Consider the following 124680-nt stretch of genomic DNA (forward strand, 5'->3'; position numbering starts at 1 on the left):
ACGCTGCATTTCGCAAAAAGCGCGTTTTGTAGAGACAGGTGGGACTTTTTCTGCAGAAAGTACAGATTGGCTCGTCAGATATAATTTAATTTAGAGAGGATTTAAGACCTACTTTAAAAAGGGTACTTTAAGCAACGGGTACTTTTCAGCGGGAGCTTGCCGTTTGGCATCTCACAGCCCTTGATGAGCCAATGTTTTGGATGAAATCATCAGCAAAACTTAGTTACACATACAATTTCCATACACCATCGCACAACACATTGAAGTCAAGAGGGCTTTCTTTGCCATGATGCCATCAACGGGTTCCCAAATAGGAACGGAGCAATAGACGGCACCCACATCGCCATCAAATTACCATCCCAAAACGATTAAAACTATGTGAGCAGAAAAGGCTTCCACTCTTTATGTGCAGGTTATATGATGCGCAAAAGACGCTGCTGAATGTGGTGGCGAGGAGGAACGCACGACTCGACTCGTTCATTCTGCAGAACAGCAATGTTGACCTATACGCCTACCTGAGGGAGCTGTTGAATCAAAATCAAGTTGAAGATGGATGGCTTATTGGTTAGTGTTACCTACTTATTTTAAGTATATTTGCCATTGCTAAAGCAACTTGAATTGTCATAATGGTCCTCTTTGTAGCCATGCTTTTTTTTTTTACTAGTCAAGCCACAACTGAGCGAGCCAAATAAAATATTTTGGTTGTACTCACTCTGACACCAGCACCTCAATTTCAGTCTCAGAAAAGTTTTTATTTTTTTCTTTGCCTTTTTTTGGTTAGGCTGTTGTATTTCATGGTATGGAGTTGTATATTCCCCACGTGCTTTAACGTGATGGTTTTGAAATGTGGTTTGCATTTGAAAATGCCCACAATTAAACATGGTTTAATTATGTTTATTTAGGGGCATTTTGAAACGCAAACCACCAAGGTCGTGCAAGAGCACTGGGGCTGAGAACATTTGGTATTTATCAATGGTTATCTCCTACCAGTGTGCATATGATGCTCGTAGGATTGTTTGATGAATCACACTTTTTCTATGCATACACCATTCTAAATTCAGTTTGTAAATAGTATTTTAGAATAGTTTCTACGCAATATTGATAAATGAGGCCCCTCATGGAAAACGCTGCCCTAGACCTTGCCGATGACAAGCATACCCATAACATGATGCCGCCACCACCATGCTTGAAAAAATGAAGCATGATACTCAGTGATGTGTTGTATTGGATTTACCCCAAACATAGCGCTTTGTATTCAGGACAAAAAGTTCATTTCTTTGCCACGTTTTTTTGCAATATTACTTTAGTGCCTTGCTACAAACAGGATGCATGCTGTACCGGCTTCCTTCTTTTCACTCTGTCATTTAGGTTAGTATTGTGGAGTAACTACAATGTTGTTGATCCATCCTCACTTTGATCATATCACACCATTAAACTCGTAACTGTTTTAACATCTCCATTGGCCTCATGGTAAAATCCCTGAGCAGTTTCATTCCTCTCTGGCAACTGAGTTAGGAAGGACGCCTATCTTTGTAGTAACTGGGTGTATTGATACACCATCCAAAGCCTAATTAACAACTTCACCATGCTCAAAGGGATATTCAGCAATTGCTTTTTATTTTCTATTTACCCATCTACCAATAGATGCCCTTCTTTGCGAGGCATTGAAAAACATCCCTGGCCTTTGTGGTTGAATCTGTGCTTGATAATCATTACTCGATTGAGGGACCCTACAGATAATTGTATGTGTGGGGAACATAGATGAGGTAGTTATTCAGAAATCATTTTAACCACTATTATTGAACACAGAGTCTATCCAACTTACTATGTGATTCGTTAAGCACATTTTTACGCTTGCCACAATAAAGGGGTTGAATATTTATTGACTCAAGACGCGTCATCTTTACATTTTGTATTCATTTCAAAAGTGTTCTACAAACAAAATTATACTTTGACATTATGTGGTATTGTGTGTTGGTCAGTGACACAAAATCTAAATGTAATCTATTTTAAATTCAGGCTGTAACACAACAAAATGTGGAAAAAGTCTATACTCTCTGAAGGCACTGTAAGTAAACATGGGAGGATAAATGATTAATATTGGTTATAATGATTGTTGCCATTGGCGTGTGAGTCTGGGCTGGAGATAATAGTATAAATATTATATGAGAGTTAATACCTATGTATTCCAATGAGTCTCTACCATCGTCCAAAAGCACATGCCTTCCTGATGCAGAGCCCAAAAGAAATGCCCATGTCCATCCCATCCCCTTACCTCCTCAACCCCTTATAACCCAACCCTAACCTTCTCAATGTTTAGGCTGTTCCTGCTGGCAGTGCCTTTTGTTCTATGTAGCCTTGTGTGTGTACCAGGGTTCTATATATCGTATCTCTTTTCCTTACCAACTATTTCTGTCCTTTATCACCCCCCTCCTATTCCTGCCCTCACAGGGCATATAGAGAGGCCACACAAACAATCTGAGACCAGACTTACATGTCTGTGATGGAACCCATAAGAATGTGTGTCTGTCTGTGTGTGTTTGTGTCTGTTCCATCTGCGTGTGTGTTATTTATTTTACGTTTCACCCCCTTCAGCATGGTGTTAAGTGTCAGAGGATGTGGACAATCAATGCTTTCCAGCAACCTCCTAGGTTGCTTTATCTGGAGAATTAGATATGTATATAGTTATCTGTAAACCTGTAAAGAAAATGAAGAATGAAATAAATTGGCGTCCTTTAATGAGTCTCTTTCATGTCCTTTATGAGTTCATTCTCACTTGTTTCCTGGTCAGGAAAGTTCTCTGGATATACTCATCTCTCTGTGCTCCAGTCTTAATGACTTTCTGTACAGTAGCCAGGCGAGCTTCCTCTATGTCAGTGGCTGTTCTGTCCAGCTCTTTCTAAAAGGTCTCTAGCTCCTCATTTTGGAGCTCTGTCAAACTCTGAGGAGTTTCCCTTCCATTAGTTATGAGTCCCAAAATGGTTTCCTGTGTCTGTGTGTTCCAGAGGTGTGCTCATCTGAGAGTTGAGTGGTAGGAGAGAGCGAGAGTAAACGTCATTCATTATGCATCAGTATAGTTTGTTTACAAAGTTAACAAAAACATGGAGAAACAGGTCCCATGGGTAGTTATGCTAGCTTCAAATTATAGGCCTTTAAAAAAACGATTCTTGCTAATAGAAATCAAGTGCACGTTAATATTTAGTGGATTTTTGTTTGCCCAACAAACAGTTTGGATTTTTGATGGTCCAAAATCCGGAAATGAGTTACGTTCAGCCATTCCATCAGTCGTTCCTATGGGGACAATGTGTGGGGAAAGAATAGTGTTTTGGGCTGAATGCAAAAATAAGGTCTGAGGTTAACACAGGCTTAGTGGATATCATATGTTTGTTCTGTGAGATAACATCACGTGTGCCCAACAAACATTTAGAATTGTTGATGGCCAGATCTTTTGATGTGCACAAACTGCACATCAGTGTGGCTTGAACAAAATTTACAGGCGAAGAAAAAATGTCTGTACGCAACTTAGTGTACGCTCCAGAGCACAAACCATAGAGATAGAGGACTCATCTTAGTATTTGTTCCGTTAAAGCGTCTGTGACGCCATTAAAGCTGTCTCCATTTTAAAGTAGCCTGCTCAATATTCTTTTAAGCATCTCCAATCTTTTAAGCATCTCCAATCCAAAATAAAGTCTAGAATCGGCTTCCTATTTCGCACAAAGCCTCCTTCACTCATGCTGCCAAACATACCCTCGTAAAACTGACTATCCTACCGATCCTTGACTTCGGCGATGTCATTTACAAAATATCCTCCAACACTCTACTCAGCAAATTGGATAGTCTATCACTGTGCCATCCGTTTTGTCACCAAAGCCCCATATACTACCCACCACTGCGACCCGAATGCTCTCGTTGACTGGCCCTCACTACATATAAGTCTTTGCTAGGTAAAGCCCAGCCTTTTCTCAGTTCACTGGTCACCATAGCAACACCCACCCGTAGCACGCGCTTCAGCAGGTATATTTCACTGGTCATCCCCAAAGCCTACACTTCCTTTGGCCGCCTTTCCTTCCAGTTCTCTGCTGCCAATGACTGGAACGAATTGCAAAAATCACTGAAGCTGGAGTCTTATATATCCCTCTGCAACTTTAAGCATCAGCCGTCAGAGCAGTTTACTGATCACTGTACCTGTACACAGCCAATCTGTAAATAGCACACCCAACTACCTCATCCCCATATTGTTGCTTATCCTCTTGCTCTTTTGCACCCCAGTATCTCTACTTGTATGTATAACTACAGCAAAATTACATTATTTACTTTTTTATCAGGTGTGATGATGGAGAGTTCCAGCAGGGGGCAGTAAAGTCATGAACAACACTCAACGTTATCGACCTGTTCCTTGTCATTTGTAGGGCCGCTGAAATAGTACCTCCTCTCTGTAGCCTTATAATTGCAATTTTAATGAAGCACAAGATTGAATGTTAGAATAATGTTTGGATGTATGCAGTGTCTTGTTTGCCGAAATTCTTTTAAGCCATTGCGGATCTATTAGCGTGTGAAAAACACAATTTGGCAAATCTAATTGTATGTGTCACTATGTTTCGTAAACAACAGGTGTAGACTAACAGTGAAATGCTTACTTACGGGTTTCTAACAATGCTGCTGTTAAACACATTTTACCCACAGATCTGCTTTGTTGTAATTTGGCTATCCAGGTAGCCTAGTGGTTAGAGCGTTGGGCCAGTAACCGAAATGTTGCTGGATTGAATCCCCAAACTGACAAGGTAAAAATCTGTCATTCTGCTCCTGAACAGGGCACTGTTCCCCGGTAGGCCATCATTGTAACTAAGAATTTGTTCTTAACCGACTTGCCTTAACCGACTAAAAATGAAGGGTTGGGCATGTCAAATGTAGTGTTTACATTTCTGCTGTGCTGCTTGCTTTGGCACATGCAATCTTAATGCACACACTGCCTGTTTTTTAGATGCAAGCAGCCTAGCTGTAAAGTATACTCAAGAATATAGATGCAATGTGTTCATTATACCATCTTAACAAAGTCCTTGGATGTTTCAATTTGGAAGAGTCCACTGTGGGCTGAATCTGTTTACCTTTAGGCTAAGATGACTGATGATGACTGGCTAAGATGACTGCCTGTCTGTCCCGTTTGGACTTTCACCTTAATGTGTGTGTGACCTTTGACGTATGACCTCTTGGCTGACCTTACCGGAAGACATGACGACAGCAGCCTTTTGCCAATAGACCAGGGTGATGGTGAGGAATCCCATTTCGTTTTTCTGTTAAAAATAAATATCGCAAAAGGTTGAAGCCATGTTGGCGTCTGTGTTAGTTAACTGTTACATAAGAGAGCAGTTTGCATTCAGTTGTAAGTTAAATGGTATCTATGGACTGGTACATGTCTGCCAGCTACTGTGGTATCAGTTGGTAGTCGTATATATTTTCTCCCCCATTTTATGGTTGTGATGTATACCTTTTTGTACAGCAGAATAAATGTAAGCTTGAGGTCGATGAATCAGAGAAATGGGCATTTGAGAAAAGAGTGGGAATGCTGTCCATTCCCTGTGACTGCCATGATGCTCAGATGTACATTGGCTGAACGTATGTGTTACTACCTCTGCCAAGGCAATGTTAGACCACATCACTAATTAGTACAATCATGTTAAGGGGCTAGTGGCCTGGTCCACACAGGGATAAACGTCCAAGGATCAGTTCTAGTAGCCCCCCTTAAGTTTTCACCCCCAGTGTCGCCTCTGTAGACTCTCCCACTGTGCCATACTGTCTGTTCCGTGTTCTTTTAAAGGGAGTAGCCGCACTGGCCGGGACGAGTACGGGCCACCTGCACGCACAGAGTACCGCCTTATTGTGAAGAACCTCTCTAGTCGCTGCAGCTGGCAGGAACTAAAGGTGAGCGCTCAAGTCTCCATTTATATTTTATCCGTCCTTCTCTGAAAACTGGGTTCTGAACAACAGCACATGTTACAAGCACACCATTTTTTGGGGTTGACAGGACTTCATGCGCCAAGCTGGTGAAGGGACCTATGCCGACACCCATAAGGAGTGGACCAATGAGAGGGTGATTGAGTTCCGATCAAGCTCGGACATGAGGAGGGCCCTGGACAAGCTGTACAGCACTGACATCAATGAGAGGAAGATCTGCCTGGTGGAGGACAAGCCTCGCCGCCGACGCTCCTCTTCTGGCAGCTGCTCTAGGTCTGGACTTACATCACCTCATAAATGCAGGCATTGGGTCCTCACTGCCCTAATGTGGAAGGTGTTGTAGGTTTCATTTGCTATCATTCTAGTACCAAAACTGGTAATTAACCCAGGCTTACAATGTGTTTGATCTCCCAGGTCTCGTAACAGACGTCGCTCTCTCGCAGAAGGAGCTGCAGAAGTTCTGGCAGCCACTCCAGGTCACTCTCACGGAAAGAACACTGACCAAATTGCATCTGCCCTGCCCAAGAACTCCAATACTTCACATGGCTGGGGTAGTTCCATAGATTAATACTTAGTTCATCCCAGAGGGGAAATTTCATTGTAACACAGCAGCATATTGACAAGCACACATACTTTACAATACAACTATACAAATACAAGACCAAGTTTAAATTCCTGTGTGTTTGTCCTCCACCGGTCACTCTCATGCAGTAAACAGCACTCTTGCACCAGATCCGACCACAAATCCTGTTCTCAATCCGTGAAGTCCCACTCTAAATCCCAGACCCGTTCCAAGTCCCGCTCTAGCACCAGGAAGTCCCGTTCTCGCTCCGGCACGCAAGTCTCGCTCTAAAGTGAAGTCTGAGCCGGGAACCAGAGGCGAGCACTTGGTTGTGATTGTAGTATGTTAACATCTTTCATGTTTTGAACTTTGCATGAGAACCAGGCTGAAAGATTGTAGATTACTATAGAACGCATAGTTCTTTTTTTATTGAACCGTTATTTAACTAGGCAAGTTGGTTAAGAACAAATTCTTATTTACAATGACTGCCTTCCCCGGCCAAGCCCGAACCCGGACAACGCTGGGCCAATTGTGCGCTGCCCTATGAGACTCCCAATCACGGCCAGTTGTGATACAGCCTGGAATCCAACCAGGGTCTGTAGTGATGCCCCTAGCACTGAAATGCAGTACTTTAGACTGCTGCGTCACTCCGGAGTTGTTCTCAGTTTCCTTATCTTTCTGAGATTGCTTATGCGTCATGTTAAAGATACTGGTTGATGTTGGTCTTTCAAGAGGAAATGAATTCGTACTTCTAATTTTAAATCTTAACACCATCTGCATTGCTTCATTGAATCTCTGGTATTCCATTATCAAATCGTGATTGCTAAAGTATTAAAATAATACCTTGCCATCTACCTATCTTCACAAATCTAAAATAGAAGGAAATGAAGACCCAACAATCACATATCTTTTCCCATATAAATTGTTCTCCCTATGATTCAGTTACTTTCTCTGAAATGTTTTGATTAATTATGCTAGTTTATGAATTTGGCAGATTTGTTGGTTTCTTTGCTATTGGTGTAGTTGATGCTGTCTGTATAGTCTAGACAGTTGTCATTTGAGTATTGACTTGTCATACAGCATTACTATAATGTATTGGCTATTTTCAAAGAAGATCATGTCACTGTTTGCTCTGAGAAATCTGATTTAGGGGCGGAAATAAGTCAGCATTAAAAAATAAAAATAATGTGTTAAGCACTCATGTTTATAAACAGTCTTGACATGTTTGGCTTTGACTGTCTTATTTGAAATGGTCACCATAATAAGATGTACCTAATTAATTGCAATAAAATGTGTGTGTACACGCAGTGTGTCAAATAATATGTGCAGTTTGGTTTGTTTCAAAAGGAAATATGTTGAGACAACTACGCTACAGTATTAAATTCCTGGGCCCTCTTGGTGAATGCACCTTTGAATTAGTAGTTTGAGCGTATCAACTCTGTATACATGCCACATGCTACTGTCGTGTCTTTGACTATGCCAGATTGATTGCTATGACATGCTATTCTATAAAATAATTTCTCCGTAATTAATATTACCTGATTGAACTAATCATGTAAATATTAATTAACTTGAGAGGGACACCACGAAAGAATATTTATAGAGCTGTTATCTTTCGAATAAACTCTTAAAGATTTAGTAATATTTTACTAAATAGCAGTCACATTAATCGTCATTTTATTCAGTCTCATCTGAAAGTTGTAAGTCCTTGATTATCTGCAAGAATCCTGGCTAACAAGTTGAATCAGCAATACAAAATTGGGTTTAATTATTTATTTACTAAATACCTAACTAATCACACAGAAACACACATACACAATTAAATCATCACTTGATCACAAATTACGTCATACAGAAAAACGTCCCTAGCGGGCGGAATAGCTATGACAGCTTGTTACACAAAGGGAAGGGGCGGGATTTTAGTGAAAGAGCGGGAGGCTGGAACATAGGCGAGCTGTGCTGTCGTAAATACAGTATCTGATGCATTCTAAATTACCGCCCATTTGAAAAAGAAAATGCATTACATATTTACTCTGAGCTGCGCTTCAGTAGGTTGGTGGTAGATGGAAGACCGTATCGCCAACCCGAGTCCTCTGTCCTTTGGAGAATGTCTCTGGTAGTCACGGGATACGTTGTAGTAACGTTGTGGGTAGTAGACGGGATACTCGGACTGTCCTTCCTAACCTGCGTTTGTAGCAGCTGTTGCCAACTCAACGGCTAGGAGATATCACTTCTGTAGTGAACACGAGTTCAAAGTTCATACCATTCACAATCAAAGTCCATGCTGATGTTGGCCTAGTTCTGTAGTTATTGTCTGAACCATTCTCACACAGGACCGTCATCCTGGTGTACCCCGGAACATGAAGTTATATTCTTGTCACTGGCTTTATATAGTGGAGGTAGAGGGGTGTGTCTGAAAAGTGTATAACCCATGCCTCTTCACAGGGGTGGGCCACTGTGAGCAGAGAAAAACTTATGAAAGTACAGATCTCTCATTTGGAAGCTAAAATTACATTTCACCTCTTCACAAATAATGTCATATTCAAACATTTCAATTAAACAACAATTCCATGTGAATCCGATACCTCTGACGTTTAGACTTTCTACAGTAGAGTTTATGTCATTCTATCATTGATGAGAATGTGTCAGAGGGCCACCGAACTGACATAATATACCTTAAGTACCACCGCATATGTTCAGTTGTCGGATTACCAGAATATAGTTCATTTCCCCCCACTTTCTGATGTCCCCAGAATCTCTATGTTAACCAAGGGGTTTTCTTATGTCACATCAGTAGGGAAGAGGAACGGGGGAGGGGGAAAAGAGGTATTTATGATTGTCATAAACCTACCCCCAACCCAACGTCATGACACTACCATGTGGGTTTGCGTAATACTTGTTTACAGTGATACAACCTGTTGTGTGCAAACGAGTTTGCGTCAGTCCTCTGGATGTCCAGCATCAATCCATTTCTTACACTTTACATACCCGAGAATCTTCTCTGAATTTACGCTGTTTTGTCGTAGATTTTTGGACATAAGACTTGGCCAAAGATACTTATTCATCTGAGACTTGAAAATAAGCTGTAGGTTATTTGGCAAGTCACAGATTCTTGCGAGGACAGAATACCAATAGCCTACCTGAGAATACCTGAGGAAAAAAGTCCTCTACACACAAGAGGGTAAGCTCCTTGACCAACTTAATGCTCATGTATTGTTTATTTTACAGTTACATTTTGTACATTTTTTTTGTATACTGCTGACTTTTATTGATTTCTAGCAATGAGTGTCTAGGTTTCAAGTCAGTATTTAAAAAGAAATGTATAAGTTATTTTGAGCTCACTCATATTTGATGGTACAAATAAATAATCAATTTCTGTTCAAATGCCTTTGACTCCCACCCTGATAGGCACAAAAAAGAGACATGGATAATTCGAGTCAGGTATATTTGAATGTATATTTTCCAATCACTTTTATTTTCACAAAATGACATGGGTGTGTGATGGTTCATTATTGTATACCTATTATTTGTCCCCTCTACAATCAATCGAATCAGTGAACATGGCATTGTTCACTTCAAACCATTTAGCACAGTAATATTGTCTCCTCAAATTGCTTCCCAGCTTCAATCAGCAAACTCCACTGACGTCAACCTTGGTCACTCACACAATCCTCAGTGAGTAACCAGGCTTTATGATAATATGCAATAAGCAATGTGGATGCACACACTGGGATCATTGTTGCAGTCCACACTTATTTTTTTTATACAAGTTAGTAATTTATTGTTATTTAACCCATATTTTACCAGGTAAATTGACTGAGAAATCGTTCTCATTTACAGCAATGACCTGGGGAATAGTTACAGGGGAGAGGAGGGGGGGGGATGAAAGAGCCAATTGGAAACTAAGTTGAGAGGTGAAGCAAGTTCAGTCAGGAACTAGTGTAAAGGAAGGGATTAAGGGCAGGCCTGCTGACGCCAGAGGGAATTAGTAAACCCATGTCTCTCTTTAGCTATTTTCTGTACTTCACCACCTGCAGCACATAGCCAACACTGAGTGGATAGTCAATTGACAGATGAAACATCACAACAATACTGTTATTGTTATCAACACCAGCATGCGGTCTGATCGAGAGATGACCCTCCCAGGCTTTAACATGGTTCTCACCAAAACAAAATAGCAGATCCTCTGATATTCACATGATTTAACTTGTTGACAGAACCCTGAGGATGTGTCACTATTTTGGCAACTACACTGGTATTGGTGATATCTGGGGATGACATGGAAAGGCTTTCCTCAGAACAAAGAGATACCTTGCCTAAACATTTTTAAATCTAAAGACACACTGTATACTATTGTACAGTTTGCTACTAAAGCCATTTGCCTCTTTCGCCCACACCATTCCCTCTTATGTTTTAGTGCCAAGCCATCAGACTTTGAAATCCTGGCTATAATTGGGAAAGGAACATTTGGGAAGGTATGGTCATCTTTGGAAGTGCTCTCTAAATTGACAAAAAATGCTGTTGGTGTATAACCAACAATTTATATACTTTACTTTGTGTTATTACCTTATTATTAATCAATGTTGTTGTGTCCTCAGGTTCTTCTTGCCAAACTGAAATCTGACAACAAGTTCTATGCTGTGAAAGTGCTGCAGAAAAAAATCGTACTGAAGAAAAAAGAGGTTCCACGCAGCGTTTCACATAATTCTGAATATAACAGTAGATTAAAAAAAACTCAAACAAGATACAAAATATGCTGTCAGTAGGAGTGGGTTTAACAATAATGATTCACAACTGCTGTATTTATTTGGCGCTGGATTCTTTCATGTGAAGCAAAAGAACATCATGGCAGAGAGGAATGTGCTGCTCAAGAGTATGAAACATCCCTTCCTGGTAGGGCTCCACTACTCGTTCCAGACCCCAGAGAAGCTCTACTTTGTCATGGATTACATCAATGGAGGAGAGGTAATGTATGGAGTAAAGACATAGGCTCTTTTTTTGATTTTGTTCAAGAGATAAAAATACATTTAATTTCCTTCTACTTTTGATATTCTACTGTAGCTTTTCTATCACCTTCAGCGAGAGCACTGCTTCTCAGAGCCACGGGCTCGCTTCTACACGGCTGAGTTGGCCAGTGCCATCGGCTACTTACACTCGCACAACATTGTTTACAGGTCAGTCACACCCTCTCAACAATGTTGACAACTAAGTCTCACCCACTTAACATCATTCACAGGTCGTTCACAGTAAACCCACATGTTCTCTGCTGGTTTCCTATGCTCCCTCTGTGGAAGGTCATTCTGTCAGCAGTGCCTTTAGGCTGTACAGTAGGTTCTCTGTTTAAAAAAAACACAATCTTCTCTGTTGTAGAGACTTGAAGCCCGAGAATGTCCTGCTAGACTCCGAGGTAAGTGTATGTATATCATGAATTCAGGACTATTGTTATATTAGTTCTCCGTGGGTTAAACAAGGTCACCCTGATGTTTTGAATTGGACCTTCTCCAGGGCCATGTTGTGTTGACTGACTTTGGCTTGTGTAAAGAGGGGATAGACCCGGAGTCCACCACCTCCACTTTCTGTGGAACCCCAGAGGTACGTTTTGATTCCTATTGTATATCCTACAGTCCCCCCATTTCCCTTAGTCACTGTATCCACTGACACTGCCTTTTGCTCTGTAGTATTTGTCTCCGGAGGTGTTGAAACAGCAGCCCTATGACCACACGGTAGACTGGTGGTGTCTGGGAACTGTACTTTATGAGATGATATATGGGCTGGTGAGCATACCCTCTGAAAGGCCTATTCACGTGCACTTTGCTGTAATGTATTATGGTTCTGCATACTATTCATTTATTTATACTAGTCATGTATTTATCATTTTCCAAACCAAGTCGTCTACACCTCATTGTGGGTATCAACTCATTTTGTCCTCTGTTCCTTACAGCCCCCCTTCTATAGCCAGGATATGTCTGAGATGTATGACAACATCCTCCACAGGCCCTTGAGTCTGCCAGGGGGGGCCAGCTCTGTGGCGTGTGACCTGCTGATGGGCCTCCTACAGAAAGACCATCATCGCAGGTTGGGTGCCATCGCAGACTTTGTGAGTGAACTTGTCACAATACAAAGGATGAGGATGTCCTCACCAGACACATACACACATGTCATCTTTAAAAGACCCACTCCAGAATCACTAGAACCTAATTTATCATCTGATTTACTTAGTGATGCTCCAGAGCTTTTCTATAACTTCAGCCAGTAGTTTTGAAAGTAGTGCCAACGAGGCAAAACAGTTCCCCGAACATTGTGCACAATTGTGTACAACATCATCCATTTCATATGATATGTTACATCCTGCAAAAAAAATGTTTGTAAGCCCTTAAGATACAGGATTGCATCTTTAACAAAAGGCACATCTCAATAGGTGGCCCAGGTGTCCTCTGATAGTGATGCCTGGGTTGACTCATAAACCGCAGTCCACGTGGTTATATGGGCCTCAGATTCTCACTGCCTGGCAGGCAGTATAAGTTAATAGACGAATAACAAAGAGAGTTTCAAACCTCCCTGCCAATAACAGATAGTTCTCAGGTTACATATCCCTCCAATTAGGCCCCTCCAACTAGGCCCCTCACTCAGACCACCCCCAGACAGTCCAAGCAAAATTGTTGCTTGAGAAATAGTTTTTTTGCTAAAAAAGCTATTTTTGTTTATTTTTTACAATTTGAATGGAAAACGATGACAGAAAGGTACTTAATTGTTACCCAGAAAAAAAATGATATGATATCAAAATAAAAAACGTCTGCATTGAGCCTTGAAAATCTTTTTGTCTTTCACATATAGCTCGAAGTTAAAAACCATACTTTTTTCTCGCCGATAAACTGGGATGACCTTTACCATCGGAGAATCAAACCTCCATACAACCCCAACGTGGTAAGTGTGTAAAACAAATTTGATTTCAGTATTATTTTTCGTATAATTTCTATCCATAACATACATACACAATTAATATAACATTCATTCTGTATTTTCTGCTGTGCTAAACCTTTTGTCCCAACAGAAAGGCCCAGCAGACATGCAGCATATTGATCCAGAGTTCACCAAAGAGATGGTGTCAGGCTCTGTGGGGGTTACCCCTGAATTCTCCAACTTATCAACCAGCAGCCCAAATGCTTTCACTGGCTTCTCCTATGTCTCCAGTGATGACAACTTTCTCTAGTGTAGGACATTCAGATTCTACATTGCTGCCACCCAAAAGAGAGCAAACTTCTCCCGCCCACTTTGTTAAAATGCACCCCTATTGGTTCTTCATACACACAGAGCAAAAAAAATGTTTTTTTGAAAAACATTTCTGTTTATTATATCCCCTTGTATGATATTACATTGGAAGTAAAACCTGCAACCGGTGTCCTATTTAATTTTCGATTACTTTATAATTTTATTTGTAAAGGTATTATTGTATCTCATGCAGAAATGAACAATGCAAATAAAGAAAAAATTGCAAATAGGCTAGTATTTTCAAGGCAATGATAGATAAATCATTCCCTGAAACATATGAATGGGGAGTTAATTGTTAACATGTGGCATCAGTTTTGATGTCATAATAAATATTTTGTTCTGTTATTTGTGGGTTTACCATGCATATCTCAAGAAAATCATTGCAAATCTGTACACATCAATATGTATATGGTAGCCTCAGAAATAAACATAGATTGAGGTGACCAGATTTTGGAAATGAAAAACCGGGACATTTTTGTAGCACAAAATATATATCATTTAAAAAAAGTAATTTAACTAAATTTAGGCTAAACTGTTCGGACACTACAGACGACTTTGTGTGAAGACCGATTTTCAGGATGTTTCATGTTTCTAGCTCTGTCACCTTTCACCACAGATGCGGAATTGTTACATAGGCCGATGTGGTGGATTGAGATGCATCCAATGAAAAAAGAAACTGATATCGCTTGCTTAAAACTGGCAGATTTTATGGGGATTATTTTATTAGGCTATGCTGAACAAAAAGATAAACGCAACATGCAACAAATTCTAAGATTTTACAAAGTTACAGTTCATATAAGCAAATCAGTCAATTGAAAGAAATTCCTTAGGTGAAGGTGCAGGTGAAGAAGCTTGATATGGAGGTCCTGGGCTGGGTCTGCGGTTGTGAGACCGGTTGGATGTACTGCCAAATTCTCTAAAACAACGTTGGAGGCGGCTTATGGTAGAGAAATTAACATTCAATTCTCTGGCAACGGCTCTGGTGGACATTCTTGTAGTCAGCATGCCAATTGCACGCTCCCTCAAAACTTGTGTGACAAAACTGCACATTGTAAAGTGGCATTTTATTGTCCACAGCACAAGGTGCACCTGTGTAATGATCATGGTGTTTAATCAGTTTTTTGATATGCCACACCTGTCAGGTGGATGGATTATCTTAGCAAAGGAGAGCTTCTCACTAACAGGGATGGAAACACATTTGTGCACAACATTTGAAACAAATAAGCTTTTTGTACATATTAAACATTTCTGGGATTTTTTTGTGTGTGCCTGAAACATCGGACCAACACTTTACATGTTGCGTTTATATTTTTGTTGAGTGTAGATCTCTCGGTGAGAGCATATGCCATCTATAGAAAACCCTCCCTTGAGTTCCCCTGTTATTTTGGACTTCGGCAGAGCAGATTCAGATTTTAATCTGTTGGAAACAGATGGTGCTGTAAAAGTGCTGTTCATAGTCAAAAGGTTGTGCAGCTGGTCGACTAAATTGTCAGTGTGAGGACGGAGACAACTAGAGGAGAGGAGGATCTCCAGGCTCCGGATGCTGCATCCTCCCGGCTGAGCACCATCCTCTCCATTAGCTCCGACACAGCCATTTCTGCAGTACTAAATCCCTCTGCATCTGACCAGGTTGCAAGGCTGTTTCTGTCACTTTCGGCCACTCTTTTCTCTGAGGAGACCTCCTTCCTGGTGGTGCAGACTCTGCAGTGGGGTTTCTGAGGTAGTGATAATGCTAGTACCCCTGTCACTTCCAGAAGTGCTCATAGTAGCGACAGTCTTCTGGGTCTCATCAATTGAGAAAGTGGTGCTAAAGAAGTTGTCCTGGAACAAGCCTTGGACAAGCCTTCATCAACACGTCCTTCCTGCGGCATGAACCCAACGTTGTAGAGCATTGCCCCAATGGTAGAGAATCGTCTGATTCCGACTGAAGGACTTCCCTGACCTCAGTGATCTCCCTAGAGGGTTCAGAATCTGTACTAGACCCAGCTTCCTCTGTTGACTCTTGCTAGAAGATGGCAGGTCAACAACTAGCCTGTGCTCTTGTTATGCTCCCTTGTTACTCTGTTTAATCCCTTTGGAGATACTCCTCAGTTTCACTGACATGACACAAAGGAAAATGTTAAAACGACATTTCAATGGTCTACTTCCTTCCTCATTGCCACAGATGTCTGCTGAAGGGGTGATCAAAGGAACTCCATGGCCCTCAACAGCTGCCAACCCATCTTCGCGATAGCGCTTGGCAGATCCCACCATAGCAAGTAATTGCGATCTAAGCAGGTTATTTGGAGGGCCCTAGACAGAGCTGCACGACCGCTTTTACAATGGCTCTGGCAGAGACACTCTGGAGAAGCTCTTGCTCTAGTTGGCTAGCTGCTGAGTAGATGTCCTGCAGCACTTCAATCACTCTGTCCGGGACATCTGTGTATATCATATCTACTGGCACCTTGACCTCCACCTCATCACATGTATCCATCCTCAGGACCCCTTGGTACTGCAGCTGCTCAAAACACTCCCCTGAGTTGTTACCCGTGTTTACCATAGATGTAAGGGACACTAGAGTAAATACAGGAGATGAGATGTCTCACACTCGTCTTACACATTGGACATCATAGCGTTATCATAGTGATACAATAAAGTAATCAAGTAATGACTAGGCACTGGCACTGAGTCAAAGCTTGGCATAAATCCAAGTGAGCACCCAGCAGAGGACAAACCTAGGTTTCCCTGTTTGGAGATAATATTAAACTGTGTCAAATATACACATTTTGGAAGGAAGCATTCATATAACATTTGATTGCACATTGAGTTTGCAAAGTTTTGTAGATTATGAAATTCATCAATACATTGAGTAAAAAAGCAAGAGCTAAAAGCGTTTGATGACAGTCCCATTGGCTTTAAAGACGGATCGACAGGTTATTTGTAAGAAATGCACCGATGGTAACAATAAATGATTGTTACATTTAGGGCTGACCCCATTTAGTCGACTGGTCTATTGTTTGGTCAATAGGCTGTTGGTGGACCAAGATTTCTTTGTCCGAGCAGTTGCAAATACACTACATGACCAAAAGTATGTGGACACCTGCTCGTCGAACATCTCATTCTAAAATCATGGGCATTAATATGGAGTTGGTCCTCCCTTTCCTGCTATAACAGTTTCCACCCTTCTTGGGAAGGTTTTCCACTAGATGTTGGAACATTGCTGCGGGGACTTGCTTCCATTCAGATTTAATGAGGTTGGAGGATTTTAATGTTGTGCGATTAGGCCTGACTTGCAGTTGGAGTTCTAATTCATCCCAAAGGTGTTCGATGGGGTTGAGGTCAGGGCTCTGTGCAGGCCACACCACACTGATCTCTACAAACCATTTCTGTTTGGACTTCGCTTTGTGCACGAGGGCATTGTCATTCTGAAACAGGAAAGGGCCTTCCCCAAACTGTTGCCACAAAGTTGGAAGCACAGAATCATCTAGAATATCATTGTATGCTGTAGCGTTAAGATTTCCCTTCACTGGATCTAAGGGGCCTAGCCGGAACCAGGAAAAACAGCCCCAGACCATTATTCCTCCTCCACCAAAGTTGGCACTATGCATTCGGGCAGGTAGTGTTCTCCTGGCATCTGCCAAACCCAGATTCGTCGGTCGACTTGTCAGATAGTGAAGCGTGATTCATTGCTCCAGAGAACGCGTTTCCACTGCTCCAGAGTCCAATGGCGGAGAGCTTTACACCACTCCAGCCAACGCTTGGCTTTGCAAATGGTGATTTTAGGCTTGTGTGTTGCTGCTCGGCCATGGAAAACAATTTCATGAAGCTCCCGACAAACAGTTATTGTGCTGACGTTGCTTCCAGAGGCAGTTTAGACCTTGATAGTGAGTGTGGCAACCGAGGACAGACAATATTTATGCGCTACACGCTTCAGCACTTGGCGGTCCCGTTCTGTGAGCTTGTGTGGCCTACCACTTGACTGGGGCAGCTATAGCAGGATATACATCTGGTGTAATATTAGCAATTATTGGTACCATGATTGTCTTTGAAATGTGTATTTAGTTACTCAAAGCTTGATCACGAAAATTGCCATTTCCCCCTCCACTATAATGGGGGATCCTGTTTTCTGTTTTCTCCCCTGACAATGAGTTGTTCTCCCCTGACATAAATGTACCTGGTGGATTAGGATACTGGTGCTTTCAAGACAACTGGGAACTGAAATTATGACGTCAGCGATCTTCAGGTCAGTAAGTTCCCGAATTCCCGGGTTGGAATTTCGAGTTGGATGACCGTTCAAAGCGATTTTCCCCAAATTCCCAGTTTTCTTGAACGCACTGCAGTCAGAGACGTCTGAGTTCCAAGTTCATTTGAACACGGTATGAGCTGGCGTCCTTTCCTGGCTGATGTTACAGACTGACTGCTGACAGAGAGGAAGAGGCGTGGTTTTATACAAGACCACATGTTGTTCTTAGCCTGATCGAAGAAAAATAAACTGTGTGTGAAGAAGGTAATGTAGAAACAATAGTGGATCAATATATTAGTAATCAGTTTTATTCTTGTCTTGTAGATGATTCAAAGGATGCCATGTATGGAAAGACAGGAACAGGTGTGTTTATTCCTGAGTTCGATGTTAATCTATGCAAGACACTAACACATGATTTATCTGTATATTCAATAGAAATGGCTGCGATAATTGTTGGATTCCAATGGGTAGAGGAGGTGCAACCAAGAAGAGTAGTAATATGTTGGGACTCTGCATCAGTTTTGTGTAGTTTAATATCTGGAAAGTCAGAACGTGAGGATTTATGGTTAGAAATAACGATGCTAGACTCCCGAGTGGTGCAGCAGTCTAAGGCACTGCATGATGCGTCATTACAGACCCGGGTTCGATCCCAGGCTGTGTCACAACCGGCCGTGACCGGGAGTCCCATAGGGAAGCGTACAATTGGCCCAGTGTTGTTCGGGTTAGGGGAGGGTTTGGCCGGGGGGCGGGGCTTTAATGGGCTCATTGCACTATAGCGACTTCTTGTGGTGGTCTAGGGCGCCTGCAGGCTGACTTCAGTCGTCAGTTGAACAGTGTTACCTCCAACACATTGGTGCAGCTGGCTTCCGGGTTAAGTAGGCGGGTGTTAAGAAGCGTAGTTTGGCGGGTCATGTTTTCGGAGGATGCATGACTTGACCTTTGCCTCTCCCGAGCAAGGTTGGGGAGTTGCAGTGAGATCGTAAATGGATCGCAATTGGACAATCACGAAATTGGGGAGAAAAAGGGGGTAAAATATATATATATGATGCTGTTGTTGGGCTTACAAAGAAATGGTATTGAAATTCAGTTATGTTGGATTCTGGCTCATACAGGAGTTTATGGAAATGATATAGTAGATATATTAGCAAAAAAAGCAGTGAAAAATAATATTGTGGATATAAAGGTGCAGTTGGGTAGAGGGGAAATTAAAACATTGATTTGGAAAAATGGGTTAGATTGTTGGCAGAGACCCTGGGATGAAAGTAGTAAAGGCAGACATTTTTATAGTACAAGGAAATCTGTACGGGAGATAGTGTCATATAATGGAAGGAAGTTATGTTAGGGCACACAGGATTGAATACATCTTTGAAATTGATAGGGAAACATGGTACTGGAATGTGTAATGGCTGTATGGTAGAGGAAACAGTTGAACATATATTATTTTGTGGAATGTATGATGTTGAACGGGAGAGGTCGTTTGACAGGGTCGGAGAGGTTGGACGAGATAGGGGAGTGGGTGATAGTTTGGGTGGTGGTGATGGGAGTAGCGAGGTTTGTAGGGAATTATTTTATTTTATTAGAAATTCAGGGTTAGTTAAGAGAATATAGTGATATATGTAACGGATGTGAAATGGCTAGCTAGTTAGCGGGTACGCGCTAGTAGCGTTTCAATCAGTTACGTCACTTGCTCTGAAACCTAGATGTAGTGTTGCCCCTTGCTCTGCAAGGGCCGCGGCTTTTGTGGAGCGATGGGTAACGACGCTTCGTGGGTGTCAGTTGTTGATGTGTGCAGAGGGTCCCTGGTTCGCGCCCGTGTCGGGGCGAGGGGACGTACTAAAGTTATACTGTTACATATAGATAGGTCGTGACTGACCTCACACTCCAGGTGGATGTGCGTGGAAAGATGGGACACAGCCGGTTAAATATGACTTTAAATGTGATAGGAAAGCACCCAACAGAAAAGTGTGATTATTGCCAGGAAAAAGAGACCGTGGAGCATGTATTGCTACAGTATGGGCAGTATCAGCGGGAAAGAGAGAATCTATGTCTGTGATCCCTTCTCCTGTTGCTATGCATGTAGCGCCCATGGTTACTCTTGTGGATCAGTTTTGTACCCACAATGCACCATTTTGAGCCACTGGAAGATGGTTTCTAGAGGTATTTAGCTAGCCAGCTAACTTCACTTAGCTTTTTATATAAATCCGTTAATATTTTAAGATGCATTAGGGATTTAGCTACTTTGTTCAAATATACAAAGAAACAGCAAATGATTGGTCCTTCAACACTTTGCTCGCTAGTAACGATTTGTGTAAGTTAGCTAGCTAACTTAGCTGCTAGCTAGCTAACGTTGAGTAGATCATCATATAGCTACGCAATGCAATAATTTAACGTGTTTGTCACAGGTCTTTAAATAGAAGTTAACATACAATGGATAAGGAGCAGCGCAGCAGTGTTGTTTTTAACGCATCCAAGAGAGAACTGTTCACAGCCAACAATGGTTACAAGTCCCTGCAGAAGAGACTCAGGGCACAATGGAAGATTCAGAAGTAAGTTAACGTTAGGAAGCTAGTTAGCTGGCTATATTGCTTGCAATAACTACATAAGAACAATACATTGTAGTCACGTATTTGTCATCATAATAAGGTTACTTCCTCATATATGTGGTTTTATGTTTGTTCCTGCACAGCATGAAAGAGGAGCTCTCCTTGGAGAAGTTGAATGGTGTGAAGTTGTGGATTACTGCTGGCCCCAGGGAAAAGTTCACTGCTGCTGAGGTGTGTTGCTGGTCAGTTGTAGGAGGTCAAATGACATGCCTTTGGATGGAGTTTTGGGCAGAGTAATCAAAGAACAGATTTAAAAGTTTCATATCAAAGTTTGACGTGTCCCTGCATTGCAATTCTGCAGCAAAACATTCCACTAATATAGAAAATGTATCTGCCAACCTAAACACTGTTAGATATGTTGGTTGCTTTATGCTTTGAGTCAGACATTGATTCGCCCTCTTGTGCTCAGTTGGAGGTCCTGAAGCAGTACCTGGATGGGGGAGGAGATGTCCTTGTGATGCTGGGTGAAGGAGGGGAGATGAAGTATGACACCAATATCAACTTCCTCCTTGAGGAGTTTGGGATAATGGTCAACAATGGTGAGGATCATATGAGAATAGACCTTGTGACTCCGATTGTTGTCATCCAGATATTTCACTGTCAGAGTTTTATTGATGATGAGTGTTCTGTCTTCATTCTCTGTTTTACTGTAGATGCTGTCGTGAGGAATGTTTACTACAAGTATTTCCATCCAAAAGAAGCACTTGTATCCAATGGTGTTCTGAACAGGTTAGTTGATTAACCATTTAGACATCTGGATATTTGGTCTGTCCCAAAGTAATAGTGCTTTTATCATTGGTTTCTTGTCAATGCCAATTAAGTAAATGTAGCAGAAAAGGATAATGTGGTTGATACTTTCACAAGCTATGAGACACAGGCATTGTTGCGCTACTGTACAAGCATCTTGCTTTTAATCCTTTAGAGAGATCAGTCGGGCTGCAGGCAAAGTGGTGACGGGGATCATCGAAGATGAAAGTGTCGGGAACAATGCACAGTAGGTCTTCTCTGTTTTCATGTCATCATTGCCAAGTGTATGTTTGTTTTCATGTTTATAACTGTCAACACTCTCACCAGACAACAGAAATATTATCACAGTTTCATGTCTAATCATATCATATGCCAGACATAAACAAACAGGCAGATTTGCCAAACGCGGTTGGCCCTTGTTAAACAAGCAAACCAATGAGTGAAACAGTGATTGCAGTTTGGCTTGTCCAGTGCCCCCCTGGTAAAAAATGCAACCTGTATTCTTAATGTGTACTTGAACAGGGCCCTCACATTTGTGTACCCGTATGGAGCGACACTGAGCGTGATGAAGCCTGCTGTGGCTGTTCTCTCCACTGGGTCCGTCTGCTTCCCCCTCAACAGGCCTGTCCTCGCCTTCTATCAGGTCAAGGTGAGGAGCTACCGTTGACCTCCTGCCAACACCACTACATGATCATACGTTGTTTTTCAAAGATACATTGTGTCAGTTATTTACTAGTTGTGTCATTTTTTTTATTTTTTGTAATTTAGGAGGCAGGCAAACTGGCAGTGATGGGGTCCTGTCACATGTTCAGTGACCAGTACCTGGACAAAGAGGAGAACAGTAAAATAATGGTGAGTGGAGTGTCTGTCTATAAACACTCAGACTTGTCACGTTTGAGAGCCAATAATGTAGGCTCTTTTACCCTTTTCACACGATCATGCCAACCCAACTGCAATGTGTTGGTTTAGAGATTTTTGTCCTTTCCAGAATGGTTCCAGCAACTATGATGGGTGCATAACCAGGCCAGGGCAGTACAGCATGGCTGTGCATATCTTTGCTCAGCTCAGTTGTGTGAAAAGGGTATTTGACGACTTCCTGATGGGAGGCTTGTTAACGTCTTCACAGTAACACAAGAATAGTTGTGAGAATGTGATCCAAATAGCACTGTAATGGTAATGGTTGGTGATCCACTATTTGATCCCCTACGGACTCCATTCGGTTGTAATGTTCCCTTTCTCTTTTTGTTATACAGGATGTAGTTTTCCAGTGGCTCATGGGTGATAACATTAATCTGAACCAGATAGATGCAGAGGACCCCGAGGTGAGAAGCTATAAGGCATGTTTTAGGATCTGCAGTTTTACCTTTGAGTTCTAGAAGTGACACTTCTCATTCTGTTTGGCTCAGATCACAGATTACACCATGCTACCAGACACTGGCTGCCTGTCTGAGCGACTGCGGGTATGCTTGCAAGAGGGAGAGGAAAATCCAAGAGACTTTACCTCCCTGTTTGACATGTCTCTACTCAAACTATCAACGAACACGTTGCCCCAAGTCATCAGGTGAGAACACATACTGCTTTATAAACTGGAGACATCAGTTTTCACTACAGTAGGCCATAGTGGAAGTGGGTACAGGCTGTTTTGTCTTCCATACCTGCATGTTTAAATCATAAATAAAATAAAATTGTATTGGTCGCGTACACATCATTTCGAGATGTTATCACAGGTGCAGCAAAATGCTTATGTTTGTAGCTCCAACAGTGCAGTAATACCTAATAATACACACACATCCCAAAATAAAAGAAAGGAATTAAGAAACATCAGAACGAGCAATGTCAGAGTCTGGAATATAAATATATATGTATATGATGCTGTGTATAGACAGTATATGAATAGAAAAGGTGTGTACAGCAGTAGTTAAATACGATGAGCCTTGACTGGAATACAGTATATACATAAGAAGTGGGTAAAACAGTGTGTAAACATTAAAGTAACCAGTGTTCAATTACTATGTACATAGGGCAGCAGCCTTTAAGGTGCAGGGTTGAGTACCGGGTGGTAGCCGGCAAGTAACAGTAACTAAGTTTAGGGTAGGGTAATGGGCGGAGGCCGGCTAGTGGTGACTATCTAACAGTCTGATGGCCTGGAGATAGAAGCTGTTTTTCAGTCTCTCTGCCCCAACTTTGATTCACCTGTACTGTCTCTGCCTTCTAGATGGTAGCGGGGTGAACAGGCCGTGGCTCGGGTGGCTGAGGTCCTTGATCTTACGGTATGTTTGTTGACAATGTGTTTGACTTGTCCTCCTGCAGTTCCTACAAGCAGATGAATGTCAAACATGAGCCCCTCCAGCTGATCACACCTCAGTTTGAGACACCCCTTCCACAGCTGGAGCCTGCTGTAAGTTTCCCCTCAGCACCCCTCTCTAGCTCTACACAATCTCCTCTAGGTCAACCATTGTGTGGGTTCTATACACTCAACTGAGAATGACATGTGCATTAGTGATTGTATTCAAATCGAGCTTATTGACTGGGATTTAGTGATGCGACTATACACACTTGATCATTGTAGAAAATGACCAATTTGTCATCCCTTCCAAGATCTGTCTGTGTTTTCCTATGGGTTGCTTTGAGCAGGTCTTCCCGCCTGCCTTCAGGGATCTGCCTCCCCCCATGCTTGACCTCTTTGACCTGGATGAAACCTTCTCTTCTGAGAAGGTGCGTTTGGCACAGCTCTCCAACAAATGTAAGTGTTGAACCGTCATACTACATCCTATTATTTTGTTAGCTGATCTCCGACAATGTCAGTGTTAACCCCAGGTCTTATTTGACTTAATGACGTTGTTGTTCTTCCTGCAGGCACAGACGATGATCTAGAGTTCTACGTGAGGAAGTGTGGGGGCATCTTGGGGGTGACGGGGAAGTTGGATAAAGATCAGAGGGATGCCAAACACATCCTGGAGCACATCTTCTTCCAGGTCGTGGAGTTCAAGAAGCTCAATCAGGTGAGCCATATGAACATCAGAACCTTTGGTATATGCACACATGGTTAGTTGATCTAGGCAATGATTGACATTAATTTGTGATTCATGTAATTAAAATTCTCTCTCCCATACAGGAACATGATCTTGACACAGAGACCAGGTTTTCCCCGTTCTGATGACTTACAACCAATGAGGTTGCAATTTTATGTATTTTTCATGGGCTTGTATATACACACATTCAATATAGATGTATCCATATAGTTTTTCCAGTAACTACAAGAATTTAACTCCCTAGCCTTTAAACAGAATGTATATAGTTGATTAGATTAATGAACTAAATCTGACAAGTTAAATGAATATTGTATAAGGCTTTCCATATCTGATTGATTACTTGTGGTAAAGGATGACACATTTTGGCATTTACTGTGTAAAGTGTTCCATCATTTCCTCAATACATGGTTGATTTAATCAATAAAAAAACTTTATTTACTATAATAGATTGTAAAATATACAATTTCTTCAGACTGGCATCTTCTTGTGTCCCTTTGTCTGTAAAAGTGAAATTAGAGAACATGTCAATTTACAAGCCATTAAACAACCTCTGAAGTCTTAGTTGCCCAGCCATAAAACAAATATATACACTTTTAATTAGGAAATAGCATGCCAAAGTGTGGTCCACTTTCACCAAAATGACTTTTTGCTGGACAAGACACAGCAGCAGTTACTGAGCCTGGGAACCTTACCTCAACTGTTCAGTATAGCACTGTCACATGACCACTTTGGCTTGTTCAGTCTTACCAGCACTGGCTAGCTCCTCGCTCATATTTTTGGGTCAATTGTTGAACAGTTGCCTAATTAAAATGCAGCTTGTATTTAATCTGCTAGTTGATTGGCTCACCTGTGTGGCGATGATGAGCGACTTCACCAACAAGGCAACTGCCAACAGCAATGATGGGAGGGGGCAGTGGCGTGTATTCATGGAGCCAAGGGAAGTCAGGCTTCCCCAGAAAATTCACCAATAAAAAATGTATGTATCTTTTGTCTCTCTGTGTTTCATAATTTCCTTTCAATTCGCAAGAGGCTGAATGTATCTCACAGGAGAAAGCGAAACAGCGCCCCTCTGTCTCTCTACGTGTAGGCCATCTATCTGATGCTGTTTGGTCCAAACGAGTATGACATTGTTACCGCCCGTAGCATTGAATGGAGCATTTGGCCTACCTTGATAAAAAAAAGTATTGAAAAAAGTATAAAATTTGCCAATCAGCGTTGAGCTATACTGAGCAAGCTCAACTGTGAATGGTCCTGGCCCACCAAAAAATAGTGTCAACGGAAGCCAGTTTGGATTTTGGCGTCACTCCTATGAAATTACATTGAGGGCATACGTCATTGACAGAAACAACTTGAATTGTTGCATGTCATTGTCCTTTGGTAGCTAGCTAGCTAGCTAAAGTTGGCCCTTTCCTAAATTAGCAATGGATGGAGATTGGGATTTGAACTTCTGGTTTTACTAATTTTCCTTACTGGCCAATTATTATAACGGCGATTCTGATCCATCCATTATTGTGCCCCTGGCCTGCGAGGATGGAAGTTCAATATGTAGCTAGCTGTTAGGCTAATGTTAACTAAATAATGTTGCTCATGAATGGAAGTTAGGCTAGTGAGCAAGCATTTTAGCCAGGTAGTCTAGGACAACAAAAAATAAAAGCTTGTACTGTATGACAGAGTGCTCAACCGTTTAACATGAAAGAGAGGAGGATGGTGTTGGAGTTTCGAGTCTACATATTTTTTTACTTGCACGAACGCACACATATACACACACATACATCAGAACCATGGACATATTTAGCTTATGTTGGACTAAATTGTTTTTGGTATATTTTAGTTGTCACTGTATTAGATTAAGCAGAGGGAGGAGGTCAGAGACCTGGCCGGGTGGTGCCAGAATAACAACCTATCCCTCAACGTAACCAAGACTAAGGAGATGATTGTGGACTACAGGAAAAGGAGCACCGAGCACATCCCCATTCTCATGTTGTGTAGTTGATTTGATTTGGTTATGTTGAAATCGAAATTGTGTTGGAATAGTGGCGTCAGATACTGTTTTCTTTGCGACTTGCGGCAACTCTGTGGTTCTAAATCAATAGTCACTTTGGAATAAAAATCTTTCTGCCCCTTGAAGTATTCATAGGATCACAATTCGGCGCGCACACCTCTGGTCACGTCACTCCGGGAAAGCTTTGAGAGTCTGCGAGAAAATAATCGAGAGAGAGAGAGAAGAGGTACACAAATGAATGATGCTGAGGAGACACGCAGCATCGGCTTGAAATGGCAGCGAGTAGTGTGGACGAAATGGAGAGAACGTTGGAGAAGCAACAACTGTGCTGGAATGCGATCAATATGGGTGATATGGAGCGGGAGGATGACTGTCAAGGATCTGAATGGTCTGTAGTGGAAAGACATAGGAAGAAGAGAGATCACGATACTGAAATCAGTGGTGCGTCTAGTGTAGAAAGCTAAAAGAGGGTTAAGGTAGGAAGCAAGAATAATCATGTGTCGGAGTTGAAAGTTGTGATGGTGTTTGATGAGACCATAGGGCCTCATTTACACCTTATCCGACTAACTGATGTCATAGAGAAAGAGAGGTGAAGTTAAACTAGCCGGGTTAATTGGAAATGGTAGATTGATAATAGTTTGTGGTAGCCAGGCTCAGCAAGGGAAGATTCTGCAAATGGAAAAGCTTCATGGGAAGAAGATTAAAAGCCATGTCCCTGGTGCTTATGCTAGGTTGAGGGGAGTCAACACTGGTGTCCCGATAGCTATGTCCACAGATAATATTAAAGAAAATGTGAAGGGAGGCAGAGTGATTCGGGACAAAAGTTTGATCAGTAGGGAAGAGGCACAAAGAAGTGAAAGCTTATCAGTGGTGCTGAGGTTTGAGAATGTTTTGCTGGGAAAAGTACAGATATTGAATCTATGGAATCCTGTTAGAGAATTTGTTCTGTATGCACTGTGGTGTTTTAAATGTCCAAAGAATGGGACTTTTGGTGGATGCCAAATCAAATCAAATCAAATCAAATTTTATTAGTCACATACACATGGTTAGCAGATGTTAATGCGAGTGTAGCGAAATGCTTGTGCTTCTAGTTCCGACAATGCAGTAATAACCAACAAGTAATCTAACCTAACAATTCCACAACTACTACCTTATACACACACAAGTGTAAAGGGATAAAGAATATGTACATAAAGATATATGAATGAGTGGTGGTACAGAACGGCATAGGCAAGATGCAGTAGATGGTATAGAGTACGGTATATACATATGAGATGAGTACTGTAGGGTATGTAAACATAAAGTGGCATAGTTTAAAGTGGCTAGTGGTACATGTATTACATAAAGATGGCAAGATGCAGTAGATGATATAGAGTACAGTATATACATATGAGATGGGTAATGTAGGGTATGTAAACATTATATTAAGTGGCATTGTTTAAAGTGGCTAGTGGTACATTTTTACATAATTTCCATCAATTCCCATTTTTAAAGTGGCTGGAGTTGAGTCAGTATGTTGGCAGAGGCCGCTAAATGTTAGTGGTGGCTGTTTAACAGTCTGATGGCCTTGAGATAGAAGCTGTTTTTCAGTCTCTCGGTCCCTGCTTTGATGCACCTGTACTGACCTCGCCTTCTGGATGATAGCGGGGTGAACAGGCAGTGGCTTGGGTGGTTGTTGTCCTTGATGATCTTTATGGCCTTCCTGTGACATCGGGTGGTGTAGGTGTCCTGGAGGGCAGGTAGTTTGCCCCCGGTGATGCCAGGTGCATAGAGAGGCTTAGAGAAATAGGATCAGTCATGATGTATCATATTTTGAGGCTGTAAGACGATTTGATTTGATACAGACTGGATTTGAAGCAGGGTGTCTGTAGTGATGCCCCAAGCACTGATGTGCAGTGCCTTTGACCACTGTGCCACTCAGGAGAGGTGAATTCCAGCTTTCCAACGGTGCAGATTTATTTAGGCTCCCCAGTGCTGGTGGAAATTTCCATAAAGAAGTAAGTAGGGATTTATTTGGTTTAGATTTTTATTTTCACGGTAGTACCGAATTGGGCATAACATGATTGATCGTACATTCCAATACAGTAGTTGGCGGCATGCACTTTAAACGTTTGTTTGCGGACCGCCATGATATCAAAGAAGAAGAAGAAGAAAAAGAAGCGCGCGAGATAGAAACTTGAGCGCGGACTAACGTTAGTGTTGTCAGCAACACAGAAGTGGAGTACCCAGCCCTCCGACAAAATACAGTTTCATGGACGTGGATTCAATACGACAAACACAGATTTGCTCATGGTATATAGTTCGCGAATCTATGCACGACGTGGTTGACAAAATATACAATTGTATTTTAGCGGTAAAACAAAGATAAATGTCCTGGTGGTTGCGCGGGTAAGTAATCTGATTTTAACCTTGTTAAGGTTACAGCAGCTGTTGGACAAATATCAATGTCGATTCCACATCCTATGTTTTCAATAGGACAGGGATCTATGCACCATTTATAAGTTATGAGATTACAGGATGTCATTGATTATTTTTGCGCGTTTACGTGATTTGAATGAGCTTTTGTAACCCTACCAGGGGTGATGTCAGATGTTTTGAACGTTAGCTAGCCAAATGTCATGAAACAAATGTATCTAAGGAATTTTCTAATACATACCGGAGTAATCGGAAAGCTCGAAATGTCTGCCACAAACGTTAGTTAACTGAATCTGGTTGTAGTATCTAACTATGTAGCTAGTGAATCAAAATGTATTGTGTGACAATTTACGTATGCGACTCACCCATGTCAGCTACTTTTCAGGGAATAGAATGCATGCATACTAGATTTGGGGGCTGGTCAGTTTCTGTTAAAGAAAGAATGCTCTAGGTAATCTCTGCATGGGTTTGATCTCTACCACACCCTGTTGACTGGTTGCTTGTCTTTCCAGAGAGGATAGGGAGGAGGCTATGTATCAGGACACCGACTCTGATGTGGCTGAACAGAGAGATGGTGGAAAGGTCAAAGTGAAATGGACACAAGAGGAGGTGAGTTCATTTATAGATCAGGGGGACATGGTTGGTTATTTGCAACAAGTGGGGAAGAGTTGGCTACTTTGCTCTTCATAAAATGACTGTCCTTTATTCTCAGGATGACAATCTGAAAGCATTGGTCCAAAACCTGGGACCAAATGACTGGAAACACATAGCCAGTTTTTTACTGGTGAGTTATATCGACAGATTACAGTATATATTCTGTAATATCCAGTTGACAATGCAAATAATACAACTGAAGCGTTTAAAATAGAAAAGACTCCAATTTGCTGTCTGAAGGGTTGTGTGGTTTCTATTGCATAAAATCATTAACTGTATGGTAACGCTTCTGCACAGAATCGCTCAGAACACCAGTGCCAGCACCGCTGGTTGAAGGTTCTGGATCCAGATCTGGTTAAAGGGCCTTGGACCAAAGAGGAGGACGAGAAGGTAAGTGGTGTGATGGCGACCATTCTACAATCACAGGGTTCACACAAGGTGCTTAAAGTACTTGAATTTGGCACTCTGAAATTCAAGTACAGGAATACCTTGAAAATCTGACATTTTCTCAAATTAAAATAAGAGAACAGAAAATTATCAAATATGTTTATGAAAAATATTAGAAAAATTGATTTGTCTTTATTTTTCAAGCAGACTACCCAGTTTTATTTCCTCATGTGTTTCGTGCTCTGGTTGCCAGGCTAGCTCGCTCATTCCACCCACACTGCCACTCAGCCAGGCAGGTACAGAACTGACTGATTAGGCGCCACTAAATGTCACATCGATAGCTAAAATGCTGGGCAAATGTAGATTCAATCCTGCCTTTTGTGCGTATGGAGAATTTCCGGGATCTTTTATTTCAGCTCATGAAACATGGGAACAACACTTTACATGTTGTGTTTTTTAAAATTTGTTAATTTCACCTTTATTTAACCAGGTAGGTCAGTTGAGAACATGTTCTCATTTACAACTGCGACCTGGCCAAGATAAAGCAAAGCAGTGCGACACAAACAACAACACAGAGTTACACATGGAATAAACAAACGTACAGTCAATAACACAATAGAACAGAAATCTATATACAGTGTGTGCAAATGAGGTAAGATTAGGGAGGTAAGGCAATAAATAGGCCGTAGCGGCGAAGTAATTACAATTTAGCAATTAACACTGGAGTGATAGGTGTGCAGAAGATGAATGTGCAAGTCGAGATACTGGGGTGCAAAGGAGAGAAGAAGAAAAAATCCTCCTGATTTCTGCTTACAAGCAAAAATTAAAGCAGGAAGCACCAGTGACTCGATCAATAAAAAAGTGGTCAGTTGAAGCAGATGCTAAGCTACAGGACTGTTTTGCTAGCACAGACTGGAATATGTTCCTGGATTCCTCTGATGGCTTTGAGGAGTACACCACATCAGTCTTTGGCTTCATCAATAAGTGCATCGATGACGTCTCCACAGTGACCGTACGTACATACCCCAACCACAAGCCATGGATTACAGGCAACCTCCACACTGAGCTAAAGGGTAGAGCTGCCGATTTCAAGGAGCGGGACTCTAACCTAGAAGCTTATAAGAAATCCCGCTATGCCCTCCGACGAACCAATACAGGACTAAGATCGAATCGTAACACACCGGCTCTGACGCTCGTCGTATGTGGCAGGGCTTGCAAACCATTACAGACTACAAAGGGAGCAGAGCCGAGAGCTGCCCAGTGACACGAGCCTACCAGACGAGCTCAACTACTTCTATGCTCATTTCGAGGAAAATGACACTGAAACATGCATGAGAGCACCAGCTGTTCCGGAGGACTGTGTGATCACGCTCTCCACAGTTGATGTGAGAAAGACCTTTAAACAGGTCAACATTCACAAGGCCGCTAGGCCAGACGGATTACCAGGATGTGTACTACGAGCATGCGCTGACCAACTGGCAAGTGTCTTCACTGACATTTTCAATCTCTCCCTTTCTGAGTCTGTAATACTAACATGTTTAAAACAGACCACCATAGTGCCTATGCCCAAGAACACTAAGGTAACCTGCCTAAATGACTACCGACCTGTAGTACTCACGTCTGTAGCCATGAAGTGCTTTGAAAGGCTGGTCATGGCTCACATCAACACCATTATCCCAGAAACCCTAGACCCACTCCAATTTGCATCATCTGTGGATCTGATAAGGTAGTATGCAATCTCAATTGCATTCCACACTGCCATTTCCCACCTGGACAAAAGGAACACCTATGTGAGAAGGCTATTCTGACTACAGCTCAGCGTTCAACACCATAGTGCCCTCCAAAGCTCATCAATAAGCTAAGGACCCTGGGACTAAACACTTCCCTCTGCAACTGGATCCTGGACTTCCTGACGGGCCGCCCCCAGGTGGTGAGGGTAGGTAACAAAACATCCGCCATGCTGATCCTCAACACTGGGGCCCCTCAGGGATGCGTGCTCAGTCCCCTCCTGTACTCCCTGTTCACGCGTGACTGCACGACTCCATCATTAAGTTTGCCGATGACACAATAGTGGTAGGCCTGATCACCAACAACGACGAGACGGCCTTTAGGGAGGAGGTAAGAGACCTGGCCGTGTGGTGCCGGGTCAACAACCTCTCAATGTGATCAAGACAAAGGAGGTGATTGTGGACTACAGGAGAAGAGGGCCGAGCACGCCCTCAATCTCATCGACAGGGCTGTAGTGGAGCAGGTTGAGAGCTTCAAATTCCTTGGTGTCTACATCAACAACAAACTAGAATGGTCCAAACACACCAAGACAGTCGTGAAGAGGGCACGACAAAGCCTATTCCCCCTCAGGAAACTAAAAAGATTTGGCATGGGTCCTGAGATTCTCAAAAGGTTCTACAGCTGCAACATCGAGAGCATCCTGACCAGTTGCATCACTGCCTGGTATGGCAAATGCTCGGCCTCCAACTTCAAGGCACTACAGAGTAAAGGTCGACCGATTTTATAATTTTTCAACTCCGATAGCGATACAGATTTATTGGAGGACCAAAAAAAGCAGATTATTTATATATTTGTAATAATGACAATTACAACAATACTTAATGAACACTTATTTTAACGTAATATAATACATAAAATAAAATCAATTCGGTTTCAAATAAATAATGAAATATGTTCAATTTGATTTAAATAATGCAAAAACACTTTCTTCTCCAACACTGTATGTGCCATGTAAAAAAAAGCTAACGTTTAAGTTCCTTGCTCAGAGTATGAGAACATATGAAAGCTGGTGGTTCCTTTTTAGAGTTTTCAATATTGCCAGTTAAGAAGTTTTAGGTTGTAGGAATTATAGGACTATTTCTCTCTACCATTTGTATTTCATATACCTTTGACTATTGGATGTTCTTATAGGCACTTTAGTATTGCCAGCCTAATCTCGGGAGTTGATAGGCTTGAAGTCATAAACGGCGCAATGCTTGAAGCGCAGCGAAGAGCAGCTGGCAAACGCAGGAAAGTGCTGTTTGAATGAATGCTTACGAGCCAGCTGCTGCCTACCTCCGCTCAGTCAGACTGCTATATCAAATCATAGACTTAATTAAAATATAATAAACACACAGAAATACAAGCCTTAGGTCACTAATATGGTCAAATCCGGAAACTATAATTCTGAAAACAAAACGCTTATTCTTTCAGTGAAATACGGAACCGTTCCGTATTTATCTAACGGGTGGCATCCTTAGGTCTAAATGATGCTGTTACATTGCACAACCTTCAATGTTATGTCATAATGATGTAAAATTCTGGCAAATTAAACATGGTCTTTGTTAGGAAGAAATGGTCTTCACACAGTTCGCAACGAACCCAACGGACTCTGCTTGCACAGAACGCAAGAGAAGTGACACAATTTCCCTAGTTAAAATAAATTCATGTTAGCCGGCAATCTTAACTAAAAAAAAGAAAGGCATTGATGTTTATGGTTAGGTACACATTGGTGCAACGACAGTGCTTTTTTCGCGAATGCACTTGTTAATTCATCGTTTGGCAAAGTAGGCTGTGATTCGATGATAAATTAACAGGCACCGCATTGATTATATGCAACGCAGGACAAGCTAGATAAACTAGTAATACCATCAACCATGTGTATTTAACTAGTGATTATGTTAAGATTGATTGTTTTTTACAAGATAAGTTTAATGCTAGCTAGCAACTTACCTTGGCTCCTTGCTGCACTCACGTAACAGGTGGTCAACCTGCACGCAGTCTCCTCGTGGAGTGCAATGTAATCGGCGTCCAAAAATGCTGATTACCGATTGCTATGAAAACTTGAAATCGGCCCTAATTAATCGGCCATTACGATTAATCGGTCGACCTCTACTACAGAGGGTAGTGCGTACGGCCAAGTACATCACTGGGACCAAGCTTCCTTCCATCCAGGACCTCTATACCAGGCGGTGTCAAAGGAAGGCCCTAAAAATTGTCTAAGACTCCAGCCACCCTAGTCATAGACTGATCTCTCTGCTACCACACGGCGAGCGGTACCAGAGCGCCAAGTCTAGGTCCAAGAGGCTTCTAAACAGCTTCTACCCCCAAGCCATAAGACTCCTGAACATCTAATCAAATGGCCACCCAGACTATTTTCATTGCCCATCCCCCCCACCCCCCCCTCTTTTACACCGCTGCTACTCTGTTGTTATCATCTATGCGTAGTCACTTTAATAACTGTACCTACATGTACATATTACCTCAACTAACCGGTGCCCCCGCACATTGACTCTGTACCGGTACCCCCTGTATATAGCCTCGCTATTGTTATTTTACTGCTGCTCTTTAACTACTTGTTACTTTTATCTCTTATTCTTATTCACATTTTTTTTTAACTGCATTGTTGGTTATGGTCTCGTAAGTAAGCATTTCACTGTAAGGTACCTGTTGTATTACCTGTTGTATTCGGCGCGTGTGACTAATACAATTTGAGTTCTACTAGACTTCTTTGTGACAGCAAATTTGAGTTTTATCAACAGTCGTCCAGTCAGATCTCAGAATCATGTTTGTTGTACTACAAGAGGGAAATATACCTTCCACTGGCTGCTTTGACTCCTGTCTTGTACTGCAGACATGGAGCCACATTTCCAGACAAACTTCAACCCTGCATTCCTCTCCACAGGTGATACAACTGGTGAAACGGTATGGCAACAAGCAATGGGCCATAGTGGCTAAGCACCTGAAGGGCCGTGTGGGGAAACAGTGCAGGGAACGCTGGCACAACCACCTCAACCCGGATGTGAAGAAGTCCTCCTGGACAAAAGAGGAAGACCTCGTTATCTACAAGGCCCACTGCATGCTGGGAAACCGCTGGGCTGAGATTGCCAAGCTGCTCCCCGGAAGGTAACTGTCTTGACTGGTACTCCAGCTAAGAGAATATCTCTACCATGTCTGTGCTGAAATGTCATGATCACTCAGAACAGCTTCTTGGTCTCCACATATTTTGTGATGAATGCAATTTGAGTGGATTGGTGACATTTAGGGACAGCATTTTGTTCCACATCATTAGTTCACCTTCGTACTCCACATCTTCATTACTACAATATTATGTTCAAATGTGCCCTTCCAGGACAGATAATGCTGTGAAGAACCGCTGGAACTCAACCATCAAGCGTAGGGTTGAGATGGGCTTCTTTAGTGGGGTGGATCCTACTCTGAAGCATCATCAGGTGGACGCAGAGGAGGGCATGGCCCACCACAGTAAAGATCAGCAGGTACAGTTGAAGTCGGAAGTTTACATACACTTAGGTTGGAGTCATTAAAACTTGTTTTTCAACCACTCCACAAATTTCTTGTTGACGAACTATAGTTTTGGCAAGTCGGTTAGGACATCTACTTTGTGCATGACACAAGTACTTTTTCCAACAATTGTTTACAGACAGATTATTTTACTTATTCACTGTATCACAATTCCAGTGGGTCAGAAGTTTACATACACTAAGTTGACTGTGCCTTTAAACAGCTTGGAAAATTCCAGAAAATGTTGCCATGGCTTTAGAAGCTTCTGATAAGCTAATTGACATCATTTGAGTCAATTGGAGGTGTACCTGTGGATGCATTTCAAGGCCCATCTTCAAACTCAGTGCCTCTTTGCTTGACATCATGGGAAAATCAAAAGAAATCAGCCTAGACCTCAGAAAAAGCCCTCCAAGTCTGCTTGATCCTTGGGAGCAATTTCCAAACGCCTGAAGGTACCACGTTCATCTGTACAAACAATAGTACGCAAGTATAAACAGCATGTGACCACGCAGCCGTCGTACCGCTCAGGAATAAGACGCGTTCTGTCTCCTAGAGAGGAATGTACTTTGGTGCGAAAAGTGCAAATCAATCCCAGAACAACAGCAAAGGACCTTGTGAAGATGCTGGAGGAAACGGGTACAAAAGTATCTATATCCACAGTAAAACGTGTCCTATATCGACATGACCTGAAAGGCCATTCAGCAAGGAAGAAGCCACTGCTCCAAAATCGCCATAAAAAGGCAGACTACGGTTTGCAACTGCACATGGGGACAAAGATTGTACTTTTTGGAGAAATGTCCTCTGGTCTGATGAAACAAAAATAGAACTGTTTGGCCATAATGACCATCGTTATGTTTGGAGGAAAAAGGGGGAGGCTTGCAAGCCGAAGAACACTATCCCAACCGTGAAGCACGGTGGTGGCAGCATCATGTTGTGGGGGTGCTTTGCAGCAGGAGGGTCTGGTGCACTTAGCAAAATAGATGGCATCATGAGGGAGGAAAATTTGGTGGATTTATTGAAGCAACATCTCAAGGCATCAGTCAAGAAGTTAAAGCTTGGTCGCAAAGGGGTCTTCCAAATGGACAATGACCCCAAACATACTACCAAAGTTGTGGCAAAATGGCTTAAAGACAACAAAGTATTGGAGTGGCCATCACAAAGCCCTGAACGCAATCCTATAGAAAATTTGTGGGCAGAACTGAAAAAGCATGTGTGAGCAAAGAGGCCTACAAACCTGACTCAGTTACACCAGCTCTGTCAGGAGGAATGGGCCAAAATTCACCCAACTTGTGGGAAGCTTGTGGAAGGCTACCCGACATGTTTGATCAAAGTTAAACAATTTAAAGGCAATGCTACCAAATACTAATTGAGTGTATGTAAACTTCTGACCCACTGGGAATGTGATGAAAGAAATAAAAGCTGAAATAAATCATTCTCTCTACTGTTATTCTGACATTTCACATTCTGAAAATAAAGTGGTGATCCTAACTGACCTAAAACTATAATTTTTACTAGGATTAAATGTCAGGAATTGTGAAAAGCTGAGTTGAAATGTATTTGGCTAAGGTGTATGTAAACTTCTGATTTAAACTGTAGGTTCTGCTTGAAATCAGTTTGACATCTGTGCTATCCTCACTAATCCTTATTTGAATGTTGTGCTGTGAAACATGATTTGTTATGTCTCTACAGATGGACTATGATGGTTCTATGGAGAGGGATTCAGACCAGGACACTACACTGCTGGTAAGAATTCAAACACTGTATGCCGGCTATCTTCTATGTGGGGGTAAAAGGCAGATAAACTGTAGTGTTTTGTGTGACAAATATATAGTGTAGTAGATACAGAGCGTGTTAAAATATCACCAACCTATACTGTTTTTCAAGGTAGAACACATTGTTCTGGTAGCTGTTCATATTCAGTTCATCTGTACTTCTCTCTCTCATACTGAGAGAGCTAATGTCTCAAGCTAATGTCGCCCCTACAGGAGAATGCCAGTACATCCACTGTGAGAGACGGACCAAGGGAAGCAGGCTCCCACAAGGCTGTCTCTCCTCAACAGTCAAAGACACCCAAAAGTGAGCCAGACACCCCAGGACGTGAACTGAATACCAATAGCTGGGTGGTGGACAGCTCAGGCTTCCTCTCTCCCAACGGCCCAGGCTTAAAGGAGGTGATGGATATGGTGGATGGGGTAAGAGTTCTGGATGGATTTTAATACCTCAGTCTTCTTAGTTTCACGACGTTAATCTTATACTTTGCATAAATCACCAAAGAAGTCATATTTGAACAGATATGTAAAACATGATGTAGAGTATGACTAGATTTGGGGCAGACCTAGCTTGGGAAATTATATTTCATTTTAACTGTTTCTTGCCCTCTACCAGGACCTAGATGGATGGTGCAACATGTCTGTCTTTGATCTGCCTGAGGAGAGCCAGAGCCCAGAGCGGACCCAGTTCCGTCTGGAGGGCAGCGCCCTGCAGGAGCTGAGCAAGGGCAACCGGGGAGAGCTGATCCCCATCTCCCCTGGAGGAATCACCCCACCCTCCATACTGACCCGCCGCAGCCGCCGTCGCATCGCTCTATCTCCTGACTCCAACTATTCCAGGACCCCCAAGAGCACCCCGGTCAAGATCCTGCCCTTCTCTCCCTCACAGGTAATCGCTCAACCACCATGACCTAACACACAGTGATATGACTCATCAGTGCCTTTTGCTTAATTCTGAATAATGTGTGTATGTATATATATATCTCTCTCACATACACACACACACACACACTACTGTTCAAAAGTTTGGGGTCACTTAGAAATGTCCTTGTTTTTAAAAGAAAAGCAATTTTTTGGGGTCCATTTAAAATAACATCAAATTGATCAGAAATACAGCGTAGAAATTGTTCATGTTGTAAATGACTATTGTAGCTGGAAACGGCAGTTTTTTTTTATGGAATATCTACATAGGCGTACAGAGGCCCATTATCAGCAACCATCACTCATTGGCACGTTGTGTTCCAATGGCACGTTGTGTTAGCTAATCCAAGTTTATCATTTTAAAAGGCTAATTGATCATTAAAAAACATTTTGCAATTGTTAGCACAGCTGAAAACTGTTGTTCTGATTAAAGAAGTAATAAAACTGGGCTTCTTTAGACTAGTTGAGTATCTGGCGCATCAGCATTTGTGGGTTCGATTACAGGCTCAAAATGGCCAGAAACAAAGAACTTTCTTCTGAAACACGTCAGTCTATTCTTGTTCTGAGAAATGAAGGCTATTGCATGCGAGAAATTGCCAAGAAACTGAAGATCTCGTACAACGCTCTGTACTACGCCCTTCACAGAACAGCGCAAACTGGCTCTAACCAGAATAGAAATGAGTGGGAGGCCCCGGTGCACAACTGAGCATTGAGGACAAGTACATTAGTGTCTAGTTTGAGAAACAGACGCCTCACAAGTCAAAAACTGGCAGCTTGATTCAATAGTACCCACACAAAAACAGGTCTCAACGTCAACAGTGAAGAGGCAACTCCGGGATGCTGGCCTTCTAGGCAGAGTTGCAAAGAAAAGCCATATCTCTGTCCAGTGTCTGTTCTTTTGCCCATCTTAATCTTTTCTTTTTATTGGCCAGTCTGAGATATGGCTTTTTCTTTGCAACTCTGCCTAGAAGGCCAGCATCCCGGAGTCGCCTCTTCACTGTTGACGTTGAGACTGGTGTTTTGTGGAGGTGTGTTGGGTCATTGACCTGTTTAAAAACAAATGATAGTCCCACTAAACCCAAACCAGATGGGATGGCGTATCGCTGCAGAATGCTGTGGTAGCCATGCTTGTTAAGTGTGCCTTGAATTCTAAATAAATCACAGACCGTTTCACCAGCAAAGCACACCACCATAACACCACCACCTCCATGCTTTACGGTGGGAAATACACATGCAGAGATCATCCGTTTACCCACACCGCGTCTCACAAAGACACGGTGGTTGGAACCAAAAATCTCAAATTTTTGGACTCCCGACCAAAGGACACATTTCCACCGGTCTAATGTCTATTGCTCGTGTTTCTTGGCCCAAGCAAGTCTCTTCTTCTTATTGGTGACCTTTAGTAGTGGTTTCTTTGCAGCAATTTGACCATGAAGGCCTGATTCACGCAGTTTCCTCTGAACAGTTGATGTTGAGATTAGAGGTCAACTGATTAATCAGAATGGTTGATTAATTAGGGCCGATTTCAAGTTTTCATAACAATCGGAAATCGCATTTAAAAAAAAATATATATATATTTTTTTACACCTTTATTTAACTAGGCAAGTCAGTTAAGAACACATTCTTATTTTCAATGACGGCCTAGGAACGGTGGGTAAACTGCCTTGTTCAGAGGCAGAACGACAGATTTTTACCTTGTCAGCTCGGGGATTCAATCTTGCAACTTTACAGTTAACTAGTCCAACGCTTTAACCACCTGCTTTACATTGCACTCCACGAGGAGCCTGCCTGTTACGTGAATGCAGTAAGAAGCCAAGGTAAGTTGCTAGCTAGCATTAAACTTATCTTATAAAAAACAATCAATCAATCATAATCACTAGTTAACTACACATGGTTGATGATATTACTAGTTTATCTAGCGTGTCCTGCGTTGTATATAATCGATGCGGTGCGCATTCGCGAAACAGGACTGTCGTTGCTCCAACGTGTACCTAACCATAAACATCAATGCCTTTCTTAAAATCAATACACAAGTATATATTTTTTAAACCTGCATATTTAGTTAATATTGCCTGCTAACATGAATTTCTTTTAACTAGGGAAATTGTGTCACTTGTCTTGCAACAGAGTCAGGGTATATGCAGCAGTTTGGGCCGCCTGGCTCGTTGCGAACTGTGTGAAGACCATTTCTTCCTAACGAAGACAACCAACTTCGCCAAACGGGGGATGATTTAACAAAACCGCATTTGTGAAAAAAGCACCATCGTTGCACGACTGTACCTAACCATAAACATCCATGCCTTTTCTTAAAATCAATTCACAGAAGTAATTTGCCAGAATTTTACGTAATTATGACATAACATTGAAGGTTGTGCAATGTAACAGGAATATTTAGACTTATGGATGCCACCCGTTAGATAAAATACGGAACGGTTCCGTAATTCACTGAAAGAATAAACGTTATGTTTTCGAGATGATAGTTTCCGGATTCGACCATATTAATGACCTAAGGCTCGTATTTCTGTGTGTTATTATGTTATAATTAAGTCTATGATTTGATAGAGCAGTCTGACTGAGCGATGGTAGGCACCAGCAGGCTCGTAAGCATTCATTCAAACAGCACTTTCATGCGTTTTGCCAGCAGCTCTTCGCAATGCTTCAAGCATTGAGCTGTTTATGACTTCAAGCCTATCAACTCCCGAGATTAGGCTGGTGGAACCGATGTGAAATGGCTAGCTAGTTAGCGGGGTGCGATCTAATAGCGTTTCAAACGTCACTCGCTCTGAGACTTGGAGTAGTTGTTCCCTTTGCTCTGCATGGGTAACGCTGCTTCGAGGGTGGCTGTTGTCGATGTGTTCCTGGTTCGAGCCCAGGTAGGAGCGAGGAGAGGGACGGAAGCTATACTGTTACACTGGCAATACTAAAGTGCCTATAAGAACATCCAATAGTCAAAGGTATATGAAATACAAATCGTATAGAAAGAAATAGTCCTATAATTCCTATAATAACTACAACCTAAAACGTCTTACCTGGGAATATTGAAGACTCATGTTAAAAGGAACCACCAGCTTTCATATGTTCTCATGTTCTGAGCAAGGAACTTAAACGTTTGCTTTCTTACATGGCACATATTGAACTTTTACTTTCTTCCCCAACACTTTGTTTTTGCATTATTTAAACCAAATTGAACATGTTTCATTATTTATTTGAGGCTAAATTGATTTTATTGATGTATTATATTAAGTTAAAATAAGTGTTCATTCAGTATTGTTGTAAATGTCATTATTACAAATAAAATAAAATAAATCTGCCGATTTTAATCGGTATCGGCTTTTTTTGGTCCTCCAATAATCGGTATCGGCTTTGAAAAATCATAATCGGTCGACCTCTAGTTGAGATGTGTCTGTTACTTGAACTCTGAAGCATTTATTTGGGCTGCAATTTCTGAGGCTGGTAACTTATCCTCTGCAGCAGAGGTAACTCTGGGTCATTCCTGTGGTGGTCCTCATAAGAGTCATGATGGTTTTTGCGACTGCACTTGAAGAAACTTTGAAAGTTCTTGAAATTTTCCACATTGCCTGACCTTCATGTCTTAAAAGTAATGATGGACTGTCATTTCTCTTTGATTATTTGAGTTGTTCTTGCCATAATATGGACTTGGTCTTTTACCAAATAGGGCCATCTTCTGTATACCCCCTACCTTGTCACAACTCAACTGATTGGCTGAAACGCATTAAGGAAAGACATTTCACTAATTAAGAAGGAACATCTGTTAATTGAAATGCATTCCAGGTGACTACCTCATGAAGCTGGTTGAGTGTGCAAAGCTGTCATCAAGGCAAAGTGTGATTATTTGAAGAATCTCAAATACAAAATATATTTTGATTTGTTTAAGACTTTTTTTGGTTACTACATGATTCCATGTGTTACTTCATAGTTTTGATGTCTTCACTATTATTCTACAATGTAAATATAAAGAAAAACCCTTGAATGAGTAGATGTTCTAAAACGTTTGACCGGCAGTATACAGTACCAGTCAAAAGTTAAGACACACCTACTCATTCCAGTGTTTTTCTTTACTTTTACTTTTTCCTACATTGTAGAATAATAGTGAAGACATCAACACTATGAAATAACACATATGGAATCATGTAGTCACCAAAAAAGTCTTAAACAAATCAAAATATATTTTTGATTCTTCTAAGTACCCTTTGTCTTGATGACAGCTTTGCACACTCTTGACACTTTTTTTTGTTACTACTTGATTCCATGTGCTATTTCATATTTCTGATGTCTTCACTATTATTCTACAATGTAGAACATAGTAAAAATAAAGAAAAACCCCTGAATGAGTAGGTGTGTCAACTTTTGACTGGTAGTGTATATTTTCCTTTATTTTCCCCTAATCCTACCACTCCCCTTAATTGGTGTAAACTAATTTGGCAACAACACTTAGGCTTCTACTTCCAGTTTATACATGCTATATACATTTTACGTACACAGTATATTTTACATTAGTTGTCTTATGTTTGGTTTTTAGTCCCGTCTTTCTGCTACCCCCAACCCCTCCCATCTATCTCTGAAGACCATCCAGTTTGGATTTCCAATTTGCCATATATTTTTCAACTGTCACGAATGATGTTGCCAAAAACACATTCTACCAATTGTTATATCCCTTACATTAAATGCCATATTTTTTGTTGTTGGTACGATTGCAATTGGATGTCGGGGGTCACATTTACTTTGAATATGTTTCCAGTTCCTCAACATGTGGACCAAACAGGACAGCTTTGAACTGGAGAATCCATCCCTCACCTCTACCCCAGTCTGTAGTCAGAAGTCCACGGGTACCACACCACTACACCGCGACAAGACTCCACTCACACAGAAGGAAAACTCTGTGTTTGCGTCCAAGCTGTACTCAAACTCAGTGTATGTAATAATTCATTATTGACACACACATTTCTTGTATGTAATAAGGGATTATTAGGATGCAATATGATGACTCTCTTGTGGCAAAATATAATGTTATTTCATTTTTTATTTTTGTAAAGGTTCATCACACCCAACCACAAGTCAAATCTTGACACCACCCCGCGGACTCCAACTCCATTCAAAAATGCCATGGAGAAGTATGGTCCTCTGCGGCCTCTGGTGAGTCCCTCATTCGCTACAGATGTCAACGAAAGCAACTTAATTGTCTGTGTGTATAATATATTCAATATTCCACTGAAAAAGCATGTTCTCGCTTTGTCTTAGCCTCAGACTCCGAATGAGGAGGACTTGAAAGAAGTCCTCTTGAAAGAGACTGGGATTGAGCTGATCGTGATGGATGAGAGTCCACTTGAGCAAAGACGCAAGCAGGTGGTGAGTGTGATGAAAGATGGCAGGAGGAAGTTTACACCTAAGAAGAACCATAATTTCCTTCAACCAATGCTGTTTCTCAGTTTTATGGAATGGTCTGAATATGTGGTCCATTCCTTTTGGTTCCAGCATCGACCTACAATGAAGAAAGTGCGTAAATCTCTGGCCTTGGATGTCATGGACTGCAAAGAGACGGTCACCTCCAGGCATCAGTCCATTAAGTTTGGGCCCCAACCCTGTCCTAAGGTACATTCATTGGACATGGATGAAATGGTTATGCTGTTATTTTTTATAGTGTTTTCATTGATTTTGGATTTTGGCTTGTCTTTGTTACAGGCTGAGACGTCTCTCAACTCCTCGTCCTTTTGCATGAAGAGGGAATATAAAGAGGAGAATGTTCTGGATCAGGGCTTCTGTTTAGGACCCAGGGAGAGTTGTGCATATTCCAACCCAGTGCCACCAACACCAGTAAGTATCATAATATTATGTCTTGTCATATTTTAGAATTTTTATTTCCCTTGTTTGTTTGTATCTTAAGTTATTGCGTTGTTGTGTCCTTAGATGTCCCAGGCATGGGAAGCAGTGGTATGTGGACGGACTAAGGACCAACTTATAATGACAGAGAAAGCAAGATGTTACCTCCGCTCACTAAAATCCCACGCTCCCAACCGGGCCCTCATCCTGTCCTGAGCCCTCCCTCACTACCAAGATCTCACATGCTATCAGAGTTGGGGAAATTCCTATTTGTGTCTGGGAAGTTTCACTTAAACAACCCTCTATGCCAGCAGCATACCACCCTGCATCCCACTGCTGGCTTGTATCTGAAGCTAAGCAGGGTTAGTCCTGGTTGGTCCCTGAATGGGAGACCAGATGCTGCTGGAAGTGGTGTTGGATGGCCAGTAGGAGGCACCCTTTCCCAATGCCCCAGGGCAGTGACTGGGGACGTTGCCCTGTGTAGGGTGCCGTCTTTCGGATGGGACGTTAAACGGGTGTCCTGACTCTCGTGTCACAAAAGATCCCATGGCACTTATCGTAAGAGTAGGGGTGTCCTGGCTAAATTCCCAATCTGGTCTTCATACCATCATCCCCAGTTTACAATTGACTCATTCACCCCCTCCACTGTAACAATTCCCCAGGTTGTTGCTGTAAATGAGAATGTGTTCTCAGTCAATTTACCTGGTAGAATAAGGGTTAAATAAATAGTTGGATTACAAGTGAGAAAATGTTGTTGCAGAGTTGTGACGTTTCACCAGTGCCCTTTTACCTTTTCAAACAAAAGATGACATCAGTTTTTGACAACTACAACCTTATCAATATGGAGAATTTAGCTAGTTTGACGATATTGTCAATGCTAAGCAAGCTAGCTGTTTATTATTAGCAACATAGCTAGTTTATCAAGATTTGGTTGAAGAATTGTTCTGACCAAAAAGTACATGAATGAAACAAATTTGTATTCCCGTCATCACAACTAAGAAATAGGAAGTTCTGACAAGCATGTGAATGTGGCATAACTCTCTGCTGTGCAGACATTTTCATTGTGTTAAACATGTTTAATGTAACTATTCCAAAGCTTATTGTGTTGGTATTCTTTCATAGCAAGGTTATGTTTGTTATAGGTTTCAAAAAGTAGAGGATACTTGTAAATATGGGATATTTTTTATTGTAGGGCAACTTTGTTATTTCAAGTTTTTCCAAATGTAATGTTTGAATCTACACACACCATTTCCTAGTAAGTTTTACCACAGTCCATCAACAATTGAATAATCCACACTTGCATCACGTTTGTCATACTCAAAAGTAATGTAAAGGTCTATCATAATGTTTTCAATTTGATATCTCAAGTATAGACATCTGCACTGACATCTATCAGTATTGAGTTTCGGTTGTAACTGTCTCATGCATTTGATTACCTGATCAATCAATAATGGATTGAAACAAGTTGACACACAAGTGAACAGAGTTGTTGAGGTGTTGCTGAAATGTTAGTTTCCTATTATCTATTTTTACGTTATGTAGTCTACTAGCCAATCTAAGGTTTATTATAGGCTACTATTTTATTAGGAATAGAAGAATGTGATGTGAATATGAATCACTGTAGAAGAATCATCATACACTCAGGTTGCCATATTCCCATGTCCAAAGTTGTATAGATTTGATAAGATTATGGTGCTTTGAATTACAGAATGTTTCTGCTGAAAACAGATAATTTTCTGCTTGCAGATAACAAGATGTATGAGTAAATCATCTGACTAATGTAAAAAAAATATATAATACATTTTTATGAACAATTTGTAAAATTGTCTGTGCATTTAAACAATGTGTGATTGAACAAGTAATAAATCTATGATGCCATTTTAGAAGTTGCTTTTTATTGACCTAGTAGGTTGGTGAACTATTGGTTTTCTGATAAATAATAGATTGGGCCAGATTAGTATTTTGAGAGACTGGTTTTGTTTCTTGTTGAGGACCAATGAAAAACGGACACAATGCCCCTTTTTGTTTTGAGGGGCGAACACGGGAGCCCGGTAACGTTTGAAAGGCACTGAAATAAAATGTGAATTTGTATGTAAATGTACAATATTTGCGGATATTATACGAGATTATTTTATATTTCAAAACGGAAATGATTCTCGCCCACATTTCAGATTGTCCAACAAACCTCTGGTTCTGATATCCGAACAAGTTCATTCATTTTCAGGAGTTGGTTGTAACCAATTACACGAATAGGGGTAACGACTGTTAGATTGAGCATGGAATAAAACAAAGTATCTGAGGATATGCGATTTAAACATGTTATTTTATTGTAGTATAGTTGGACACAATACGTTATGTGAAATGTGTGTGTCTAATAATAATAATACATACCAAGACTGAAAATGCAATTACCACCCCTTGTCTTTGAAATGGTAGTGTCCAAGGCTTGGATCCCGGAAGCAATTCCGGCTCTTTGGTGACGCTGCATTAGACAAGAAATGGCCCAACCTCGTAAGTATTTTAGGTTTTGTTTGCCCTAAATACCATATAAGTACACTTCATATTAATGGTTGTTATTATAATTTAGTCATAATCTAGCGGTGATTTTATATTACCGGAGTTTTCTTAGTCTATAAATGGCGCGTGCAGGTATGTAATGGATTTGGAGTGGCAGGACCATGCCAATGGAAGCGAACGTTAGTAAGCTAGCTAACACGGTTGTCGTAGCTAGCAAGCAAGATCTCGCTAGACGTGTATTTTACAGGTAGGTCATCATGAAGACCATTGGATTGAATACGAACTAGCGTTGTCTAGTGAGTTTGAAATCTCTCGCTCACGTTAGCTAGTTAAATTAGTTAGGTAAGTTAGATAACTAGCTGGTTCCTCTAGTTAAGGAATGGCATGTTCTGCATGGGTGTCTGTGTAATGGCTGCATGATTGAGTCTACGAACTACTTCACACGTTTAAAACGGTTGCAATATTTCCTGTAACCATCATGTATGTGCCCACAGGTTTGTTCAGCTTGGTCCTCCTCACCGTGGCTCTCGGAGCCCAGGCTCTGACCCCATCCCATCACCTTTCCCTGTCAGACGTTGCTAGACTTCAAGCTCTCCTGAGCCAACCCTTCACAGACCTGGCATCAGCATACTACTCGATTGTTGGTCTAAGCAAGCTTGGAGCCTCAGTTGTTGATGAAAATGTAAGAAAACGGGCTACTAAGTATTGAAGTAAAGGGGCTTGACTGGAGTACCCAAAACATGTAGCCTATGACATGTTTGCACTAATGTTAAGTTTGCACCTTTGCTATTCACGTCCACAATGTTTTCCACTACAGAAAAAATCCACGGGAGACACTAGTACAGTTTTTTACTTCACCAAATCCTTGTTTTTCCTTTTGCAGGATGCCTGTCATTTCTTGAAGGCCCAACTGGACCCCATGAGTGTCGACTCCCTCTTCTTTGCTGCTGAGGCCAGTCAGGCCATCTCAGACTGTGAGGTAGGTACTTGTATAGGGTGCTTGATTCTATATTACCAAAACATGTCATTTGCTCCTCCAGCAAGATGAACTGGCGAACAACATTTGTGTTTGTGCTTTTGGATGCTCTGCCAGTGAATTCTTCACTAATAGCTTGATTCTGTTGACTTCTTTATTCATCCTCTTTTAGATCCCGGTGTCCAATGAGACCCGTGACATCCTTCTGGCAGCAGTCAGCGAGGACTCCACAGTCACGCAGATCTTCAGAGCTGTTAGCGCCCTCAGTTCCCTAGGGCTTCCTCTGGCTTCACAGGAAGTCGTCAGTGCCCTGGTCGCCCGTATTGCTAAAGAGGACAACGTCTTGGCGTGAGTAATACCTGCTAGCCTGGCAGGTGGATCAGACTTGCTGCTGGATCATTTATTTGATATTTTGTGAGATCTGCCATGTTTAACTGGTAGAAATAAGCTTCTGAACTTAATTGTTACTTTGAATCGTTTCAAACAAACTGCTTTTGAACAGAAGATATTCCTAATGACATGGATCTAAAGCCATGACGTGTTTTGTCATTGTATTGTGACTGTTCTTTTCTTGTCTTTCTGTACAGGATCACCACGGCACTCCAGACTGCCACCCGTCTCTCCCAGCAGGCTGACTTTGGAGGAATCCTGGAGGAGATTGAGGTGAGTTTCACAAGTCCACCAGGTGGTGCTGTGCTGCAGGTTTAGTTGGGTAAATTACTTTACAAAGGTACTAATTACTCACATGCAAACTGGTTTCTTAAGCAGAGGTGTTGTATTTTAACCTTTCTCTCCCTCTTAAGGATCTTGCAGCACGATTGGATGACTTGGGTGGAGTGTACCTCCAGTTCGAGGAGGGACTTGAGGCAACTGCCCTGTTTGTGACAGCAGCCTACACACTCTCAGACCATGTGGACACAGAGCCTCCTCTGAAAGAGGTAAACTGCTCTCACAATTTATGTGGGTGGTAGATTGATGCAGGGGAGTTGAAGGAAAGCAGGCTGCGTGAGTAGGGCCATGGATTGTTCCTGAACATGTGTCATGTATTAGACCTCTGTATAATACTTGATAATAGAAATCTAGAATAACAACACCAACCTACCTATTTTAAAATAACTATGCATGTGGAACTAATGTGAACCGTTTTCCTCACAGGACCAGGTGATCCAGCTCGTGAACTCTGTGTTCAGTAAGAAGTCCTGGCAATCCCTGTCTGAGGCATTCAGCGTAGCCTGTGCTGCTGCCGCCCTCTCCAACAACCGCTTCCAGGTGCCAGTCATCGTCAGCGCCCAGGGGCCTGCCACCGTCTCCCACAACCAGCCAATCCTGCAGGTATACTCCACTATGACCGGTGTTTCTAAATCAGTGACTGACTACACTTCATTTTTTAATGTCCATTATTTGGTCGTCATCAATTTGAGACACTTTTGAAGGTTTTCGCATAGGCCCCGGCTGCATGTTTTTTAGTTTTTGCACTAGACAGCTTATTTCAAATAACCAACTCATCATCAAGCTTTGAATGTGCAGTGCTTGGGCAAAATAAAATGTGCACACGGGGTGGGGGCAGGACCGAATTTGGGAAACCTTGCTCTAGTCATCCACTGAGCAATGGTCTTCTCTCTCACATTATGCTTTTCTTTTCACTGACATCTTTCTGCCTCCTTGTCTTTACCACAGCTTCTGGTGACTGACGTCCTCTCCAATCCTCTTGCCTCAGCCAGTGTGGTAGTGGAATCTGCTCAAGCTGTGGTCTCTAAGAACGTCATACTCACCCAGGCACCTTTCTCCCTCAGGGAGTAAGTTTGATAGACAGAAGGATTAGAATTTGTCTGGGCACTAATGTTGCTAGTTGTGTTGATTTTTAATATGGATGATTTGTGTATGTCTGCGTTGTAGTGTATAATAATTCTTTCTACCTGTTTTACAGTGGCATTTTTGAACTGAACTTCATGACTAGCCAGCCAGCCAGTGGATATTACCAGTTCACTGTGGCTATCACCGGGGACACCCGATTGGTTGCCAGTCAGGTTGAGGTGAGCTGGCCATCTTTTCAAGATAAAATATATTGGGAATCATTTTGTACCCGCTTACATGCAAGATAAACAATCTTCTATATTATTTGTTAGTTTATGCCAGTTTACATTTTTCCAAAATGGGGGCATGGTTCACTCATCACCAAGTATAAAAGGTACAGTGCATTTGGAAAGTATTCAGACCCCTTGACTTTTTTGACATTTTGTTACATTACACCCTTATTCTAAAATCGATTTTAAAATAAATCCCATCAATCTACACACACTACCCCATAATGACAAAGCGGAAACAGCTTTTTAGAAATGTTGGCTAATTTATTACAAAGAAAAAAACGGATACCTTATTTACGTAAGTATTCAGACACTTTACCGTAAGACTTGAAATGGAGCTCGGGTGCATCCTGTTTCCATTGATCATCTTTGAGATGTTTCTACCACTTGATTGGAATCCACCTGTGGTAAATGCAATTGATTGGACTTGATTTGGAATGGCACACACCTGTCTATATAAGGTCTGACAGTTGACAGTGCATGTCAGAGCCAAAACCAAGCCAGGAGGTCGACGGAATTGTCAGTAGAGCTCCGAGACAGGATTGTGTCGAGGCACAGATCTGGGGAAGGGTACGAAAACATTTCTGCAGCATTGAAGGTCCCCAGAACACAGTGGCCTCCATTCTTAAATGGAAGAAGTTTGGAACCACCAAGACCCTTCCTAGAGCTGGCGGAGGTGACCAAGAATCTGATGGTCAGTCAGACAGCTTCAGAGTTCCTCTGTGGAGATGGGAGAACCTTCCAGAAAGACAACCATCTCTGCAGCATTCCACCAATTAGGCCTTTATGGATGAGTGGCTATACTGAAGCCACTCCTCAGTAAAGGGCACCTAAAGGACTCTCAGACCATGAGAAACAAGATTCTCTGGTCTGATGAAACCACGATTTAACTCTTTGGCCTGAATGCCAAGCGTCATGTCTGGAGGAAACCTGGCACCATCCCTACGGTGGAGCATGGTGGTGGCAGCATAATGCTTTTGGGATGGTTTTCAGCATCAGGGACTGGGAGACTAGTCAGGATTGAGGGAATGATGAACAGAGCAAAGTACATAAATCCTTGATGAAACCCTGTTCCAGAGCGATCAGGACCTCAGACTGGGGCGAAGGTTCCCCTTCCAACAGGACAACGACCCTAAGCACACAGCCAAGACAACGCTGGAGTGGCTTCGGGACAAGTCTCAATGTCATTGAGTGGCCCAGTCTGAGCCTGTGCTTCAACAAAATATTGAGTAAAGGGTCTGAGTACTTATGTAAATGTAATATTTCAGTGTTTTTATTTGTAAAAAAAATTGCCAACATGTCTAAACCTGTTTGCTTTGTCATTATGAGGTATTGTGTGTAGATTGGCGAGGGGGAATAAAACTATTTAATCCATTTTAGAATAAGGCTGTAACGGAACAAATTGGATAAAGTCAAGTGGTCTGAATACTTTCCAAATGCACTGTATATAGTTTTGGATTTGTAATTGTGAGAATTTACAGTTCTTGTAAGTTAAGTCAGTTTCTTTACGCTTTTGCCAAAAGGTTAGCAGTTCATTGTGCTCAAAATGGAGGATTCTTACTTAGTTGCCGCTTTCATTAGCTTGCAAACCTTTATGTTACTTAACCACGTGTCAAAGCAATTAACCTCTAGCATTTTCTTTTACTCTCTCTGACACTAATTCACCATAAATGTGACACTAATCACCCTGAAATTTGCATGTGAATTTCATCATATGAATTCCCTTGAATTTCTCATTTTCCTGCATCTCTCTCTCCTTCTCCCCACATGCCTTCAGCTAAAAGTGAAGGTGTCCACTGAGGTGGCCATCACTAACATGGACCTGTCTGTAGTGGATAAGGACCAGAGCATCGGCACCAAGACATCCAGGTTAGAGAGCCCAATCTCGTATATGAAGCCCTTTTAATACTGCCCTTGTCACACCCATAACCTAGACCCAGAGTTATTTCCTCCAGGTTATATGGTCAGGAAAAACTCATGGCCTTACGCATTAGCCACACAAAATGTATATATTTTTTTATTTCCAGGGTGGACTATCCCTTCAAGGCCAAGGGCTCTTTTACTGCAGACAGCCACCAGAACTTTGCCATGACTTTCCAGTTAGTGGATGTCAACACTGGAGTAGAGCTCACGCCCCATCAGGTATTTGGCTGTTCCTGTGGGTCTACATTTTTATGTTCATACTCTCATTCTGTCAACGTTGCATTGTGCTATTATATCTCTTGAGTATTGTTATTGTCTTTCTCTCCAGACCTTTGTGAGGTTGCACAATCATAAAACTGGCCAGGAGGTTGTGTTTGTGGCCGAGCCTGACAGTAAGAACCTTTACAAGTTTGAGCTGGACACAGCCGAGAGGAAGTCTGAGTTTGACTCCATGTCTGGAACATATGCCCTCCACCTCATTGTGGGAGATGCCACCTTGGAGAACCCCATTCTGTGGAACGTGGCTGACGTTGTCTTGAAGTTCCTTGATGAGGAGGCCCCAGCAGCCATCCAATCTAAGACCCTTTACATGCCTAAGCCAGATATCCAGGTAAACAACAAGTCTTGCATGTAAATCTAACACATTAGTTTGTTTCTCTAGTCTTCTGGTTGCTAGTCATAGCTTGAAATAAGCTATATAGCCAAGCTAACTCTGATGCAATATCCATGTTGTGCGTGGTCCCTGACAAATAAATAGATGAATAGCTGGGGTGTATTCACCAGGAACAAAACGGGGCGGGAACTACCTGAATTTGTCCAATTTAAAAACTTGATTTCCGTTTGCTACGGTTTTGGCTTAACGATTACGCCAATGTCCATGTTGTGCGTGGTCGTTGAAACAAATAGGTGGACTTGACCTGATGTTCTTGTCGTGTGTAGCACTTGTTCCGGGAGCCAGAGAAGAAGCCACCCACAGTGGTGTCCAACGCCTTCACAGCCCTGGTCCTCTCACCCTTCCTGCTGCTGCTTATTCTGGTGACACTCTTTACTTCAAGTTGTTGAATTGTTTGAAGGTCCAAAGGTTTCTTTTTAGAACATTTTCATATCTGCCTCCACTGTCTTTTCTGTTTAGCAAGGCCCTTTAGAATAAAACCTTGATACTTCCTGAATGAGCCTTGGAGTTTGGTTAACAACACTTGTTTTGATTTGAAATGACAATAGTGATGCTGTATGTAATTTCTGACACCGTTGCTTGATGACATTGTCCATACTACAAAAGGCTTGCATCAGTGCATTGTAAATGAATCCATTTCCAGACCTTTTGTTGTACTGCCGTGGTCCATGAACAATGTTCTCGCCCCCCTCTCTGTTCAGTGGTTCAAACTCGGGGCCAACATCTCAAACTTCAGCTTCTCCCCCAGCGCTGTCCTCTTCCATGTGGGCCACGCATGTGAGTACGGAGTTCTGAGTCATGGATTACAATGGAAACTACTGGCATTGTCACTCCACCGATATCTCTTTTTCCTAGTTTATCACCTTTACTCTGTTTATTGTGATGTTTCAGGCATGCTGGGACTGATGTACGTCTACTGGACTCACCTCAACATGTTCCAGACCCTCAAGTACCTGGCCATCATCGGCAGTCTCACCTTCCTGGCTGGAAACCGCATGTTGGCCCAGAAAGCAGTCAAGAGGTATGGCTTCTGTTAGCTTTCGCAACACAGACTGACTGTCAGATTTTCTGCCTAGAGAGCTCTTGACCACAGGGAGAAAGTTTGACCTCTTCATATGAGAAGGACTCTGGGGCTTTGGGACCTCTTGGTGCTTCTCTGAGATTGTGGCTGCCGGACGTTCACTCAGGGCCCTTGAGATCGTGTGTAAGGGTCTACTGTGACGCGCTGCCCCCTCAGTGTGTGTCCCCCAGGGGCCCCTCGCCCTGCCAGGCTAGCAGAAGTGGAGCCGCCGCTGTAGAGCGTATGTCTACTGCGAGCATGAGAGGGCCTGGCCAGATTGAACTGTGTGGGTGATTTTCCCCTCAAGCCTTGCACATGTAGAGCTCTCCAAAGGCCATAGAGACACAGCGGTAATAAGTGTCACTGGCTGAAGGCGTCAAGCTCTAATTGCCTAGTGTTACTGTGGAATTACTGCACCTTACTTCTGTCCTTTCTGACCCAGTCCTTTTAACCATATTCTAGTCTCATGCTCCTTTTGGTTGATGTAGAGTCAGCTGATTTAATTTCACAATTGATGAAACTTGACTAGCCTGACTTTCTTTCTTTAGCCACCGTCTCCTATAGTGCGCTCCTGTCTCCCTAACTCTCCTGTCTACTCCTTGCTACATCTCTCTTTCAGGATTGCCGCCGAGCAAAGTAGTAGGTTGGCAAAGTATAGGAGCCTGCGGTAAAGGCCTGTTTTCTAATAACAAAGGGCCAGTCTTCCAGGCTGAAGTAAGGGCATCTCTATGGACTGCATCCCAGTGCATCCCCATTGCCCTGTATAATGCATGGCTGTGTGGCGCAGTGCTCACTCACCAGCGTCTTGCTCATCCCACCATAAAATCATCTTTGCTCACCTTTTCCATCCTGTCCATGTCACCAGTTATTAATCTTAATATTGCCTGCAATTGTACATGGTTATTCTAAAGATGCAATGTGTGTGGCGCTTCCTCATTGGCTAAGCTCTGCATTATCCTATCATCCTCATTGTTCTGCAGTTCATATTCTGTTGCGGAGAAATCCTGTACACTTCATCTTTATGCTGGAAAGAAATGCATGAAGTTTTTTACATCGGATGTGATTTTAATGTATCCAGGACTTCTCATGCGGGCTTTACATTTTAAGATCTCATTTCAGTTTAATTTAGTGCCCAATAGAAATTAATTGTAAATGTATTGTCACTTTTATTGTAAAAATGTTTCTAAACACTTCTACATTAATGTGGATGCTACCATGATAAAGGATAATGATGAGTGAGAAAGATGCGCGCACATATCATACTGTAATTTCTAAATGGTTGACCTGATTTTTATGGATGACAATACCATCAAATGAAAGCTGACAGTCTGTACTTTAACCTCCATAGTCATTGTATAATTTCAAATCCAAAGTGCTGGTGTACAGAGCCAAAACATGTCTCTGTCCCAATACTTTTGGAGCTCACTGTAGATTTAATTTTTTTAAAGGTCTTTGTCTGATAATTAACATGTACAACAAACATACTAATGTATCTATTTTCTTCTCTGGCAGAATTGCAAGTAAATGATGACCGAAGATTGGAGACTTAAGATGCTTAGTTCTTGGTTTTCAAGGAGTCATTTAAGGACACATCAACCATCAGACTGTCATCAAAGGCATGTTATTCCATGAATCCAATAGAAAATTTGAAATGCAGTTTGACTTCATTTGAAAGTAAATGTTAACTCTACCGAGACCTTTGATTTTATCGGACAGATGCTTACTGACACAGATGCTCCTACTGAGGTCTGTAACACTAATCATCCTTGCACTTCATTTTTGTTTGACTGTTTTACAAATGCCCTTTTTAAAATATTTGTTTTTATAATGGGCTTGGGGATATAATTTTGTGGTTTCATAATGAAATGTGGATGGATTTTTTTTTTTTTTACATTCATGTTTCTCAGTGCCCATCTTACCACTGCTTTGTAAAAAGTTGCATCAAGAAGGTAGCCATCAATTTTACAAGGTCTTTTGATAGAAGTTGATTGAGGTGGCTTCACTGACATGTTCATCGTAAGTCTGTAATTATTTGCTTGTCTCCTCACTGAATTACATGTGGAGGGTGTGAGCTATTCACTCATTACAATAAAGACCCCCCCCCCCCAGAATAAAATGGGCAGTCCTAGAAAATCTGATGTTTTTGTAATTAAAGAAATGGGGATTAATTTCAGTGTACTGCTGTTTCTTATTGGTGCAATACACACTAATTCTATCATACTCAAGTCCTTGAAATAATAGTGCCTATAAAATGTATTTGTTTCAGTTGGAAGAAGGAAGTCAAATTAACGCACTAGACTCATATCAAATCTCTTTGCTTTATTGTGAAAACTGTGGTTACATATCCTTTAGTACAATTGTTTTCCAGAGTGTATGAACTGAGTGACATTGATTTTCTTGACTCAAAGCTTTGATAAGAAAATAGCTTTTAATTTATTATTTTGACATTTTCAGGTCATTAGGGTTGGAGATAAACACTTCTTGTCTTCACTTTGTCCTCGCTTACATTCACTACATAGAAGTCTGGAAGAGAACATTTTAAGTAGGAATGTCAGTTCAATCACAACTATGCATTTCCACGAGACACACTTCACATATTACAATTTGGCAACATATGTGTATGCCCTGAAGGCTTACAGTCTGCAGTGAGATCATGATTTCCAAACCATGTACTGGGTGGGAACTGTACCTTGGCTTCTTGAAATTGTTTTGCTGTCCCCTGTAACTCTGTTTTCTCTGAACTGATGTCAGGTCCTGTTTGTAGGTGCCCTCGTAAATGTCTGACTGACATTTCACATTATAGCTCCGGCCTTCTACTCTGGGTTTGAAAAAAGAAAGAGTAGAATAAGTACAGTATAAACATTTTTAGTGCTTCTATACTTAATTATAAACTGGGTGGTTTGAGTGCTGATTGGCTGACAGCTGTTGTATATCAGACATACCACAGGTATGACAACATTTATTTTTACTGTTCTTATTACGTTGGTAACCAGTTTATAATCGCAATAAGGCACCTTGGGGTTTGTGATGTATGGCCAATATACTGCAGCTCAGGACTGTTCAGGCACTCCGCGTTGTGTCGTGATAAGAACAGCCATTAGCAGCGGTATATTGGCTTTATACCACACCTCTGGCCTTATTGCTTAACTATAGTATATCCTTACTGACAGATTGCATAAACAGCCGCTACTCACTGTAGCCGTTTTCCCATAATGCTCTGTAGGAACTTCCTGGCTGAGATTTGACCTAGAACCTTCCTGTAGCTGTTGGTAAAGATAGCATCAGCATGTCTTCCTGATCTGAGATGAAAGATGGGAGGGAGCACATGACCATTTCATGGATAGATGTATAGAATTTGAAAGTTCAGTCATTGCCTTGATTCCTTTTTGTTGTATAACAACAAAAGCTATTTCAGATTTGGGGGTGGCACTGACCGCAGTTCGGCTTTTTTCGTCAAGGGGGTGCTGTTTTCTTCCAGCAGTTGCATGGGATGCTCTATAGAGGAGGTCAACACGATGGACGTGTCCCTCTGACCAAACCTGGGGGAAAAACACGTCACATAAATATGGTATGACGTGTCCACCCAGTGTGCAAAACTGTTTGAATCAAAGTTGTTTCCACATTTCAACCCTAAAAATCTAATGTGATGAAGTTGAATCAACTGATTGAATTTGCAAAAAGTTATCAAGGTAAGGGCATTAGGTCTTTTTTTCTTTTACCCAACTTTTAACCTAAATCCAGTGACACGATTACATTTTTGTTGATTTCACGTTGAATTCACATTAGTTGACAGCTCATCCAAATGTAAATCAAAACTAGACGTTGAACTGACGTCTGTGCCCAGTGGGCAGTCAGACACTTTTTGTGAGATTTCACTTAGATTAAGTTCGGAATAACAATTTCAAGAGTATAACATCGAAAGACCTGCATCAATATACCGAGAGCGTTGCCGTTTCTAAAAGGACATATTTGGGTGTTTATATGGGTGTTATGGAGGCTTTTTTCATGTTTTATCTCGGCAACTGCAGGACAAGCATGAGGAAGTGTATCACTGGTGCGGTAACTTTCGCAAAACCAAGTGAAATCGCAACAACAAAAATGTCAGGGCAGCTCTTATCTTTATAGGGAGTTATAAAGATAACATTCAAAATGATCGTAAACAACAACCATATTTCAAATGCCATTATCTCAATTGTAGTTAGGTCAAGTGACCATTTTCAGTAGATGTTTTTTTCTGCATATGCATAACAATGGTCTCATACTTTGCCCCTGAATGCTGTGATTAATGTGCTGTGCAAATGTTACACATTTTAGTGACTAATCCAGACATCTTGACCCTTGTTAGCATAATAAAAAGACAGGGCACACACTATGACAGGCACAGACCCCTGATAGATTTAGAGCATGGTGTTCAGAGACAGACTGCTGGCTGCAATTATTCTCTGTTTCTTTCTGCTCTCTCTTGGCAGTCCAGTCTTTGTCTGTTACTAACCACACCTCATGTTCATTCCATTGTTACATCGTCCATCAGTGGGATGAAGCATTACATCATTTTTTTCAGCAGCACAGGGTGAAAATTGAATTCTTGAAAAGGGAGCTAGCAGAGAGTATTTGTGTATACCTGGCCCCTGGTCAAGGAGACTGGGGGCAGAGTAGGGGGGATAACTGCAGTTCAGGTGTGGATCATTCCACTCAACAAGCTCTGCGTCATTTGCCTGTTTAACAAGAGGGTTAGTAACATATTTTACTGAGGAGGTTCAGTTGCTGTTCCCCAGAGATTGGTATTAGAACACTTACACATTGGAGTGTTGTAAATGTCACTCAAAAGGTAATGCACACCACTACTGACATAGCTACTAGGGGTTCATGAAAAGCTAATTGATTCAAAATGTAATTTAATCATATGACAAGTGGCAAAACTATTTTGGATGCTCTAGCAGTAATCTACTAGAATCATAAATAACTCTTTCGAATTCAAGTTCATTATGGTTAGTGAGCTTTAACAGTTGCAATCATATTAATATTTAATTATTTAAACTCAAGTAGTATCAGCATGCTTTTTTTAGATAGCAAACTTAAAATGTATTATCAGAAACATTTTCTAAATAATAATTATATTGGACAATTCGTCATACAACCCATGTTAGATACAATGTTTGTCAAATTAGCATGTTGGTTTATAATTGACACATTTTAATGCTATTAAAATGACTTTAAATGTTTAAACAAAATTGTTATCATGCAGATTGATTGGATTCTTACCTAATAGATGGGTAGAGTGGGGCAACTGATACAGACATCACCAGACAGCAGAAAACGAGCAGTACAGCTCTATCCATCATCATGACTAGTTCTGGAAAACAATGGCCAGCAAGAAGAAATGGCAGTGTTAAAATTACATTAGAAAAAACACTGAAGCCAGTTTTCCTCACTTGGCCCCTGATCTGATATCACTGCAGTAGACATTGAGTTCTCTAGGAGAGGTAGACTTGAAGCCTTGCTATATTGTTCTGATGGTTACTTAGATTTTTCAGTGTAGCAATATGTAACTACATTTAAGTAAATATTTGCTATAATGTGAAATGTCTTTATCCACTAAATGGGTAACTTTACTCAGGTAATATATTTTTTGTTTGATGTTCCAACCAATAAATAATTAAAGCACAAACGTGTAGTGATTTGCATTTGATAACTAAACATCCACGTATGATTGATGTTAACAATAGAAATGTTATATTAAAAAAAAAGAAAAAAAAGTGATTGACATATAGTTAAAAAGGTTACAATATCAATGTATGTAATCATATCATCAAATTGTCTTCTTGACACACAAACACTATCAAATCTGAAACATAAAGTTAGTTACCTTAAAGTTACCTGGATTAAGTGTGCGTTAATTCTATTGGGTCCTTCTCCTGCAGTCCTTGATGTCAGTTCAGGTCATCATCTCAGAAGAAATGCTGGAACAGCTTTTTGTGGACATCACTCTCTGAATAAACCTTTTAAACCAACCCATCAAAGACACCAGTGACATCACCTCTGATGTTAAATTCGCTCTCTCCTCTCTGTATGTCCCACTCCCCCCCTCTATCGCTCTCTTTATCTCTCTCTCTTCCTTTCACCGTACTGGTTGAGGTATGTTTTAGATTTCTCTCCCTTCTCTTTCATTGGTCATCTATCTATATGTTTTATTTGTTTAAATACATCTGGAATATAATGTATATTTATGGAACCGTTTTTCTGTAGTTCTGTACAGAATACTTCAAGGTGCACAACGATGGCACTGTCACAGTGGAACCTTTTGTAAAATAGTTGGTTCAAGACGGACCGCAATATTGTACGTCCTTGAGGACGCGATTGATAGACGGCAGTTGTTTACACATGAGACGTGAAGATCACGCTAGCAAATTGCTTTGTGTACCGAATGACAACTTGAGGATTAAAACGACTTCAATAGGGCAAATTTAGTATTCAACCGACAATGATGACATACGAAAGCTGCAGCACCTGCTGAGTACAAATTCGGAGGGCTCTTTTTCAGATGTCAAGCCACTAACGTTAGCTGGCTAACTTTAGCTATTTTGAACATTGTTTTCACATTTTCACCCATTGCAAAAATGTCGCGGTAAGACGTATTTGACAAATATGAGAAACACCAACCGTTTAAGACCTATTTTTCTTACTTTTGAACAATGGTTACCTAGATGGAGCTTGCAACACAGATTGTGTTGTTCAAAGCCAGTCAGCGTTCATTCTAACGAGGAGAGCAGGGCAGATAAATTCAAGACTCAAATAGCCACAGGTCCAAGATTTCATGACTTTGTCAAGGGAGCTTCTATCAACAAACAGCAACCTGTTATCACTGATGATTTGATAGACACTGACAAGCATGCATATCTTCCTGAGGACTCAGAAATTGGGAACTCTAGGACAGGTTTGTGCACAGCACTTTCACATCACGGATAACAAAAAAATCGTCTTCTGTTAATGACCGTTTAAATAATCCATGTTGATTTTTTTTTTTACAGTGTGTTTTGAAACCTATGGCTGTCAGATGAACGTCAACGACACAGAAATTGCCTGGTCAATATTGCAGAAGAAGGGATATCAGCGCACAAGTGATGTCGCTGAGGTACACATGACTTTCACGTTTTAGGAGGATTAAAATGTGCATTACCAAATATTTCTATTGACAGAAACCTGTGGTTTAAATATACATTTTATCTCTTTCAGGCTGATGTTGTCCTCCTTGTTACATGCTCCATAAGGTAAAGTTCGAAGTCTTTTTGGGACAGAGGGAGGCATTTTTACTTAAGTTTTGTTCACTGAACTTTCAACATACTCAAGCAAGGTTTTCCCTGCTCTGCTTCGCACAGAGAAAAAGCAGAACAAACAATCTGGAACAGACTACGGCAACTCACAGCCATGAAGAAAAGACGCTTAAAGACCCGCGTACCCATGAAAATTGGAGTCTTAGGTGAATGAGTTACAGTCTGACTTGTGACTATGATACATTTGATGTCTCTGACTGAACCGACACTCTAGGATTAACACAGCATTCATGCTGGCTCTGATCCCCTGTATGTTTGTGGCCCCAGGTTGCATGGCCGAGAGGCTGAAGTCTGAGCTGCTGGAGAGGGAGAAGCTGTTGGATGTTCTGGCTGGTCCAGATGCATACCGGGACCTTCCTCGCCTCCTGTCTGTGGCCCATGGTGGTCAGCAGGCTAGCAACGTGCTGCTGTCTCTAGAGGAGACATATGCTGATGTCATGCCAGTTCACCACTCCCCCCAGGGTTACAGCGCTTTTGTGTGAGTGTCTCTCTGACTGTCTGTCACATCTTGTACAGCTAGGCAAGTGTTTATTCGTCAGGTTGAATGTACTCTGGTGCATTTGACCATTTACGATCAGAAGAGTTACACAGGACCCTAGAATTGCATATAGAATTGAATACAGGACATTGGCCTTGATCCTGCATCCTCATGTCCCTCTCTGCTTTGTAGGTCCATCATGCGAGGGTGTGATAACATGTGCAGCTACTGCATTGTCCCGTTCACTCGAGGTCGAGAGAGGAGTCGACCAGTGTCCTCTATCCTTGAGGAAGTCCATATCCTGTCGGAGCAGGTCAGTGTTTTAAATGTCTCTCAGGTGTGCAGTTACTTCTCTTGTTTGTGTCTTAATGGACTGTATGCATTGGACTTAATGGACTGTAACATTGCTGTGTTTTTGTTCTGTACCAGGGCGTGAAGGAGGTGACCCTGTTGGGTCAGAATGTGAACAGCTACAGGGACACATCAGAGGAGCAGTTCTGTAGTTCAGAGCCAGGCCAGCTGAGCCGGGGCTTTAGGACGGTGTACCGAGCCCGGCCCGGGGGCCTGCGCTTTGCTGACCTGCTGGACAGAGTGTCCCTCATAGACCCGGGCATGAGAATCAGGTTCACCTCCCCTCATCCCAAGGACTTCCCTGATGAGGTACAAATGGAGTCCAAAGGCAAACTGATGTTAATAGTATTGGGATTATATTGTTATTCTAATAGTCTGTAAGATTGTAAAGAATGCACTTTGTTCTTATTCTGTTCACTGCTACACACATACACTAATCTCAAGCAAAAATGTAAGGTAAACATTTGACCATTGAAGGATATACTTAAGCAATAAAGCACGAGGGGGTGTGGTATATGGCCAATATACCACGGCTAAGGGCTGATCTTACGCAACGGGGAGTGCCTGCATACAGCCCTTAGCCGTGGTATATTGGCCGTATACCACAAACCCCAGAGGTGCCTTATTGCTATTATGAACTGGTTAACAATGTAATTGGAGCAATAAAAATACATGTTTTGTCATACCCGTGGTATATGGTCTGTCAGCCAATCAGCATTCATGGCTCGAACCACCCAGTTTATAAAGTAGATTGTTCTCAGCATTGAAAAGTTGACGTGGACATTGTGACCCTGGTGTTTGTGTGTAGGTGTTGCAGCTGATAAAAGAGAGGGCGAACATCTGTAAGCAGATCCACCTCCCGGCTCAGAGTGGCAGCAGCACAGTCCTACAGGCCATGCGGAGGGGGTAATACAGCTCTTCTGTTTCAGCTTTTACTCTGCTCTCAAATAGAAATGTAACGACATCCATGAAAACAGATTCAAATATGTTTGTCGTCTTAATTGTGTCCATTTTGGAAATTTCAGCTATAGTAGGGAGGCTTACCTGGAGCTTGTGGATAACATCAAGAGAATAATCCCAGGTAGACCACCTCAACTTGTTTATACGTTTCTTTCTGATGAATAGTTGCTGTGAATTCAGGTAACCGTTGCAGACTGGTTCGGCTATGCACATTGGCTGCATGCCAACGGCATCTTGAGTAATATGCTTTTCAAAGCACCGACTGTCTTATTGCCATTGGGTCAGTGACGGTTCAGTCCTGTGTGTCTGTCTCAGGGGTGAGCCTGAGCAGTGACTTCATCTCTGGGTTCTGTGGGGAGACAGAAGAGGACCACCTGCAGACCCTGTCTCTGATCAGGGAGGTGCACTACAACGTGGGCTTCCTCTTTGCCTACAGTATGCGGAAGGTCCGTTCAACTCAATTAACGTACTGGAAATGATTCCACATGTTCTGTCAATACCATTGGTGTAGAGCATGGGTTCGCAACCATAGTTTTTCCCCCCGGAGGTCTATAGAGGTTGTGTTACGAAGTCCAGGCCCCTCTAAATTAGACAATATTTTCAAGAGTAAATGAAATGTCATTTATTGTGTTAATGCCGTATATCCTGTGTACACTGCTGTGTCCTCTCTCCCAGAAAACCCATGCGTTCCATCGTCTTCAGGACGACGTGCCAGCGGAGGTGAAGCAGCGGCGGCTCAAGGAGCTCATCGGCATGTTCAGGGAGGAGGCCACCAAGGTCAACTCCGCCCTCATCGGCTGTACACAGCTCGTCCTAGTGGAGGGAGTGAGTACCATTTTTTTCTGCTCTTGAAATAAAACGCTCCTCATATCTTGTGCCCAATGCTTGGCCTTTCCACCTGACCTGATGGGGAGAAACTGCTATCCCTACTTATTATATGGTTACTATTAGCATAATGTACATCTTTAAATAGAAATGAATTGAGCCATGAGCCCCTGCTCCCTACACCTCAGACTTACCCTGCATGGTGAGACTAGCAATTTAGACCGGACCGATTCATATTTACCCGTGGCATGCAAACGTAGTATTAAAGCAGGTCGAGCCAACGAGGATTCAAAATTCGCCCGGGCGACTCATGTAAAACCCACTTTAATTCACATATAGGCAATGGTACTTAATTGTCCCACATCGTTCCAATATCAATTGACCTTGTTTTCACGTCCCCCCAGGAGAGTAAGAGATCAGCTCAGGATCTGTGTGGGAGGAACGATGGGAACGTGAAGGTGATTTTCCCTCGGCAGGAAGTGGCTGGTCAGCCCACTGACACAGGCACTGACACACACACTTCCCCCATCAACCCGGGAGACTATGTCCTGGTCAAGGTACACTTTCATTCTGCCGTAGCTGTTTCATACGACATTTTCTATCACACTTAGTCACAACAAGACTTCTCTCTTTCAATTATTCTGTATGTATGAAAAGCTTTGCTTTGATGGATGTTTATTTAAATGCTTAGGTCCTTATAAGGGCTTAAGTAGTTATTTTCAAGAAATAAGCCATTTTAAAGGTAATCGGGCACCATGCTTAGAACTGCGCTATTCCTGCCCTGTGACTGACTGGCCTGTCTCCCATACAGATAGAATCAGCCAATTCCCAGAGCCTGAGAGGACACGCCCTCAGCCACACCTCTCTGAGTGACTCAGCCACACGTTTACCTGACCACCGCCATGACGGACAACTGGCTTCAGTCGCTAGACACGGTGTCTAGTACTCTGTACCCTGAAAGTGAGTGTGGAGTGGACGTCTTCTGTGGCACCACGACGCAGATGTAACATCGTCAAAGATCCAATCCAGAGACAACTGACTGAAGAAGACTTGTCAAATGAAATAAAATAAAAAACCTTTTATTGTGATTTGTTTGATTATACAAATATATTAATTATAAATTGGACGAAAGTGGAATACTGAAACGATTGAAAGATATTTAAGAATGTGGTGTTATGTTTAATAGATTTAGATTTTTAAACGTTAATTGCATGTCTCGTTGGTTTGATTTGATTGTTGATTTGCAGTGAGATTTACATGGCACTTATCATGTGAACTGAACGTCTGTCCCAATCAGCATGTAGTCCTGAAGAGAGAAAAGCAACAGTAGCTTGTCAAATATAGGACACACACTGTTTATAGTATAGGAGATATTGTAAATGATAGATGTTGGTAGCACTGAGCTCTTAGATATAATGTACCTTCAGGACCTGCAGCTGAGTGTTGACAAGGTTCATCTTTCCAATAGACGGAAGGGGAAAACCCTTCTCTAGGCGAGCTATAGGATAAAAACACAGTGGTTAATCATTGCAGAAACAATGTGTCCTTCCACCAATACACTTTTGATTTCAACAAAAAAAATGTTTTCCAACCTCGAGGTACATTTTTTAAAATGTGGTAACAGGATTGATGACTTCATCTTAAATCATTCATAAATCCCCTAGTGACAGGGGGATTAGAAGCTTGTTGTGTGCGACAGGGAGAGTAATTGAATGCAAGTAAAAAAAAAAAAATGAAATTGTTAACATTTCTCGCCTGTCTATGCGTAACAGGGTTGACGTGTTATGCTCGACCCACTCAGTTGTCCACCACAAAACACAAGAAAATGGCTGAAAAGAGTAGAACCTGCTCACCTGCTTTTACACTCTGATTTGACTATTAGATGTTCAATGTTTCTTTTAACATTTTTAAAAAGGATTATTTTCATCATATTGAAACAAGAGTTCAGGGTTGACCTTAAAATGAGGGACAGATGTAAATTAATCACTAATCACATTAAATAAATAATATTCAGAAATGACTTAGTCAAAGTGATAAGAGAATTTTGTTCTCCAGGTTCATAACCCAATTTAAATATATTTCTCAGTCTGCAAACCAGAATTTGTAAGATCCTGGTCGAATGAAACAGGAGGCCCAGCTAAATAGTCAAAAAGGTTTATTCACGGAACGTTCTAAAGTCTGGAATACAAAACAATTCATTTTATACTGACTTCTCACGCCCACACATTCACACAACCATACCCACACACACATGCATACAAACAGACGCACGCACACACACACACATGCATACAAACTAACGCACACACACACACGTCCTGCTACCCAGCCGCCAGAGATTAGTGACCTTGTCCCTGTTCTTTTCCCAAATCTCTAGTCAGGTCGGCACCAAGCTCAGACAGTCTGTGTTTATAATACCATAAAGACATATTGTCTTTACCCTAATCCTGACTAGGACTACACATTTATTGATTAGGATGTTATACATTCTAAACACTTCCATACAATTATATGTTTCAGGGCGGAATATTCTAATCATTCAATTAACCGATAATTCTCACCTAACACAAAGCAACAAAATATCTAGGGTTTTACAATGATGGTTAATTAAACTTGGAGAAATTGGGGAATTAAATGGGTTAAAATCTTCCTAGAAGTGACAGATTTATTGTATTCTCCATGTGGTTGATATTAATGGGCACTTTATTTAATATAACAGGCTTTTAAAATTCAATATTGGTGCACAATTTCCACCTAAAATATCAAAAGAGAGGATAAATATAAATAATCAAGGAAGGAAAGCACTCACCATTGACCTTTGGTATCACAGCCACTTTCAGAACCATCAGGAAGATGTTGTCAAGAGATCGAACCTGTTTCAGTGTTTAGATTCAGTGTGTTTAAGTGTTTAAAAAGCTATTAATATTCATGTTACAAGCTCTGAATATGTCATTCTTACCTGAAACTGTCCCACATAACTCGTTTCCAGAGTCATCTCAATTCTGTGAAAAGCAGACCGCATTCAGTTTCTTTTGTCAGTTCCAGAAAAATTATTTCTTCCCCTTTTGCAACCGTGTAGACAATCATACTCACTTGTTCAGAGTGACAGCCCCGGCCAATTTCACCCCGGTCACGTACAGTCGAGCACTGACACTACCCTCCTGTAGTGAGAACAGAGAGCTTGTAGAGTTATGTATCACTCTGACAGTCTGACCTACTGCATTCTACCTCCTGATTGAGTGACTGACATAGTGACTGACTGACCATGTTGAGGACGAAGAGGGGAGAGAGGGTGGTATTGGGCTGGATGGCGTAGGCTGTCACGCTGCCACTGGCCTGGACAGTCACGTTGTTGGGCTCAAAGAAGATGGTGGGCTCTTTCACCGTCTTCACCAGCAGCTTCATCATCATGCCAGGGAAACGCTTGGATATCTGAGCACAGAAGAACATCTTCACTCTTCTGACCTGAGAAGAACACTCATGGTATCCTTACTTAGATGTTTGAACAAAGGCGTGTTTCCGTTTCTAGAGGGACAGTAATGTCATTCTGTACTATTCTGAATATTGTGAGGTAAAATGAAGACAATGGTGGGTTGTGTTTATCACCTCTGGAATGAAGGCCCCAAACGTTCTGGTGTTCAGCCGAATGGGAGAGCTTGGAGGGATCTGTCAGGAGAAAATAGAGAGGAGGACTCTGTATCACTCTGTGGACGAGTCTGGAACAAACACGTTTGCAGTTGTGAAGGGATCCTCACCATATCATCGGTGATATAGAGGCTAAGTGCTCCAGCATTGTTGTACACGAAGCCTGCAGAGTTGGTGGTGAAGGCTGAGATTCCGATGTAGAGCATGTTGTTGACCTGAGGAGGCAGGGAGAAGGGCGTGGGGGAGAACGGAGGCTCCTGGTGCTTCCCAATGTTGTAGAACTCACCCTGCAGAGAGAGAGAGAGAGATAGAGAGGTTTGACCTTTATGCCTCTTGCTTGTTTACACCTTTCAACGGATACATTTGTAGTTGGAAATCTGGAGTTCTCACCTTCAAGCTGAAATCAATGGAGGCATTTGAAATGGTGGGTGATGTCACCATGGAATATTCAACTTCAGCATACTTGTCCACTTTGGCTAGAACTTCAAAATGGCAGAATAATATATATATATTTTAATCAATTTAGTAGCCTATGAATTACACAATAATGAACTAATCGATTCATTATCATACGTTCTTATGTACAAGTTGTGTTTCGAACTGCTTTGCTTTATCTTGGCCAGGTCGCAGTTGCAAATGAGAACTTGTTCTCAACTAGCCTACCTGGTTAAATAAAGGTGAAATAAAAAAATAAAAAAAATACCATTGAGAGTTTTGAGGTGTGGGTTCATGTCAGTAATAGTATCAGCCACTAGGGGACAGATCTGTAACAATGAAACAGCGATTATTATTGCCAAGAGAACAGAAGAAGAATAACCAGTTGTGATTGTTGAAGTGAGTTGAGTCAAAGAGGAAGTGAGATTAGTCAGAGAGGAAGAGAGTTATTGGTTGAGTTTGCGGTCTGGCATTACACTGTCTCTCACCTGTTTCTGCAGAGAACTGCGCAGGGCCTTGTCAATGTAGGCACTGAAAAGGTTGTACAGCCAGCTGGGAAACAAGAACCAAAGCACAATAAATCCACATTGCAATAATTTTATGACACTGCGGTTTGATTAGGCTTCCTTAGTCGGTAACATGCATTCTCACAAAGTTTTTAGTGGACTGTAGTTTTTTGTGCAGCTTTATAGTCTAGTTACCTTGCTCCACCATGGAACTTGATGCTGGCACTGCCCACGTTAGCCACACAGTTGACACTGCTGACCGTTGGCCTGCCAGTCTCATCACTCTTGATTGTAATACTGTCAGTGACAGTGAGTCCATTCACCTCCAGGTCGAAGGAGCCACTGTCTTTTCTAGATTGTTACCGAGAAAATAAGGATTGTGGATCGAGTCCTTTGTTTTATAGACAGACCCAAGAGAAAATTGTGCAAACCTTGTCCTGGGGATGTACTGGGTGTGTAGCAGTGGAGGCTGCTGAGGGGAGGGAGTACGGCTCATAATAATGGCTGGAATGGAGTCAACGGAGTGGTATCGACCATACAGAAACCACGGACTCTGTTCCAGCCATTATTATGAGCCGTCCTCCCCTCAGCAGCCTCCACTGGTGTGCAGTCTTTAGTTCCAGCTTGCTTGGAACAATCCAGCTGGTCCCGAGGATGCACTTACATGAAACTGAGGTATCGGATCTTCCAGTTCCCATGCAGGCTGATGAAGGTATTAGTAATGCTTAGGCTGATTCCAGTATCTGGCACCAGTGCCAGAGCAGAGTTCGGCAGTCCCAGATTCACTATCGTTATTCTGGTGGATAAAATTGAGTATTGTGAACACTGTAATATTTGTAAGCACAGTTGACTATATCAACAACAATTTAGATGAGATATGCAGATCAATGCAATATATTGGATTTACTCCCTTACCCTGTCAAACTGTACTTGACCTTGCCAATGGGAGCAACTCGCTCTGTCCCAGAGAGGTCTGGGACCTTCATGGTCTTGAGTTTCTGCAGCAGAGATGCCATCCCAATCTGTTTGCCTGTGAACAAGACAGGATAGCAGGGGATTGGGACAGAATGATCACAACACACAAACACACACATTTAGCTCTATTGCCCTTGCCTTACACCTACCATATTCAATGCCCTTTTCTGTGAGTTTGACCTTGACTCCAGGGTTGGTGGCCAGAGCTAAGGGGACGAGAGCCAACAGAGCCAGCCAACAGCGTGGAGACATCTTGACTGCAGTCACCTGTACGGAGGACAAACCAACAATAATATATCTATTCTACAATGCAGGTGAATTGTTTGTCATAATAGAAATGGCAACATTCTTCAGACATTTGGGCTTCCCCCACACCCACAGGGATGGTTCTGAGCTGACATGGAATAGTTATAATATGGTCATATCATGGATAATTTAGCTATCCAGTCAATCCGGAACATTTCAAGAACTTTGAAAGTTTCTTCAAGTGCAGTCACAAAAACCATCAAGCGCTATGATGAAACTGGCTCTCATGAAGGAAGACCCAGAGTTACCTCTGCTGCAGAGGATAAGTTCATTAGAATTACCAGCCTCAAAGGTTCAAACAAATGCTTCACAGTGTTCAAGTAACAGACACATCTCAACATCAACCTTCATGGTCAAATTGCTGCAAAGAAACCACTACTAAAGGACACCAATAAGAAGAAGAGACTTGCTTGGGCCAACAAACACGAGCAATGGACATTAGACTGGTTGAAATCAATCCTTTGGTCTGATGAGTCCAAATTGGAGATTTTTGGTTCTAACAGCCGTCTTTGTGAGATGTAGAGTTGGTGAACGGATGATCTCTGCATGTGTAGTTCCCACTGTGAAGCATGGAAGAGGAGGAGGTGTGATGGTGCGGGGATGCTTTGCTGGTGACAATGTCAGTGATTTATTTAGAATTCAAGGCACGCTTACCTAGCATGGCTACCGCAGCGATACGCCATCCCATCTGGTTTGCGCTTACTGGGACTATCATTTGTTTTTCAACAGGACAATGACCCAACACATCTCCAGGCTGTGTAAGGGTTATTTTACCAAGAAGGAGAGGGATGGAGTGCTGCATCAGATGACCTGGCCTCCACAATCACCCGACCTCAACCCAATTGAGATGGTTAGGGATGAGTTGGACCGCAGAGTGAAGGAAAAGCAGCCAAAAGTGCTCAGCATATGTGGGAACTCCTTCAAGACTGTTGGAAAAGCATTCCAGGTGAAGCTGGTTGAGAGAATGCCAAGAGTGTGCAAAGCTGTCATCAAGGCAAAGGGTGGCTACTTTGAAGAATCTCAAATATAAAATATATTTTGATTTGTTTTACACTTTTTTGGTTACTACATGATTCCAGTGGGAGCTGTTGTCGGGAGCTTCATGAAATGGGTTTCCATGGCCGAGCAGCCGCACACAGGGGAAAACGCTCAGTTCTGCCTCTGTATGGACAAATACTTCTTGTTTTGTTGCACGCAGCTTCCCTGACACCATCAACACTTGGGGAAACAAAGTCCCATATTTCATATCCTTTTAAAGAGGAGTTGCACAATCTTGGGCTTGCCAGTCAGAAGGGCAAAAAAGGAAACTGAACTGGTATCATTATCTGATCTCATAATTTTAACAGACCAACAGATGCTCATGCTTAGTACCCCAGTGATCATCACTTTGGAAATGATAACCTCTTTCTGTTGACTGGCAACTGATTCTGAATGACAGACAATCAGATAATGTAATCAGCCACGACAGTGGCCTTACAGGTCCTGATTGGAGCCCTGGGGGATGGGGAAGAAACCCAAATGGTACAATCCAGACTTGATTCACTTTAGGGCTCTGAAAGAGCTGAGTGTTTCTGTCAGAGCTGCAGATAAAGACACATGACCCGTGAGGAGTTAGCGTGAGCTGGGCCTATATTGAATTATGCTTTGCCTGAAATTAACAGAAGCAAGGAAAAGAAAGTAGACAGATTTGGCTTGCTAAATCACAGACATGTGACTAGTGCGTTTGAAGGAACTCGGTGTAGAGAGTTGGCTGTTTGTTGAAGGCCATCCCCACTGGAATTAGTTTTAGGTGGCTTTTCAAATTGAGAATGTTGAAGAAATTCTCAAACCACATATAGACAGTTCCTCAACTACCCAGAGAAAAAGATAGCACTTTTGGAAAAGCTATTTGGAAAATATAGTTTACCAAGCTACCAATTACTTTATGCTGGAAGAAGTTAAAGGAAAATGTTTTCAAGCTGTAACTTTCAAAATACCGAAATCATCCCCGTATGATGCATTTTGCATCATATGATGCTGCGTTTTGCAGAATGTATCATATGGGGAGGATTTCTGTTTTCTTTAAGTTATCTATCTTGAAAACTTGATTGCTGCCAAGCAAAATAGTTTGGGACTATGTCAACAATGGACTAATGAAACAAATATGAACCGATCGTTTTAGGGTGGAATTTTCCTTTAAGCTACGCTAAAGCTACCCATAAGAAAAAGATTGTTTGCTTAACTGAAGTTACTTTGAAAAAGTGGTTCACTACATCCAAACTACTTTGTGGAGAATTTTCATATCGAAATCGGAACTATTATAGAAATCAAAATGCAAAAACATATGTGAATGTGTAATTTAGCCCATTAAACACAATAACAATGTTTCAAGTGACAATTAAGCAGGTCTGATGCCAAAAAAGAAAGGACATTATTGCCTACTTCACATGTATTTTATTTTTGCAAAAACATATTGTGTAGTTTCAGTAGTTACCAACAGTACAGCGCTACATGGCAAAAAAAGTTATTCATTACTGATGAAAACACTACCTAGATTTGAAGCTACTGCAAAATGTAGTTTAATTACTTGTAGTTCACTACTCCCCAACACTGCTTTTGACAGACTGTATAATTTACCACACTGTATGCCACCCACCATCTAGCTTGCTTACTCAGTGGTGATTGAGGAGTGACCGCTTTCATAAAATAACACCACGGCACTCTACAATACATTTGCCATAAATACCTGCAAAACACACCAACATGGGTTCTCTCATACCCTGACACTTCTTTAAACGCAAGATCACTTTTAAACTGAGAGAAACAGTCTATATGGTATACAGTACCGTTCATAACATATATGAGTTACATTGTATTAGATAAAGCATAATTAGTCATGCACAACTCTGTAGTTACCTTTTGCACTAGTAAGAAAGTGGTGTAGAACTTCTGTTGTTGTTGCACCCTGGCTGATGGCAGGGCAAAGTGAAAGGGGAAGAGAGGCACATGGCCTTTAATTCACTTCTCTGAACCAGGAAGAGTTGCTTGAGAAATGGAATTACTGAGACTACCCATTCTGTGGATAATGGAGAGGATGGAGCGAATTTTGTGCAAAGGAGGACAATCTAGTGAATGTTAGCTGTTCCCTTAGTTATGTTAACAGACTAATTCATACCATTCAGAGAGGGATTTGTTCAGGATATACAATACAGTAAAGAGTAAACAATGGAAGGTTTATGAGTACCAATGGAACTTGGTAACATGGTTTGATGCAAAGCCAACTAATAATTGCAGTAGTAATGTCTTGTAGTGTATCATTCCGTCATTGACTCTTATCAAGAACAAGAATTACTGTGGTCTTGCTTTTTGAAGGAAGACTGGTATTTTTGCAATACCCTAAGATTTTGATTGTGATAATGAATAACCATCCAAGCAACAAACTGGCTTGTGGAAATTAGATATTTTAGGATGTAAAAATGGCTTGTTTTGGTCACAGTAGATGTCAGTCTAACACTATCTGCCCATCATTTCTGAGCCAACCTCCGCATCAAGTCCATCTCTGGTGTCCGGAGTACAATTTGTAAAGCAATTAAACCATTAAGTGTAGGTGCTCTTAATAACACATGATTGCTTTAGCCTAATAGATAATTTAATACATTATTTGTAAATATTGATATTGACTTTCTTTTTACTTCACTAATCAGCCCACCAGGTACATCATCACATTTGATCAGGAATCAAGGTAAGACCCAGATGCAGACACGTTGAATTGACAATGGTTTAATATTCCAACAGGGACATGCAATAGACAGGTCAAGGCAGGCAGGTGTCTGTAAACCAGAGGTGGGGCAACGGTACCTGAAGGCAGGCAGGCTCAGGCAGGCGGGCTCAGAGTCAGGACAGGCAAGGGTCAAAACCAGGAGAGCGAGAAAAAGAGAGACTGGTTGACTTGACAAACAAGACGAACTGGCAACAGACAAACAGAGAACACAGGTATAAGTACACAGGGGATAATGGGGAAGATGGGCGACACCTGGAGGGGGGTGGAGACAATCACAAGGACAGGTGAAACAGATCAGGGTGTGACACATTTAAGGAATGGTGATCTTGGTGACAATGGTAACAATATGTACGGTATGAGATTATTTCAGATTATCAGGCTTTAATTCAATGTAAATATCATACTAAGCAAACATCAAGATGACTGGAATGATGACTGAAAATACATGTAAAATAGGGATATCAGCAACAAACTAAAAAACAGTCATGCCTCCATAATTATGAATAATTATCGCTCTATAATTCATTTCACATGTGAAATAAAACAAATGAATGTAAATTCATTATGTATGGATAGAAATGTCTCTGAACTTGTGTCTTACTTGCAGTGGGGTAAAGAACTTAAATCAAAAATACTTAAGTACTACTTAAGTAGTTTTCTAGGTTATCTGTACTTTACTTTTCTATTCATATTTTTGACAAATTTTACATTTACTCCACTACATTCCTAAAGACAATATGTACTTTTTACTCCCGTACATTTTCTCTGGCACCCAAAAGTACTCGTAACATTTCGAATGCTCAGGCAGGACATCAATATCGTCCAATTGTCACTACTTCCGCCGAAGTCGGTTCCTCTCCTTGTTCGGGCGGTGCTCTGCGGTCGACGTCGACGGTCTTCTAGCCATTGCCGATCCACTTTTCATTTTCCATTGGTTTTGTTTTTGTTTCCCACACACCGGGTTTTCATTTCACAATTACTGGTCCTGTATTTAACCCTCTGTTTCCCCCATGTCTTTGTGTGTGATTGTTTATTGTTCAGGTCGGTACGTTTCCGGCTGGTTTTGTCCGGGTGCTGTTTTCATCCGTGTTTTGTGGCAACCGTTATTGTTCGCACATTGGTAATGTTACTTGTGTTATTTTCTTGAGTAAAGCGCATTGTTCACTCACCTCTGCTCTCCTGCTCCTGACTTCATGCACCAGCTACACCCACCGCCTGACACCAATTCACGCACTTATCAATATAACACATTGTCATCCCTACAGCCTCTGATCTGGCGGACTCATTAAACACAAATACTGTGTTTGTAAATTAGTGGTGAAGTGTGCCTTGTCTGTCCATAATTTAAAAAACAAGAACATCGTTACTTCTGGTTTGCTTAATATAAGGAATTTGATGTATAGAATTTACTTATGACAAGTACGACAATTTCGTACTTTTCCCACCACTGCTTACTTGGTAGATTTTGAATGAAGCACCCAGATGTATGTACAGTAGATTCAGTGTTGTATTCTAATGCTTTCTAGATCAGTGTGTACAGTTTTGGGTCAAGGTAGGCTTTCTTGCTTTTACATGTGGAATATCATAAATCAGAAATGTAACTATGTTGGAAACTTCTCAGATGAGGAGAATGAAGTAACAGACAAGAATATTTCATTTCAGGAAATATTGTGTATTTATTCAGACTGACTCACTGAGTCACATCATTGAATACTTTAATTTAAGGTAAATATTTCAACAGAAATAAAGTGATTAAACATCACAACAAGAACCTGGACAGGTCTCCAAGACATGATACTCTATCAGAGTATAAGATACACAATGACTGTCTTTATAAAATGCAATATACAAACTATTAATTTAATGTGATCAACATTTTCTGAAAAATAGATCAAATATTGTTAATCACAGAGTGATGATAACAGGTATAATACCCAGTTTGGGTAAATAATCCTCCTGGAGGAACATTGATGCTGTAGCTCAAGTTGATCAACATGAAATATATAACTGATACATGCTTCACAGAAGATGCTCAATACAATGTCAATATGACTATATCACTACACAAATGTAGAGGTAAAAAAATTACTCTAATTTTTAGACCATAAAAACAGATTTTCAAATACAATCACAAACAGACTGATGATATAGCATCCATGTTGGGTTAAAAGTTCTCATAGAGAACCATTCAAGTTATTGTTGATCATGAATATAAACACATTATCAATATAAGCAACATGTTTCACAAAACATAAAGGTTATGATGATTTCAATTAACACTACAAAAATGTAGTTTTCAAAGATCAGATTGTTTTCTTGGAAAAATGCTTTTAACTTCAGTACAACTGAAATTAAAAGTCTCAATCACAGCAAGACTTTTAAAAACTCCTGCATAAGCAGAAAACAAAGAAGATATTTACTTATACTTATTACTGTCCATGAAATGAATCTTAGACCAACATGGTCCATCCATTGTGTTTGTCTGAGTGGAGCTCCAGTATGTAGGTCTCTACCAGGGCCTCCAGAGAGCGATGTTGACTGGACTCTTCTCTTTGCTGATGCTGTGCTGGGCTGGGGAGCTCAGCTGAGGACAATCACTCCCCCTCCTGTTCTTATCAGAGGATGGCTGCAGGCTCTGGAAGTGTCTCCGCAGTCTTCTCTGGGACTGTGTCTTCACCTCTTCCTTAGACAGGAAGAGAACAATCTATTGGACACACCTGGAGTAACCTTGATTGACAGGTGCTGAGCATGAGCTCACTGGCTGGTTCTGTTGCTGTCATTGCAGGAAGCAAGCGGTCATCTCCAGGATATCGGCTTTGTCCAGCTTGGAGTCGGGCTGCTGGTTGAGGATCTCTGGAACCAGGAGAGACATGACCTGCTTAATGGTGTTGTTGATACGATCTCTGCATAACTTCTCCACCACTGGCTTTCTTAGCTGCAAGAACAGAAGAGGAATCATTAATACGATTATTCGGGTTTTTCACCGTATTGAATCAAATAAAAATCAACCAATACAACTGAATCAATGTCATTGAATTTGAATCTTCAATTTACCTTGTTTGTCAGAGTCAGGTGCTCCTTAGAGTAGATCAAAGCTGAAGTGATTGTAGGTTCCATGTCTGGATCTCTGTGCTGTAGAGTTCTCTGTGTAGAGAGAATCTGATCTCTACTGGCTTCATCTCTCCTATATATAGTCCCAAATCTGCATATGAATGTGTGGGTCTTCGGCTTGTTGGAGTTTCTCACAGTCTGTAGCCAATGGGAGAGCTTGGGAGGACAATGAGCAGTGTGGAGCTGCCACATGCTCAGTGTTCATATTGCTGGGGGAAAATGGTCACGTCTCAGGGGAACAGGTGGAGGGGTGGAGGGTGATGGAGAGTCACTCACAGAGTGTGAATCTGGGAAAGTGGTGACCCCTAGATCTGCTGCCTGATGTTGGGATCAATGACACTAACAGAGCACACTCCTCATTATTACAATTTACACGTGTGAGACTGACAAGTTTCTAAAATGTATAGGATTACAGCACATTATGTAAAATGCTTGTTGGCTACTAAAATTGTATTTATTTTTTATTAAAGTTTTTACTGACAGTCTTTGAGAAATAGTATCAATCAGATTGGAGTCATTTCACACTGATCTGTCTCTAGCAGATTACCTCCGAGGTAATGTGACTCCATCTAAGTGCAACAACTCTGAGGTGATGATGATCTTCTGTCTGTCTACAGGCTCAGGTTTCATAGAAGCCCCAGGCAGAAAACTTCCCTCCTCTGAGCTCGACAGCACAGCTGGCTCCCTGCACAATGCTGAGCGTGCCCCAGTCACACGCCCTCCTCTTCCTGGAGCTGGGAGCCAAAGGGACACACGGCTTCCCACACTTCTGCATGCCGTCTGCTGAGCCCTGACACACAATAGAAGTGTGTCTGCTCTCACAAAGCCCCACTGGCTGTGCCCATGCACAGCAAGCAAGGGAGGGGATTGGTTTATAAGGCAGTCTAGTACCTACAGGCAGTGCTGTAAATACTTAAGTAGTACTTTAAAGTATTTTTACTTAAGTAGTTTTTGGGTGTTATCTGTACTTATATACTATTTATATTTTTGACAACTTTTACTTTTACTTCACTACATTCCTAAAGAAAATAATGTACTTTTTACTCCATACATTTTCCCTGACACCAAAACTACTCGTTACATTTTGAATGCTTAACAGGACAGGAAAATTGTCAATTTCACGCACTTATCAGGAGAACATCCCTGGTCATCCCTACTGCCTCTGATCTGGCGGTCATCCCTACTGCCTCTGATCTGGAGGACTCACTAAACACAAATGCCTCCTTTGTAAATTATATCTGAGTTTTGGAGTGTGCCCCTGACTTTCTGTACATTTTAAAAACAAGAAAATCGCGCCGTCTGGTTTGCCTAATATAAGGATTTTGAAATTATTTATACTTTTACTTTTACTTTTGATATGTAAGTATATATTTTTAATTACATTTACTTTTGATACTTAAATATATTTTAAATCAAATACTTTTAGACTTTTACTCAAGTAGTATTTTACTGGATGACTTTCACTTGAGTCATTTTCTATTAATGTATTTGTACTTTTACTCAAGTATGACAATTGGGTACTTTCTCCACCACTGCCTACAGCCAAACTATCTGGATCCCATATAACTCCATTTGGAAACACTTGAAGGAATTGCACAATATTTTGACAAGATCTTTAATAAAGAAACTCTTAAAATTATATATGTGTGTACTATGTACTATGAAGAGAAAGTTTACAAATTGACCCCATATTATGGATACCAGGAAAGTTGATTATGTATCTCAACCGTCAGCGACCAAAGATTTCCCAATTAATATCAGCAAATAAGATTGCCTAGGTTATCTATTCGATTCTTGACATGACCAACTTACTGTAAAAAGGCCATATCGGAGGTAAGTCGCTCTGGATAAGAGCGTCTGCTAAATGACTTAAATGTAAATGTAATATAGTACACACATATATCATTGTAATCTACTGCAATGATAGTTGGCTAGGAGCAGAAAGACTTGTGATCCTAGCATACGTGTCATATTTGCATTTTGTTGATTTGTATCAAAACTTGACATGGGAACATGATTTGTCTGTGTACTCATGGGCATAGACAGGTTCCCAGGGACTAATGTGGCCGACCTCTTTGGCATATGGCATAATAAAAAAACATCCCACCTGTCCTGTGAGGAATCAGCTATTATTCCCACTGACCATTGTCCCACCATCGGAGCACTCTGATTGGCTGCAGAGCGTGAGACAGCGCAGAAGGAGGCACATAAATACAACGTGGAGATGCAGAGCTCCCTAATGAAGACTCTCTAAGCATCAGCTGACCCAAGACCAGCCGCAACAGAGCAGAACAGAGGCGCTACCAGAACACAAACTCTAGACCACTGTCAAGACCTACCAAGAACCACATCTCCACTTTATTGACGAGCTGCAAACTCAAGGCCAACATCTGAAAATGCCTGCCTACTTGGACATCGCTCTTCAGAACAGCATGAACGTGAAAGATCAGCACATTAGGTAAACTCATGATGAATTACATTGAAATACTTCAGGTCGTAAGAGTTATGAACTAATATAAACTCTGTGAGCGAGAAGAGGTGTTCATGATTGTCTTGTGTTGTTTTTCAGGTGTAAACTCTCTCTGCTGGAGAGGAAGTGCAGCGGCGGTGTGGAGAAACTGAAGATAGTTATTGGAGAACACCTCCAGAACGGGATCCCTACATCTCCCATTTCTCCTATTCTTGAGAAAACGGTGTCCTTTTTCATTCCGAAGAAGGCCTTGCTGTCACCCACGGGCTATTCCAAATATTCCAGGGACATACTGCGTCTCTTTCCCTCTCCAGAGGAGGACATTGTACCACTCTGCTTTGAACAATGAGTTGAGAGATGCATGGACGTGGAGGTTCCAGTTCAGAGGTCAAGGACCCTGCTGACATTTACTGTGGCGTTGGCTTAATGTATTCCCTTGAGGCGCTGCTATAGATGTAGACTGCAACTGATTGGCCGACACTGGATCGCAACTGACAGAGAGACATAGTTAAATGAATAATAAGTCCAAAATAGGTTTTGTCTAAAATTACAGTGATTTTGTGAAGCTTAGTTTGTGTATATTTCAATTCTGTCGAAATGATTTGGAAATGCATTTGCATGCATTGTTATTAGCAGTCGTACTGCTCTATCCTTTCTATGAGAAAGTCAACCTTGGATGTGTTTGGTGATCTCTGCTACCTGGAAGAGAGCAGAGCTGGTTACTCTGATTGTAAACACTTGTCCTCAGAGTTCGAGTTAGCGAGTGCTGGGCACTCTTGTTACAATGTAGAAGTATGGAAAATGTGACCATTGGTTCATCCCACTTTTTTAGGGTATGTGAGTCAATGTCGAATTTGAACCCTGCTAGCCTTTACACTAAGAGGAAATGTTATGATTGTTATCTTAAAACGTACTGTTTATTTTGTTTTCAACTACTAATGAATGGCTTCACACATATATAAATGTGCCTAATACACAAATGTGCCTAAAGTGTTTTTAAATGTGCCTAAAGTGTTTAATTCAAAGACTAAATAAATATTTTCAGCATATATTTCACGTGTCTTTTCGTGTTGTATTCAAAGCACATCTTTCCATTGGCAAACCCCAGAGGGATGACGGCATTAGGTACATACTGTATGTTATATCTCATGTAGGAATGATTTCTTCTCTCCGTTTTATGCTCCTGACATGAAATACCAGAAAAACTGGAAAATATATTATACTAAAGGGCCATTCATACCTCTACAGTAGCTTGTGAACTTGGACAGTCAACAAGCCAACATTTGGTACATGTTATAGCACAAGAAAGCATCAAATGGAAAGTAAGAAACCAGGAAGTGAATACGTGTACAGTCCAGGCCCGGTGTGTTAAAGAAAACTGACATAACATAAGTGAATAACTTACTTAGATAGTGCAAGAATAAACACACAATGCGGTACTTAGAACGCTGTACACCTTGAACAGCGCAGAAAACCACAGAAATCCTTGAACAGCTCAGAAAACCACAGAAAACCTTTTACTGTATTGTTAGCGGAATGTGTTCAAGCACCAATGACGTTACAGGGCTAAAACTATTATATCCATTATATCCTGACTTACTGCAATACAACTATTCTTTTAAGATGTGTATCAGATTAAACAGTTGTTGTCGTGGCTAAAGTCAAGTCAGTAACATGCTCAACTTCTGATAAATCACAACATTGCACTAATTGGTTTGCTGATTCAAAAAGGCATCAGTAATTAGGTGATAATTGATCATGGCTGTCGCATGGCTGTTGTTTCACTCTTGTGCCTAGCACACTTGCAGTTGAGTCATATTGAAATGGAGTCATATTTAACTACCAAGTTTCTCACCAGGCACCTTTGGGGAATTGGTTGTATAAAGAGAAGAATTAGCATTTAACAAGGCACACTTCTATTGTTTAAAGATATTTCCATCAATGGACAAAGTGTGGGAAAGCTCTGGAGAGCGGAGTCACAGTTTAGTGTCATTGGCAGCTTCATTCTTTACATCAATATAACAACTAATAACAATATAATTGTCCACAAAAAAAGATAGGTTATGATATTCAGTAATGTAGTCTGAAACATTTTAATATCTGAATAAAATGAAAGAAATATATGCAACAGTACGGAAGGAGCCAGTGGTAGTTTCCCTCCAGAATCCAGAAGGTCTGTGATGTCAGCCTCTGTCTTTAGTACAACACAGAGTCAATAGCCGTCACTAATGGTCCACTGAGCAGCTTTTGTAATGCATTGATCACAGCACACAGGACTCAGTGTGGGAAACTCAGATCAGCTCTCTACTCACACTGACCAGTAGCCTCAAGACAGAGGACACATCTGCTACGTTTCAACTCTACTCTAGCAGTAGTCTGCCAAATCTTCAAATACACAGACACGAGCAGTATTGCAATGCAACATACAGGTAACTGCCAAGATAATGGAAACACTTGAGGAAATGAGGGATGCAAAGTATATTGAAAGCAGGCGCTTCCACACAGGTGTGTTAACTGAATTAATTATGCAATTAATATCCCATCATGCTTAGGGTCATGTATAGAAATGCTGGGCAGGCCATTGTTTTGGCTACCATGACTATGGCCAAATAGGACGACAATGCCCCCATCCACAGGGCACGAGTTGTCCCTGAATGGTTGATGAGCATAAAAACGATGTAAACCAAATGCCATGGGCGTCTCAGTCACCAGGTCTCAACCCAATTGAACACTTACGGGAGATTCTGGAGCGGCGATTGACACAGTGTTTTCCACCACCATCAACAAAACACCAAATTATGGAATTTCTCGTTGAAGAATGGTGTCGCATCCCTCCAATAGAGTTCCAGACACTTGTAGAATCTATGTCAAGGTGCATTGAAGCTGTTCTGGCTTGTGGTGGCCCAACATACTATTAAAACACTTTGTGTTGGTGTTTCCTTTATTTTTGCAGTTAACTGTATATATACAGTACAAGGGTAAATGACAGTTAACTTATTACTATACAATATTAGGTTTCAAAGGTGACAATGTCCTTTAAGTCTCTGTTAATTATAGCTAGAAATCTATATTAAAAATCTATATTAAAATATTTGACTGTCAAATTTGACACTTTATTTTGCAATGCAACCATCAGAAAGGATTAAGTGTTGCAACATTCTCATGTAGAGAATCTGTGTCAGTCTCACACGTGTAAATTGTGATGATGAGCGTGTGCTCTGTCAGTGTCATTGATCCCAACATCAGGCAGCAGTCTGGGGGTCACCACTTTCCCAGATTCACACAGCGCACTGTGAGCCACTCTCCATCACCCCCACCCCTCCACCTGTTCCCCTGAGACGTGACCATTGTCCCCCAGCAATATGAACACTGAGCATGTGGCAGCTCCACACTCCTCATTGTCCTCCCAAACTCTCCCATTGGCTACAGACTGTGAGAAACTCCAACAAGCCCAAGACCCACACATTCATATGCAGATTTGGGACAATATATAGGAGAGATGAAGCCAGTAGAGATCAGATTTTCTCTACACAGAGAACTCTACAGCACAGAGATCCAGCCATGGCACCTACAATCACACCAGCCACGATCTACTCTAAGGAGCACCTGACTCTGACAAACAAGGTAATTTGAAGATTAAAATTCAGTGACATTTATTTAATTGTATTGATTGAGTGTTTATTTGCTTCAGTAATGCCATATTCCAGAACAAGGTTTTGATGACTCGTCTCTTCTTGCAGCTAAGAAAGCCAGTGGTGGAGAAGTTACGCAGAGATCGTATCAACAACAGCATTGAGCAGCTCAAGTCTCTCCTGGTTCCAGAGATCCTCAACCAGCAGCCAGACTCCAACTGGACAAAGCCGACATCCTGGAGATGACAGTTTGCATCCTGAGACAACAGCAACAGAACCAGCCAGTGAGTTCCTCCTCCTGCTCAGCACCTGTCAATCAGGGTTACTCCAGGTGTGTCCAAGAGATTGTTCACTTCCTGTCTAAAGATGAGCTGAAGTCACAGTCCCAGAGAAGACTGCTGAGCCACTTCCAGAGCCTGCAGCCATCCTCTGATAAGAACAGGAGTGAGATTGACCGTCCTCAGTTGAGCTCCCCAGCCCAGCACAGCATTAGCAAAGAGAAGAGTCCAGTCAACATCGCCCTCTGGAGGCCCTGGTAGAGACGTACAGACTGGAGCTCCACTCAGACAACACAATGGATGGACCATGTTGGTCTAAGATTCATTTCATGGACAGTAATGAGTATAAGTAAATATCTTCTTTGTTTTCTGCTTATGCAGGAGTTTTTAAAAGTCTTGCTGTGATTGAGACTTTTCATTTCAGTTGTACTGAAGTTAAAAGTGTTTTTACAAGAAAACAATCTGATCTTTGAAAACTACATTTTTGTAATGTTAATTGAAATCATCATAACCTTTATGTTTTGTGAAACGTGTTGGTTATATTTATCATGTGTTTATATTCATGATCAACAATAACTTGAATGGTTCTCTATGAGAACTTTTAACCCAAAATGGATGCTATATCATCAATCTGTTTGTGATTGTATTTGAAAAATATTTTTTTATGGTCTAAAAATTTTAGTTATTTTTTACCACTACATTTGTGTAGTGATATAGTCATATTGACATTGTATTGAGCATCTTCTGTGAAGCATGTATCAGTTATATATTTGATATTGATCAACTTGAGCTACAGCATCAATGTTCCTCCAGGAGGATTATTTACCCAAACTGGGTATTATACCTGTTATCATCACTCTGTGATGAACAATATTTGATTTGTTTAAAGATCGAACTTCATTTGTGAAATTGTCGATCATGTTATTTGAATAATAATTTTATTGCAAATGGGAGAACAAATGTCAAATTGAAAAACCCTTGTTAATTTTGAACAATTCTGTTGTCTTTAATAAAGACAGTAACTGTGTATTTCATACTTGAATAGAGTATAATGTCTTGGAGATTTGGTCAAGTTTTTGTTGTGATGTTTAATCACGTTATTTCTCTTGAAATATTTCCCTTAAATTAAGGTATTGATGATGTGACTCATTGAGTCATTCTGAATAAATACACAAATCTTCAAATGAAATATTCTTGTCTGTTGCTTTATTCTTTTCTTGACAAAGATAATCCTCCAACAACATTAAATGGTTAAATTACTGATTTATGAAACTCCACATAGATTAAGTGGCTGATGCAAAAACAATAAAAGTAATCACCCAAGACTATACAGAATGATATTGACTGCATTGGAATGCAACACTCAATTGAATCAATACATTAATTTGTACCTCTGGGTGCTTCATTCAAAATCTACAGAGTAATATCAATGTTAAGAGACATTTCTAGTCATACATGATTACTTTACAGTAATTGTTTTTATATAAAACATAACAGTCATATCATATCTTGTTGTAGTAAAGGTGTAATGAACTATAGAGATGTAAGTGATCATCATTCTGACTTCCTTAGGAGACATGACTTATATATTTTTTATTGATGCACCTGTTTCAAATAAATGTATTTTCAGTGTTTCAGGATATATTTAATTATTTTAGTTTAGTCATAATATATCACTGATTCCAGGTGTTGGGCAAAAACTAGCACTGTCATCTTAGTGCTTTAAACATTAAGAGCAGCTGTGCCCCTCCAACTCAATAGCTAATATGATGTGTAATAAGACACACTTCTATTGTTCCTCCATTGAAAGCAGTGAATGGAGAGAATGTGGGAAACCGAGGAGAACTCACTCACGGGACAATAGACTGGGACCTCTACCCTGGACTGTTAGAGGTTAGAGTGGGGGTCTGGGTCTCTATGGGGGAATCAATGGATATATTTCTGATAATCTCACAACATTTAATGTTTACTATTTGGATCTTGAATTTAGAAATCTGCTAAAACTGTTCAAGATATCATTTTTTTGCATTTTGAAAGCACTTTTAGGCAGTACCTGCCCCTTCTTCAAGATTAATGCAATTAGTTATGTTTCTATTCGGTTTCTATGTGGGGCATGGTTGAAAACATTATATTTATTTGTATAAACATACATTTACAGCTTGAATTGACTCTCTGTAACAGTGAGTCTTTATCTGTTGCTTGTATTGAGCTTCACCCCCAAGGGCTTGATAGGAACTGCTTGTGTAGAGATGAATTAGCATTTAACAAGGCACAGTTGTATTGTTTAGTGGAAGCTCTCTCAATGGGAAAAGTGTGGGAAAGCTCTGGAGAGCAGAGTCACAGTTTAGTGTCCTCATCAGTCCCACCAGCACCTGTGAGTCTCTATGGTGAATAGGCACACTTCTATTGTTCAGTGGATAGAATGGGTGGGAGGGGGTATTTTGGGTTATTTCTGACCTCTTTCTTAGGAGGGAAATACAATAATTATTAAATAAAGCAAATTATGATATATTTACCCAACTTGTGTAACGGCATTCAGAGGAAGAAGGTGAGGACCAAGGTGCAGCGTGATACGTGTTCATATTATTTATTCGAAACTGAACACTGAATACAAAATAACAAAAGGAATAACCGGAACAGTTCTGACAGGTGCAACAAACACTAAACAGAAAATAACCACCCACAACTACCAGTGGGAAAACAGGCTACCTAAGTATGGTTCTCAATCAGAGACAACGATAGACAGCTGCCTCTGATTGGGAACCATACCAGGCCAAACACATAGAAATAGGAAACATAGACATACAAACATAGAATACCCACCCACATCACACCCTGACCAAACAAAAAATAGAAACATACAAAGCAATCTACGGTCAGGGCGGGACAGTACCCCCCCCCAAAGGTGCGGACTCCGGCCGCAAAACCTGAACCTATAGGGGAGGGTCTGGGTGGGCATTACCCCGCGGTGGCGGTTCTGGTGAGGGACGTGGACCCCGCTCCACTTCTGGCTCGGCCCACTTTAGTAATGCCTCTGGAGCGGGAACCCTCACTGCCGACCCCGGACTAGAGGACGCCACTGGACTGATGGTCGAGTCTGGAGTGAGTGGCGCCTCTGGACTGACGGGCGGCTCTGGCAGCTCCGGACTGGAGGGCGGCTCTGGCAGCTCCGGACTGGAGGGCGGCTCTGGCAGCTCCGGACTGGAGGGAGAACCTGGAGGGAGGAGACAGAGAAACAGCCTGGTCCTTGGAGGAGGCACAGGATAGACCGGGCCGTGGAGGTGCACTGGAGGTCTCGAACTAAGGGCCTGCACAACCCGTCCTGGCTGGATGGTGATTTTAGCCCGGCACATGCGGGGCGCAGGCATTGGACGCACTGGGCTGTGCAGACACACGGGAGACACAGTGCGCAGAGCCGACGCAGGATATCCTGGCCCGAGGAGATGCACTGGCGGTCTGGAGAGCAGGGCTGGCACCTTCCGTCCTGGCTGGATCCTCACCCTAGCCCGGCAGATGCGGGGAGCTGGAATGTAGCGCACCGGGCTCAGAGCACGTATTGGAGAGCTGTAGCGCCGAGCTGGCACAGGACGTGCAGGGCTAGGGAGGCGCACAGGAGGCCTGGTGCGTGGGGCTGGCACAGTCTTCACCAGAAGGCTAGCACGCACCTCAGGACGAGTATGGAGAGCTGACTCAGGTGATATCAAATCGCGGACACGCTCCGTCGGGCGGATGTCGTGCCTCATGCACCAACACAGCAGCTCTCTCATTGCTCTCTCCTCCAATCTCCCCATCAACTCCTTCACAGTCTCGGCTTCGCTTCCTTTGCTCACCTCCAATTTCACCCCACAGCCCGGGGCCTGACCAGTCCCATGATCGCCACGGTAAGCACGGGGAGTGGGCTCAGGTCTCCAACCTGACTGCCACACTCCCCGTGTGCCCCCCCAAAAAATTGGGGCTGCCTCTCGGGCTTCCTTGCCAGCCGTGTTCCCTCGTATCTCCTGTTCCCTTCTCCTGCTGCCTCCACCTGTTCCCATGTCCAGTCCTCTTCTCCACGCTGCTTGGTCCTTTGGGGGTGGGTGGTTCTGTAACGGCATTCAGAGGAAGAAGGTGAGGACCAAGGTGCAGCGTGATACGTGTTCATATTATTTATTCGAAACTGAACACTGAATACAAAATAACAAAAGGAATAACCGGAACAGTTCTGACAGGTGCAACAAACACTAAACAGAAAATAACCACCCACAACTACCAGTGGGAAAACAGGCTACCTAAGTATGGTTCTCAATCAGAGACAACGATAGACAGCTGCCTCTGATTGGGAACCATACCAGGCCAAACACATAGAAATAGAAAACATAGACATACAAACATAGAATGCCCACCCACATCATACCCTGACCAAACAAAAAATAGAAACATACAAAGCAATCTACGGTCAGGGCGTAATATTATGATAGGCTTTCTCTGTCATGATGATGGACAGAGTTTTATTCAGTGCATTTATATAGTTCAGTTGTTTGTGTGATAAAAAGTGAACAGCTCTCAATTCCAATTAGGCACACAAAAGTTAACCCTTTGTCGATTTATAATGAAACAAATCACAGACAATAATTTTCAACAGAGTACTCAAAGTCATGTGTTCTATGCCATTATAAGATGAATATTTATTCATTAAGGTGTATCTTGTTAGTATAATCTTGCCAGTGCTGATCTTTCCCTCCAGAATCCAGAAGGTCTGTGATGTCAGCCTCTGTCTTTAGTACAACACAGAGCCAATAGACGTCACTAATGGTCCACTGAGCAGCTTTTGTAATGCATTGATCACAGCACACAGGACTCAGTGTGGGAAACTCAGATCAGCTCTCTACTCACACTGACCAGTAGCCTCAAGACAGAGGACACATCTGCTACGTTTCAACTCCAGAATGCTTGACCTTATAACTACTAATACTGAGTTAAGAGAACCCTTGCTATTGATACTGATGACCCCTAAAATACTGAAAACCAAGGTATACATTACCCTGGTATCTATCCACTCACCTGTTAATGTTGACTAAAATCTTATATATTCCTAAACATTCTGACTGAATGAAAATATAGATATGTATGAATTTAAACAAGAATTTAAATTGTGATACATTGTCACACATCATCATATTGTTAAATGTAACTACCGGTATGTGCAAAGTATAAACCATATTGTAGAGCCATTCATTAATATCAGAGGTCATATCCATGGAGAGAATAAAATGTTTCTAAGTCAGCGATGAAGCGTGGATACAGAACACTACATTCAACAATGTCCTTATAGGTGGAGATTAACAACACTGTACATTTAATTAGAGAAGCTGTGTCAGTCTCACACGTGTAAGTTGTAATGATAAACGTGCGCTCTGTTAGTGTCATTGATGCCAACATCAGGCAGCAGTCTAGGGGTCACCACTTTCCCAGATTCACACAGCGCACCGTCAGTCACTCTCCATCACCCCCCCACCCCTCCACCTGTTCCCCTGAGACGTGACCATTGTCCCCCAGCAATATGAACACTGAGCATGTGGCAGCTCCACACTCCTCATTGTCCTCCCAAGCTCTCCCATTGGCTATAGACTGTGAGAAACTCCAACAAGCCCAAGACCCACACATTCATATGCAGATTTGGGACTATATATAGGAGAGATGAAGCCAGAAGAGATCATATTTTCTCTACACTGACCTCTACAGCACAGAGATCCAGCCATGGCACCTACAATCAATTCAGCTATGATCTACTCTAAGGAGAACCTGACTCTGACAAACAAGGTAAAGTGAAGATTCAAATTAAACAACATTTATTCAATTGCATTGATTGATTGCTTATATGTTTCAAGAATGTCACACACCAGAATAAGGTTATTAATGCCTATACTTGTCTCTTCTTGCAGCTAAGAAAGCCAGTGGTGGAGAAGTTACGCAGAGATCGTATCAACAACAGCATTGAGCAGCTCAAGTCTCTCCTGGTTCCAGAGATCCTCAACCAGCAGCCCGACTCCAAGCTGGACAAAGCCGACATCCTGGAGATGACAGTTTGCATCCTGAGACAACAGCAACATAACGAGCCAGCGAGCTCCTCCTCCTGCTCAGCACCTGTCAATCAAGGTTACTCCAGGTGTGTCCAAGAGATTGTTCACTTCCTGTCTAAAGATGAGCTGAAGACACAGTCCCAGAGAAGACTGCTGAGATACTTCCAGAGCCTGCAGCCATCTTCTGATAAGAACAGGAGGGAGATTGACCATCCTCAGTTGAGCTCCCCAGCCCAGCACAGCATCAGCAAAGAGAAGAGTCCAGTCAACATCGCCCTCTGGAGGCCCTGGTAGAGACCTACAGACTGGAGCTCCACTCAGACAAACACAATGGATGGACCATGTTGGTCTAAGATTAATTTCATGGACATTAATGAGTATAAGAAAATATCTTCTTTGTTTTCTGCTTATGCATGAGTTTTTAAAAGTATTGCTGTGATTGAGACATTTCATTTCAGTTGTACTGAAGTTAAAACGTTTTTCCAAGAAAACAATCTGATCGATGAAAACTACATTTTTGTAGTGTTAATTGAAATCATCATAATCTTTATGTTTTGTGAAACGTGTTGGTTATATTTATCATGTGTTCATATTCATGATCAACAATAACTTGAATGGTTCTCTATGAGAACCTTAAAACCAAAATGGATGTTATATGATCAGTATGTTTGTGATTGTATTTGGTTGATCTGTTTTTAAGGTCAAAATATAATTTATTTTTTACCACTACATTTGTGTAGTGATATAGTCATATTGACATTGTGCAAATGGGAGAACAAATGTCTAATTGAAAAACCCTTGTTTATTTTGAACAATTCTGTTGTCTTTCATAAACACAGTAACTGTGTATCCTATACTCTGATAGAGTATCATGTCTTTCATAAAGACAGTAACTGTGTATCCTATTCTCTGATTGAGTATCATGTCTTTCATAAAGACAGTAACTGTGTATCCTATATACTCTGATAGAGTATCATGTCTTGGAGATTTGGTCAAGTTCTTGTTGTGATGTTTAATCACTTTAGTTCTCTTGAAATATTTAACTTAAATTAAGGTATTGAAGATGTGACTCATTGAGTCATTCTGAATAAATACACAAATCTTCATAAGAAACATTCTCGTCTGGTACTTCACTCTTTTCTCCACTGAAATAAGCTTCCAATAGAGTTACGTTACTGACATGATATTCCACATATACAGTTGAAGTCGGAAGTTTACATACACTTAGGTTGGAGTCATTAAAACTTGTTTTTCAACCACTCCACAAATTTCTTGCTAACAAACTATAGTTTTGGCAAGTCGATTAGGACATCTACTTTGTGCATGACACAAGTAAATTTTCCAACAATTGTTTACAGACAGATTATTTCATTTATTATTCACTGTATCACAATTCCAGTGGGTCAGACGTTTACATACACTAAGTCTTTGCTTGACATCATGGGAAAATCAAAAGAAATCAGCCAAGACCTCAGAAAAACAATTGTAGACCTCCACAAGTCTGGTTCATCCTTGGGAGCAATTTCCAAATGCCTGAAGTTATCACGTTCATCTGTACAAACAATTGTATGCAAGTATAAACAACATGGGACCACGCAGCCGTCATACCGCTCAGGAAGGAGGCGCGTTCTGTCTCCTAGAGATGAAAGTACGTTGGTGCGAAAAGTGCAAATCAATCCCAGAACAACAGCAAAGGACCTTGTGAAGATGCTGGAGGAAACGGGTACAAAAGTATCTATATCCACAGTAAAACGAGTTCTATAGCGACATAACCTGAAAGGCCGCTCAGCAAGGAAGAAGCCACTGCTCCAAAACCGCCATAAAAAAGCCAGACTACGGTTTGCAACTGCACATGGGGACAAAGATGGTACTTTTTGGAAAAATGTCCTCTGGTCTGATGAAACAAAAATAGAACTGTTTGGCCATAAAACCATCGTTATGTTTGGAGGAAAAAGGGGGAGGCTTGCAAGCCGAAGAACACCATCCCAACTGTGAAGCACGGGGGTGGCAGCATCATGTTGTGGGGGTGCTTTGCTGCGGGAGGGACTGGTGCTTTTCACAAAATAAATGGCATCATGCGGAAGGAAAATTATGTCGATATATTGAAGCAACATCTCAAGACATCAGTCAGGAAGTTAAAGCTTGGTCGCAAAAGTGTCTTCCAAATGGACAACGACCCCAAGCATACTTCCTTAGTTGTGGCAAAATGGCTTAAGGACAACAAAGTCAAGGTATTGGAATGGCCATCACAAAGCCCTGACCTCAATCCCATAGAAGATGTGGACAGACCTGAAAAAGCGTGTGCGAGCAAGGAGGCCTACAAACCTGACTCAGTTACACCAGCTCTGTCAGGAGGAATGTGCCAAAATTCACCCAACCTATTGTGGGAAGCTTGTGGAAGACTCCCCGAAACATTTGACCCAAGTTAAACAATTTAAAGGCAATGCTACCAAATACTAATTGAGTGTATGTAAACTTCTGACCCACTGGGAATGTGATGAAAGAAATAAAAGCTGACATAAATAATTCTCTCTACTATTATTCTGACATTTCACATTCTTAAAATAAAGTGGTGATACTAACTGACTAAAGACAGGGAATTTTTAAATTAAATGTCAGGAATTGTGAAAACTGAGTTTGAATGTATTTGGCTAAGGTGAATGTATACTTCCGACTTGAACTGTAGCTACTAGCTAGACTACAGTATATGGGGCTAAATAAGAAAAAGTCTACTTTGAGCCAAGACTGTATAGAATGATCTTGAAAAAATGACACTATACAGGTATATCGTATTCCTCTTGGTGCTTCTCTGAAAACCTACAGAGTAAAATAAAATTAATTTCTAGCCATACTTTATTAATTCACATGATTTGGTTTGATGTAGTCAGAAATTGCTGACTAATTATTTAGGCTGTTTATTTGACCTATGATGTCACTTTAATGTAATGAAGTGTGAAAGAGATAATTGGTCATGTTCCCAGAGACATGGCTGTGTTGTTTTGTACTGAAACACCTGTTTTACATAAATGTATTTTTAAATATATCAGAATGTATTGCGGTAGCATTTGCATTACATTATTTTTAATATGTACATGATATATCAGGATTCAAGGTGTTAGGCCAAAACTGCTGCTGTCATCTTAGCGCTCTAAAAGTTTAGGGCTGCGGGCTGCATAATATGATGTGTTATAAGACACACTTCTATTGTTCCTCTATTCAAAGCAGTGAATGGAGAGAATGTGGGAAACCGAGGAGAACTCACTCACAGGGCCTCTTCGGGACAATAGACTGGGACCTCTACCCTGGACTGTCAGGGGTTAGAGTGGGGGTCTGGGTCTCTATGGGGGAATCAATGGATCTGTCTCTAATGATCCCATAAATGTTCCTGCATTGTGTCTGATCAAATCTGATCAAATATATACATTTTCCCAAAAGGTTCAAGACATCATATTTTGATGAGCTTTTTTGGAGCACATTTGAACAGTACTTACATTTTCTTCAGGATACTTGCAATTAATCCAGTTTTTATTCTGTTTGTATGTGGGGCATGGTTTAAACATGCCATTTGTTTGTATACAGAAACACACTTACAGATTGAATTGATTCACTGTAAGAGTGAGTCTGTTTCTTAAGATAAATATTTAAGTAATTCTATTTTTACCCCCAAGGGCTTGATGGGAACTGCTTGTGTAGAGATGAATTAGCATTTAACAAGGCACAGTTGTATTGTTTAGTGGAAGCTCGCTCAATGGGCAGAGTGTGGGAAAGCTCTGGAGAGCAGAGTCACAGTTGATTGTCATCATCATCAGACCCACCAGCAATCAAATCAAACTTTATTTGCCACATGCACCGAATACAACAAGTGTAGACTTTACCATGAAATGCTTACTTACAAGCCCTTAACCAACAGTGCAGTTCAAGAAGAAGAAAATATTTACCAATTAGGCTAAAATAAAAAGTATTAATAAAAAGTAACACAATAAGAATAACAATAATGAGGCTATATACAGGGGCACTGGTACCGAGTCAGTGTGCAGGGGTACAGGCTAGTTGAGGTAACCTGTACATGTAGGTTGTGGCGAAGTGACTATGCATAGGTAACAAACAAACAGCGAGTAGCAGCAGTGTACAGGGGGGGATCAATGTAAATTGTCCGGTGGCGATTTACATGAATTGTTCAGCTGTCTAATGGCTTGGGGGTAGAAGCTGTTGAGGAGCCTTTTGGTCCTAGACTTAGCGCTCCGGTACCGCTTGCCGTCCTGGATGGCAGGAAGCTTGGCACCAGTGATGTACTGGGCCGTTCGCACTACCCTCTGTAGCGCCTTATGGTCAGATGCTGATCAGTTGCCATACCAGGCAGCTCTCGATGGTGCAGCTGTAGAAACTTCTGAGGATCTAGGGACCCATGCCAATTCTTTTCAGTCTCCTGAGGGGGAAAAGGTTTTGTCGTGCCCTCTTCACGACTGTCTTGGCATGTTTGGACCATGATAGTTCGTTGGTGATGTGGACACCAAGGAACTTGAAACTCTCGACCCATTCCACTACAGCCCTGTCAATGTTAATGGGGGCGTGTTCGGCCCTCCTTTTCCTGTAGTCCACGATCAGCTCCTTAGTCTTGCTCAGATTGAGGGAGAGGTTGATGACCTGGCACCACACTGCTAGTTCTCTGACCTCCTCCCTATAGGCCGTCTCATCGTTGTCGGTGATCAGGCCTACCACTGTTGTCAGCAAACTTAATGATGGTGTTGGAGTTGTGTTTGGGTGAACAGGGAATACAGGAGGGGACTAAGTACACACCCCTGAGGGGCCCCAGTGTTAAGGATCAGTGTGGCAGACGTGTTGTTGCCTACTCTAACCACCTGGGGGCGGCCCGTCAGGAAGTCCAGGATCCAGTTGCAGAGGGAGGTGTTAAGTCCCAGAGTCCTTAGCTTAGTGATGAGCTTCGTGGGCACTATGGTGTTGAACGCTGAGCTGTAGTCAATGAACAGCATTCTCACATAGGTGTTCCTTTTGTCCAGGTGAGAAAGGGCTGTGTGGAGTGTGATTGAGATTGCGTCATCTGTGGATCTGTTGGGGCGGTATGCAAATTGGAGTGGGTCTAGGGTGTCTGGGAGGATGCTGTTGATGTGAGCCATGACCAGCCTTTCAAAGCACTTCATGGCTACCGACGTGAGTGCCACAGGGCGGTAATCATTTAGGCAGGTTACCTTTGCTTTCTTGGGCACAGGGACTATGGTGGTCTGCTTGAAACATGTAGGTGTTACAGACTCGGTCAGGGAGAGGTTGAAAATGTCAGTGAAGACACTTGACAGTTGGTCCGTGCATGCTTGAGTACACATCCTGGTAATCCATTTGGCCCAAAGGCTTTGTGAATGTTGACCTGTTTAAAGGTTTTGTTCACATCGGCTACCGAGAGCATTATCACACAGTCATCCAGAACAGCTGGTGCTCTCGTGCATGCTTCAGTACTGCTTGCCACGAAGCGAGCATAAAAGGCATTTAGCTCATCTGGTAGGCTCGCTTCACTGGGCAGCTCGCGTCTGGGTTTCCCTTTATAGTCCGTAATAGTTTTCAAGCCCTGCCACATCCGACGAGCGTCAGAGCCGGTGTAGTAGGATTCAATCTTAATCCTGTATTGTATCTGTATCCTTAATCTGCTTGTTTGATGGTTTGTCTGAGGGCATAGCGGGATTTCTTGTAAGCGTCCGGTTAGGTCTCCTGCTCCTTGAAAGCGGCAGCTCTAGCCTTTAGCTCAATGTGGATGTTGCCTGTAATCCATGGCTTCTGTTTGGGATATGTACGTACAGTCACTGTGGGGACGACGTCATCGATGCACTTATTGATGAAGCCGATGACTGAGGTGGTGTATTCCTCAATGCCATTGGATGAATCCCGGGAACATTTTCCAGTCTGTATTAGCAAAACAGTCCTGTAGTGTAGCATCCGCGTCATCTGACCACTTCCGTATTGAGCGAGTCACTGGTACTTCCTGCTTTAGTTTTTGCTTGTAAGCAGGAATCAGGAGGATAGAGTTATGGTCAGAATAGCCAAATGGAGGGCGGGGGAGAACTTCGTATGCATCTCTGTGTGTGGAGTAAAGGAGGTCTAGGATCCCCCCCCCCCCCCCCCCCTGGTTGCACATGTGACATGCTGGTAAAAATGTGGTAAAACTGATTTAAGTTTGCCTGCATTAAAGTCCCCGGCCACTAGGAGCACCGCTTCTGGATGAGCATTTTCTTATTTTCTTATGGCTTTATAGAGTTGGTTGAGCGCGGTCTCTGTGCCAGCTTCGCTTTGTGGTGGTAAATAGACGGCTACGAATAATACAGATGAGAACTCTCTTGGTAGATGTCGACAGCTTATCATAAGGTACTCTACCTCAGGAGAGCAATACCTCGAGACTTCTTTAACCAGCTGTTATTGACAAAAAGACACACACCCCCACCCCTCGTCTTCCCAGAGGTAGCGTCTCTGTTCTGCCGGTGCATGGAAAATCCCGCCAGCTTTATATTGTCAGTTTCTTCGTTCAGCCACGTCTCGGTGAAACATAAGATGTTGCAGTTTTTAATGTCCCGTTGTTAGGATAATCTTAATATCAGGTCATCAATTTTATTTTCTAACGATTGCACGTTAGCAAGAAGAATGGAAGGCATTGGGAGTTTACTCGCTCGCCTCCAGATTCTCAGAAGGATCCCCGATCTGCGTCCCCTTTTCCGGCTTCTGAAATAAAAATACATTCTAAGTGTACACTTATACAGTATATGTTGTGCAGCACAATTTTAAAATTAAATCCAGTGTTAGGGTGTTTCCATCCAGAATCCAGAAGGTCTGTGATGTCAGCCTCTGTCTTTAGTACAACACAGAGTCAATAGCCGTCACTAATGGTCCACTGAGCAGCTTTTGTAACGCATTGATCACAGCACACAGGGCTCAGTGTGGGAAACTCAGATCAGCTCTCTACTCACACTGACCAGTAGCCTCAAGACAGAGGACACATCTGCTACCTCTGGACTCCCAAAGTGAGGGTTAATTCCCTCCACTCTCAAAATACAGAAATAGTGAACGTGTGCTTATACAAGACTTGGTCTCTCTAATGAGAATACCACGAGGCTGCTGAGGGGAGAACGATTCATAATACTGTCCAGAACGCAGTAAAACGGAATGGCTTCAAACACCTGGAAACCATGTGTTGATGTATTTGTTACCATTCCGTATATTCCGCTCCAGTCATTACCACGAGCCACCAACCTCCTGTGGAGAAAACCAATAGTCGATCAGTTCAATCATGATCAATTAGAAGCCACTTAAATGGTCTTATCATTTATCTTAAATAGTTTGTGTGCAATGATTGGGGGGGGGGGGGGGGGATCTTGTATTTAACACACATTTGTAAAAGGAATGAAGACAATTTGACAAACGATAACCTGTGAACTGTAATCCAAATATTTGATGAGCACCCCTACCTTGAAATGAAACTGGAACAGACCACAGCACATTCATAACAGTGCAATCAGAGGTCAAACCCATCTTCAAGTGTTTAAACGTGACTGAACCTGCACTGTAACAAAACAATGGTATTCAACAACAACAATCAAATGGACTTGGGCAGCAGCATCTGTTTTAATGTAAAGGATGACTGTCAGTCCCCAGTCCCACACGTGTAAGTTGTAATAATGAGGAGTGTGCTCTGTCAGTGTCATTGATCCCAACATCAGGCAGCAGATCTAGGGGTCACCACTTCCCAGATTCACACAGTGCTCTGTGAGCCACTCTCCATCACCCCCCACCCCTCCACCTGTTCCCCTGAGACGTGACCATTTTCCCCCAGCAATAAGAACACTGAGCATGTGGCAGCTCCACACTCCTCATTGTCCTCCCAAGCTCTCCCATTGGCTGCAGACTGTGAGAAACTCCAACAAGCCCAAGACCCACACATTCATATGCAGATTTGGGACTATATATAGGAGAGATGAAGCCAGTAGAGATCAGATTCTCTCTACACAGAGAACTCTACAGCACAGAGATCCAGCCATGGCACCTACAATCACTTCAACTATGACCTACTCTAAGGAGCACCTGACTCTGACAAACAAGGTAAACTTAAGATTCAAATTCAAGGAAATTAATTACATTTGATTGATTGTTAATCTGCTTCAATAATGTCATACACCAGAATAACGTTATTAATGCCTCTCCTTGTCTCTTCTTGCAGCTAAGAAAGCCAGTGGTGGAGAAGTTATGCAGAGATCGTATCAACAACAGCATTGAGCAGCTCAAGTCTCTCCTGGTTCCAGAGATCCTCAACCAGCAGCCCGACTCCAAGCTGGACAAAGCCGACATCCTGGAGATGACAGTTTGCATCCTGAGACAACAGCAACAGAACCAGCCAGTGAGCTCCTCCTCCTGCTCAGCAGCTGTCAATCAGGGATTCTCCAGGTGTGTCCAATAGATTGTTCACTTCCTGTCTAAAGATGAGCTGAAGTCACAGTCCCAGAGAAGACTGCTGAGTCACTTCCAGAGCCTGCAGCCATCCTCTGATAAGAACAGGAGGGAGATTGACCATCCTCAGCTGAGCTCCCCAGCCCAGCACAGCATTAGCAAAGAGAAGAGTCCAGTCAACATCGCCCTCTGGAGGCCCTGGTAGAGACCTACAGACTGGAGCTCCACTCAGACAAACACAATGGATGGACCATGTTGTTCTAAGATTAATTTCATGGACTTTAATGAGTATAAGAAAATATCTTCTTTGTTTTCTGCTTATGCAGGAGTTTTTAAAAGTCTTGCTGTGATTGAGACTTTTCATTTCAGTTGTACTGAAGTTAAAAACGTTTTCCTAGAAAACAATCTGATCTTTGAAAACTACATTTTTGTAGTGTTAATTGAAATCATCATAACCTTTTTTTTTGTGAAAATTTTTGATTATATTGATAATGTGTTTATGTTCATGATCAACACTAACTTGAATGGTTCTCTATGAGAACTTATATTATTTACCCAAACTGGGTATTATACCTGTTATCATCACTTTGTGATTAACAATATTTGACCTGTTTTAAGATTAGATTTTATTTGTGAAATTGTCGCTCACATTATTTGAATAATGTGTTTATTGCAAATGGGAGAAAGAAATGTCTAATTGAAAAACCCTTGTTTATTTTGAACAATTCTGTTATCTTTCATAAAGACAGTAACTGTGTATCCTATATACTCTGATAGAGTATCATATCTTTAATAAAGACAGTAACTGTGTATCCTATATACTCTGATAAAGTATAAAATCTTTCATAAAGACAGTAACTGTGTATCCTATATACTCTGATAGAGTATCATATCTTTCATAAAGACAGTAACTGTGTATGCTATACTCTGATAGAGTATCATATCTTTCTTAAAGACAGTAACTGTGTATCCTATGTACTCTGATAGAGTATCATATCTTTCATAAAGACAGTAACTGTGTATCCTATATACTCTGATAAAGTATCATGTCTTGGATATTTGTTCAAGTTCTTGTTGTGATGTTTAATCACTTTATTTCTCTTGAAATATTTACCTTAAATTAAGGTATTGATGATGTGACTCATTGAGTCACTCTGAATAAATACACAAATCTTCAAATTAAATATTTTTGTCTGTTGCTTCATTCTTTTCTTGACAAAGATAATCCTCCAACAACATTAAATGATTAAATTACTGATTTATGAAACTCCACATAGATTAAGTGGCTGATGCAAAAACAATAAAAGTAATCACCAAAGACTATACAGAATGATATTGACTGCATTGGAATGCAATACTCAATTGAATCAATATATACATTTTACCTCTGGGTGCTTCATTCAAAATCTACAGAGTAATATAAATGTTAAGAGACATTCCTAGTCATACATTATTATTTTACTGTCATTGTTTTTGTGTAAAGTTATGATAGGCTTTCTCTGTCATGATGATGGACAGAGTTTTATTCAGTGCATTTATATAGTTCAGTTGTTTGTGTGATAAAAAGTGAACAGCTCTCAATTCCAATTAGAAACACAAAAGTTAACCCTTTGTCGATTTATAATGAAACAAATCACAGACAATAATTTTCAACAGAGTACTCAAAATCATGTGTTTTATACCATTAAAGGATGAATATGTATTTTTAAAGGTGTATCTTGTTAGTATAATCTTGCCAGTGCTGATCTTTCCCTCCAGAATCCAGAAGGTCTGTGATGTCAGCCTCTGTCTTTAGTACAACACAGAGTCAATAGCCGTCACTAATGGTCCACTGAGCAGCTTTTGTAATGCATTGATCACAGCACACAGGACTCAGTGTGGGAAACTCAGATCAGCTCTCTACTCACACTGACCAGTAGCCTCAAGACAGAGGACACATCTGCTACGTTTCAACTCCAGAATGCTTGACCTTATAACTACTAATACTGAGTTAAGAGAACCCTTGCTATTGATACTGATGACCCCTGAAATACTGAAAATCAAGGTATACATTATCCTGGTATCTATCCACTCACCTGTTAATTTAGACTAAAATCTTATATATTCCAAAACATTCTGACTAACCTAAAATATAAATATGCATGAAATAACCAGGAATTAAAATTGTGAAACATTGTCACATATCATCATATTGTTAAATGTAACTACCGGTATGTGCGAAGTAAAACCATATTGTAGAGTCATTCATTAATATCAGAGGTCATATCCATGGAGAGAATAAAATGTTTCTAAGTCAGTGATGAAGCGTGGATCCAGAACACTACATTCAACAATGTCCTTATAGGTGGAGATTAACAACACTGTTCTTTTAATTAGAGAAGCTGTGTCAGTCTCACACGTGTAAGTTGTAATGATGAACGTGCGCTCTGTTAGTGTCATTGATGCCAACATCAGGCAGCAGTCTGGGGGTCACCACTTTCCCAGATTCACACAGCGCACCGTCAGTCACTCTCCATCACCCCCCACCCCTCCACCTGTTCCCCTGAGACGTGACCATTGTCACCCAGAAATATGAACACTGAGCATGTGGCAGCTCCACACTCCTCATTGTCCTCCCAAGCTCTCCCATTGGCTAAAGACTGTGAGAAACTCCAACAAGCCCAAGACCCACACATTCATACGCAGATTTGTGACTATATATAGGAGAGATGAAGCCAGTAGAGATCAGATTCTCTCTACACAGAGAACTCTACAGCACAGAGATCCAGCCATGGTACCTACAATCACTTCAACTATGACCTACTCTAAGGAGCACCTGACTCTGACAAACAAGGTAAACTTAAGATTCAAATTCAATGACATTTATTTAATTGTATTGATTGATTTCTTTTTTGTTTCAATAATGTCACACACCAGAATTTAGGTAATTAATCACTCCTCTTCTCTTCTTGCAGCTGAGAAAGCCAGTGGTGGAGAAGTTATGCAGAGATCGTATCAACAACAGCATTGAGCAGCTCAAGTCTCTCCTGGTTCCAGAGATCCTCAACCAGCAGCCCGACTCCAAGCTGGACAAAGCCGACATCCTGGAGATGACAGTTTGCATCCTGAGACAACAGCAACAGAACCAGCCAGTGAGTTCCTCCTCCTGCTCAGCACCTGTCAATCAGGGTGTGTCCAAGACACACTCCAGGTGTGTCCAAGAGATTGTTCTCTTCCTGTCTAAAGATGAGCTGAAGACACAGTCCCAGAGAAGACTGCTGAGATACTTCCAGGGCCTGCAGCCATCTTCTGATAAGAACAGGAGGAGAGTGACCCGCCTCATCTTCCCGGCACAGCATCTGCAAATATAAGAGTCCAGTCAACATCGCCCTTTGGAGGCCGTGTTTGAGACCTACAGACTGGAGCTCCACTGAGACAAACACAATGGACAATTGTCATCTATTTTTAATGTAGGGATAATAAGAATACCCATTTTGCTGTTGCAGGATGTTTAAAAAGTCTTGCTGTGATTGAGAATTTTACTTCAGTTGTGCTGAAGTTGAAGCATTTTCCTGAGAAAATGATCTGATCTACGAAAACGACATTTTTGTAGTGTGAAAATTGAAATCATAATAATTTATGTTTCATGTAAAATATGTTGATTATGTTGATCATGTGTTCATTCATGATCAACATCAGCTGCAATGGTCCTCTTAGAGGACTTCCAACCCAAATGGGTGTTATATCATCAATATATTTTTGATTTCTTTGATTGATCTGTTATAAGTTCAACCTGTATAAGATACAAACGTATTACCTCTACATTTGTGTAGTGATATAGTCATATTGACATTGTATTGAGCATCTTCTGTGAAGCATGTATCAGTTATATATTTGATATTGATCAACGTTCCTCCATGAGGATTATTTAACGAAATCACTCTGTGACTAGCAGTATTTGATCGGTTTTAAGATCAGACTTTATGTGTGAAAATGTTGCTTTCATTACCTGAACAATTGGAGAACACATTTGTCTCATTCTAAACCCCTTGTTTATTCTTTGAGCCTGTTACACTTTACATACACTCTTATCCAGAGCAACTTACAGTAGTGTCTACATATATTTTCGTACTGTGCCCCCATGGGGATTGAAACCATTAGGCTGGAGATTCAAGCACCATGCTCTACCAAGTGAGCTAAAACAGACTAGGAGAGTATCAGTATCTCTTGGAAATGTATCAAAGTTGTAGTTGTGATGTTTCCTCACTTTATTTGCGCCTTAAGTTGTTCTCTGTAAAGTGATTAATTGAGTCAACTTGAATAAATTGAAAATATATCAAATTAATTATTTTGCTTTTCCCTATCATTACTATGATAACATTTCAGCTCAACAACATGTAAAATACTTACAATGTTACATTTTGGTTTAAGATTAATGTATTAGGCAGTAATTATTAAGACGGTGTGAAGATATACTCTTCATCAGAATGTGCAGGGGATTTATGATGTTATTTAAGTACTATCTCATAATGTGTAGGCCTACCTGAAATATAACTACACTGTACCATCACAATTACCGTGTATGTTGTGGTAACATAATATGTGATATGTGAACGTGAATGCCACTTGAGACAATTTCTGTTCTAATTCAAATGAAGCTATGTTAGTACATCTCCATGTACACTGGCGTGGGCACAAAAAAACAAGTTTTTCTTAAGAACTAGTGCCATTTAAAGAACAAATAGTTTCGTAACTGATCTTGAGCAATGAGATAAAACCAAACATGGCTGCTACTTGTTGTTGGACGTGGCAGAAAACAATAATTTTGCGAGTTAAAAGTTACCAAAATGATTAGCACAAGGCGCGATGTTGAAACAATATGTACTAAGCCTTTACATGCACATTTGGAAGTCGGAGTTTCCTGTAAATAAGATATAAGAAAGGAAGAAAATAAAATCAATAAGCTTAATTTGATGATTTACTCAAATTTGCTTCAGGATTCAATGAATGATCTTAATTTAAGGTAGATATTTCAAGACGAATAAAGTGATTAAACATCACAACAAAAACATGTTACTGCACTGTCGGAGCTAGAAACACAAGCATTTCACTACGTCCACAATAACATCCGCTAAACACTTGTATGTGACCAATAAAATGCGATTTGATTTGATATCACTACACAAATGTAGTGGTTAAAAAACCGTCTCTCTTAGAAATGTTGTCGGTTATAGACAATCACAAACAGATCGATTATATAATACCTATTTTAGGTTAAAAGTCCTCATGGAGGATCATTAAACGTATTGTTGATTATGAATAAACACATGAGCAACATAATCAACACGTTTCCCAAGATAACGACTTTAATTACAGCGCTACAAAAATGTCGTTTTCATAGATCAAATAATTTTCTTAGAAACGTATCTTCTCCATCTTTTGTTTTTGCAGGAGGTTTTCAAAGTCTTGCTGTGACTGAGACTATTAATTTCAGTTGTGCTGAATATATCTTCCTGTTCTCATTACTGTCCTTGACATTAATGTCAGACCAACATGGCCCATTGTGTTTGTCTGTGGGGCTCCTGTCTGTAGGTCTCTACCAGGGCCTCTAGAGGGCGCTGTTGACTGGACTCCTCTCTTTGCTGATGCTTGCTGGGCTGTTTCCATAGTTCTGAAAAAAGGCTTTATGAAGTGAGATGGATATTTTGGTCATAAGCTTTTGAGTGTGATAATGAGTAACCATCAAAGCAACCAAAACTGGCTTGTGGATTGTGGATATTTCCAGGAAGGAAAATTCGTGGAAATATTTTTTTCCCATCGATTGAAGGTTATGAAATTTCTAATTATCATTTTGTAATTGCAATGCTAAAAATCACCAGTAGATGTCAGTCTAACACTATCTGCCCATCATTTCTGAGCCAACCTCCGCATCAAGTCCATCTCTGGTGTCCGGAGTACAATTTGTAAAGGAATTAAACCATTAAGTGTAGGTGCTCTTAATAACACATGATTGCTTTAGCCTAATAGATAATAGAATACATTATTTGTAAATATTGATATTGACTTTCTTGTTACCTCACCAATGTGAGGACTGGTGATCTTGGTGACAATGGTAATAATAATATGTCTGTCAGGGGCGCAACTTTGGTTTTAGAAGTGTGTGTGGGGGGGGGGGGCATAATTATACACACTACCTTTCAAAAGTTTGGGGTCACTTAGAAATGTCCTTGTTTTTGAAAGAAAAGCACCTTTTCTGTCCATTACAATAACATCAAATGGATCAGAAATACAGTGTAGACATTGTTAATGTTGTAAATGACTATTATAGCTGGAAACGGCAGATTTTGAATGGAATATCTACATCAGGGTACAAAGGCCCATTATCAGCAACCATCACTCCTGTCTTCCAATGGCACGTTGTATTAGCTGATCCAAGTTTATCATTTTAAAAGGCTAATTGATCATTAGAAAACCCTTTTGCAATTATGTTAGCACAGCTGAAAACTGTTGTACTGATTAAAGAAGCAATAAAATTGGCCTTTAGACTAGTTGAGAAAATGGCAAGAAACAAAGAACTTTCTTCTGAAACTCGCCAATCTATTCTTGTTCTGAAAAATGAAGGCTATTCGTACAACGCTGTGTACTACTCCCTTCACAGAACAGCGCAAACTGGCTTTAACCAGAGTAGAAAGAGGAGTGGGAGGCCACGGTGCACAACTGAGCAAGAGGACAAGTACATTAGAGTGTCTAGTTTGAGAAACAGACGCCTCACAAGTCCTCAACTGGCAGCTTCATTAAATAGTACCCGCAAAACACCAGTCTCAAGGTCAACAATGAAGAGGCGACTCCGGGATGCTGGCCTTCTAGGCAGAGTTCCTCTGTCCAGTGTCTGTGTTCTTTTGCCCATCTTAATCTTTTATTTTTATTGGCCAGTCTGAGATATGGCTTTTTCTTTGCAATTCTGCCGAGGAAGGCCAGCATTCCAAAAAACGCTTTCATTGCAGTGTCTCACAATGACGGATTTATATTTAAGTAAATAGTAACAAATGCAAATTGAGCCAGGGGAAACCAAGGGCACTGCTCTCATAGGAAACAGGATGCTTTCAAACGGTTTGGCAGTCCTGTAATGGTGCAGATGGCCTCAAATACCCGTGGTCAGACTGGTCGTGCCAGATCACAAACCGACCTGGCACAACCAGACTACGTCCTCACATAGACGTTCCCTCATCTCTCTCAGAGTGCAAACTGGGCACTGGGCAGTGCATCAGCGACAGGACAGGAGGAGTGCAGTGAATATCAAGCAGAAAGAACTGGGCTGATAGTGATTACTGACCAGAGCCCCAGAGTGACTGAGAGAGCTAGAAGAGGCTCCCCGCTCACTCTCACTATTAGACTCTGTCACAATGTGCCACTATGTTTGCTCCCAGTTCACACAACACAATCCCACCAGTGTCATTACAGCCTCACTGCTGGAGACATAGCCCACTGATGGAAAGAGTAGGTCTAAACTAGTGCTCCATCCAAACTCCACTGGGTCCACAGGGAACTTCCTGAATGGAGTTGCCAAGTGTCTGGGGCTAAAACGCTGGTTTCAAAGACACATTGGAGAAATAGGAACATTGTGTAATTTCCCCCCAATATTTTCATACTTTGTGTCTGGCGATTGCCTGCTGATGGATACTTAAGAATATAATATTCTCTAGATGACGTTAACATTATTCATTTGTATCATGATCTTTGCAAGAGAGATTTTGCTAATCTAACAAGTACAGTAGTAAGTCCATACAGACCTGATTTGCTGAGATAGGCACCTTAGATCAAATCTTTAGTGTGTGGCATAAAAAGGAGAAATGTGCCTGAGAGAAGGCATGTCTGTCTGTGCCCCTTCTCCATGCAGATGGCTGGGGGACCCACCACCGGGAACAGATCCACGGCCCATGCTACATCCACTACAGTCAAGGGTGACACTCATTCAGACATTCTGTATCCCTCCACTTGCAGATATCAACAGGCCCAAGAGGTTTACTGACTGTGCGACTTGACTAGGAACAACTGCCGTCACTGGTTCTTCCTGCCCTGGTCACGTAGTCAAGAAAGAATCCTCCTGTCTCCTGGGATATCCTGCCCCAGGGTGTGGAGTTGAAGAGGAGGAGCTGGTCTGTAGTTCTCCCTCTCTGGACTATCTGGGAGGAGGGGCATCATCAGTTTGACCACTGTGGTGAGTGCATAAAGTACAACTGTCACATAGTCCTGAAACAAAGCCAGTGACTTAATTGCACACATTCCTATGAAGCAATGTTGGATTATTTTAGACAGTTCTCAGGGAACAACAAATATGAATGTACACGATATGCTGGAATCTGTAAAACTCTCGCCCACCCCTGGCAGACATGGGACAGTTTGATACCAGTGTGGAAAAGAAGCCACCTATCCCAAGCATCATCTCCACCCTTGTGGATACCGTTCAGAAAATAGCTGCTATGATTAAAATGATGGAATTCAATGGTCAGTAATAATTCATGGTTAAGCTGATATCTTTCCCAATTACTGCAGTGAGTAGTGCAAACTATTGATCCTCCATGGCTGGAGAGGAATGCATAGGCCTCAGTGTTTTGGATATTTCAAACATTTTCATCCACATTTATTAGTTTTTTTCCTTATCTCTGTTTCTGAAAACATCAAAGCTCTTTATATTCTGTTTCGATAAAAGGGGACTGTGAGTTCTGTAGCCCCAATGCCTTTAACGTCCTATGAGTTTCATGTTCAATAGCACAGCCATTAGGAGCTATTTGAGACATTGTCCCGAACCTGCTGTTTCTCCCTCCCTCCCTCACCCATTAGCACAAATCATTTCAAACATTATGCAAATCAAATAGCTCACCCTTACACTATACAATGCAGGTTTAATTGAACGTTAACAAAAGTGAGATACGATGGTGGTCGCCTATAAGGATTCTAATCAAATCGCTATGACCAAATCCTTTTGATATTCTCTTAGATTCTAAGAACAAACACCAACAGCGCTGCAGTAGGTATTCCATTTACAGACCACATGTAGAGACAGTAGACTTAGGAGGCGAAGGAGGAGACAGAAGGCATATTAAGAACCCAAGCAGTCTAGGCATTGTTGTTGTTATTGTTGTGGGTCAGATGTGGGTCACTGTCTCCCTCCTGCTGGGGCTCACTTCCTGTGCAGCTGTGAGGAGGCCGTGAGGCCACCACTGGTTCTGCCATGTGACAACGGAACAGCATCCAGGGCCGGACGGACACACATGCCTGGTGGAGCTTGACAGGGAGCGTCCCCTCTGACCCTGCCTCCAGTCTCTTCCTCCATTCCTCTCTCTCTCTGTTGAACTGGTAGCAATTAGAATGGGTACCAGGTTGCTGCTCCCCTGCTGGGCACCTTGGGGCTGACATGCTCTGACTGATGGAGAGCTGTCTGTTCTGTTGGCTTAGTCATACGCCTAGGGGTGGATCTTGGAATTGTAATGTTGACCGAGCGAAGCTTGTAGACTACTGTACATTTCCCTTTCCTATTTGTCAGTTGTCATGGGTGGGGCCTTAGTGTTTCCTTCCTAGGTCACATGTACAGGAAACACTCCCGGCTGTAGTCATGGAGGATATCAAGATGCCATGGAACAAATTAAGAAATGGAAATACTCCTGCCCAGGCCTACAGATATGAGTGGGAGAGGAGAGCACAGGGATCAGACAGTAAAGAGACAGGATACTGGAGGTCTCCTTTAAGTCTCTTCAAAACACTGTAAATCATTTGGCAAAACTTCCCTCATCGTTTAACACCAAGGCTTTGACACAGTGGAAGGAAAATGGTTCTGGGTATGATTGTCCTTACATCAGCAGATTAAATGGTCTAACCACAATTTACGTGGTTTCAGCAGCTCCCACCTGCCTGCCAATCAGTTCTTTGCTCAGAGCAACATGCAGGCAGCCTTCAGGGTGTCCTATCTCACTGTGGGTTTGACTGTAGCTCCATCCTCTCTGCTCCATCCTGGGGTCTAGGCGATGGAGGGCTGGGTGCTGGGGGCTGAGGCATGGGCTCTTCTTTGGTCCTGCTGAGACCTTGCAGCACCAGGAAGAGGGAGAGTTGTGATTTTCGACTTATAGTGCTGCTCAGAGGATTGGTGTAATGGTGTTCACAGGTGAGGTTAGGATTATTAGTGTTACTGAAGATGCCTGCTCCATTAAGATGGGTGATTGCCAGTGGTTTACTGTTCTTGCAAAGCCTTGTATTGATATGTAGCCAATGACTGAGTGGCATTGGTCAGGGGTGTCATGCACCCGTTATTTTAGAGGGGGCACAAAGTATTTGATGATGGAGGGGGGGGGGGGGGGGGGTCCAGAGGGGCCCCCTCCGGAATTCTGAGAATTTCTCATTTTTCAAACACCTGAAACCGCTTTTTCTTGCAATCTAGAGCCATAATCATTATGTCTAATTCTATGTAAAAAAAAAATAATATGTCTAGGTTATCTAAGCATACCTTTTCACCGGTTCCATTATCATTTTGATTAATGATGCACATTGATTCTTTAAGAAGTGTCATGCATTAGGAGTTCAGTACAACTGCAACACTGGTATATAGTATCATCACCTACGAATTAAAGCAATTAAATTATTTTCTAATGTCTAGCAACCTTGCCAGAATGCCAGCTAAGATAGTTAGACAAGCTACTCTACCTTGATTGATGCCTGAAATGGCTTGGTATCTAGTTATGAGGTTGGGAGATTGGGAACCTATCTAGCTGGCTAGCTAAAGCCGACTTCATAAATTTGCTAGGTGGCTAGTATTACAGAGTATTACGTGGTCTGAATACAGAGTATTACGTGGTCTGAATACAGAGTATTACGTTGTATTTATTCATCAAGAAGGAATCAATAGGCTACATAGCTTGATCAAATTAATTTACAAACGTACCTCCTGTGAGTCCTGCCTATCACCAGCAGCTAACATCAAATCAAATGCTGTGTGTGTCACTCTACACCCTCTCTCCTCCATCACTGACTATACTGTCTGCACGCACTAAAGCAGGGCTCTCCAACTCTGTTCCTGGATAACTATCCTCCTGTAGGTTTTCAATCAAACCCCAGTTGTAACTAACCTGATTCAGTTTATCCATCAACTAATTATTAGAATCAGGTGCGCTAGATTAGGGTTGGAGCAAAAACCTACAGGGCGGTAGCTCTTCGGGAACAGGGTTGGAGACCTCTGCACTAGAGTTTCTAGCGTTCTGTCCAGCATATCTTTGCTCCGTGGTTCACCTCGGAAAGAACCACTTACTAGGGAGAATGGGGGGGGGGGGGGGTAATGCCAAATGTGTCCAGTAGTGCTGATGATTATACAATGTTTGTATTAGCGTGCACAAAACATTCCTCTGATGTTGGCAGAATGTTACCAGACCATATTTTTCATGTTCTTTAAAAGTTCCCAAAATATTTCATTAGGTTGTGGGAGCAGTGTGGGGACATTACAAGAGATAGGTTCCCCAAACACAAAATCTGTCCAGTTGTTCTGATTACAGTGGAGGCTGCTGAGGGGAGGACGGCTCATAATAATGTCTGGAACGGAGCTAATGGAATGGCATCAAACACATGGAAACCATGTCTTTGATGTACAGTGAGGGAAAAAAGTATTTGATCCCCTGCTGATTTTGTACGTTTGCCTACTGACAAAGAAATTATCAGTCTATAATTTTAATGGTAGGTTTATTTGAACAGTGAGAGACAGAATAACAACAAAAATATCCAGAAAAACGCATGTCAAAAATGTTATAAATTGATTTGCATTTTAATGAGGGAAATAAGTATTTGACCCCCTCTCAATCAGAAAGATTTCTGGCTCCCAGGTGTCTTTCATACAGGTAACGAGCTGAGATTAGGAGCACACTCTTAAAGGGAGTGCTACTAATCTCAGTTTCTTACCTGTATAAAAGACACCTGTCCACAGAAGCAATCAATCAATCAGATTCCAAACTCTCCACCATGGCCAAGACCAAAGAGCTCTCCAAGGATGTCAGGGACAAGATTGTAGATCTACACAAGGCTGGAATGGGCTACAAGACCATTGCCAAGCAGCTTGGTGAGAAGGTGACAACAGTTTGTGCGATTATTCGCAAATGGAAGAAACACAAAAGAACTGTCAAACTCCCTTGGCCTAGGGCTCCATGCAAGATCTCACCTCATGGAGTTGCAATGATCATGAGAATGGTGAGGAATCAGCCCAGAACTACACAGGAGGATCTTGTCAATGATCTCAAGGCAGCTGGGACCATAGTCACCAAGAAAACAATTGGTAACACACTACGCCGTGAAGGACTGAAATCCTGCAGCGCCCGCAAGGTCCCCCTGCTCAAGAAAGCACATATACATGCCCGTCTGAAGTTTGCCAATGAACATCTGAATGATTCAGAGGACAACTGGGTGAACGTGTTGTGGTCAGACGAGACCAAAATGGAGTTCTTTGGCATCAACTCAACTTGCCGTGTTTGGAGGAGGAGGAATGCTGCCTATGACCCCAAGAAACCATCCCCACCGTCAAACATGGAGGTGGAAACAATATTCCTTGGTGGGTGTTTTCCTGCTAAGGGGACAGGACAACTTCACCGCATCAAAGGGACGATGGACGGGGCCATGTGCCGTCAAATCTTGGGTGAAAACCTCCTTCCCTCAGCCAGGGTATTGAAAATGGGTCGTGGATGGGTATTCCAGCATGACAATGACCCAAAACACACGGCCAAGGCAACAAAGGAGTGGCTCAAGAAAAAGCACATTAAGGTCCTGGAGTGGCCTAGCCAGTCTCCAGACCTTAATCCCATAGAAAATCTGTGGAGGGAGCTGAAGGTTCGAGTTGCCAAACGTCAGCCTCGAAACCTTAATGACTTGAAGAAGATCTGCAAAGAGGAGTGGGACAAAATCCCTCCTGAGATGTGTGCAAACCTGGTGGCCAACTACAAGAAGCATCTGACCTCTGTGATTGCCAACAAGGGTTTTGCCACCAAGTACTAAGTCATGTTTTGCAGAGGGGTCAAATACTTATTTCCCTCATTAAAATGCAAATCAATTTATAACATTTTTGACATGCGTTTTTCTGGATTTTTTTGTTGTTATTCTGTCTCTCACTGTTCAAATAAACCTACCATTAAAATTACAGACTGATCATTTCAATGTCAGTGGGCAAACGAACAAAATCAGCAGGGGATCAAATACTTTTTTCCCTCACTGTATTTGATACCATTCCACTAATTCCGCTCCAGCTATGACAACGAGCCTGCCCTCCCCAATTAAGTTGCCACCAACCTCCTGTGGTGCTGAATTCATGCAATGTTTCTATCACGGTCAGGGTGTACAAAACATTTCCCTTAAGTTGCAAGAATGTTCACACACATGTTCATGTATTCTTGAAAGGTTCTCAAAATATTATATTTAGGTTTAATCCAGCATTCCCTCAAATGTTCGTAGAATGTTAGTCCCTATGTTTATAGAATCAAATAATTTGAACAGTCCATGGAGGTTTTAATCATCTGTTAGTGCTGTTTTACTGTTGAGGAATGTTGTTGTAAGACAGTTCATGTAGACGCAAGCAGGGATCAAACCTGGTACCTAAGGAGTTTTATCCCTGGAATTATTCCACTGCACCACAGGGATGTGACTCAGATGAATACAACGCTGTTCATATGTTTAGTCTGACTTCCAGGTTGCGGTCTATGTCTTTGCAGAGATAGGATAACTAAATCTTGAAAAAGATGTATCCTTTATTTACGTCCTATTCTACCAATCCTAGGATGACCACGTGTCCCAGACTGTACAGGACAGTCTGTTAGGAGTGTGTATCGGAGGCGAAGTCAGGTGCAGGAGAGCAGAGTGTAGTGAACAGGCACACTTTTTATTCCGGTCAAAATGACAGCACAAAAATAACATAAAATGTGCACAAAACACAGAACATAGACAAAAAGTAATAGTAACAATTTCCACAATATCAAAATACACGTAACACAAACAATCCTACACAGAGACATGATGGGGAACAGAGGAATAAATACATATGAATTGATTGGGGAATGAAAACCAGTTGTGCAGGGAACAAGACAAAACAAATGGACACATGAAAAATGGCTAGAAAGCCGGTGACGTCGACCGCCGAACGCCGCCCGAACAAGGAGAGGAGCCGACTTCGGCGGAAGTCGTGACATAGTCACGCTTTTTTGCCTCTTTGTCCCGCAACCAAACAATCATGTTCTGCATTTTAGCAACAAATTCAAACACCACCCTTAATTTAAAAAGGTAGATTTGTCCTTTATTTCAGTCAGACATTCACACCTGTCTCTTGCAGTCATGTTGAGTTTATGAAAAGATCAGTTACGATTTTAGCATGTAAATATGGGTGGGGCAAAAAAAATATGAAAAGTGGGATGCATGCCAGCAAAGCCACTATACAACAGAACACTAAACAATACATTAATTGCACTATAACGGTGACAAACGGTGCCCACAAACTGTTAGGGCCTACATAAAGCTGTCCCAACAGCAGTCCCAACATGTTACCACTGCTACACCTGGCAGAGCTTTGTCTTGCAGCGAAACAGTTCATTCAGCCTCATTTAATGCCTTTTAAAAAACAGAGCTGATATGGCTGACTTGCTTAAGAAGGATTTGGCAGTAGATTGTCGACTTGATTCATCATGATGATGACTGCTAGCTAAGATTTTGAAAGCAAAGACTTGGCGGTGACGTAGTGTCCCCATGAGTGACAGAACACTGAGCCAATCACGACGCAATGCTCCATATTTTCTTCTGGCTTACCCCGCCACCACAGAAAGCACTGAGCTAGGCTGAAACACCTGCATTTTGGAGCTGCCTTACTCAAGAAAGCAAAAAAAGAGACCATGTTTGTATGCGGCTTTATTAACTCAATGATATATATTTTTTTTTTACATTGTTTGCAAACTGATATGTGACACGTATTAATGCAAAAATAACATGCTAAAAATGTGGGGTTCCGCCCCACCTGCCTATAATGATGGGTCGCCACTGGAAAAGATGGAAGAGATACAGTATATGATAAGGATGTGGTAGCCTAAGCCAACTGGTGATGATAAACACTTCTCCAATCATTGTTGAGATCTGATATTAGGAGCAGAGCAAGACTAGGCTTAGGCTAATGTCATAGACCTATCGTCAACCAATCATATTTCTCAAATCCTTTCGGACTAAATTAAGTACCACAGTATGAGTCATAAAACCCAGAAATGGTTCCAATTGTTTTTTCATCATTAATTTTTCCATCTGCGATTTTAGATAGTAAATTGAGGCGAATATATTGATAAAACTTACCTTGTCCGAGAGAGAATTACATGGCTATCAAAATGTCACCCAAAGGTAAGCCTACACCCACCAACTGCACAATTCATAAAAAAAAGTGAAAAATTGGCAGAAAAACCATTGGAACCATTTCACGTTTTTATGGGTATTATGACACATCCACTGTGGCAGAATATTCCAGATAAACTTGGAGGACCATAAGGCCTAATTACTTACAAAAAGTGGGCTGCTGATGAAGAGCTATAAAAGTAAGTGAATAGCAGTAATAGAATGAAGCCCAAAGCAAGTAGGGGGCTCCGGGGGTATTCTCCCCTGGCAAAGAAAATAAGGAATTATAAACAGCTAGATGCATGAATATTTTTCAGGTAGCTCGCACCTTCCCACTTGCCATAGCTAATTCTCAATTACAGTGGCTACCGTGGGGCTCTCTACTCTGGAACACATACATCTACAGTGTATTGCCAAAATCCACTCAACTTCAGACAGACTCTGACCTGTCCAATGAGCCAAACTGATTAAACAATCCCACAGTACCCCCCTCCTCACACACACAGTACAGTAATTAGAATCCATAGAGCAGCTTTAAGTTGATCACCCCTCTCCATCGCTTTCTCTGTGTCATCTGTTGCTGTCTCTTAGTATTCTTTGTTGCCGTCTCTTGTCTACCCTCCTCTCGTGACATGTCCTGGTTGTAAGTGGAAAAGAAAACAATTGTTTTAATAGTAATTCCACAGGCTTTTTCACCTGAACATTTTGTAAACCATGTTTTACCTTTTCACTGTCTGTATTTCACCTCTTATCATTTGTGCAAATAAATAACACTAATTGGAATCCATAAGCAGCTTAGCACATAGCACAAGTGATGTGTGGTTATGGAAACTCATAGACCATCAAAAAGTTCGGGGCTGGATCAAAAACATCCGGGGCTGAAGCGCCGGAAGCCCAGGACTAATGACGCCACTGCCCCAAACAACCAAAAACAACCCCATACCCAAACAGGTACCCAAAAGAACCCCAAAGTACCCAAAACAACCCCAAAGTACCCAAAACAACCCAAAGGTACCCAGAACAACCCCAAACAGGTGCCCCAAACAACCCCAAAGTACCCAAAAGTACCCAAAACAACCCCAAACCCAAACAGGTACCCAAAATAAACCAAAAGTACCCCAAATAACCCAAAACAACCCAAAAGTACCAAATATAACCCCAATTTACCCAAACAACCCAAAAGTACCCGAAACAACCGAAGACAACCACAAACAACAGCCAACAACCCCCAAAACCCCCAAACATGTTCCCCAAACAACTCAGAGGAACCCAAAAGTACCCAAAACAACCCCAAAGTACCCAAAACAACCAAAAAGTACCCGAAACAACCAAAAACAACCACAAACAACAGCCAACAACCCCAAACAACCACTGACATGTACCCCAAACAACTCAGAGGAACCCAAAAGTACCCAAAACAACCCCAAAGTACCCAAAACAACCCAAAAGTACACAGAACAACCCCAAACAACCACAAACAGGTGCCCAAAGCAACCCAAAAGTACATAAAACAACCCAGAACAACCCAAAACAACCACACACAACCCCAAACATGTACACAAAACAACTCAAAAGTACCCAAAACAACCACAAACAGGTACCCAAAACAACCCTGGATATGTCCGTGTGGAAACACCCACATACAGAGTAGGCACATAATTAAATCCACACGTACATACAGTATATGCATGCACATATGGGTGCACATACACACAAAGATGCACACACACAGCAAGCATTATATAGGCACCCTTGTACTTTTCTTAAATAATTCCCTATTTCTTCTCAAATAAGTTGTGGGGGAAAATGGTCACAACACCTTGTTATGCTTTTGGATTTTTAACATTGCAGAACAAGTTTAATTTTTAAAAACATATTTGTAAACGAATTTCGAAAAAAAATTGTAATGGACAAAATTATTGTCACCCTGGAGCTAGGACTTGGTTGCACAGCCTTTGGCCAAGATAACTGCAGACAAGCGCTTCTTGTAGCCATCAATGAGCGTGCTGCAAATTTCTACTGACAATTAGGCCCACTTTTCAGCAGCAAACTGCTCTAATTCTTCTATATTTAAGGGGTGCCCCCAACCACTTACTGTTTTCAGATCTTGCGATAGGTTTTGGATGTGATTCAGATCTGGACTCTTCACTGGCCACCCCAGAACAGTCCAGCATATCTTAACTCTTTCTGGGTGCTTTTTTATGTGTGTTTGGGTTCGTTGTTCTGCTGGAAGACCCACAACCTTCAATGTAGGCCCAGGTTTTACATTTACATTTAAGTCATTTAGCTGACGCTCTTATCCAGAGCGACTTACAAATTGGAAAGTTCATACATATTCATCCTGGTCCCCCCGTGGGGAATGAACCCACAACCCTGGCGTTGCAAGCGCCATGCTCTACCAACTGAGCCACACGGGACCAGATCTGGACCTTACTGTTTGTTTTAGACACTGGGTTGAACATTGGACTGCAAAACGCCTGATAATCTGCTGATTTCATGATGCCTTGCGCACGTACAAGGTCCCCAGTACTATAGGCAGCAAAGCAACCCGAGAGCATTAACAAACCTCCTCCATCTTGGATTGTAATTTTCATTGTTATTTTCATTAATTTGATCATCACACAGCACTGATCTGTATTTCCAAAGAGCTGTAAATGTGTTTTGTTGGTCCACATAATACTTTCCCCAGGATTTAGGCTTGTTTAGGCAGGTTTTTGAGAAGTCCAATCAGGCTTTCTTGTGTCTCCTTCAGCAGTGGGGTCTTCCTGTGTTTACCAATGACCAAATTACGCTTTCAAAGAAAATACTTATAGGGGAGGTTCGATAATGCTGTGGGCTTACCCGGCTCCACGATGGGGCAAAACTGAAACTTGTGACCCCTCAGTTTTATGTCCCTATATAAAAATAGCAAAGATGTTCAAATGATTGAGTGACAGGTTGGCGCAAAACCTGTATCTCCGCTGTGCTGTCAGCACAATGGTCAGAACATGCAGCAGTGTATGTAGGGGTGCTATGGAAAGCCACTGGCGCTCAGGGTTTCTGTTAGCTGGAAATTGACAGCTTTTGACCGATAAAATAAATGAAAAGCTAATAAATACTATTTAAGTTGGCCAAATTATCTGGAGCTGCCCTGCTGCTGAGGAGAGAGAGAAAGTGAGAGAGCAGTCTTGGCCTAGGCTGCTGTTGATTGCGAAGATGGAGGCCTTTTTCATTGAAGTAAAATGAAAGTTAGAGAGTGCCTATTGTAAAAAGCCTACAAGGCAGGGCTCCAGTCTGCGACCATTTAGTCACATTTTGCGACCCTTTGACAACTGGCTGTGGGAGATAAAAAATGCATCTATGCGGGCAGAACATTCATTCGCCTCACTAAAAAGGAGGCTAAAACCATGATTTGGTCAAACAGTAAAGTACATTATCCTCATGATTCCTGTAATGAAAGTGTATGCCTGCCGGCCCCTGTACCTGTTTTGCTGCATGAGGCCTGCTGCTGAGTCGAGTGAGCCACTCTCTCTCTCTCATTTCCCAGGGGGGAAAAATGCTCTGGGAGAAAGAAAATGTATGTTTTAAAATCCAATTGTTGGGAGAACATAGCTACCCTGTTGTTACAGATGGAGAGCGGATGTTCTCATCTTTCTGTAGGTATACTTTTCATTTCTCAACTCTCAAATATGAGGTCAATAGCAACTATTTTACAAAGATATTTGATATGGTTTTGAGATACAGAGTGTACGAAATACACATTGGCTATTGCAAGTGCATAGGCCTCATTGGATGGTACAGTAGGCTACAACTGTGTGACACAAAAATGTCACATTAAATGTACTGTTAGATGAATACATGGCTACTATGAGTGCGTATTATCTTTAGAGTTAGTGATCTAGCTAATGGGTTTTGAGTTTCCACTTACTCAGGTGGCTGAATTAGCCGCAAATAAATTAGCCTATGTATCACGATCCTCTTCCTGGAAATGACTGGACCAAAGCGCAGCGGGGTACGTGTTCATGATATTTTATTTAAATCAGAACACTTGAACAAAAATAACAAAGAGAAAAACGAACAGTTCTGTAAGGTAACTAAACTATACAGAAAACAACTACCCACAAACACAGGTGGGAAAAAGGCTACCTAAGTATGATTCCCAATCAGAGACAACGATAGACAGCTGCCTCTGATTGAGAACCATACCCGGCCAAACACAAAGAAATAGGAAACATAAAAATAAAGAAACTAGAATGCCCACCCTAGTCACACCCTGGCCTAACCAGGGTGTGACAGTACACCCCCCCAAAGGTGCGGACTCCGGCCGCAAAACCTGACTCTAAAGGGGAGGGTCTGGGTGGGCTTCCTTTATGGCGGCGGCTCTGGTGCGGAACGTAAACCCCCCTCCGCCTCTGGCTCCCCCCACTTTGGTGGCGCCTCTGGTGCGGGGACCTTCGCCGCCGACCCCGGACTGGGGACCCTTGCTGCGGGCCCCGGACTGGGGACCCTCGCTGTTCTGACTTTGTTTTGTTCAATAGAGATGATTTTGCCTCCATCTTTATATCATAGTGTCACGCCCTGGCCATAGAGAGGCTTTTATTCTCTATTTTGGTTAGGCCAGAGGGTGTGTTTGGTGCGAAAAGTGCAAATCAATCCCAGAACAACAGCAAAGGACCTTGTGAAGATGCTGGAGGAAACAGGTACGAAAGTATCTATATCCACAGTAAAACGAGTCCTATATCGACATGACCTGAAAGGCCACTCAGCAAGGAAGAAGCCACTGCTCCAAAACCGCCATAAAAAAGCCAGACTACGGTTTGCAACTGCACATGGGGACAAAGATCGTACTTTTTGTAGAAATGTCCTCTGGTCTGATGAAACAAAAATAGAACTGTTTGGCCATAATGACCATCATTATGTTTGGAGGAAAAAGGGGGAGGCTTGCAAGCCGAAGAACACCATCCCAACCGTGAAGCACGGGGGTGGCAGCATCATGTTGTGGGGGTGCTTTGCTACAGGAGGGACTGGTGCACTTCACAAAATAGATGGCATCATGAGGTAAGAAAGTTATGTGGATGAATTGAAGCAACATCTCAAGACATCAGTCAGGAAGTTAAAGCTTGGTCGAAAAAGTGTCTTCCAAATGGACAATGACCCCAAGCATACTTCCAAAGTTGTGGCAAAATGGCTTAAGGACAACAAAGTCAAGGTATTGGAGTGGCCATCACAAAGCCCTGACCTCAATCCTATAGAAAATTTGTGGGCAGAACTGAAAAAGCATGTGCGTGCAAGGAGGCCTACAAACCTGACTCAGTTACACCAGCTCTGTCAGGAGGAATGGGCCAAAATTCACCCAACTTATTGTGGGAAGCTTGTGGAAGGCTACCCGAAACGTTTGACCCAAGTTAAACCATTTAAAGGCAATGCTTCCAAATACTAATTTAGTGTATGTAAACTTCTGACCCACTGGCTGAAATAAAAGCTGAAATAAATAATTCTCTCTACTATTATTCTGACATTTCACATTCTTAAAATAAAGTGGTGATCCTAACTGACCTAAGACTTCCGACTTCAACTGTATTTGGTATTAGTGTAGGCCTATGTATTAATCCAAACCAGTTATTTAAGTTCTTTAAATATGAAAACGTGTTTATTTCTGTTGAGACATTTTCTTTTGTGAAGGTTTAAACCAGTTCGTAAGTGTTTTGTTTCATTCTGTTAAGCGATTTTCTTTCGCCAAATTAAGTTCCAACTGTAACGTTGTGTTTTCTGCAATGTAATATCCTGCTCGTATTTTCTATATAAACAATGGCTTGACTTATTCCAATAAAGTTTAGAAACTTTCATTAAGGTTTGGCTATTACATTCAAAAAAATATGTTATTTAGCAGACAGTCTAGAGTGACTGACATGATTTTTCACCTAGTCAGCTCTGGGATTCAAACCAGTGACCTTTTGGTTTCTGGCCCAACGCGCTTAACCGCTATGGCTACCTACCTGCCTTGTACTACTTACCTACCTGGCTTATACTGCAGGCCTATGGTATGATGGAAATACGCACAGGTGCTCCAAATGACTCCAACAGTTGAACTTCAGGTGTGGAAGAATGTTCTAGGCCTTCCAGAGTTACTCCTATAATCTAACAATATAATGCTTTACTTTATAAAAAAATATTGTTGGGGCGGTATGCAAATTTGAGTGGGTCCAGAGTTTCTGGAATGATGGTGTTGATGTGAGCCATGATCAACCTTTCAAAGCATTTCATGGCTACAGATGTGAGTGCTAAGGGGCAGTAGTCATTTAGACAGGTTACCTTGGTGTTCTTGGGCACAGGGACTATGGTGGTTGGCTTGAAACATGCAAGTCTTACAGACTGGGTCAGGGAGAGGTTGAAAATGTCATTGAAGACACTTCCCAGCTGGTCAGCGCATGCTCTGAGTTCGCGTCCTGGTAATTTGTCTGGCCCTGCGGCCTTGTGAATATTAACCTGTGTAAAGGTCTCACTTACATCGGCTACGGAGGAAGTGATCAAACAGTTCTCATGTACATGTAAGGTTCTGTGTTGCTTGCCTCGAAGCATCAAAGGCATTTAGCTCATCTGGTAGGCTTGCATCACTGGGCAGCTATCAGCTGGGTTTCCCTTTGTAATCTCTGATAGTTTGCAAGCTCTGCCACATCCGATGAGCGTCAGAGCCGGTGTAGTAGGATTCGATCTTAGTCCTGTATTGACACTTTGCCTTTTTGATGGTTTGTCTGAGGGCGTAGCAGGATTTCTTATCAGCGCCCAGATTAGTTTCCTGCTCTTTAAAAGCGGCAGCTCTAGTCTTTAGCTCAGTCTTTAGTATGTTGCCTGGCTTCTGGTTGGGATATTTACGTACGGTCACTATGTGGACGACGTCATCGATGCACTTATTAATGAAGCCAGTGACTGATGTGGAAAACTCCTCAATGCCATCGGATGAATCCTGGAACATATTCCAGTTTGTGCTAGTGAAACAGTCCTGTAGCGTAGCATCTGATTCATCGGACCATTTCCGTATTGAGCGCATCCATGGTACTTCCTGATTGAGTTTTTACTTGTAAGCGGGAATCAGGAGGATATAGTTATGGTCAGATTTGACAAATTGAGGTTGAGGGAGAGCTTTGTATGCGTCTCTGTGTGTGGGGTTAAGGTGATCTAGAGTTTTCCCTCTAGTTGCAAAGGTGACATGCTGGCATTGGTGGAAAAAGTATCCAACTGTCATACTTGAGTAAAAGTAAAGATACCTTAATAGAAAATGACTCATGTAAAAGTGAAATTCAACCAGTAATATACTACTTGAGTAAAATTCTAAAATAATCTAGTAATAAAATATAGTTAAGTATCAAAAGTAAATGTAATTGCAAAAATATACTTAAGTATCAAAAGTAAAATAAAAGTATAAATCAATTCAAATTGCTTATATTAAGCAATCCAGATGGAACAATTACATGTTTTAGATTTTTATTACTGGATAGCCAGGTACGCTCCAACATTCAGACATTATTTACAAACAAAGCATTTGTGTTTAGTGAGTCCGCCAGATCAGAGGCAATAGGGATGACCAGGGATGTTCTCTTGACAAGTGCTTGAATTGGACGATTTTCCTGTCCCGCTAAGCATTCAAAATGTAACAAGTACTTTTGGGTGTCAGGGAAAATGTGTGTAGTAAAAAGTACTTTATTTTCTTTAGGAATGTAGTGAAGTGGCCTCCCAAGTGGTGCAGCGGTCTAAGGCACTGCATCACAGTGCTTGAGAAATATAAATAGTAAAGTACAGATACACCAAAAAACTACTTAAGTAGTACTTTAAAGGACTTTACACCACTGCATGCTGGTATAAAATAGGTCAAACAGATTTCAGTTTACCTGTATTAAGATTTTTCCCACTATTGCTGGTTGTATTATTTTTCCCAATTGCTGGTTGTAAATATAATTTGATTTGTTACATACACATATTTATCAGTTGTTATTGCGGGTGTAGCGAAATGCTTGTGTTCCTAACTCCAACAGTGCAGTAGTATCAAAAAAGTATTCACAATACACACAAATCTAAAAGTAAAAGAATCCAATTAAGAAATATATAAATATTAGATTGAGCAATGTCGGAGTGACATTGACTAATATACAGTAGAATAGAATACAGTATATATGAGATGAGTAAAGCCGTATGTAAACATTATTTAAACATGATTAAAGTGACCAGTATTCCATTATTAAAGTGGCCAGCGATTCCAAGTCTATGTAAACTCAGCAAAAAAATAAACGTCCTCTCACTGTCAACTGCGTTTATTTTCAGCAAACTTAACATGTGGAAATATTTGTTTGAACATGACAAGATTCAACAACTGAGGCATAAACTGAACAAGTTCCACAGACATTTACTAACAGAAATGGAATAACGTGTCCCTAAACAAAGGGGGGGCAAAATCAAAAGTAACATTCAGTATCTGGTGTGGCCACCAGCTGCATTAAGTACTGCAGTGCATCTCCTCCTCATGGACTGCACCAGATTTGCCAGTTCTTGCTGTGAGATGTTACCCCACTCTTCCACCAAGGCACCTGCAAGTTCCCGGACATTTCTGGGGGGAATGGCCCTAGCACTCACCCTCCGATCCAACAGGTCCCAGACATGCTCAATGGGATTGAGATCCGGGCTCTTCGCTGGCCATGGCAGAACACTGGCATTCTTGTCTTGCAGGAAATCACTCACAGAACGAGAAGTATGGCCGGTGGCATTGTCAAGCTGGAGGGTCATGTCAGGATGAGCCTGCAGGAAGGGTACCACGTGAGGGAAGAGGATGTCTTCCCTGTAACGCACAGCATTGAGATTGCCTGCAATGACAACAAGCTCAGTCCGATGATGCTGTGACACACTGCCCCAGACCATGACGGACCCTCCACCTCCAAATCGATCCCGCTCCAGAGTACAGGCCTCGGTGTAACGCTCATTCGTTTGACGATAAACGCGAATCCGACCATCACCCCTGGTGAGACATAACCGCAACTCGTCAGTGAAGAGCACTTTTTGCCAGTCCTGTCTGGTCCAGCGACGGTAGGTTTGTGCCCATAGGCGACGTTGTTGCCGGTGATGTCTAGTGAGGACCTGCCTTACAACAGGCCTACAAGCCCTCAGTCTAGCCTCTCTCAGCCTATTGCGGACAGTCTGAGCACTGATGGAGGGATTGTGCATTCCTGGTGTAACTTAGGCAGTTGTTGTTGCCATCCTGTACCTGTCCCGCAGGTGTGATGTTCGGATGTACCGATCCTGTGCAGGTGTTGTTACATGTGGTCTGCCACTGAGAGGACGATCAGCTGTCCGTCCTGTCTCCCTGTAGCACTGTTTTAGGTGACTCACAGTACAGACATTGCAATTTATTGCCCTGACCACATCTGCAGTTCTCATGCCTCCTTGTAGCATGCCTAAGGCACGTTCATGCAGATGAGCAGGGACCCTGGCATCTTTCTTTTGGTGTTATTCAGAGTCAATAGAAAGGCCTCTTTAGTGGCCTAAGTTTTCATAACTGTGACCTTAATTGCCTACCGTCTGTAAGCTGTTAGTGTCTTAACAATCGTTCCACAGGTGCATGTTCATTAATTGTTTATGGGTCATTGAACAAGCATGGGAAACTGCGTTGAAACCCTTTACAATGAAGATCTGTGAAGTTATTTGGATTTTTACGAATTATCTTTGAAAGACACGGTCCTGAAAAAGGGATGTTTATTTTTTTGCTGAGTTTATATAGGGCAGCAGCCTCTAAGGTGCAGGGTTGCGTAACTGGGTGGAAACCGGCTAGTGATGGCTATTTTACAGTCTGATGGCCTTAAGATAGAAGCCATTTTTCAGTCTCTCGGTCCCAGCATTGATGCACCTGTACTGACCTTGCCTTCTGGATGATAGTGAACAGGCCGTGGCTCTGGTGGTTGATGTCCTTGATGATCATTTTGGCCTCCCTGTGACATCAGGTGCTGTAAGTGTCCTGGAGGTCAGGTAGTTTGCCCCCGGGGATGCGTTGCGTAGACCGCACCACCCTCTGGAGAGCCCTGCGGTTGTGGGTGGTGCAGTTGCCATACCAGGTGGTGATACAGCCCGACAGGATGCTTTCAATTGTGCATCTGTAAAAGTTTGTGAGGGTTTAAGGGGCCAAGACACATTTCTTCAGCCTCCTGAGGTTGGGAGAACAGTAGGGGCACGCACCCTTTTGGGCCCCTTTTTTGAGGATCTACGAAGTGGAGGTGTTGTTACCTACCTTCACCACCTGGGGGCGGCCCGTCAGGGAGTCCAGAACACAGTTGCACAGGGTGGGGTTCAGACCCAGGGCCCCGAGCTTAATGGTGAGCTTGGAGGGTACTATGGTGTTGAATGAGCGGGCAGCCTTGCGAGGGATAACACGCTTAAATGTCTTACTCATGTCAGCCACAGAGAAGGAGAGCCCACAGTCCTTGGTAGCGGGTTGCGTTGGTGGCACTGTGTTATCCTCAAAGCGGGCGAAGAAGGTGTTTAGCTTGTCCGGAAGCAAGACGTCGGTTTCCACGACGTGGCTGGTTTTCCCTTTGTAGTCCGTGATTGTCTGTAGACCCTGCCACATGTGTCTCATGTCTGAGCCGTTGAATTGCGACTCCACTTTGCCTCTGTACTGACATTTTGCCTGTTTGATTGCCTTACGGAGGGAATACCTACATTGTTTGTATTTGGCCATATTCCCAGTCACCTTGCCATGGTTAAATGCGTTGGTTCGTGTTTTCAGTTTTTTGAGAATGCTGCCATCTATCCACGGTTTCTGGTTGGGTAGGTTTTAATAGGCACAGTGGGTACAACAACTCCTACACACTTCCTGATGAACTCAGTCACCGTATCCGTGTATTCGTTGATGTTATTCTCAGAGGCTACCCGGAACATATCCCAGTCCGCGTGATCAAAACAATCTTGAAACATGGATTTCCGATTAGTCAGACCAGCGTTGAATAGACCTTAGTACAGGTACTTCCTGTTTGAGGTTCTGCCTATAGGAAGGGAGGAGCAAAATTAAGTAGTGATCAGATTTGCCGAAGGGAGGGCTGGGGAGGGCTTTGTAGGTATTTCGAAAAGTTGAGAAGCAGTGGTCCAATGTTTTACCAGCGCGAGTACTACAGTCAATGTGTTGGTAAAACTTCGGTAGCATTTTCCTCAAATTTGCTTTGTTAAAATCCCTAGCTACAATAAATGTGGCCTCAGGATATGTGGTTTCCAGTTTGCATGAAGTCCAGTGTAGTTCTTTGAGGGCCGTCGTGGTATCGGCTTGAGGGGAAATATACACAGCTGTGACTATAATCGAAGAGAATTCTCTTGGGAGGTAATACGGTCTGCATTTGATTGTGAGGTATTCTAATTTCTCAAAAATCTCTAAACCTTCAAGAAAAATCGAATGAATATCAATATTCAGGTGGTTTATGCCTACTAGTCGAAGATCCTTGCCATCATCTTACCCTACATAGACTAAATGTGATGCATTTATGAGTTGCCTAGCATGTGCACAATACTAAAATGTCAAATTATATTTGATTCCTGGAGTATTTTATATCTTATGCTTACTTGAATGAATTATTCAAAACTGTCCATGAATGGCTACAAACATACATAGCCTCATGTAATTAATTTTCAAAGACACAAGTGGTCATATCATTTTTCAAATACGTGATTACAATTGGGAAGAAGTGGAATAATGAAATACATTTGGAGAATAACAGCAGTATTCTTGCTGACAAGCACAGTAATCACCCTATAGTTGAGCCCATTGTTAAGTATGAGATTTATCCACGAATCAGACTGAATAAAGTAAACAGATAATAAAATCTCCCGAAGACAAGATGACATAAATCCAACCCAACACCCTAACCAAAGAATTGTTCTATTTATTGTCCCCCCTCTAGAATCAAACCTACACTTTTGGGTTCACAATCTGTTTGACCAAAGTATTTATAGTTACAAATCAGGTCACCCTACCAAACCCGGTTAAAACATTCTGTAGGTCTGTCTGCTGCCTTTTCGTAGTCACAGCCTAAACGCCAATCACCAAATGAGGGGACCTATGCAAGTGTGGATTAAATCGACTTTAGTACAGGCTGTCAAAGGGCTGCATTCCGCAATATATTTATGGACCTTAGTATCAGCAACCTAATTTTGTTGACAACACTGTACATAAAACATCGCTACCGTGCTACTCTTTACAGTTGTATAAACTCAGCAGAGAATGTTCCCCCCTCTCCATTCAACTCCACTTTAATCGCGAGGGGCGTTTCTTTAAAACCTGCATCCAATTCCCCCGATCCCTTACATAACTAGACCAATCATATACTTTAATGTGTCACTGTTCACAGTGCAGTGGCAAGACAGGACAATGATAGAGGGTTCTGCTCGTGATGTTAAATTGCAGGCGCAGATGCTACGATTTCAAAATGATTTGGAGCACAGTTGAAAAGTTAACGCGCTGTACTTTTCAATGCGTAATATATATATAAGAGGTGTACCGTGAAAGCGTGAGAAGAGGGTCAAATGCGTGTGTCTCACAGCCAATGCGTGGCAGCTCTGGATGAAAAGATTTCAAAGGTTTTGAAGAGCCGTCTAAAAACACCTCACTAAGGCTAGCAGCAGCAGAGTGGCTGCATCTACATTTCTGCTATTACATCATTTGACCAAACAATTCTGATACAGAGTACCAAACCCTAGCCTTAACCTAACCCTGCTGTAGTGCTTCATAGCAGGCTGATTGTGATTTGCCATGATGAAAAATGTCAATAACGTAAATCTCTGTGGCAAAACCAAATTCCTTCAACAGTGTGTTGTGTCTTTGAACTGTCTTTGTTTTGGAATTTTAGAACCTGGGGCCTG

General features: G+C 41.8%; 10 protein-coding genes, 2 long non-coding RNA genes and 4 pseudogenes across 16 annotated transcripts; 11 read left to right on the top strand and 5 right to left on the bottom strand.

Moving 5' to 3' along the window:
• Positions 1 to 4683: 4683 nt before the first annotated feature.
• Positions 4684 to 7825, top strand: LOC139535219 (serine/arginine-rich splicing factor 6-like). Its single transcript, XM_071334564.1, has 4 exons — positions 4684 to 4781; positions 5816 to 5919; positions 6023 to 6225; positions 6367 to 7825. The coding sequence occupies exons 3-4, from the start codon at positions 6029 to 6031 to the stop codon at positions 6518 to 6520; spliced, it is 351 nt and encodes a 116-aa protein (XP_071190665.1). The 5' UTR covers positions 4684 to 4781; positions 5816 to 5919; positions 6023 to 6028; the 3' UTR covers positions 6521 to 7825.
• Positions 7826 to 9442: 1617 nt separating this feature from the next.
• LOC139535536 (serine/threonine-protein kinase Sgk2-like) lies at positions 9443 to 14013 on the top strand. 2 transcript variants are annotated; one of them, XM_071335029.1, is made up of 13 exons: positions 9443 to 9695; positions 9923 to 9955; positions 10137 to 10189; positions 10932 to 10989; positions 11113 to 11196; positions 11348 to 11479; positions 11576 to 11688; positions 11885 to 11921; positions 12020 to 12106; positions 12193 to 12288; positions 12456 to 12611; positions 13349 to 13438; positions 13566 to 14013. In XM_071335029.1, exons 2-13 carry the CDS (start codon positions 9938 to 9940, stop codon positions 13722 to 13724), a joined length of 1083 nt encoding a protein of 360 aa, XP_071191130.1. In that variant the 5' UTR covers positions 9443 to 9695; positions 9923 to 9937; the 3' UTR covers positions 13725 to 14013. The 2 variants fall into 2 exon arrangements, with proteins under 2 accessions (XP_071191130.1, XP_071191131.1); XM_071335030.1 differs by having other exon boundaries at positions 11594 to 11688.
• A 6043-nt stretch (positions 14014 to 20056) lies between these two features.
• Positions 20057 to 25372, top strand: LOC139535537 (intraflagellar transport protein 52 homolog). Its single transcript, XM_071335031.1, has 14 exons — positions 20057 to 20162; positions 20408 to 20551; positions 20692 to 20779; positions 21018 to 21147; positions 21262 to 21337; positions 21531 to 21602; positions 21878 to 22004; positions 22124 to 22207; positions 22609 to 22677; positions 22762 to 22916; positions 23666 to 23753; positions 23990 to 24098; positions 24212 to 24357; positions 24471 to 25372. Exons 2-14 carry the CDS (start codon positions 20433 to 20435, stop codon positions 24510 to 24512), a joined length of 1305 nt encoding a protein of 434 aa, XP_071191132.1. The 5' UTR covers positions 20057 to 20162; positions 20408 to 20432; the 3' UTR covers positions 24513 to 25372.
• Positions 25373 to 28524: 3152 nt separating this feature from the next.
• LOC139535538 (myb-related protein B-like) lies at positions 28525 to 45545 on the top strand. The gene is made up of 15 exons (XM_071335032.1): positions 28525 to 28777; positions 29317 to 29413; positions 29517 to 29588; positions 29756 to 29848; positions 34518 to 34738; positions 34965 to 35109; positions 36824 to 36877; positions 37120 to 37326; positions 37520 to 37792; positions 42584 to 42756; positions 42879 to 42978; positions 43084 to 43191; positions 43318 to 43434; positions 43525 to 43656; positions 43750 to 45545. The coding sequence occupies exons 1-15, from the start codon at positions 28758 to 28760 to the stop codon at positions 43876 to 43878; spliced, it is 1941 nt and encodes a 646-aa protein (XP_071191133.1). The 5' UTR covers positions 28525 to 28757; the 3' UTR covers positions 43879 to 45545.
• Positions 45546 to 46067: 522 nt separating this feature from the next.
• rpn2 (ribophorin II) lies at positions 46068 to 55063 on the top strand. 3 transcript variants are annotated; one of them, XM_071335033.1, is made up of 17 exons: positions 46068 to 46173; positions 46674 to 46861; positions 47063 to 47158; positions 47328 to 47503; positions 47743 to 47818; positions 47959 to 48093; positions 48311 to 48487; positions 48833 to 48951; positions 49083 to 49188; positions 51017 to 51108; positions 51267 to 51381; positions 51491 to 51772; positions 52102 to 52197; positions 52537 to 52612; positions 52727 to 52856; positions 53515 to 53609; positions 54408 to 55063. In XM_071335033.1, exons 1-16 carry the CDS (start codon positions 46161 to 46163, stop codon positions 53564 to 53566), a joined length of 1929 nt encoding a protein of 642 aa, XP_071191134.1. In that variant the 5' UTR covers positions 46068 to 46160; the 3' UTR covers positions 53567 to 53609; positions 54408 to 55063. The 3 variants fall into 3 exon arrangements, with proteins under 3 accessions (XP_071191134.1, XP_071191135.1, XP_071191136.1); XM_071335034.1 differs by lacking the exon at positions 53515 to 53609 and having other exon boundaries at positions 46069 to 46173; XM_071335035.1 differs by lacking the exons at positions 46068 to 46173; positions 53515 to 53609 and adding an exon at positions 46329 to 46426.
• Positions 55064 to 55203: 140 nt separating this feature from the next.
• On the bottom strand, positions 55204 to 58898 carry ghrh (growth hormone releasing hormone). Of its 2 annotated transcripts, none has more exons than XM_071335039.1 (6): positions 58773 to 58898; positions 58158 to 58248; positions 56330 to 56434; positions 56090 to 56194; positions 55585 to 55713; positions 55204 to 55418 (listed from the first exon to the last, which is right to left on the bottom strand). In XM_071335039.1, exons 2-6 carry the CDS (start codon positions 58238 to 58240, stop codon positions 55346 to 55348), a joined length of 495 nt encoding a protein of 164 aa, XP_071191140.1. In that variant the 5' UTR covers positions 58241 to 58248; positions 58773 to 58898; the 3' UTR covers positions 55204 to 55345. The 2 variants fall into 2 exon arrangements, with proteins under 2 accessions (XP_071191140.1, XP_071191139.1); XM_071335038.1 differs by having other exon boundaries at positions 58762 to 58856.
• A 343-nt stretch (positions 58899 to 59241) lies between these two features.
• cdk5rap1 (CDK5 regulatory subunit associated protein 1) lies at positions 59242 to 63928 on the top strand. The gene is made up of 13 exons (XM_071335036.1): positions 59242 to 59829; positions 59924 to 60027; positions 60129 to 60163; positions 60272 to 60372; positions 60494 to 60704; positions 60897 to 61017; positions 61134 to 61364; positions 61864 to 61961; positions 62081 to 62136; positions 62331 to 62461; positions 62691 to 62840; positions 63245 to 63397; positions 63652 to 63928. The coding sequence occupies exons 1-13, from the start codon at positions 59541 to 59543 to the stop codon at positions 63781 to 63783; spliced, it is 1812 nt and encodes a 603-aa protein (XP_071191137.1). The 5' UTR covers positions 59242 to 59540; the 3' UTR covers positions 63784 to 63928.
• LOC139535541 (bactericidal permeability-increasing protein-like) lies at positions 63904 to 71684 on the bottom strand. The gene is made up of 16 exons (XM_071335037.1): positions 71603 to 71684; positions 68551 to 68668; positions 68342 to 68456; positions 68091 to 68222; positions 67622 to 67777; positions 67409 to 67472; positions 67189 to 67249; positions 66876 to 66967; positions 66596 to 66772; positions 66447 to 66506; positions 66105 to 66272; positions 65934 to 66001; positions 65800 to 65842; positions 65650 to 65713; positions 64262 to 64338; positions 63904 to 64146 (listed from the first exon to the last, which is right to left on the bottom strand). The coding sequence occupies exons 2-16, from the start codon at positions 68651 to 68653 to the stop codon at positions 64108 to 64110; spliced, it is 1419 nt and encodes a 472-aa protein (XP_071191138.1). The 5' UTR covers positions 68654 to 68668; positions 71603 to 71684; the 3' UTR covers positions 63904 to 64107.
• Positions 71685 to 74118: 2434 nt separating this feature from the next.
• On the bottom strand, positions 74119 to 75632 carry LOC139535220 (transcription factor HES-5-like; annotated as a pseudogene).
• Positions 75633 to 77646: 2014 nt separating this feature from the next.
• LOC139535221 (uncharacterized) lies at positions 77647 to 79099 on the top strand. Its single transcript, XR_011667082.1, has 2 exons — positions 77647 to 78036; positions 78148 to 79099. It is a non-coding gene; the product is annotated as an uncharacterized lncRNA (long non-coding RNA).
• Positions 79100 to 81532: 2433 nt separating this feature from the next.
• LOC139535543 (transcription factor HES-5-like) lies at positions 81533 to 83000 on the top strand (annotated as a pseudogene).
• A 1164-nt stretch (positions 83001 to 84164) lies between these two features.
• LOC139535544 (uncharacterized) lies at positions 84165 to 87913 on the bottom strand. Its single transcript, XM_071335040.1, has 2 exons — positions 87838 to 87913; positions 84165 to 86040 (listed from the first exon to the last, which is right to left on the bottom strand). The coding sequence occupies exon 2, from the start codon at positions 85990 to 85992 to the stop codon at positions 84892 to 84894; it is 1101 nt and encodes a 366-aa protein (XP_071191141.1). The 5' UTR covers positions 85993 to 86040; positions 87838 to 87913; the 3' UTR covers positions 84165 to 84891.
• LOC139535545 (transcription factor HES-5-like) lies at positions 87660 to 89132 on the top strand. The gene is made up of 2 exons (XM_071335041.1): positions 87660 to 87757; positions 87880 to 89132. The coding sequence occupies exons 1-2, from the start codon at positions 87695 to 87697 to the stop codon at positions 88309 to 88311; spliced, it is 495 nt and encodes a 164-aa protein (XP_071191142.1). The 5' UTR covers positions 87660 to 87694; the 3' UTR covers positions 88312 to 89132.
• A 6854-nt stretch (positions 89133 to 95986) lies between these two features.
• On the top strand, positions 95987 to 97640 carry LOC139535546 (transcription factor HES-5-like; annotated as a pseudogene).
• A 1524-nt stretch (positions 97641 to 99164) lies between these two features.
• LOC139535547 (transcription factor HES-5-like) lies at positions 99165 to 100780 on the top strand (annotated as a pseudogene).
• A 4469-nt stretch (positions 100781 to 105249) lies between these two features.
• On the bottom strand, positions 105250 to 107523 carry LOC139535222 (uncharacterized). The gene is made up of 3 exons (XR_011667083.1): positions 107369 to 107523; positions 106341 to 106514; positions 105250 to 106107 (listed from the first exon to the last, which is right to left on the bottom strand). It is a non-coding gene; the product is annotated as an uncharacterized lncRNA (long non-coding RNA).
• Between the last annotated feature and the right edge of the window lie 17157 nt (positions 107524 to 124680).

Source organism: Salvelinus alpinus, chromosome 12, assembly GCF_045679555.1.
Source record: "Salvelinus alpinus chromosome 12, SLU_Salpinus.1, whole genome shotgun sequence".
In the NCBI taxonomy this organism is placed as follows: Eukaryota; Metazoa; Chordata; class Actinopteri; order Salmoniformes; family Salmonidae; genus Salvelinus; species Salvelinus alpinus.

Bases quoted from the DNA above. Each gene is read 5' to 3' on its own strand.
- LOC139535219 (XM_071334564.1), top strand. From the start codon at position 6,029: ATGCGCCAAGCTGGTGAAGGGACCTATGCCGACACCCATAAGGAGTGG. The intron at 6,226-6,366 runs GTCTGGACTTAC...TTGATCTCCCAG, and splicing joins TCTTCTGGCAGCTGCTCTAG to GTCTCGTAACAGACGTCGCT.
- LOC139535536 (XM_071335029.1), top strand. The intron at 11,689-11,884 runs GTCAGTCACACC...TCTCTGTTGTAG, and splicing joins TCGCACAACATTGTTTACAG to AGACTTGAAGCCCGAGAATG. The intron at 13,439-13,565 runs GTAAGTGTGTAA...TTGTCCCAACAG, and splicing joins CTCCATACAACCCCAACGTG to AAAGGCCCAGCAGACATGCA.
- LOC139535537 (XM_071335031.1), top strand. From the start codon at position 20,433: ATGGATAAGGAGCAGCGCAGCAGTGTTGTTTTTAACGCATCCAAGAGA. The intron at 21,603-21,877 runs GTAGGTCTTCTC...GTACTTGAACAG, and splicing joins AGTGTCGGGAACAATGCACA to GGCCCTCACATTTGTGTACC. The intron at 22,005-22,123 runs GTGAGGAGCTAC...TTTGTAATTTAG, and splicing joins TCGCCTTCTATCAGGTCAAG to GAGGCAGGCAAACTGGCAGT.
- LOC139535538 (XM_071335032.1), top strand. From the start codon at position 28,758: ATGTCCTGGTGGTTGCGCGG. The intron at 29,589-29,755 runs GTGAGTTATATC...GCTTCTGCACAG, and splicing joins ACATAGCCAGTTTTTTACTG to AATCGCTCAGAACACCAGTG. The intron at 43,657-43,749 runs GTAAGTATCATA...TTGTGTCCTTAG, and splicing joins ACCCAGTGCCACCAACACCA to ATGTCCCAGGCATGGGAAGC.
- rpn2 (XM_071335033.1), top strand. The intron at 47,504-47,742 runs GTGAGTAATACC...CTTTCTGTACAG, and splicing joins AAAGAGGACAACGTCTTGGC to GATCACCACGGCACTCCAGA. The intron at 51,109-51,266 runs GTTAGAGAGCCC...TTTTATTTCCAG, and splicing joins ATCGGCACCAAGACATCCAG to GGTGGACTATCCCTTCAAGG.
- ghrh (XM_071335039.1), bottom strand. From the start codon at position 58,240: ATGATGATGGATAGAGCTGTACTGCTCGTTTTCTGCTGTCTGGTGATG. The intron at 56,435-58,157 runs GTAAGAATCCAA...TTTTTCCCCCAG, and splicing joins CCACTCTACCCATCTATTAG to GTTTGGTCAGAGGGACACGT. The intron at 55,419-55,584 runs GTACAGTTCCCA...GTTCTCTTCCAG, and splicing joins AACAATTTCAAGAAGCCAAG to ACTTCTATGTAGTGAATGTA.
- cdk5rap1 (XM_071335036.1), top strand. From the start codon at position 59,541: ATGAGAAACACCAACCGTTTAAGACCTATTTTTCTTACTTTTGAACAA. The intron at 60,164-60,271 runs GTAAAGTTCGAA...TGCTTCGCACAG, and splicing joins CTTGTTACATGCTCCATAAG to AGAAAAAGCAGAACAAACAA. The intron at 61,018-61,133 runs GTCAGTGTTTTA...GTTCTGTACCAG, and splicing joins TCCATATCCTGTCGGAGCAG to GGCGTGAAGGAGGTGACCCT.
- LOC139535541 (XM_071335037.1), bottom strand. From the start codon at position 68,653: ATGTCTCCACGCTGTTGGCTGGCTCTGTTGGCTCTCGTCCCCTTAGCT. The intron at 67,250-67,408 runs GTGAGAGACAGT...TCATTGTTACAG, and splicing joins GCAGTTCTCTGCAGAAACAG to ATCTGTCCCCTAGTGGCTGA. The intron at 66,968-67,188 runs GTATTTTTTTTA...GCCATTTTGAAG, and splicing joins ACACCTCAAAACTCTCAATG to TTCTAGCCAAAGTGGACAAG.
- LOC139535544 (XM_071335040.1), bottom strand. From the start codon at position 85,992: ATGGGAACAGGTGGAGGCAGCAGGAGAAGGGAACAGGAGATACGAGGG.
- LOC139535545 (XM_071335041.1), top strand. From the start codon at position 87,695: ATGGCACCTACAATCAATTCAGCTATGATCTACTCTAAGGAGAACCTG. The intron at 87,758-87,879 runs GTAAAGTGAAGA...CTCTTCTTGCAG, and splicing joins ACCTGACTCTGACAAACAAG to CTAAGAAAGCCAGTGGTGGA.